At 36.9% G+C, this 144,179-nt stretch overlaps 2 long non-coding RNA genes across 3 annotated transcripts; one reads left to right on the top strand and one right to left on the bottom strand.

Annotated features, from left to right (window-relative positions):
- Nucleotides 1–51,581: 51,581 nt before the first annotated feature.
- Nucleotides 51,582–113,735, bottom strand: LOC129638552 (uncharacterized). Of its 2 annotated transcripts, none has more exons than XR_008707903.1 (3): nucleotides 113,444–113,735; nucleotides 108,154–108,234; nucleotides 51,582–51,866 (listed from the first exon to the last, which is right to left on the bottom strand). It is a non-coding gene; the product is annotated as an uncharacterized LOC129638552 (long non-coding RNA). The 2 variants fall into 2 exon arrangements; XR_008707904.1 differs by lacking the exon at nucleotides 51,582–51,866 and adding an exon at nucleotides 106,237–106,664.
- On the top strand, nucleotides 104,865–107,840 carry LOC129638551 (uncharacterized). The gene is made up of 3 exons (XR_008707902.1): nucleotides 104,865–105,091; nucleotides 105,356–105,448; nucleotides 106,673–107,840. It is a non-coding gene; the product is annotated as an uncharacterized LOC129638551 (long non-coding RNA).
- Nucleotides 113,736–144,179: the final 30,444 nt, after the last annotated feature.

Raw genomic sequence — 144,179 nt, 5'->3', positions numbered from 1 at the left:
GAGAAGGGGACGACAGAGGATGAGATGGTTGGATGGCATCATTGACTCAATGGACATGGGTTTGGGTGGATTCCGGGAATTGGTGATGGACAGGGAGGCCTGGCGTGCTATGGTTCATGGGGTCACAAAGAGTCGGACACGACTGAGTGAATGAATTGAACTGAACACATACGGCCATAGGTTCTAAAATATTTTTCTGTTCCTAAAGAATTCCATAATACTGATAATTAATTCCTGTATTAATAGTAAGTAAAACTAGAAGCAAGAGTTTGACTCAAGAAACTAAGATATACAATTAGAGTGAGAATGAATTTGGAATGTTTATATTCATCATTTACTCTTTCATATATCTAGTCATATATACATATACAAAGTCCTAAGCTTTTCTTACTAATACCCACAAAATTGGTAAAAAGACAGAATATATACTATTATCTAGTGTGACAGGGTTAAAAAAATACTGATAAGTATAGCAAATCATGGGTAAACCACTACTATGTCAGAGAAAATGCTATGTGTTCATCAAATTTTATTTCAGTTTCTTCTTGATAAGACCATATTTCCCATCCTCCTTAACAACTCAGTAAGGGTCAAGTGTCATTATCAGGCCCGGCCATAAAAATATCTGTGCAATTAATCTACATTCTCTCTTCCATGCACCATGGCAGTCCTAGAAATCATGTGCTTTAGTTTAAATGTTTTAGCCACATGATGGAGGGAACTTGGATCCCTAAATCACCACTTTGATTACAACCCAGGTAAGCCACCCAGCTCATTTGGTGTGTGACATGAAGAAGTAATAAATATGTGTTTCATTATACTACTGGGATTTCAGGGTTCATTTGTTACTGCAGCAAAACCTAGCCTATTCTCATTTATTAAAGGAAGGGAGAAAGGGAAACAGGAAAGAAAGGGAGAGAGGGGAAGGAGAAAAAAATGAAAAAAAAGAGATAAACTCATCCTAGGGGTGTGGAAGGAGACAGGGAAGATATTTTCTTGATCAAAAGAGATGATGTATTAGGCATGTGCCATTCTTTCATTCTAATTAAATACCCCAAACATACAGTAAACCATTGGCCACAATATAACCATTTGCACATGTCAAGGTGAAGATTATCACTTGCCACAAGGTAGTTTTGATTTGGCTATGGCTTTTGCCTTAGATATTTTCCAGCAATTTCTCATTGGTCAAACTATTTTAGTGAACGGTAGAGGAGCATCTACTCTGCCAGAAACTTAAACTTGCCTCATTTCAAGTCATTACATATTGGTAGCTGTTGAGACAAATGTTATCCAGCTTCTGCAAATATTTTGTGGAGGCCAAACTTCAGAAACTCAGTGATTTCAAACTGGTGTGCTCTAAACTCTTGCATTTTGATAAGCCTTTCCTTTTTTTGCCTTTACATATAAGGAAAGGTTCGAAAGTCATAAATTTAGATTCAACACAAGATTAAGGTATTTGTAAAATGAGACATCATTCCTGGTAAAATATCCATATCTTTATCATTAAAAATTGTAAAATCATTACGTTTGTTCTCTCTAGACATTCCCAAACACTTGTCCTGCCCATATTGACTTTTGTTTTTATGTTGCTTATTCATATACAAAACTCATCAATATTTGACTGAATAGATCAATGATGCCTGCCCCTCCTCCACTTTACATTGCTGTATTTGTTGAGAGTATCAAAGCAGTATCTCCTGTTTTTTTAAGAGGATAAGAAATTAAAGTTATTCCTTAAATTTTATCTTAAGTTCTAAGGAGTTGAAGTGAGAAATAGATACATTACCTACATTCCAATGTCAATGCATTTACTTTTTTTATTATATAACATACTAATACTATTATGTAGAGGTTTCTGGACTTAATGCTTATGTCCAAGCCACTTCACTGAGCATTCCTGATTTTCTAGAAACATATACATTGTACCAGTCTTTCTGATACTATGATGCAAGAGGAAGCTCAGAGCTCACAACATTCATGTCACATCTCAAAAGGCAGATGGGATTAGTGGGTATGACTTCATATTTTTGGAAAATATAAACATGGAAATAAATCTCCATTGTTTTCCTCTATGGCCAGCTCAAGGCTCATGAATACTGGAAATAAAACAAGTGTAGAGGCTAAATGTGACATATGCAACAAATCCACAAAGTCTAAGTTCCTTGACTTTGTCTAATGTTGGCTGTATCCATCCTGTGGAATTTAATTTTGATGCCAACAATGCATGTTAGTGGGTGATAAAATAAGTTAGATGACACCACCCTTATGGCAGAAAGTGAAGAGGAACTACAAAGCCTCTTGATGAAGGTAAAAGAGGAGAGTGAAAAAGTTGGCTTAAAACTCAACATTCAGAAAATGAAGATCATGGCATCTGGTCCCATCACTTCATGGGAAATAGATGGGGAAACAGTGGAAACAGTGTCAGACTTTATTTTGGGGGGCTCCAAAATCACTACAGATGGTGACTGCAGCCACGAAATTAAAAGATGCTTACTCCTTGGGAGGAAAGTTATGACCAACCTAGATAGCATATTGAAAAGCAGAGACATTACTTTGCCAACAAAGGTCCATCTAGTCAAGGCTATGGTTTTTCCAGTGGTCATGTATGGATGTGAGAGTTGGACTGTGAAGAAAGCTGAATGCCGAAGAACTGATGCTTTTGAACCGTGGTGTTGAAGAAGACTCTTGAGAGTCCCTTGGACCGCAAGGAGATCCGACCAGTCCATTCTGAAGGAGATCAGCCCTGGGTGTTCTTTGGAAGGAATGATGCTAAAGCTGAAACTCCAGTACTTTGGCCACCTCATGCGAAGAGTTGACTCATTGGAAAAGACTCTGATGTTGGGAGGGATTGGGGGTGAGAGGAGAAGGGGACGACAGAGGATAAGATGGCTGGATGGCATCACTGACTTGATGGATGTGAGTCTGAGTGAACTCTGGGAGTTGGTGATGGACAGGGAGGCCTGGCGTGCTGAGATTCATGGGGTCACAAAGTGTCAGACACGACTGAGTGACTGAACTGAACTGAATCACAAAAATATGTTGGTGAGAGATGTGTGACATTGAAGTTAGAAATTAAATTTTCTGTGGAAAAGAAATGAAAGGAGACCCCCACTGTGACAGATCTAAATTAATTTATTAGAAAAAATAGATTAAATGTATACAAGACTATTGACACAAGAGTCATGAGGAAAGTAAAGCTATGAGAGAAGTGATTAAAACAGAAAGTAAAGGCATTTGAGACACGAAAAGTGATCTAGGTCCCCAAAATTACAAACTGCCTTTAATGTATTTTATCAAAGTTAAAGTACTACATTCTTTCTCCTTGTGATTAATCATAACAGTAGCCTTTAGCCACATGAATTAAAGTGAGACATAAATCAAATTGACCCAATCACTACTGAGGAATTCTAATGACATAAACAAACAGCCAGCCTCTTCCTGATTACTCCCCAACATATGGAGACCATACAGTAGACCATAAAGAACACTGGAGTATGGAATTCTGGTTTTAGAACCATTACTAGTTTTACAAAATTAAACAAACAAGGAATCTTGTGGCTGTTCAGTTTTCCCAACATAATGAAAACAAGAGTTATCTATTCTTTCTTACTATGCAAGTAGTTGCAATTGTCAAATAAAGTCATTTATGTAAAAATATATAGACAACTATAGCACACAGGACAATTGTGAAATATTAGATTACCTCCAGAGAAAAGTGTTTAGATGCATAGTTCAGGAAGAGAACTACTGGGCATTGATTGTAATCTCATTTCTACAGATCTGAAGTGAATCCAGACCAGGTTTTAATCATTAGAAAGTTAATCATTTTCATTTTAACCAACCACATATATTGATGTAATTATGCTCACAGCAATGCACTCTGCCAGATAGATTTAACAATAATACCAAGTGCAAAATTAAATACAATATAGCCCTTTGCCAAGCAGCATTGCAGGATTTTGCACTTCAGTTGGGGAGGAATGGGCTAACATAGATAAAGCAGTTAAATAACAAGGGTTCCTTTGCATCTACTGGAAAGTTCCAGTTTGATTTTAAGAAAAGGATGATATTGGATGCTTGGCTGGTGCACTGGGACGACCCAGAGGGATGGTACGGGGAGGGAGGAGGGAGGGGGGTTCAGGATGGGGAACACATGTATACCTGTGGCGGATTCATGTTGATGTATGGCAAACCAATACAATATTGTAAAGTAATTAACCTGCAATTAAAATAAATAAATTTATATTAAAAAAAGATAGTCTGTTCCACCCCGCCCCCCCCCAACAAAAGGTGCTTTGAATATTGAATCTCTGATGATATTTAACACAGAATAGATAAGATTCTGCCTTACTTAAGTCATAGAATATGTGCTTTCCTTTTTAGCTTTATAAAAATCTATTCTCCTTCAATTCTTCTGAAAGTTGTAGAAGAGAAGTCAAATGTAAGTTCTTGAAAAGGTAACAGGCTATATGTTTATGTAAGGGCAAAGCCATCTGCAGTGAGTGATTGTGATTGAAATTTGAAAAGTAGCAGATACATTTTCTATTTTCTTGTTGTCTCATAATATTTCCTCTCCAATTGTTTCTCCGTATCACTTTCCCATTTCTGTTTATGGCAGGCATGCACACTTCAAAATTTACTTTTCTTTTCCTTTTTCCCTTCATGTACCACATCCACATGATTTGCTAAGCACCGTTCTACCACTGTATCATCTTTTCTATCACTTCTCTTGATTTCCACCAAAGAAATTCAGAATTTAATTTACTTTAAGTTTCTCCTTTGAATATTGTGTCCCCATCCAATTTATTCTGTAGACTGTTGACACTCTAACTTTTCTAAAATGTTCTCTTATTGTGAGGACCTTGCTTAAATATCTTCAATGAATCCTATTTAGAGAAAAATCCAAACAAACTTTTTGGCAAATCCGATACTTTTGTTTTAAAATATATTATAAATTATTTATTTGGTGATATATAGGAAATATTATCACTCAAAATCTTGACAATTAGTATTGGAGAGATAAGATATCTAAAAGTTACTTTCAGTTTCTCAGATTGCACATGGACATATATAGAATGACTATTAATCTTAAACTCCCCAAAGGGGCCCACAAAAATAATGAGAGACCTTCTCTTAGATGGATGACTTTTCATTTTGCAATTAAAAAGGGGTAAGGAGGTCCTTCATCATACTTTTATTTAGGGGAGAAGGGGTGTCATGAAAGAACTTAAGGCCATTACTAATTAATAATATAAAGTTACAAAGCAGAAAAAAATCACAGTTTCATTGACTTCCTGCAGATTTTAAGTAGCTTCATGGATCAGATCTTGATAGTGATAAGATTTCCTGGAAATATGTAAGATACTTTATAATGTGTCCAGATATTTTAATTATTATTATTTATATGCATGATTATTTTTGAAACTATATAACTTAAATGTCTTATTTTAGCAAGCAGACTGTTTATAGTAAAGGTAATACTATATTTTGCAATTATTCAACCTCTATTTTTTGCACAGTCCATTAAAAGTATGTTTTGTTTGCTAGACTAAGAGACGCTTTACCTTATAAATTTAATTCCAGAGATTCTCTTTGCTCTAAAATAAACAACTTTACTTCAAGAAGTCTCAAATATGCTGGGCTGGATTGGTGACTTTATAACTGATTTCCTTCACACCTTGTCTCTCTTTTAAGAACATTTGTCACATTTATTTTAATTATTTGTTTACATATGTAGTCTCCCTTACCAGACTGTTCATTTCATGAGGATAGTCAACATATAGTTTTTTTTCCTTATCTTTTTGATCCTCAGCACATAGCATGATATTTTGAATATAATAGTATATATGAGGCAAAAGTTGATACAATTTTAGACAGTATACATACTAAAAACACAGTTTAAAATATAGTTTATATTTTGCAATATAGAAAGTGGTAGATAAGAGTAATTTCCTTAACCATCTAATCTGGATGTACAAAAAGTATTAAAATAATGATAAAGTCTACTGAAAATTACAGATGTGAAATAGTTGTAGTCGATATAACTATATTATTCTCTGTTCCCTGCAATTTGCTGACATTTTCTATAGTTCCCTTTCATTGTTCATCCTCCTGTTCAAGTCTCAATTCAAATGTCATGTCCTCAGAGAGGACATTTCTGACTACTCTGTTTTTCTGTATTTCAACATCCCATTTATTACTTTCATAAATATTACCACAAAAATCCAGTCATTTTGCATACTGGTTTACTATATAATTTCTTCTCACTAATTTGAATTCCATATAGGAGTAGATCATGCCAATTTTCACCATTGTATCCTCAACATTTAGCAGAATGCCGGACACATTTAACAAAGGAATAAATGAATGATTGGATAGATGGGCATGCAAATACATACATGTGTCACACCAAGTTCAATACAACATTGTTTAGGAAGCTATGGAAAAAGTAAATAAAATAAAGTAAAATGAGATGAAATTTGTGTATGTCACAAAATAATTCCTGATATATTTTCACTTTTGGACCTATGATTGTCTGCTTGAGTCCAGAATTTATCAAATCCATCTTTTCATCATCTAGGATTGTATACTATTCTAAAGCTAGAATAAAAATTATAAAAATCAACCTCTAATTTGATAGTTTAGGCCTTGGTGCTTTAAAGCCTACATTTTGCTATAAAAAGGAATTTATCATTTAATCACTTACTTCTTTAGAAATTATAGTAAGCATATTTCCTTGGCTTCAGGATGTAAGGGATATTATAATATACATGTGAGAACATTTAATTTGGCATTCCAGCTTAAGATTTATGAGAAAAACAGCATTAAATCTTACAGTCAGCTACACTAAAATGGATAGGTGCTATTGATAAGGTTCAAAGCAGACCACCCCATCCTGGCATGGAGATTATTTTGAGCTGAAAAAAAGCCAGGGCCATAAGACTCAGGAAGAAATTCTGAACTTCCCCTTTATTGCCTGAAAGAATTTAAGATAGGCAGCCTTCCCCAGAAAGAAGCTATCACCATAGATCACTACAATAAAGTTTAACTTAAGTGGGTAGACAGAAAGGATCCTAGCAAAACTCATTTGATCAGTGTCCTCTCTATGTCTTTGGATAACCCAGGAAACATTTGATTGCCAAATAGTAATTTATTTTGTCTTCCTGTGAATTACCTTACTTCCCCTTGAAACGTCATATCCCTATCTCCTTCTCCTTAGTCCAGAATACACACACACACACACACACTCACACGCACACACATTCCTCACCTTGCCTTGCTGTCTTTGGAATTCTTCATATTTAAGTAGATTCCCTGTGCAACCATAGTAAATTTGATTTTCTCCTGTCAATCTTCCTTATGTCATTTTAATAGCCAGCCAAAAAAACTAAGAGGGGAAATTGCCCCTCCTTAACACTAATCTTTGAAACAAATCTTCTACACATAGTTCTATATAGTCTCAAGATTTTAATTAATAGGTAATGACAGCATTTATTTTAAATAATAAGGTTTGCCCATGTGTGAGACTTTATAAACCATAGCCATGCTTGCTGACAGGATTCTGGCAAGAAATAAATAAATAGTTAAAAAGAGTTTAATAAAAGGGTACTCAGTGGGGAAGGGGAATGGGGAGTTAGTGTTTAATGGGGACAGAGTTTCAGTTCAGTTCAGTCGATCAGTCATGTCCGACTCTTGGCGACCCCATGAACTGTAGCATGCCAGGCCTCCCTGTCTATCACCAACTCCTGGAGTTTACCCAAACTCATGTCCATTGAGTCAGTGATGCCATTCAACCATCTCATCCTGTTGTCCACTTCTCCTCTAGCCTTCGATCTTTCCCGGCATAAGGGTCTTTTCAAATGAGTCAGCTCTTCACATCAGATGGCCAAAGTATTGGAGTTTCAGCTTCAACATCAGTCCTTCCAATGAACACCCAGGACTGATCTCCCTTAGGATGGACTGGTTGGATCTCCTTGCAGTGCAAGGGGCTCTCAAGAGTCTTCTCCAACACCACAGTTCAAAAGCATCAATTCTTTGGTGCTCAGCTTTCTTTATAGTCCAACTCTTACATCCATACGTGACTACTGGAAAAACCATAGCCTTGACTAGATGGACCTTTGTTGGCAAAGTAAAGTCTCTGCTTTTTAATATGCTATGTAGGTTGGTCATAACTTTCCTTCCAAGGAGTAAGTATCTTTTAATTTCATGGCTACAATCACCATCTGCAGTGATTTTGGAGCCCAGAAAAATAAAGTCATCTGCTGTTTCCCCATCTGTTTCCCATGAAGTGATGGGACCATATGCCTGATCTTCGTTTTCTGAATGTTGAGCTTTAAGCCAACTTTTTCACTCTCCTCTTTCACCTTCATCAAGAGGCTTTTTAGTTCCTCTTTACTTTCTGCCATAAGAGTAGTGTCATCTGCATATCTGAGGTTATTGATATTTCTCCGAGCAATCTTGATTCCAGCTTGTGCTTCTTCCAGTCCAGCGTTTCTCATGATGTACTCTGCATATAAGTTAAATAAGCAGGGTGACAATATACAGCCTTGATGTACTCCTTTTCCTATTTGGAACCAGTCTGTTGTTCCATGTCCAGTTCTAACTGTTGCTTCCTGACCTGCATACAGGTTTCTCAAGAGGCAGGTCAGGTGGTCTGGTATTCCCATCTCTTTCAGAATTTTCCATAGTTTTTTGTGATCCACACAGTCAAAGGCTTTGGCATAGTCAATAAAGCAGAAATAGATGTTTTTCTGGAACTCTCTTGCTTTTTCCGTGATCCAGCGGATATTGGCAATTTTATCTCTGGTTCCTCTGCCTTTTATAAAACCAGCGTGAACATCAGGAAGTTCACGGTTCACATATTGCTGAAGCCTGGCTTGGAGAATTTTGAGCATTACTTTACTAGAGTGGGAGATGAGTGCAATTGTGTGGTAGTTGGAGCATTCTTTGGCATTGCCTTTCTTTGGGATTGGAATGAAAACTGACCTTTTCCAGTCCTGTGGCCACTGCTGTGTCAGTGTTTAATGGGGACAGAGTTTCAGTTCAGGAAGGTGAAAAATTCAGGAGACGGATGATGGCGACAGCTGCACAACAATGTGAATGTACTCAGCGCCGGAATGTACATTTAAATATGGTTAAAATAGCACGTTTTATACTGTGTGACTTTTACCAGAAAAAAAAAAAGAAATAAAAGTGGGGGTGTTTCATCCCAACGTTGTGGACAGGATTTAGGGAAGCAGCTAGTGGTAATATAGGGCCTAGGCTGACATTGAAAGAGAGTCACTAACACCACAGCGGTCAGCCTCCTAGGACAGATCAATGCAGAGAAATATAGAAAATGGAGCAGAATGGATATACAAATTGGGACACAGCACAATATACTGCACATGAAATGAATTCTGGAAATGCTTGATTTTGATACCAAAGCTTTTTAAATTTTGAGGAGAAAACTAGTAGGTTTTACTTCTCCTTTTCTCTCTTCTTCTCCCCTCAAGGAAAACACATTGTATCTAAAAGGGAAGGTGAGGCAGGTGGGTAGAGAATAGGCATTGCTATACACAGATGTTCTGTTGACATCTTTAATTTTTTAGCACATTAAGTGTAATAATATAAACTAAGCTCCAAACGATATAATCTGCAATCCTGAAATCAAAGAGATGATGTAGATTTGTTTTACAGTGAAATAAATGCATGCTAAAGATAATTTGAGTGCTTTTGTTCCTGAAAATAAATATGCCTTGAGAAGGTCCTGTTTCCTACAGAGCAAGTTCCTTGATTCACTCTTTTCTGAGTATGTTACATATGCAATTTGAGTGGCAGGTACGCATTTGGGGAGTTTTAACCTAGAGATACAGTGAAAGTATACAAGAGAAGTTACATAGAGTATCTTAAGATCACAGTGGTTTCAAGGTAATTCCTAGCCCAATAAATCCAGAAGTTTACCACATTTTGTTCCTCTTTGTGTAGGACTGACTGGCTGTTGAAGATGCTTTCTACATAATGAATCTTATCAAGTTTACCTTTATGGAATTCTCTCCAACTTTCAAATAATTATTCATATAATGGAGCAAAATGGGGATAATAATAATAATGTACATTTGACAATCTTTAGTAAAATATGTGGGAGCACAGTCTTTATATAAATGGAAAAACTAGAGAATAAGATTGACTCAAATCAGGGGGATTCTGCAAAGGAAGTCACTCTAGAGTTTTCCTTTCTTTCCTCCATTCTTCCTTCTTTCTTTCTTTTTCCCTCCTCTCTTTTTCTTCATTCCTCTCCACTTACCCTTCTTCTAAAACAGAATATACTAACTTTTCACTAGGCGATGCCCTGAATGGCTGTAGGGCAATACAATAGATTAATATTGAAATATATATTCTACTCAAACATTGGACACTAAGGTGGAAATCAAGCCCCCACTGCTGCTGCTGCTAAGTCACTTCAGTCGTGTCCAACTCTGTGCAACCCTATAAATGGCAGCCCACCAGGCTCCCCCATCCCTGGGATTCTCCAGGCAAGAACACTGGAGTGGCTTGCCATTTCCTTCTTCAATGCATAAAAGTGGAAAGTGAAATTGAAGTCGCTCAGTCATGTCTGACTCTTAGCGACCCCATGGACTGCAGCCTACTAGGCTCCTCCATCCATGGGATTTTCCAGGCAAGAGTACTGGAGTGGGGTGCCATTGCCTTCTCCACAAGCCCCCACTAGATAACTGATAATGTTGTAGAGTTCAGATTAAAGTTTCATTAGATAAAGCTTCTAATCAGCACCTATTCTACAGACACTTGTCAGATAGTTAAAATTTTCAAAATGGGTCTAAAATTTTTAATACTTCAAATGACATATTTCACTTCTCCTTAAATCATCTTCCTTTTTTCCACTTCCAAGGTTGAACCACAAAACTTATCATCCAACAAGAGAGGGAGTAAGGGAGTGTGTGCCACTAAAAAAAAAAAAGAGGTCAAATAACAGCTTTACCTCTAAAATTGTTCCCTCCTTATCAAATTGTGCAGAAAAGTAGCCTTTTCAAAGAGAATATAGGTTTCTTAATTTCACACACTTTTAACAAGTCAAGAACCAGGCGTGGTGAACTAACTAGATATATTAATATTAGAGCTTAGACATTTTATTCACAGTGTACTGAAACTATGCCTTCCACCACTAATGATGAACCATGAAACTTAGTGGCTCTAGAAAAAAAGGAAGAATAGGATAGGAGAGGAATCCTTACCACAAAGGAAAACACACACACACACACAAAATGGGAGAGTGTGAAGCCCACACATTCCCTTTTGGATGCTGGTTGGGAAAAAAAGGAATAAAAATGAAGTAGAGAAGGAAAGGAAGCTAACAGTGAGATCCATAGGTCTCTTATCTTCTCTCTCCACCCTTGAAGGGACGTGGCTTAAGTTAGGGAGAAGAAAAAAGGAGAAATGGTCTTTTATTACACTTATAGAGAACTTTATAATCCTGCTATATTCCAGAACCCATTCGGGCATGCCTCAGAGTTCTGTAGCAGAGTAATAATTGCATTCATAGCATGGTTAGACAGACTTCAATTAGCTATTCGTGGGACACACTGGATTTGGGGAGGGATGATAAGGGTAGGAGAAGACAGGCATAAAGAAATACCCATGCACCCCTCCCTTCCACCAAAGCTGAGTCATAGAAATCAGCCCTCCGCTTGGGTGATATGTTAGGAAGGAATTTACCCTACATCTAAGGCTAGCCAGAAATTCAGTTCAGTTTAGTTCAGTCACTCAGTCATGTCCAACTCTTTGCAACCCCATGGACTGAAGCATGCCAGTGCTCCCTGTCCATCACCAACTCCTGGAGCTTACTCAAACTCCTGTCCATTGAGTCAGTGATGTCATCCAACCATCACATCCTCTGTCATCCCCTTCTCTTGCCTTCAATCTTTCCCAGCATCAGGGTCTTTTCAAATGAGTCAGCACTTCACATCAGGTGGCCAAAGTACTGGAGTTTCAGCTTCAACATCAGTCCTTGCAATGAACATTCAGGACTGATTTCCTTTAAAATGGACTGGTTGGGTCTCCTTGCAATCCAAGGAACTCTCAAGAATCTTCTCCAACACCACAGTTCAAAAGCATCAATACTTCGACGCTCAGTATTCTTTATAGTCCAACTGTCACATCCCTACATGACTACTGGAAAAACCATAGATTGACAAGACGGACCTTTGCTGGCGAAGTAATGTCTCTGCTTTTTAATATGCTGTCTAGGTTGGTGAACCTAGAAAGATGAACTCCCCAGGTGGGTAGGTGCCCAATATGCTACTGGAGATCAGTGGAGAAATGACTCCAGAAAGAATGAAGAGATGGAGCCAAAGCCAAAACAACACCCAGTTGAGGATGTGACTGCTGATGGAAGCAATGTCCAATGCTCTAAAGAGCAATAGTGCATAGGAACCTGGAATGTTAGGTCCACGAATCAAAGCAAATTGGAAGTGGTCAAACAGGAGATGGCAAGAGTGAACATCGACGTTTTAAGAATCAGCGAACTAAAATGGACCGGAATGGGTGAATTTAACTCAGATGACCAATATATCTACTACTGTGGGCAAGAATCACTTAGAAGATATGGAGTAGCCATCATAGTCAACAAAAGAGTCCAAAATGCATTACTTGGATGCAGCCTCAAAAAAAGACAGAATTATCTCTGTTCATTTGCAAGGCAAACCATTTAATATCACGGTAATCCAAGTCTATGCCCTGACCAGTAATGCTGAAGAAGCTGAAGTTGAACAATTCTATGAAGACCTACAAGACCTTTTAGAACTAACACCCCAAAAAGATGTCCTTTTCATTATAGGGGACTGGAATGCAAAAGTAGGAAGTCAAGAAACACCTGGAGTAACAGGCAAATTTGGCCTTGGAATACGGAATGAAACAGGGCAAAGACTAATAGAGTTTTGCCAAGAAAATGCACTGGTCATAACAAACACCCTCTTCCAACAACACAAGCGAAGACTGTATACATGGACATCACCAGATGGTCAACACCGAAATCAGATTGATTATATCCTTTGCAGCCAAAGATGGAGAAGCTCTATACAGTCAGCAGAAACAAGACCAGGGGCTGACTGTTGCTCAGATCATGAACTCCTTATTGCCAAATTCAGACATAAACTGAAGAAAGTAGGGAAAACCACTAGACCATTCAGGTATGATCTAAATCAAATCCCTAAGAATTATGCAGTAGAAATGAGAAATAGATTGAAGGGACTAGATCTAATAAACAGAGTGCATGATGAACTATGAACAGAAGTTCATGGCACTGTATTGGAGACAGGGAGCAAGACCATCCCCAAGAAAAATAAATGCAAAAAAGGAAAATGGAGGCCTTACAAATAGCTGTGAAAAGAAGAGAAGCAAAAATCAAAAGAGAAAAGGAAAGATATACCCATTTGAATGCAGAGTTCCAAAGAATAGCAAGGAGAGACAAAAAAGCCTTTCTCAGTGATTAGTGCAAAGAAATAGAGGAAAAGAATAGAATGGGAGAGACTAGAGATCTCTTCAAGGAAATCAGAGATACCAAGGGAACATTTCATGCAAAGATGGGATCAATAAAGGACAGAAGTGGTATGGACCTAACAGAAGCAGAAGATATTAAGAAGAGGTTGCAAGAATACACAGAAGAACTGTACAAAAAAGATCTTCACGAACCAGGTAGTCACAATGGTCTGATCACTCACCTAGAGCCAGACATTCTGGAATGTGAAGTCAAGTGGGCCTTAGGAAGCATCACTATGGACAAAGCTAATGCAGGTGATGGAATTCCAATTGAGCTATTTCAAATCCTAAAAGATGATGCTGTGAAAGTACTGCACTCAATATGTCAGCAAATTTGGGAACTCAGCAGTGGCCACAGGACTGGAAAAGATCAGTTGTCATTCCAATCCCAAAGAAAGGCAATGCCAAAGAAGGTTCAAACTACTGCACAATTGCACTCATCTCACATGCTAGTAAAGTAATGCTCAAAATGCTCCAAACCAGGCTTCAGCAATACATTAACCATGAACTTCCAGATGTTCAAACTGGTTTTAGAAAAGGCAGAGGAACCAGAGATCAAATTGCCAACATCCACTGGAATATCAATATCACCACTTCCCTGCTGGCTCAGATGGTAAAGTGTCTGTCTGAGATGTGGGAGACCTGGGTTCAATCCCTGGGTTGGGAAGATCCCTTGGTGAAGGAAATGGCAATCCACTCCAGTACTATTGCCTGGAAAATCCCATGGATGGAGGAGCCTGGTAGGCTACAGTGCATTGGGTCGCAGAGAGTCAGACACGACTGAGTGACTTCACGTTCATGTTCACTGGAATATCAAAAAAGCAAGACAGTTCCAGAAAAACATCTATTTCTGCTTTATCGACAATGCCAAAGCCTTTGACTCTGTGGATCACAGTAAACTGTGGAAAATTCTGAAAGACATGGAAATACCAGACCACTTGACCTGCCTCCTGAGAAATCTGTATTCAGGTCAGGAAGCAACAGTTAGAACCGGGCATGGAACAATAGACTTGTTCCAATCCGGGATAGGAGTACGTCAAGTCTGTATATTGTCACTGTGCTTATTTAACTTATATGCAGAGTACATCATGAGAAACTCTGGGCTAGAGGAAGCACAAGCTGGAATTAAGATTGCTGGGAGAAATATCAATAACCTCAGATATGCAGATGACACCACCCTTATGGCAAAAAGTGAAGAACTATAGAGCCTCTTGATGAAAGTGAAAGAGGAGAGTGAAAAAGTTGGCTTAAAGCTCAACCATCAGAATACAAAGATCATGGCATCCGATCCGATATTTGCAGCAAATAGATGAAGAAACAATGGAAATAGTGGCAGACTTTATTTTTTTGCACTCCAAAATTACTGCAGATGGTGACTTCAGCCATGAAATTAAAAGATGCGTACTCCTTGGAAGAAAAGTTATGACCAACCTAGCCAGAAATTAGGGGCTCTGGAACTCCAGGCACTGTAAGATTGAGCTTTGTATGCAATTAAAGATGAATAGGAGGAAATTTCCTGTGCCATGTAAAACAGTGTATGTGGCAGGAAATCATGAGGAAGATGAAATAAGGGGGCCATGTTTTCTTTATGCTTCTGATTTTAGTAATATTGCATTTGTGACTCTACAACATGTCAGGACTAGCCTCAAATGTTTAAGTATCTGGGTGTAATAAGAGTTTATGTGCACCATGGATAAGATGAAACTCCTAAAGTTAGTGTGAGAAACCATGTTAAGGCCTTGGCTATGCTTGTGAAACGGATAGTTTCATTTGCAGAGTTACATATGGATAGAAACAGTAGAGGATATGGATAGAAACAGTAGAGGAAAGGGTCATGCTTAAGAGTCTTTCTTAACCCTGTATTTTTCCATACAGAGTTGAACTCATTTTCAGAAAACAAAGTCAACAAAGTCCAATTTCAGCAGCAGAAGCTCTCCCATTAGTATTGTTTGGAGTAGATTTGTGCTTGGGAGGGAGAGTATAACGCTTATTTAAAAGGTTATAGGAAGCAGGAAAACTGGTCTGAGCAGAGCTGATTCCATGGTGACCCTTTCCTTCTTTACTTGGAAAGCAGAGGACAGATTATACAATGACTCTTGAGGAAAGCAGGGATTGGCAGGAAATTATGTTGGTGGGGAAATCTCCACTTTTTGCTGTTTTTAGGCAGAAGCAGGGCAAGGATCTGATATTTAAATCTCATTATTTGCAACAACATAGATGGACCCTGAGGATACTATGCTAAGTGAAATACGTCAGACAAAGCCAGATACCTTATGATTGCACTTATATGTGGATCATATATATATATATATATATATATATATATACACATAAATATTTATATTATATAAATTTATAAATATTTATATATAAATTCATAAATAATACAAGCTTATAGATGCTGAATAGAGATTGGTAGCTGTGTGTATGTGTGTGTGAGGGGCAGAGGAAGTGTGAAGAAAATCTAAAGGTAAAGACCTCCATTACAAAGTAAATAAATAAGTAAATAAGTCATGAGTCTATAATGTACAGCATGGTGACTGTAGTTAATAATACTGTGTTGAGTATTTGAAATTTGCTAAAAGAGTAAAACTTGAAAGTTCTCATCACAAGAAAGGAAATTCTGTAACTATGTATGGTGATGGATGTTAACTGAACTTACTGTGATGATCACTGTTTGTGCATATATACAAATATCAAATCTTTATTTTGTACATCTGAAATTAGTACTATGCAATGTCAGTTTGGCTTCACTGGTGACTCAGTGGTAAAGAATCTGTCTGCAATGCAGGAGACTCAGGTTCAGTCCCTGAGGTCAGGATATTCCCTGGGTCCGGAATACCCCTGGAGAAGGAAATGGCAACCCATTCCCATATTCTTGCCTAGGAAATCCCATGGAGAAAGGAGCCTGGCGAGCTACAGTCCATGGGGTCTCAAAAAGAATCAGACGAGTTAGTGACTAAACAATAACACAATATGTCGAACACATCTCAATTAAAAAAAAAATCTAATGGTGCACCACACCAAATTTAATAGATTAGGCATTAAGTAAACTATGATTTATTTATCCCTGTGAATATAATGAATTAACTGGCGAAAAGGAGCAGGAACCCCGGGGCCTTCCTGGGACAGACCCCTCCTCCATATCCTCTACTTAGGCTCCTCTCTGAAGTACCTAGATGACATACCTGATGCACATTTCCTGAGTTGTTTTGCAGGTGTAAAAAATCTCCCCCTCTCCAACAAAGGGAAGATGTTAACTACTTGATGACCAAGGGCTTTTGAACTGTGGTGTTGGAGAAGACTCTTGAGAGTCCCTTAGACAGCAAGGAGATCCAGCCAGTCCATCCTAAAGGAAATCAGTCCTGAATATTCATTGGAAGGACTGATGATGAAGCTGAAACTCCAATACTTTGGCCACTTGATCTGGAGAACTGACTCATTTGAAATGACCCTGATGCTGAGAATGATTGCAGGTGGGAGGAGAAGGGGATGACAGAGGATGAGATGGTTGGATGGCATCACTGACTCAATGGACATGAGTTTGGGTAAGCTCCAGGAGTTGGTGATAGACAGGAAAACCTAGCGTACTGTAGTCCATGAGGTCTCAAAATGTCGGACATGACTGAGCGACTGAACTGAACTGACCAAGGGCACACAACCCCAAGTCTCCTGGAGCCTTAAAATGGATGATTTTAACCCCTGTGACACCACCCTGTTAACTTACCATCAGTCAATCAGAGAACTGTGCACCAACTGATAGCTGAATCTGCCACCCCTTCCCTCATGTGGGTTTAAAAAGTGCTCTGCCAATTCTTCGAGGAACTGGGGCTTTACAGGGCTTAAGCCCACTCTTCTTCTAGCATGGCCCTTCAATAAACCTTTCTCTGCCCGAAACTCCAAACTAGGCTTCTCTGGTGGCTCAGTCAGTAAAGAATATGCCTGCAATTCAGGAGACCCAGGTTCAATCCCTGGCTTGGGAAGATCCCCTGGAGAAGGAAATGGCAACCTTCTGCAGTATTTTGCCTGGAAAGTCCCATGGACAGAGGAGCCTGGCAGGCTACAGTCCATGGGGTTCCAAGAGTTGGACACGGCCTAGTAACTAAACCACCACTACCGCTCCAAATTCAGTTCGTTTGGCCTCACTGTGCGTCAGGAACATGAATTTGTATTAACACTGGAACCTGACAATATTTCTCATTAGTACCTCCCTTCTTCTCCATATAGCACTTTTTTCATCATGGTCTTCCCTACTGTTCACTGTCAACTTTGATCTCTGTCTGAAGGCCAGAGTTTGAAATAGATAAGGTGCAGAATTATCATTGGAGAATATGATTGAAATGGAATGAAAGCTAACACCTGCATAGGCAGTTTTTCTAAGGATGTGTCATGCCTTAGGGATTCCCAGGTGGTGCTAGTGGTAAGGAAGCCACCTGTCAATGCAGGAGACCTAGGAGACAGGGTTTGATCCATGGGTAGGGAAGATCCCCTGGAGGATGGCATAGCAACACACTCCAGTATTCTTGCTTGGAAAAATCCCATGGACAGAGGAGCCTGGCGGGCTACAGGGTATAGGGTCACACAGAGTCAGACATCAGAGAAGTGACTTAGCATACACACATATGGCATGCCTTATGAAATTACTCATAAATATATGACAGGCAACCAGAGAGAGGAAGAAAAATGGGTGAGGATGACTTTCCAAAGGGCTTCCCTGGTGGCTCAGCAGTAAAGAATCTGCCTGCAATGCAGGAGATGCAGGAGACATGGGTTCAATCCCTGGGTTGGAAATATCCCCTCAAGGAGGGCATGGCAACCCACTTCAGTATTCTTGCCTGGAAAATTCCATGGACAGTGAAGTGTGGTAGGCTACATTCTATAGGGTCACACAGAGTTGGACACGACTGAAGCAACTTAGCTAGCAGGCAGGACTTTCCAAAGCCTGGAGCTGTAGGAATCTCCAAGAAAGGCCAAGTAGTCAGAGATATCAATAAAGAATTGCCTGAACCCTGAGTAGACATCTGACAGGCACTATCTCATTCAAAGTGCAAGGACTACGAGGGGCTTTGGACCAAATGGAGAACAACTGAGGGCTAATGTAGACAACATGGAAACTGCAGCTGAAAGAAAACATTAAGCCCCCTAACGGGCTACAATTTTTCTAAGAGGCATAGAAATATAGCCAATCTGAGTCTGTTTCAGCTTAAGAATCTGAATAGCTGGATGGAGCCCAGACAAGGCTGAGTCAAGAAGAGGAACTGAACTGTAATGTTCAGTAAGCTATGTCAGCCAAGTCAAACTCTGGCTAGATTTTTATTCCTTTAGGAATAGGCACTTTTCCCTCAGTTTATCAATTTTATTGTTTTTATCCTTCTCTTTCTATTTTGGCTATTTCATTTTTGGCCTCAGGTTTTGGATAACATCCTTTGTAAAAAATGTCTTTTTTTTTTTTTTTTTTTTTAGCTAATCTGAAGAGAAAGCAGGGTTGTTTCACATAACTTAAGATGTTTAAAGAAAATGGAGTGACAAATAGAAATATTCCTTTGGAGGAGGTTAGAGTAAATGGCATCTGTTTGCCCAAACAAAGAGAGCCTGCATTCAGATGCTAAAATTCACATTCACATGTGAAGCAAGAGTCTAGAGTTGTTTACTGGTTATCTGATTTCAGAGGTAGCCATGTTTTGTTTACATGGTACAATGCTTAAAAAGAGGTATTTGAATATCTTGAGTTGAAATATGTGTTTTTCATGGTAACCATAGACTCACCAGTGACTATATTTTACATTGAAGTCTATTTCATTTATCTCTTTTCTACATTTTCCTGCAGGATTTGTATGTACAATTCTTAGAATGTACCAGTGTATTACTACTCTTCTCCGCCACTAAAATGTAAGCTCCACTGGGGCAAAGATTTCCCTCAGGTTTATTCAGTGCTATACTCAAGCTACTAGGACACTGTCATATGTTCAATATACATTGATTGAATGAATAGATTAATAATAGGGGACAGTGTCCTAACACCAATACAGTATACTAACGCATATATATGGAATTTAGAAAGATGGTAATGACAACCGTGTATGCGAGACAGCAAAAGAGACACACATGTATAGAACAGTCTTATGGACTCTGTGGGAGAGGGAGGGGGTATGATTTGGGAGAATGGCATTAAAACATGTATAATATGATATAAAAAAACAAAAAAAATTAAATTAAATTAAATACTATGTTATCTGTAAAAAAAAAAGAATAAGTTACAGTGGTTGAACTTCTAGCATTATAGACAGGGTTCTTACATTACATCTCAGGGGCTGCTCGATTCTGAAAAATTTTATACTAATGAATATGTCATACTGTTTAGCCACTTATACTTCCTTGCCTGCATATTTGCCAAGTAGAATAAAAACCATAGTTTTACAAAAGTCTACTGAGATTTTAATATTTTAATAAAACATAGATATTAAATTAAGCACATGAGGGAAGTGATATCTGAGTTAGGAATACTTAGACCAAGAGATATATAGTAAGAATCTTATAAAACTGAAAATTAGAGTGTAATGAATTTATCCCTCTGCTTGCAATAGCAAATAGATGTCATGTAGAGCCGGTTTAAAGAAACCAAAAACCTGTGAACATGAACATGACTTTTGCCTGGTGAAATTTAACTGGTAAAAGTATATCACAGATTCCGAATTTAAAATTATAGGGACCATTAGCAACTGTTTAGTTTACTGCACATAGTTTGTCTTTTTTTCATTACTCTTATCTTTTCCCATGGCATATGGTTCTCATCAAGCTACAAATTACAATAAACTGCCCTGATCATTGGATAGCCACGTGACCCAGACTTTCCCAACCACACTCATCAATATGAATGCTGAGAAAGAGAAAGATTCCACAAAATAAAGTCTTCATTTGTTGAAGACTCTAGGCTGGCTTTCCACTGTTGCATGTATTAATAAATTATCTTCTTTCTACTGTAATGATTATACAGTGGAAGTGACAAATAGATTCAAGGGATTAGATTTATTAGACAGAGTGCCTCAAGACCTATGGACAGAGGTTTATAACATTGTATAGGAGGTGGTGATCAAAACCATCTCCAAGAAAAAGAAATGCAAAAGAGGCAAAATGTTTATCTGAGGAGGACTTACAAACAGCTGAGAAAAAAAGAGAGTAAAAGGTAAAGGAGAAAAGGAAAGACATATACATCTAAATGCAGAGTTCCAAAGAATAGCAAGGAGAGATAAGAAAGCCTTCCACAGCAATCAATGCAAAGAAATAGAGGACAACAATAGAATGGGAAAGACTAGAGATCTCTTCAAGAGAATTAGAGATACCAAGGGAATATTTCATGCAAAGATGAGCACAATAAAGGACAAAAATGGTATGGACCTAACAGAAGCAGAAGATATTAAGAAGAGGTGGCAAGTATACACAGAAGAACTGTACAAAAAAATGTCTTAATGACCCAGATAACCACGAAGGTGTGATCACTCATGTAGAGTCAGACATCCTGGAGTGCGAAGTCAAGTGGACCTTAGGAAGCATCACTACAAACAAAGCTAGCAGAGGTGATGAAATTCCAGTTGAGCTCTTTCAAATCCTAAAAGATGATGCTGTGAAAGTGTTGCACTCAACATGCTAGCAAATTTGGAAAACTCAGCAGTGGCCACAGGACTGGAAAAAGTCAGTTTTCATTCTAATCCCAAAGAAAGACAATGCCAAAGAATGTTCAAACTACTGCACAGTTTTTCACATCTCACACACTAGAAAAGTAATGCTAAAAATTCTCCAAACTATGCTTCAATAGTATGTGAACTGAAAACTTACAGATGTTCAAGCTGCATTTAGAAAAGGAAGAGGAACCAGAGTTCAAATTGCCAGCATCTATTGGATCATAGAAAAAGCAAAAGAATTCCAGAAAAACATCTACTTTTGCTTCATTGACTATGCTAAAGCCTTTGACTGTGTAGATCACAACAAACTGTGGAAAATTCTTCAAGAGATGGGAATACCAGACCACCTTACCTGCCTCCTGAGAAATCTGTATACAGGTCAAGAAGCAACAGAACTGGACATGGAACAATGGACTGTTTCCAAATAGGGAAAGGAGTACATCAAGGCTGTATTTTGTCAACCTGCATATTTAACTTATATGCAGAGTACATCATGTGAAATGCCAGACTGGATGAAGCACAAGCTGGAATCAAGATTACTGGGAGAAATATCAATAACCTCAATATGCAGACGACACCACTCTTATGGAAGAAAGCAAAGAGGAACTAAAGAGCCTTCTGATGAAAGTGAAAGAGGAGAGTGAAAAAGCTGGCTTAAAACTCAACATTAAAAAACAAAGATCATGGCATCTGGTCACATCACTTCAATGGCAAATAGATGGGGAAACAGTGACAAGACTTTATTTTGGGGGGCTCCAAAATCACTGCAGATGGTGACTGCAGCCATAGAATTAAAGACCCTTGCTCCTTGGAAGAAAAGTTATGACCAACCTAGAGAGCATAAGACATTACTTTGCTGTCAAAGGTCCATCTAATCAAAGCTATGGTTTTTTCAGTATGGATGTGAGAGTTGGACCATTAAGAAAGCTGAGCACCGAAGAACTGATGCTTTTGAACTGTGGTGTTGGAGAAGACTCTTGAGAATCCCTTGGACTGCAAGGAGATCAAACCAGTCAATCCTAAAGGAAATCAGTCCTGAATATTCATTGGAAAGACTGATGTTGAAGCAGAAACTCCAATATTTTGACAACCTGATGTGAAGAACTGACTCATTGGAAAAGTCCCTAATGCTGGGAAAGATTGAAGGCAGGAGGAGAAGGGGAGCACAGAGGATGAGATGCCTGGATGGCATCACCAACTCGTTGGACATGAGTCTGAAGAAGCTCTAGGATATGGTGATGGACAGGGAAGCCTAGGGGCATGCTGCAGTCCATAGGGTCTCAGAGTTGCACAGGTCTGCGTGACTGAACTGAACTGAAATGATGAGTTAACTTGAGTTGATCTCCATCCTGTTTAACTGAAAGAATTATGATTTACGGTCAGTACAAGTACCTTGTTTATACAGGAGACAAAATTGTGCTGAGAGTAGTTAAGGAAATTCCCCTTATACCACTTTACTATTTAATGAATGGTCCAAGAATAGGCAGAGAGCCTAATAAACAGTCTTTCTTTAAACTTGTGTTTTAAACTTCCCTCTTTTCTTGCTTCTGCTATTGCTTCTTCCTTTGTGAAAACATCTACTTTTGTACTACTTCTGTGTTGGGATATCGATACTACTGGGTCCTTTTCCTTAAGCACAACTTCTGTCAGCTATGCAACTTCGTAACTATTTAGTGGATTCAGTAGCATCAAATTTCTTAAAACATCTGTTTGCACCTTATTACAGAAATGAGATTAATTTGCCTTAGGAATTAATAAATGAACTTCAGAAAACTCTAGATGTCCTCTCCATTTGGAGCTTTATAGCAATTTTCTCTCATCATTTCTGTTCTTTTTTTACTTATTCATTTAGACCAGAAAGGTAGAAAAAGACCATAATCATCATTAACCATGACTTTGTCATTCTTCTAATTCTATACTACTAATTTTTCCCATTTTAAACTAACATTTTTTAGGAAAAATATCCTTAAACCACTTTTAGTCAAGTGCACAGGAGATTTCCACTAGCCAATAAAATCAATTTTCCCTCTACAGTGTTACAGCCCCGAAAAGCAACTGGCAAGAATAAGTCTATATTTACATGTCCAGGTGTTACCATGTGACTAGTTTTCATCAATGGAATTTGAGTGGAAAAATGAGGACCATTTCTGGGGCAAGGTTTTGAGAAAGAAAAATGCTTCTTCTTTTCCTTTTTTCCTCTTTCCATGTACTAGATATTTAAAATGACAAGGCCCAAGAGTTGTACTGTTTGATACAATAGTCATTAGCCATATGTGGCTATTTAAGTTGGAAGTAACTAAAATTAGACACAATTATAAATGAGTTTCTCATTCATACTAGCCACATTTCAGAAGTGTTATAGCTACATGCTCATCACTGGAGAACATACTACTGAATAGCACTGGCTCAGATGATGGTAACACAAGATGGAAAGAACGTTGTTCACTAAATCTTGGGGAGGAAAGGAACCTAGCCACTGGACACTTATGAGACTGTGAAATAGCCTCTGGTTTAGTCAAGTATATATTTGTGTACTTTAGTGTCCATAATTCATAGTATTTTGGCCTATCCTAATTAATACAGACAGAGAAGGCAATGGCACCCCACTCCAGTACTCTTGCCTGGAAAATCCCATGGACGGAGGAGCCTGGTGGGCTGCAGTCCATGGGGTCGCGAAGAGTCTGACATGACTGAGCGACTTCACTTTCACTTTTCACTTTCCTGCATTGGAGAAGGAAATGGCAACCCACTCCAGTGTTCTTGCCTGGAGAAACCCAGGGACAGGGCAGCCTGGTGGGCTGCTGTCTATGGGGTCGCACAGAGTCGGACACGACTGAAGTGACTTAGCAGCAGCAGCAGCAGTAATTAATACAGAAGCTTAAAAGATATTTATAAAAGGTTGTTTTAACATCTTGTCAGACATCTGGAAGATCCCCTATCTCTGTTTGTATTTTGTTTGCTGGATTCTTTTTTTAATACAATCAAAATTTAAAAATAGAATATGAATTTTAAAGCATATGCATTTAAGCTATAGCATAATCAAGAAAATAGTTTAAAAGAAGTTTCTCATGGAAATGCATTCACAGTGTGGGAGCAATAGTGAAACTTCAGGTTTTTGCTAATTCCTGCTTTCCTTATATTAGAAGATAACATCCTCATAAACATGAGGTCATGAAGGGCACCGTCTTTGGATTCAGATCTTTGGGTTTGAGTATTGGTTCTTTGATATCTGGAAATTTTATACTTTTATGATTATCTATAAATAACAAGGATTGAGTCAGAGGAGTCAGGCAGATATAGATGGGTTATGTTAGTTTGCTGCTGCTGCTAAGTCGCTTCAGTCATGTCCAACTCTGTGCGATCCCATAGACATCAGCCCATCAGACTCCCCTGCCTCTGAGATTCTCCAGGCAAGAACACTGGAGAGGGTTGCCATTTCCTTCTCCAATGCATGAAAGTGAAAACTGAAAGTGAAGTCGCTCTCTTAGCGACCCCATGGACTGCAGCCTACCAGGTTCCTCCATCCATGGGATTTTCCAGGCAAGAGTACTGGAGTGGGGTGCCAATTACTGCTAAAAGCTGGCCTGGAGAATATGGATTAAATGTGTGGCAATAATGAGCTTCATGACACTCTTGACTACAGCAGTTTAGATTCTGTCACAGCCCACTCAAGGGAAAGTATGAATCTTCTGAGAGGAGTTATTTAGGATTATTTCCTCTCACTGAGGGAGGAAGCTGAGAAAGAGGGCAGAAAGAGTGTAAATTCCCAAACTTTAGGGATGATAGATTATCATTACCCAATTTATAAATTCAAACTAAGGTCTATCTTTCCCAACCTAGTAACTCATTTCCCCACTGTAGACAAGCAAAAAAAAAGTAGAGCAAAGGCCAGAGGATATATAGAGAAAATTTCTCCTCAAAAAAAAAAAAAAAAAAAAAAAAGGAAAAGGAAAGAATGTTTTGGCATTGTGGACCTGTTTCTTTCTATGGAAAATGGAGATGGTAATAGTACTTGGGATTGCTGTGAGTATTAAATGAGAGAATTTATGCAAAACATTTAGTATGTTATAAACAGTAAACTCTTACTAGTTGTATTATTAGTAATAATAGTAAAGTAATGCTATTATTATTTTCTGTTTCCTGAACTTCCATAAGTAGCAGTTAATTATTCAGTAAACTTACTGGAAAGCTTATAGTATTTATTTAGTCATAAATATTTTATTTTGTATGAAATAGAGGTTTATTTTTTATTGTATTTCTGTTCTTTTTTTAATAAAGCCAGTTGGAAAGAGAAACAGGTTAGATTCCTAAGGGAGGATAACAACTAAAGAACATTTTATGGAAACTCTAAGCAATTTGAGTGCTTTACTTTCTTTATATAGTTGTCTGGGTCTAGGTCAGCACTTAAATAATTGCTTACAAATCTATAAGGAAAACTACATATTTTAATAAAACAAGAATGTGTTGATTTTTTGAAATTAAAAGAGATAAAATACATATATATTCTTATAGTTAACATTTAAATTGTAAAACTATTAGGTAACATTGAAATTTAATAGGACTAGAATAATTTATCTGTTGAGTTTTACTGATCCATGGGATAATTCTTTAGCATCATACATAGCATGTGAGAGTATACTATGGGACTGTTGGGAATACAGACAAGCTCCACACTGATTCTACCTTCAAAAATGTATAGACTGATATATGGAATATAATTAAATATTTTAATTCTGTGTAGAAATTACTGTCTTATAATACAGAGTAAAAATTAGGGCTTTGAGGGTTGAGCAAAAGTGTTTCAACTCTAGAGTTCAGAAAAAGTATTATTTTCAGCTATAGGGGTTTGGTTATGGACAAAGCATCAAGGGAAGCTTGAAGGAAGGAGCTAGTATACAAACTATGTAACTTTTGGACAAAAGTCGTGGTGGCAGGGTGTTCCATGCTGACGAAATAGGTCACGTAATTATGAGAACCAGAATATCTCCATTTAGATAAGCTGAGGATATACAAATAAATCAGAAGCAGTATACAAACTTATAAACAAATGATTTCCTAAATAAGCTATAGTTTTATTTGATAACATTATCAAAAAAATAACTGAAACTGATGTTAGTAGATAGACCTTTAAAACCTAAAATGTTTAGGGTTGACTTGAATTTAAAAATTTTTTTTAAATTTTATTTTTAAACTTTACATAATTGTATTAGTTTTGCCAAATATCAAAATGAATCCGCCACAGGTATACATGTGTTCCCCATCCTGAACCCTCCACCCTCCTCCCTCCTCCCTCCCCATTCCATCCCTCTGGGTCGTCCCAGTGCACCAGCCCCAAGCATCCAGTATCGTGCATCGAACCTGGACTGGCAACTCGTTTCCTACATGATATTTTACATGTTTCAATGCCATTCTCCCAAATCTTCCCACCCTCTCCCTCTCCCACAGAGTCCATAAGACTGTTCTATACATCAGTGTCTCTTTTGCTGTCTCGTACACAGGGTTATTGTTACCATCTTTCTAAATTCCATATATATGCGTTAGTATACTGTATTGGTGTTTTTCTTTCTGGCTTACTTCACTCTGTATAATAGGCTCCAGTTTCATCCACCTCATTAGAACTGATTCAAATGTATTCTTTTTAATGGCTGAGTAATACTCCATTGTGTATATGTACCACAGCTTTCTATCCATTCATCTGCTGATGGACATCTAGGTTGCTTCCATGTCCTGGCTATTATAAACAGTGCTGCGGTGAACATTGGGGTACATGTGTCTCTTTCCCTTCTGGTTTCCTCAGTGTGTGTGCCCAGCAGTGGGATTGCTGGATCATAAGGCAGTTCTATTTCCAGTTTTTTAAGGAATCTCCACACTGTTCTCCATAGTGGCTGTACTAGTTTGCATTCCCACCAACAGTGCAAGAGGGTTCCCTTTTCTCCACACCCTCTCCAGCATTTATTGCTTGTAGACTTTTGGATTGCAGCCATTCTGACTGGCATGAAATGGTACCTCATAGTGGTTTTGATTTGCATTTCTCTGATAATGAGTGATGTTGAGCAGCTTTTCATGTGTTTGTTAGCCATCTGTATGTCTTCTTTGGAGAAATGTTTATTTAGTTCTTTGGCTCATTTTTTGATTGGGTCATTTATTTTTCTGGAGTTGAGCTGTAGGAGTTGCTTGTATATTCTCAAGATTAGTTGTTTGTCAGTTGCTTCATTTGCTATTATCTTCTCCCATTCTGAAGGCTGTCTTTTCACCTTGCTAATAGTTTCCTTTGATGTGCAGAAGCTTTTAAGGTTAATTAGGTCCCATTTGTTTATTTTTGCTTTTATTTCCAATATTCTGGGAGGTGGGTCATAGAGGATCCTGCTGTGATGTATGTCAGAGAGTGTTTTGCCTATGTTCTCCTCTAGGAGTTTATAGTTTCTGGTCTTAGGTTGAGATCTTTAATCCATTTTGAGTTTATTTTTGTGTATGGTGTTAGAAAGTGTTCTAGTTTCATTCTTTTACAAGTGGTTGACCAGATTTCCCAGCACCACTTGTTAAAGAGATTGTCTTTAATCCATTGTATATTCTTGCCTCCTTTGTCAAAGATAAGGTGTCCATATGTGCGTGGATTTATCTCTGGGCTTTCTGTTTTGTTCCATTGATCTATATTTCTGTCTTTGTGCCAGTACCATACTGTCTTGATAACTGTGGCTTTGTAGTAGAGCCTGAAGTCAGGTAGGTTGATTCCTCCAGTTCCATTCTTCTTTCTCAAGATCGCTTTGGCTATTCGAGGTTTTTTGTATTTCCATACAAATTGTGAAATTATTTGTTCTAGCTCTGTGAAGAATGCTGTTGGTAGCTTGATAGGGATTGCATTGAATCTATAGATTGCTTTGGGTAGTACACTCATTTTCACTATATTGATTCTTCCAATCCATGAACATGGTATATTTCTCCATCTGTTAGTGTCCTCTTTGATTTCTTTCACCAGTGTTTTATAGTTTTCTATATATAGGTCTTTAGTTTCTTTAGGTAGATATATTCCTAAGTATTTTATTCTTTCCGTTGCAATGGTGAATGTAATTGTTTCCTTAATTTCTCTTTCTGTTTTCTCATTATTAGTGTATAGGAATGCAAGTGATTTCTGTATGTTGATTTTTTATCCTGCAACTTTACTATAGTCATTGATTAGTTCTAGCAATTTTCTGGTGGAGTCTTTAGGGTTTTCTATGTAGAGGATCATGTCATCTGCAAACAGTGAGAGCTTTACTTCTTCTTTTCCAATTTGGATTCCTTTTATTTCTTTTTCTGCTCTGATTGCTAAAAATTTTTTGAATTGGTTTAAAAACAAAGAAAAGATACAAATGACTTGGATGTAGTTTCTGAAAAAAAGTGTTAGAAGCTAATAGTGAAACTGCCTAAATGTTGCTACCTTTTTGAAGGCATATTGAAATAAAAGTCAGTTACAAAGATACATACTCAAGGGGAGGGACTGTTGCAGTAAAAATAAGATAGAAATGAGAGATATTGATCACTTTTTCAGACAAGCATATAGAATATTAAAAGTAACTTGAAATATAGTAGAATCTATTGTCAAGGTTAAAATACAGGTTGGGGTACTGAATTCAATTTAAAGTATAAATCTTAAAAACATGAAAAACTCAAGAAAATTTATAAATGGACAAAATAGATCTCCAATGTTTGTTCTTCTTTTTTTCATTTTTAACTCAAAAGTTTTATTGTCAGCCAAGTTATATTAAATAAAGACAGCAGAAATAATTTTTCTGATAAAAGTAATCTTATAAAAAGTTAGGAACCACTAACCATTTTTGAAAATTTTATTTAAATACTCTGATGGAACAAAAACTATGTCAAAAATTAAGAATTTAGATATTCACATATGTAAGTCAAATCATTATGCTATACACCTTAAATGTAAACAGTGCTGTATATCAATTACATCTCAATAAAACTGGAAGAAAAAATTAAGAATTTGGAATTGTGGAATGGCAATTTGAAATAACTGGCTTATTTATACCACTAAGGAAAATACATAAAGTATGGAGAAAAATTACTTGCATGTTCACTCTAGGATTATTTAAAATAAATTAAAAAATAAATGTTTGTTCTTTTATAGCAGAGAGAAAAAAAGACAGCATTATAGGCAGGAAAGAGTACATACACATGCATACATATATACACATATATATTCACTGAGATGCACGTAAGGAGTATGCTGCATGAAAGTTATCTATGCATGGAAATTTTAAAAAGTAAACTGGGATAGTCCCATTTCTTTGTTTTATCTAAAAGAAAGATATCTACATTTAAAATTCCACTCAGTTTCAGTATGTTAATTGTATTTCAACATCCTATAATTTGTATACTGTTTAGATTTAAATGCAATATTGAACCATGTATAAAAGCTAACAACAAAGAAATGTCTGTGTTTCTCCACTGGGCAGAGCATAGACTGAAACTGAATAGTGAACAATGAACTTTGTTACACTAAATAGAAGATATGCAAGCAGAATAGTTTGATGTAATTTAATGGCTCTTGAAACACTTTCAGTAATGGAAACATAGATAAAGACATACATTTTTTCTTTGATCACCTAGTCACTTTTTCAATGGTCTTCACACCTTTTATTCATGTCTCTTCTAAAAGGATTGTGAAAAATATTTTAGTCATTCCAATTTATAATGGGGTACCTATTTTTTTAAAATCCAAGTTTAAGTAGTCAGAAAAGATATAATTTCTGATATATTACATTCATTGACATTTTAAATTAAAGCAATTACGTCTGTCTTTTAAAATATATCATCCAAATACCATAATGATCTGATACAACCACACCATTGTGAAAAACAATGCATAAACAAAACTCTTATTTCACAGAAAATTTCTGTTATTCATTTTCTTCTTAAAATCATATTAACATTGTACTTCCTCCATATAACTCTATCATCGTATGAAGAGTTTTATATTTGAAAATATTTTATTGATCACAGTAATATGCTTCTGCAACAAAATATTTATCTAAATTTACATTATTTCCATAAGTGTTTTGTCACCATATAGTCTAAATGTTAAATTTCCTTCTGTTTTATACCAATTATAAATATTAGTACTAAATAATCAAAGAAACATGCATATTTCACAAATTTTGAGGAAAAGATCAACTTAAGTGTAAAAAAATATTGTAAGTCATTCCTAAATGAGATGAATGGGTTATACTTTTTCCTTCTTCAGTTAGGTTACGTATCTGTATATTACTATTACTTACTGCTTTGTTGTTCTTTAGTTGCTAATTTATGCCTGATACTTTTGCGACCCCATGGACTGTAACCCAGCAGGCTCCTCTGCCCATGGGATTTCTCAGGCAAGAATGCTGGAGTGGGTTGCCATTTCCTCCTCTAGGGGATCTTCCCAACCCAGGGATCAAACCTGAGTCTCCTGAGTCTCTTGCATTGGCAGACAGATTCTTTATCACTGAGCCACCAGAGAAGCTCCTTACCTACTGCTAGCATGAGTCAAAATAATATCAATTCTAGCTCTCATTTTATAGAAGTCAGTGCTGATTAAACTTCACAAGCATAAATAGATGACAATTGAGTTATATTATAGAGTATCTCTAAAATTTGCACTCTTTCTGTGTTATTTGGTAATTAGATTATGCCATCTTCAGTTTTGTTGAAAGCAAAGATTTGGAAATCTCTTGAATTGTGATTATCAGAGCAATTTGATACCTAGTCATTAATGGTATTAATTTTTTAACATTGATAACAATGTTAAATGCCCCTCCAAAGCAAATTGCTCCATTTTTAAACCTATAGGTATTTATTCTACTGGTCAACCCTAATATGATGAGTAAATAGGAAGCTTTGCTTTTTTATAGTAAGAGAAAGGTGAAAGTGAAAAGAAAATGGGGAACCAAGATGATGCCTTGACCCTAAGACTCAGTCTTTTGTACAAATCAATTTTAGGATGGAATACACACAGTAGTTGAGGAGGTGGAAACTGCTTTTCTTAAAACCATCTATACCCCTACATCCTCTTGAAAGCCCTTAGGTATCTCCTGGATAACACTTTTCTAATAATCTTTTACCATTCCCATCTTACATTTAGCTGTGTTTCCCCCTCATTTTCCCCCTATAACAATGGACATGATAAGAATGGGAGCAATAAATAAAATAAATAAAAATAGATGGGATTTTCCTAACAAACAGGTGGGAGTGGCAACCAAGGAAATCTGACTGAACTTCAGAGAGCTTAAGTACTCAGGGGCAAACATATACTGGTGGCCAACCAGGATGTTACTCAGTTTGTACCATTAAAAAAAAAAAAAAATCCAAATCCATTGCCTAGCTCCTAGACATGAGCTAGTTCTCAGATTTTGGATACACTGACTGAAAAGGAATCATGACCTGCATGCAGGAGAAACACACACACACCTTCAATACCTTGGCAAGGCATATACAGTAATGGTTGTGTTAGTTTTCCCCAAAATAACTTACAGCCACACACTCAGTTATCCTAAGGAAGGAGGAATACCCAAACATCCTAAGGACTGTTAAACAGTGTAAGTTGACAATGATATCAGGACTCCCTAAGGATCAATATGCACCCCTTTCCCATTAGAGTGGAGCTGTGATTCATGGGGTCGCAAAGAGTTGGACACGACTGAGCGACTGATCTGATCTGATCTGATATAGGGAACAGGTAATAAATAGCACTCTACTTGAGGTCTGGCTTATTGTGGGTGCATTGGGTCTTTGAACCCACTTGCTGGTCATTTCTGTTGTATCTGAATGGATAAATTGGATTGAGATACTTGGGAGTTTGCATAACCTCCATACTGGGTGCTTGAACAGTGGAGGGAAAGGCTCACCAAGTGAAGAAAGCTAAGGTGAAGCCTCTGAAACTTTTTCATATCACCCAACTTAGTAAATTAAAAATAATCGTCAATCCTGAGTGGGTTGTAGCAAAAATTAGTATCCCCTTTCAAGATACAGAGTTTAGACTGGTTGTCCCTATCCATATCTCCATTTAATTGACTAGCCTGGCCTTTGCCGAACTGGAATGGATAATGACCATGGACTACTGCAAATCAAGTGGCAGTGTCAATTATAGCCCCTGGGCAAGAGCAGATCATCACAACCTCAGGTACATGGTTTGCATTCTATCAAATGCATTCTTTTCTAGTAGTTTGCATTTACATTCAGTGAACAAAAATTGTCAGAATTTTGCTCCAGGGTTCTGTTAACTCATTTGTCATGATATGGCACAAAGGGAACTGAACGATCTGGACATCCTGCAGACTATCACATTGATCTGTTATAACATTTTACTAAGACTAGAGGAGCTGAAAGTGGCTGGCATGTAGAAAGCCTTGGTGATATGCATGCACTTAATGAAATTTCAGGCGTTAATTTTATATCCTTCAAGCTTTTAGGGGCATGCTTGAATGCCCCTCCAAAGCAAATGTGAAACCATTCAGTTTTACATCTCCAATCACAGAATGAAATGTCTGTCATACTGAAGAAAGTCTTCAGGCCATGAGGCAGCAATATTCAGTCCCTACAGATATGGCTACAGCTCTTAAACAGTAAGTCCCCTACATATGAACCTCTGAGTTGCAAACTTTCAAGATACAAATGTGCATTTGCATTTCCAATCACATTAAGTTAGCTTGCAGTGTCTGGCATTCATTGCCCCATGAATGCATCTTGTAAAAGTGGTTGTGCTTTTGTGTATTTCACTGGTGGTTCAGCGGTAAAGAATCCACTTGCCAAAGCAGGAGATGTGGGTTCGATCCTAGTGCAGGGAAGATCCCCTGGAGAATGAAACATCAACCCACTTTAATATTCCTGCCTGCAAAATCCCATGGACAGAGGAGCCTGGCATGCTGCAGTCCATGGGGTCGCAAGAGTCAGACATGACTTAGTGACTAAACAACAATAACAACTGTATAGAGTACAGTAGCACGTCTTTATTTCAAGCCCAAGACATCTGGAAGCAAGCATAAAAGCAGTGGTAATGTAGTTGGTATATTGTACTTTTCAAGGTACTATACTATTAGATTAAAAGTGTTTTCTTTATTTTTGTGTTTGTTTTTATGTATTATTTGTGTGAAAAGTATTATAAAGTTATTACAGTACAGTACTACATAGCTGATTGTGTTGGTTGGGTACCTAGGTTAACTTTGTTGGACTTACTATCAAATTGGATTTACAACTGTGCTCTTGGAGCTGAACATGTTCGTATATAGGAGACTTACTGTACTGAGTGTCATGAGTTTTGAGAACAGCCTAGCATATAAGAAAACACTACAGTGTGTCCAGGTTGTGAAGTAAACAACCCTGCCTCTTGTACAACATGGTACACCCTGTGGTATCTGAGGTCCTGCTGGGGGGATACAATCCTGTGTGGGGATTATGAGAAATTCCAGTGGAAGACTCACCATGTAGGCTTCTCCCACTGCCCAATCCTGCTTCTGCCCTCTCCATTCCACAAGCGTTGATCATTCATAAATATCATTCACTCCAAACAGTATCTTTTTCAAGGTCTGCTTCCAAGAATCCAACCTACAGCAGAAAGCATGAAATATAGTTTCCTCTGTGCCCAGGGGGAAGAAAATGGTTTTGTGAACACATAGCATAAGTTGTACTACACACCAAAGCATTGCTTCCGTTAGCCCTGATCATTTAGGATCATTTCTCTCCAGTATAATCTGGGAAGTTTGTCTCACATACCTACTTGAGTCATTATGCTGTTCACGTTTGATTTGCTGTCTTCTATTTCCCTTCGTTGTTCTTAGCTCTAGCAATAATGGTAATAGCTATCACTTAATAGGTGCTTTCTAGACAGGCACTTTCTAAATTCTTGGTATGAATTGATGTACACAGCAGTCACACTAAACCACAGACCAGGATGCAGAGCACATTGAGGTTGTATAATTTGTTTGCAGTCACACAATTAAGAAGCAAAAGGCTGGGATTGGATTCCAAGTAGCCCACTAAAAAGGGTCAGTGCTCCTAACACTCAATTTTCAATAATTGGAACCATCAACTGTCCCATTTTGATCTGTGATAGATAGTACTCTTGATCTTTCCTACAAAATGTCATTGACCAAACACAATTAGAGTTATCAGAGTTATAGTGAATGTTTGGGGTATCACAAAGTGATGATTTACATGGTAATAGAAATTTAATATACAATGCTAGTCTTCAGTTTTCATAGACAATTAGCAAACTTTACCTGCCACAGAATTTCCTTATTTGCTGTGATCAATCTAATTATACCTAACTTACTACTGTGATCTAAAAATCTCTGATTGTAAAATAACCATCCTGATACCATTATTCTTGATTTATGGGCACATTTCTCCTCAATCATTCAAGAAACAACTCTGATATTTCTGATATTTTCTAAAATAGACCACATTAACCCTGTCTTTGCTTCACTCCCCTTTCCCCCCCTACAATATGCCACTGTAGGTTGAGAAGAGGAAGGGTTGTTCCCTTTTAATACAAAAGATCCAATAAAATATTTAGCCCAGATTAAAAGAAAAACAAAGCAAACTCTCTTCAGAGAATATCCTTCCCATGTTCCAAACAGTTTGAGACAACTGAATTCAGTCTCTTTTGAAAAGTATTCTTTTTTTTTTAATGTTCATGTTTAGTTTATTTATTTTTTTAAATATAAATTTATTTATTTTAATTGGAGGTTAATTACTTTACAATATTATATTCTTATAGTCTATGTTGTAAATAAGCATGAGTGAGTGAGTGAGTGAAAGTCACTCAGTCATGTCTGACTCTTTGTGACCCCATGGACTATAATGGACTATACAGTCCATGGGAATCTCCAGGCCAGAATACTGGAGTGGGTAGCCTTTCCCTTCTCCAGGGGATCTTCCCAACTCAGGGCTCAAACCCAGGTCTCCTGCATTGCAGGCAGATTCGTTACCAGCTGAGCCACAAGGGAAGCCCATAAATAAGCATATAAGTATTCAAATAAATCTGTGTTTTGTTTACATTGTTATTAATTCCTTTTGCCCTAACACAATATTATAATATTTTATCTTTGTAATGTGTTTTATTTCTTTAAAAGAAATACCTTCTGCATTTATTGTTCTTTTCCTAAGTAACAGAAGCTCTTTGTACCCATTTATTCTACCATATGAATCTAGAATAATTTATTAACTGGTTAAATAAAAAATTCCATTGAGACATTCATGTGAATAGCTTTATATTATTTATAATTAAACTCAAAGACAGCAGACATTATGAAGAGACAATCTAGTGCATCATTTTACAATTTTTATTGTAAAATACAGAAGGAAATGGCAACCCACTCCAGTACTCTTGCCTGGAAAATCCCATGGACGGAGGAGCCTGGTAAGCTCCAGTCCATGGGGTCGCTAAGAGTCGGACACGTCTGAGCGACTTCACTTTCACTTTCATGCATTGGAGAAGCAAATGGCAACCCACTCCAGTGTTCTTGCCGGGAGAATCCCAGGGACGGGGGAGCCTGGTGGGCTGCCGTCTATGGGGTCGCACAGAGTCGGACACAACTGAAGGAACTTAGCAGCAGCAGCAGCAGTCCATACATCACAGAAGTGCATAAAGAATATTTGACTAAAGTAACTATTAATAGTGTAGTTTGTGGATTCAAATAGTCAGAATTCAAACTGTAATTGACCACTCACTGGTTATACGATCTTATGCAGGTTACTTAAAATTAAAGAATCTTTCTTTCCTTCTCCATAAAACAGACTAATAATAGTAACCATCTCAGATCCTTGATCAAAGGATTAAATAAGGCAATACATGCAGTTCAGCATAAGGCTTGGCATAAAATAAGTGTTCAGTAAACTTTATTATTATTATTAATTTCATCATCCTTAGGATAAACACAAAAATTGTTAAATTTTCTTATAAGCCCTTTATTTATATTAAATAAAATGAACGGAAGTTATTGAATAGGGGACAAAGATATAGAGTTACATTATAGAGATGAGAAAATTGAAACTAAATAGTGGCTTAAAAATGTGTTTACTTCTAAAATTACAGAATATAGGTTCAAAAGGACAGAAAATCTTTGAGAAAAGCTTTGGGGCAGCTTTTGACTTAGTTTGCTGACTACAGCATTAGACCACACCAAAAGTTTTAGAAGAGATACTTACATCTTAGAGGTCAAATTCCCTGGACTTAGATTCATTTCACTTTGAAGGCCTCTTGGTTCTTTGCCTTTGCTATTATCTTGAATGATATTCCTGTCTAAAATTGGTGTTTATGATATTTAATTTTATTTGCTTCTAGGTCAATTCTTCGATGAAGTACATCCCTATGGCTTCTTGGGGACTTATCTCAAGTCAACTGAATTTATTAACAATTTCATGCTCTGAAGTAAATGACCCATTAGTTTAATGCATATAGTTAGCTATTTGATAAATATTGAGTATCATTAACCTGAAAAGAAACATCTTGGAGAAACACATATTTCTCCCCAAATTAATATGGTATTTCCATAAAATGCTTCATTTTCTAGGATGTGGTTCAGAAATGCATGCTCTTCCATTTCCATGATCAAATTAGACCATAAGTTACATGCTGGGTTGCTTTTTGTTGCTGTGGGATGTTGGTAGGCTATTATCTCACTGCTAATGGTAGCCTTAGTGGCTTCCCACGGTTTTCTTCCCAAAGTTTCCAGGCCATTGTTTTAAAAATATGTTTAGGTCTTTTATAGCAAATGGTTGTTAACATGTTGTTTGTAGAATAGAGGAGTGGAATACCCCAGTCTGTGCTAGTGGAGAGCCGTTTTCAGTTGCTGCTTTGCTATTAACACAAAAGAATCTTAACAGTCTCTCAGAAAATTCAGTCCATTTTACTCAACTTACAATCTCTGTGGGGTTTATAGAATCTATCGAGGATAAATTTCTGTGTCTGAAAGAAAGAAAAGAGGTTATCTGTGGGATTAAAAATGGTACTGAAATGTATGTTTCCCTATTTATGTATACACAGACTGTTAAAAATGATGTATTCAGTTTGCTATATTCCATTTAAATATTAGTTGCTTTATGATTCACTGTCATTACAAAGATAAGTCTATAGCTTAGAAAGTCAAAAAAAATGCAGAATGAATATCCTGCTAATTTTAAATATATAACAGAAGTATTAGACCCTGTAGAAATCTATGTAGAGTGCTTTCTTGACTTAGTTAACAATTCAATATGAGTAAATTCTTCTGACCAAATGTATTCATCTTTTACATATCACCACGGAATCATTTGAATTATTTTGTTCTGTATCCATAAGAAGGATTCCAACAAGGATTCCGGTAACTAGCTATAGATAAATCCTGCTTTATATAGAGCAAAACATTGAGAAGAGGACATATAAGTGATTACATCATTGATAACAAAATAGCATTGTCACAGATTAAGAAATTTTCCTCTACCCTCATAGGTTCTTGTGGAGGATCTAAGAACTAAATTGACATGAGACAGATTGACAGGAAAAAAAATCAAACAGGAGTTTAATAAGATGAATACATGGGAGAGACCCAGTAAAACTGAGTGACTCAGCAAAATGCTTGAAATGCCCACCTTAAATACAATTTTCAGCAGAAGACTGATTTGGGGGGCTATGATTTAGAACTTCAAAGCGAAAAAAGTTGATTCTTCAAGATGGAAAGGCAAGTGTTTGGTAAGTGTTTCCAGGGCCATGCAAAAACAATGGGACACAAAGACGGATTTAAAGACTTTGTTAGGTTCCTCCCCGTCTACACACCTAGTTCACACTATAGCTATCTATGCTGATAGATCCCTTTCTGGAACAAGCCCTCTATCTATATTCTTTAGGGAAAAGTCGAAGATTCTTCCTGAATTTTGGGGGCCTTGATTTTTTTGGCTTACAATAAGCTGTAGGCCAAAGAAAAATTTTGGGGTGGCAAATTTTGTTCCCCTAAAACATAATGTATTTATTCATATAAGTCTTTATGGCATACCTGTTAAGTGCCAAGTATTGGGAATGCCTAAGAACAAAGGAAAAAAAAAATTCAGATGATTTTGGTGTTAGGAAAACCCAAGAGTGTTTTAGAAAGAGGGGGATAGGTAAATGATGTCAACACTGCTAAAACATCAAGATTCTAAGTAAGAGAAAGTCTGAAATATGTCTATCATATGCATCCATAAGGAGTCATAATGAGCATATGAAAGCTGTGGGTTGAGTGTAAATGGGTGAGAATTAAATGTACACAGGGAATACTCACATCAACTTCAGAAATGTGGACACAAAGGAGAAAGAGAAATGAAATACTGGCTAGAAAATCCAGGAGAAAGTTTATCTCAAGGCCCTGAAAGGTGGAGGAGTTTTGATCTGGTAGAAGGCCACCTTATCCCATTCCAGCAAGAGGGAATGTTAAGAGATGCTTCAGTGTGTGTTTGTATGTGTGTATGTGCGTGTGTGTGTTAGTAGCTCAGTTGTGTCTGACTCTTTGTGACTCCATGGACTGTAGTTCACCAGGCTCTTATGTCCATAGAATTCTTCAGGCAAGAATACTGGAGTGGGTTGCCATTCCCTTCTCCAGGGCAGCTTCCCAACCCAGAGATGGAACCTGGGTCTCTCACATTGAAGGCAGATTCTTTACCGGCTGAGCCACCAGGGAATCCCACAAATCCTATGATTTCAGAAGTAATACTCTTTGCCTCCTTTGTGCATTAGCATGCCTTGGTTCCTAAAGGTTATCAAGGTCAATCACTTCAGTCTATCATTTCCTGTGTCTGCTAGTTTATTGGCCTCAAAGTCCTAAATGGTTAGGTGTGAGTCATAGATTCCAGGACAAAATAACTCTTGCTGAATACCCAGCATGAAATAGTCCTTGCTTTCTCTTCAGAAATCAGAGTCTCTGTCCCAGCATAGCTTGATTTTATGAATATGAGAAGTATGAATTCTTCAGGTATCTTTTGGAAGTGATACTGATAAACACTCTCATTTTCACCCCTTGGTTCCTAAACATATCACTGTAACTATGAGGCCACATCACCATGTACAGTCATTAGTTCAATGGACACCCTACAGTCTGGAGAATAGCACTCCAAAATGCAAATTGTTATCACTGGACTGGTTACTTTAACCGAACCATGAGTGAGTCACTATTCTATGCAATATTTGATCAGATCAGAACAGCTGTTTCTGGATAATAAGTATATGATAAGACCAGTAAATCTCATAAACTGATCAGAGTCCTTGTTGCATCTCCTCTGCCTCCTTCTAAGACATTGTTAAGTAGTATACTATGCCAATAGATAAGGAATAGAATAAAATTTCACAATGTGATGCTGGCACAAACAACCAGACAGGAAAGGCAAGTTCATTTCTGGATTACGTTTGCATTTAGATAAAGATTAACCCCTGACCACTCCAAGGAGAATGACATCAGACATAGTCTACCTAACACCAAGTATCCAACTGACAGGAGATCAGCAGCAGTAGAAGCTATAACAGATATGCTGAGATTAAAGCCATGCTTTGGTGCTGATGCAAAACTTCCATCTTTATTTCATGGCCAAGTATCCATTGTGCAAACCAAGGATCATGGGGAGTAGGATGAATCACACTGTTCACCTGTTTTGTGAGTAACTTTTCTGTGGTGAATGCTCTCTGAAATTTATGTGAGACACAAAAATCATTATGCCATATACCGAATCCCACAGATACATTCACGTTCTGTAAAACAGGCTAAAGTACTTTATTCTCCAGCAGATGATTAAATATCTCACCCAATCCCTCTTCAAGACAATAGTTGTGGGTTGAAGGAAAAGCATTAATGGAGTAGTTTGGGGCCATGAGAGTCTGGATTACATGTTCATGGGTCTTCTTATCTTTCTCAGTCAAAGTCCAGAATGTAAAATTTCTACTTTACAAGGGATCATGATTGCAGAGCCTGACCTTATGCCTTAGTACTGGGATCAGTAAATTTTTTCTGAATAGGGTGAGAGAGTAAATATCTTAGACTGTGGGCTAAGTTGAAACTACTCATTGATGTTGTAGAGTGAAAGCAGCCATAGACAATATGTAAATGCATGTGTATGGCTGAGATCTAATACAACTTTACTTGCATAAACAAAAGAAGGTTGGATTTGGCCCATGGGGCCATAGTTTGACATCTGCTTTGTGAAGCAGTTAACATCCACCTTTGAAAGGATAGGTGAGATTGCTTAGATATTCGGTATTCCAAGATCAGGTGCTCTATCTGTCCTATGGGCAATTTTCCACATGGAGATTAGTTCTCTGCCAAGGTAGAAATTAGTTTTTTGCCTAATTCTAGAAATGTACTACATCTCTCTGATCTAGGCCAATAAGAGGCTCCATTTCAAGTGCTCAAGTGAAAGTCGCTCAGTCTTGTCCGACTCTTTGCAACCCCATGAACTATATAGTTCATGGAATTCTCCAGACCAGAATACTGGAGTGGGTAGCCTTTCCCTTCTCCAGGGGATCTTCCCAACTCAGGGACTGAACCCAGGTCTTCCGCATTGCATGCGGATTCTTTACCAGCTGAGCCACCAGGGAAGCCCAAGAAAACTGGAGTAGGTAGCCTATCCCTTCTCCAGGGAATCTTCTCAACCCAGGAATCAATCTGGGGTCTCCTGCATTGCAGGCAGATTCTTTACCAGCTGAGCTACAGGGGAAGCCAAAGAAGCTCCATACAAGAAACATATACCCCACATACGTCTAGCACTATTGGGTCTACTGTGTTATATGGCCCAAATAGCAGGATAACTTGGTCATCAAAAGAATAATTAGAGCAGTATTTCTAATGATACATGCTGCCTCAAAATCCAATCGGTCCACTAAACAGCCAGTCTCTTTGTTAGTGATGAAATGTGGGAAATTCAGCTTATTCTTTTCTTTCGAGGAGATGTTCTGATATGCCATAGCCTATCGAATTTACAAACTCCACCAATGTGACCAGATTCTGAATTTTTGTGGGATGTACTTCCCACTCTATGGAATATTTTTCACTTAATATGAAATATAGTGTGATTGTATTTCATGCTCACCAGATTTGATTAACATGATATCAACATAGTGGACTCATTTGATATTTTGTAAAATATCTCTTTTAAAACTCATCATGAAGTCATAGCTCTATTTAAAGATTCAACAAGTTTCAATTGGCTATATCTGGTTTAATTTACGTATATTTAGATGATAAGCTTTTCATTATTTATCCAATAAATATACTTTTCAGCTGCCTCCTTTGAACTCTTTAGCATGCAAACATAATTTTAAAAGTTTGTTGATACTTTTTGACTTATAAAATGCATGTAATATACTTTAAGACAAAAGTAGAATAAAAGATTCCTTATTTCTAGTTCATGGTAATTCCCCCCAAATTTCAACTGCATAGACTATAACCTTTCCAGGTAGTACTTTAACAAGTGATTTTAACCTTCTGAGGTCAAGTTTGATTTAAAGAGCTGATGCACTGCACTCTTCTTGTAATAACATAAGGGGTCCAGACTTCCCTAAAGATCCCAATGGCATGTAACAAAACCTCAATTCAGATTGCTTCGCAATCTCATTTTTTTAGAGCCTTATCTAAATTTACGATTTACAGAGTATTTCCTTTGGTACTATAGAATAAAGTCCTTGATTAAGGATTAATTTCCAATGTGACCTGGTCAATGCCTCTAAATTGGCCAATTCTATTTTATTCTAAAATTACTCATGCTTTCTGAAAATAACTAGATGTTCTGGTCCATATTCATTTTCAATTCTACCCATAAATAACATGAGCTAGGCCCCAAGGTGTTATGGGTTGACCTGTGTCCCCTCCCTCAAAAGATATGTTGGAGTCCGAATGCCCAGTGCCTCTGGATGTGACCTTATTTGGTAGGTACTTTATTAACAGAGGTAATCAAGTTAAAGTGAGATCATCAGAGTGAGCTTTAATCCCATATGACTCACGATCTGATTAAAAAGGAAAGTTTGGACACAAACATTCACAAAGGCATAACCCATATGAAGATAAACACAGAGATTGGGGTGATGCTTCAACAAGTCAAGGAACAACAAAGCTTGTGAGAAAACTACCAAAAGCTAGAGCAGAAGCATGGCACAGATACTCTCTTTTAGTCCACAGATAAAAACAACCCCGCTGATCCTTTGATCTTGGACTTTTAGCCTCCAGGAATTGTGAGAGAATAAATTTCTCAGTTTAAGCCATCTAATTTGTGACACTTGATTATGGCAGCCCTAGAAAACTAATAAGAAATGGATAAGAAGAAATCTATCCATTTTAGCAAATGTAGTGAAGGAAGAATTATTATGTGCTAGTGGTCCTCAACAGGTTATTTTACGTGAGTACTTGTTGTCTGGCCAGAAAAAGGTGTAGGTCACTTTTAGTAGTTGTGAGGCACATTAAAACCACCAGCTCAGTATGATATTTTCATTAAGCACTAACTATACTAAATATTTTATTTTATTTTGATATAAAAACTTTTAAACCCATTTATTTTCTTAGTTACTAGCATTGTTTCTTTTTGTCTGATACAGCAATAAAGTGAGCGCCACACCTTTAAAAAAAAAGTCTGCAGGGATTTAGGTTTCACACATTACTAGTCTTTTCTTACCAATCAAACATTGAATATTTCCGAGGGTTGGGGATTTTTTTGTATTTTTGTGCCAGCCCATACTTAGATTGCTTTTAATCATGAAGAGGTAGAAAGATCAGGATGCTGAGACAGTTAATGGTCTTCAAAGAATCTTTTACTGAAACCTAATTTATGAAAAGCAATATCTAGGTATTGTCTAAACTGTATAAATATCCCTACACAAAGGGGGGAGTTTTAGTAGTCAAAACAATTTTGATCCTCAGTTTCCCTGAATGACCTGGTATGAATGATGAAATAGTCTGGTCCACAACTTTGTAAAGAAAACACGGGAAACGTTTTACCAAAACGTTGGAGTATTTAAAACCTTTTAAAATAGTTTTGTTCTAAAGCAGAAATTGTGATTCCATGATTAAATAGTGACAGCTCCTTTTACCTTATTTGAAATACAAAAACATACATGTCTCCTTGATCTCTATGGAGATATTTCTAGCATAGATAAAAGGTTCTGGATTTCTAAACTAAGAAAATTATGTGCAAATGTTAATTATTTTCATTCAATGTAGATATACAGCTTATATTTCACTCAATGTAGATATACAGCCCAACAAAATCTGAAAGAATAGTTTTCATTTATTAGTCTAATCTGTTCTCACTAAAAGCATTATTTTATTTCCTGGCAATTTCAGGAATCTCAGGCCCTATTTAGGGAATGTACACTAGAAAAAAAAATTAGAAATATGTTACTTTTTTATTTCTATGGTTGTGTCAGGTCTTAGCTACAGCGCATGGGGTCTTCCTTGCATCATGTGGGCTCTCCAGATGCGACACAGAGGTTCCAGAGCAGGCTCAGTACTTGCTCCACAGCATGTAGGATCTCATTTCCTCGACCAGGGATGGAACGCACATTCCCTGCATTGCAAGGCAGATTTCTGACCACTGGACCATTAGGGAAGTCCCAAGAATAGAAATTTAAAAGGCATTTCTTATGCCTATATATTTTTACTCTTTTTTGTATTGAAGTAACTTTGATTTATGAAATTCCTTGGTGGCTCAGTGGTAAAGAATCTGCCTGCAATACAGGAGACTCAGGTTTGATCCCTGGGTCAGGAAGATCCCCTGGAGAAAGGCATGGCAACCCACTCCAGTATTCTTGCCTGGAGAATCCCATGGATAGAGCTGCCTGGCAGGCTACAGACCACGGAGTCGCAAAGAGTCGGACATGACTGAGTGACTAACACTAGTACTTGCAACACTAATTTATAGCATTATATAAGTTTCATGCGTATGACATTATATTTCTACTTCTGTATACCTGAGAGCATGCTCACAACCAAAAATTTTAGTTTCCATGCAGTACCATACAGTTGATCCCCTTTATTGTTTTGTCTTCCCCCTCTACTCTCTCCCTTCATAACCACTACTCTGTTGTATCTATGTGTTTGGTTTTTTTTGCTTTGCTTTGTTCATCTATTTGTTTTCAATTTTTATATTTCACATAAGAATGAAATCATATAGTATTTGCCTTTCTCCATCTGACCTATTTCATTTAGCATAATACTATTGAGGTTCATCCATGTTGTTGCAAAGGGCAAGCTTGCATTGCCTTTATGGCTGAGGAGGATTTCTGTGTGTGTTTGTGTGTATGTGTGTGCCACACTTTCTTTATCCATTCATCTATTGATGGTCACTTAGGCTGTTTTCACAACCTAAATGATTTCATTATTTACAATAATTATTTAATAATTATTAAACTCCATGAGCATAGGAACCTGGCAGTCTACAGTCCATGGGGTTGCAAAGAGTCAGACACAACACAGCATGCACACACACATACACATACATGCACAACAATTAGTGATGCTGAACATCTTTTCATGGGCCTACAAGGCCATTTCTTCACAGAAGTACAACAAAAAATTCTAAAATTTATATGGAACCACAAAATATCCAGAATAGTCAAAGCAATACCGAGAAAAAAAGAACAAAGCTGGAGGTATCATGCTTCCTGATTTCAAAATACATTTCAAAGCTATGGTGGTTTAGGTGGTTTAGTCGCTAAGTCATGTCTGACTCTTGCAACCCCATGGACTGTAGCCTGCCAGGCTCCTCTGTCCGTGGGATTTCAAAGCTATATTAATCAAAATAGCATGACACTGGCAGAAAAACAGATACATATATCAATGGAACAAAACTGAGAGTCCACAAATAAACCCACACATAAATACACAGTTAATTTTAAACAAAGGAGTAAAGAATATAAAATGGAGGAAGAACCATCTCATCAATAAATTTTGTTGTGAAAACTGGATAGACATTTGCAACAAAAAACAAAAGAAAGAAATTAGACTACTATCTCACACCATACACAAAACCAGCTCAAAATGGATTAAAGACTTGAATATAAGACCTGAAACCTTAGAACTCTTAGAAGAAAACGTAGGCAGTACCCTCTTCATTCTGGATATGTCATTTCAGGAAAGGGAAAAAAAAATAAAAACAAACAAATGAGACTACATCAATCTAAAATCTTCTGCACAGCAAAAGAAACTATTAACAAAAGGGAATGACAACCTCTTGAAGAGAAGATGATATCTATAAATCACATATCTGATAATTGGTTAATATCCAAAAAAATATAGGTAACTCAACAACAACAAAAAAAACTGGTTAAAAAAATGGGTAGAAGAGCCAAGTAGATACTTTTTCCTGTTTACATGTTTTATTCGGTTGTTTTTCCAAAAAAACAGAATCATTTGTATGCTAATAGCTAAGATATATATGGAAAAACTATATAAAAGCTACACATAAAAATATAAATTTATGACAATATTTAGAAAAAATGTTTATAGATTTCAAGGTATTTTCCACTAATTTTTGACAAATTAACACTAATTTACATATTTTATATTTTATTTTTTAAATTAGCTTCCCTTTAAAATTCATTGTTTTCAGGAAACTGTTAGACTTATTTGTGGCCTCAGGAAAACGTTTTCAGTTTGTGTCAACTTGATGTCAAAAGTCCTGAAAGATTCTTTAAAGCTACTTTTGTTGATTTGAACAAGGAATGTGAATAAGTCAGTTTACTGAGCACTTACTCTGTGCTTGTCACATGTATTATCCAGTTCAGTTCAGCTCAGTTCAGTTGCTCAGATATGTCCAACTCTTTGCGACCCCATGAACTGCAGGACGCCAGGCCTCCCTGTCCATCACCAACTGCCAGAGTCCACCCAAACCCATGTCCATTGAGTCAGTGATGCCATCCAACCATCTCATCCTCTGTCATCCCCTTCTCCTCCTGCTCTCAATCTTTCCCAGCATTAGGGTCTTTTCCAATGAGTCAGCTCTTCACATCAGGTGGTCAAAGTATTGGAGTTTCAGCTTCAGTATCAGTCCTTCCAATGAACACCCAGGACCGATCTTCTTTAGTATGGATTGGTTGGATCTCCTTGCAATCCAAGGGACTCTCAAGAGTCTTCTCTAACACCAAAGTTCAAAAGCATCAATTCTTCAGTGCTCAGCTTTCTTCACAGTTCAACTCTCATATCCATACATGACTACTGGAAAAACTGTAGCCTTGACTAGATGGACCTTTGTTGGCAAAGTAATGTCTCTGCTTTTTAATATGCTGTCTAGGTTGGTCATAACTTTCCTTCCAAGGAGTAAGCGTCTTTTAATTTCATGGGTGCAATCACCATCTGCAGTGATTTTGTAGCCCAGAAAAATCCAGTCAGCCACTGTTTCCACAGTTTCCCCATCTATTTGCCATGAAGTGATGGGACCAGATGCCATGATCTTAGTTTTCTGAATGTTGAGATTTAAGCCAACTTTTTTATTCTCCTTTTTCAATTTCATCAAGAGGCTCTTTAGTTCTTCATTTTCTGTCATAAGGGTGGTGTCATCTGCATATCTGAGGTTACTGATATATCTCCCAGCAATCTTGATTCCAGTTTGTGCTTCCTCCAGCCCAGCATTTCTCATGATGTACTCTGCATATAAGTTAAATAAGTAGGGTGATAATATATAGCCTTGATGTACTCCTTTTCCTATTTGGAGCCAGTCTGTTGTTCCATGTCCAGTTCTAACTGTTGCTTCCTGACCTGCATACACATTTCTCAAGAGGCGGGTCAGGTGGTATGGTATTCCCATCTCTTTCAGAATTTTCCACAGTTTATTGTGATCCACACAGTCAAAGGCTTTGGCATAGTCAATAAGGCAGAAATAGATGCTTTTCTGGAACTCTTGCTCTTTTGATGATCCAGCGGATGTTGGCAATTTGTTCCCTGGTTCCTCTGCCTTTTCAAAACCAGCTTGAACATCTGGAAGTTCACGGTTCACATACTGCTGAAGGATGGCTTGGAGAATTTTGAGCATTACTTTAATAGCGTGTGAGATGAGTGCAATTGTGCAGTAGTTTGAGCATTCTTTGGCATTGCCTTTCTTTGGGATTGGAATGAAAACTGACCTTTTCCAGTCCTGTGGCCACTGCTGAGTTTTCCAAATGTGCTGGCATATTGAGTGCAGCACTTTCACAGCATCATCTTTCAGGATTTGGAATAACTCAACTGGAATTCCATCACCTCCACTAGCTTTGTTTGTAGTGATGCTTTCTAAGGCCCACTTGACTTCACACTCCAGGATATCTGGCTCTAGGTGAGTGATCATACCATCGTGATTATCTGGGCCATGAAGATGTTTTTCTGTACAGTTCTTCTGTGTATTCTTGCCACATCTTCTTAATATCTTCTGCTTCTATTAGGTCCGTACCATTTCTGTCTTTTATTGAGCCCAACTTTGCATGAAATGTTCCCTTGGTATCTCTAATTTTCTTGAAGAGATCTCTAGTCTTTCCCATTCTATTGTTTTCCTCTATTTCTTTGCATTGATCGCTGAGGAAGGCTTCTTATCTCTCCGTGGTATTCTTTGGAACTCTGCATTCAAATGGGTATATCTTTCCTTTTCTGCTTTGCTTTTCACTTCTCTTCTTTTCAGAGCTATTTGTAAGGCCTCCTCAGACAGACATTTTGTTTTTATGCTTTTATTTTCTTGGGGATGGTCTTGATTACTGTCTGCTGTACAATGTCACGAACCTCCGTCCATAGTTCATCAGGCACTCTGTCTATCTGATCTAGTCATTTAAATCTATTTCTCACTTCCACTGTATAGTCATAAGGGATATGTTTAGGTCATACCCAAATGGTCTAGTGGTTTTCTCCACTTTCTTCAATTTAAGTCTGGATTTTGCAATAAGGGGTTCATAATCTGAGCCACAGTCAGCTCCTGGTCTTGTTTTTGCTGACTGTATAGAGCTTCTCCATCTTTGGCTGCAAAGAATATAATCAGTCTGATTTCAGTGTTGACCATCTGGTGATGTCCATGTGTAGGGACTTCTCTTGTGCTGTTGGAAGAGGGTGTTTGCTATGACCAATGCATTCTCTTGTGGATCCAACTGATTTCTTAAAAGGGAATTACATGTAGATTGTACTTTGTCTTCCCCTTTAATAGGTGAGAAAAATAAAGCACAGAGAAATTAAGTAATTTGTCCAAATTTGTTTAGTAACTCTGATAAAGGAAACATGCAAAGCCAGGTCTGTATGATTCCAATAACCATGTACCTTGAGTTTCAAATCTTACTCCAGTATTACCTGGATAAATAACCTTAGGGAAATTAATTTATCTCTTTAGTACTCAATTTATTAATCTGTGAATGGAGTCAGTTCAGTTCAGTTCAGTCGCTCAGTCGTGTCTGACTCTTTGCGACCCCATGAATCGCAGCACACCAGGCCTCCCTGTCCATCACCATCTTCCGGAGTTCACTGAGACTCACGTCCATCGAATCGGTGATGCCATCCAGCCATCTCATTCTCTGTCGTCCCCTTCTCCTCCCGCCCCCAATCCCTCCCAGCATCAGAGTCTTTTCCAATGAGTCAACTCTTCGTATGAGGTGGCCAAAGTATTGGAGTTTCAGCTTTAGCATCCTTCCTTCCAAAGAACACCCAGGGCTGATCTCCTTTAGAAAGGACTTGTTGGATCTCCTTGCGGTCCAAGGGACTCTCAAGATCTTCTGCAACACCACAGTTCAAAAGCATCAAATCTTCAGCACTCAGCCTTCTTCACAGTCCAACTCTCACATCCATACATGACCACTGGGAAAACTATAGCCTTGACTAGACGGACCTTTGTTGGCAAAGTAATGTCTCTGCTTTTCAATATGCTACCTAGGTTGGTGATAACTTTCCTTCCAAGGAGTAAGTGTCTTTTTAATTTCATGGCTGCAGTCACCATCTGCAGTGATTTTGGAGCCCAAAAAGATAAAGTCTGACACTGTTTCCACTGTGAATGGAGTAGACCAGTTGTTTTTACAATTAAATAAGAAAATGACAGTGCCTGATACAGAGTAAATGTTCATGAAATGTTGAATATTATCATCATTATTAAAACACCTAGTTGTTTATCATCTGTTTTCCCTGACCTGAAACCTTGATTCTTTATGACTAAGCTGAATATGTCTCTACAAAGTAATTGCTAAATGTGACTATGTGTTCTGCTATGATTTTAACTCCAATTAAGTATTTGTCTTTGAGCTAGTTCCAAAGTAACTCCAGGATTTTTTCCCTATTAGCAGTTTCCTATGTTATGGCATTAAGATAAAACTTAGCATTAAATACTTGCATCTGCTTACTTGGAATAGTATGGAGAGTAAAGCAGCCAAAATCTAATGCTTCAGCACCCACACAGTTGAACTTTGCATTCTGCATTAATATTCCTGGGGGTAGTCCCATTTTAATTATTTTCTTTTCATCTTCAGCTTAGTTCAGATAAAAGTATTTCCTTTTACAACACTTGATTCAACAACACTTTTTTTTAAAACTTGTATTAGGAAAGTTTTTTTTTTCCTTTAGAATTTCAGGTTAATGGCTAAGAGGGATGTGTATTCATTTAGCAATTGGAAACCAAAAAAGAGGCTTCTAGCTAGTTATCTGTAAATGCTTTAGCTTTGTTTTTAATTTATGTAAGAAATTTTCTTGCAAATTTCCTTTTTTGAAAATTTTGTGTGAATTTTTATTCTAAGGACAATCTGTCTCTAAAAATATCAAAATATCCAGAAATGTGTGAAGGCAAAGTGAAAATATAAATCACTTCAGCTACACTTGTCTCAGCTTATACCACGAGATATCCAGGAGAAATAATCTGTGTGCATATCACATATGCATTATTTTACTTTGCTTTTTATTTATTTTGGGGCAAAGAAAAACATAAGATGAAATTTACCTCCCCAACAACTTCCAAGTGTACAGTGCAATACTATCTACCCCGTGCACATTGTTGGTGCAACAGATTCCCAAATCCCACTCACCCTACCTGACTAAAACTCTATACCCACCAAGTAACAAATTGCCACCTCTTTTTCTTCTTAGCCCCTGGAAACCACCATTCTATTTATTTTCTAAGATTTTGAAAATTTTAGATGCCTCAAATAAGTATTACCTTGTAGTACTTGTCATTCTGTGACTGGCTTATTTAGTATGAAATCTTTAAGATTCATCTATGTTGTAGCATATGATGGGGTTTCTTTCCTGTCAAGTCTGAATAATATTTCACTGCACATATATGCCAAATTTTCTTTATCCATTCACCCACTGATAGACATTTAGATTGCTTATGCCTCTTGGCTATCATGAATAATGCTGCAATTACATAGATGTATAAATATCTCTTTGAGATTCTGGTTTGAAAGGTTTACAAAAATATTTTTTATTCCCTTTATAAATTTTATACAGTTCACATTCCTTTATACTTTTCATCTTTAAATTATTAGCCAACAATTTCTAATATGTAAATCAATCTACTTAAGCAGTTTCATCCTTACGCTTACTGGGAAACTGCACATTTTTTACGTTAATACCTTCTATCAAGTTGGTGCAAACATAATTAAGACTTAGGACTGTGAACTTTAAATCATTATAACTAGGCTCAAACACATCTTTATTAATCAAAATAAGAACCATTACAATCAATACATTTTTGCCAATTAGAAATAAGTGTGTTTATTCCTGAAGCATAAAAATCCATGCCTCAGGATTCAAGGAACTCTTGGGATGTATCTTCTGCTTCCTGCTGGTTGTGGAAGCGTTTTCCCTGCAAAAAGTTGTTGAAATGGTTGAAAAAGTGGTAGTCCCTTGGTGAAAGCTTAGGTGAATATGATGGATGAGGCAAAATTTTGTTACCCAATTCATTCAACTTTTGAAGTGACAGTTGTGTGATGTGAGGTTTGGCGTTGTCATGGAGAAGAACTGGGCCCTTTCTGTTGACCAATGCCAGCTGCAGGCATTGTAGTTTTTAGTGCATCTCATTGATTTGCTGAGCACACTTCTCAGATGTAATGGTTTCACAGGGATTCAGAAAGTGTAGGGGATCAGATGGGCAGCAGACCACCAAACAGTGACCATGACCTGTCTTTGGTGCAAGTTTGGCTTTGGAAGTGCTTTGGAGCTTTTTTTCAGTCCAACCACTGAGCTAGCCATTGCTGGTTGTTGTACAAAGTCCATTTATCATCGCATGTCACAATCCTATTGAGAAATGGCTTATTGTTCTTGCATGGCATGAGAGAAGACAACACTTTAAAATGATGATTTTTTTTTTTTAATTGGTCAGCTCATGAGGCACCCACTTATTGAGTCTTTTTTTTTTTTTTAACCTTTCCAATTTGCTTCAAATGCTGAACAACCATAGAACAGCCAAAGTTGAGTTCTTGAGTTCTTTGGCAACTTCTCGTGTAGTTGTAAGAGGATCAGCTTTGATGATGGCTCTTAATCGGTTATTGTCAACTTCCGATGGCTGGCCACTACACTCCTCATCTTTAAGGTTCTTGTCTCCTTTGAAAAACTTCTTCAACCACCACTGCACTGTCTGTTCATTAGCAGTTCCTGGGCCAAATGCATTGTTGATGTTGCAAGTTGTCTCCACTGCTTTACAACCCATTTAGAACTCCAATAAGAAAATCACTTGAATTTGCTTTTTGTCCAATATTATTTCCCCAGGCTAAAATAAATATAAAATACACAGCAAGTAATAAGTCATTAGCAAAAAAATAAAATAAAATAAAGCAAGAAATGTGCATTAAAATGATGTATTAACATAACCATATTTATTAAGAATGTATTCCAATAACAAATGACAAATTTCAACAATGCAAAACACCACAATTAATTTTCACCAACCTAATACATACATGAAATTGTTAATATTCTTATGCATTGCCTTTTTGTAGCATGTTGTCCTTCCAATAAATTAATATAGATTTATAAATACGTTTAATCATACTAGATTCATAGAAGTTCACTTCTCAGTGTAGCTATTTATACTAATTATTTGTAGAGTCAATCGAAGGAAGAAGAGATAATGTTATCTGATTGTAAAAAACCGTGTCTTTTATCTGGTATAATAAGCCTTTGCCTATGCAGTTTTAAGGGGAAATGTAAATAAGTTCATTGTTTACCTATCCTAACTAGTCCCAAATTCACATAGATGAATTTGGAAGGAAATGGTAAAAACAAAAGAACAGCTAAAACTGAGAGTTCTTTTACTTTCTCCAATAAAGTTTACAAAATTTCCATGCTAGCAATGTAAGCGTGAAATAGCTCCAAACACAACTCTGTTCACCTGGCATCCTTCTATGTTCTTTGACTAGTTCATTCTCAAGACAGTGCTGTCAGGCATATTTCTACCTTTGCAAGGGAGTTATTCTTAGATCTTTAATATACCCCAATCAGATAACCTTTCAATTCTCTAGAGATTAGGGCAATTGACAATCAGATTCTGTTGTCCCAGGTATCTTCACATGAAAGACATTCAAAACAAGCTTCAAAGTGGTTTGCCCAAGAGAAAAGGTTTCCTTGCAATTAGGAAGAACACTTACCATACTACCATCTGTGCCTTCTGTCGGGTTTTTATGCATACTGCTTTCGGATGTTCATCTTCCATTCTTAATTTTATTTCTTTACCATTTTATTGAATGTAGATTTTGTCATTTATGAGTTAAAATATCAATATTTAAAGAGTTTAACGACTTGATTAACAATATAGTTTAGATATTTATTATTTTTAAAAATCTGCCAGATACATCAGGTGCACAAATATCCAAAATTTGTTTGTTGCACAAAGAAAAATTAAAGTTAAGCTACATTAAAATTAAAATAAGTGGATATTATAATAAAGACAGCAAAGGTGGAAAGTTCAGCATCTTCTTTGCCATCTGAAGTTCATATTGTGCTTTATAATTTGAACAAAAAATTATTTCAGTGCAAATGACAGTATAACAGGTCTGATGTTTTTCTAGGACCTAGAAGTGATTAATGATTATTTAACAGTCGTTTATACTATTTTATGGAGAAGGCAATGGCACCCCACTCCAGCACTCTTGCCTGGAAAATCCCATGTATGGAGGAGCCTGGTGGGCTGCAGTCCATGGGGTCACTAAGAAGCGGACAAGACTCAGTGACTTTACTTTCACTTTTCACTTTCATGCATTGGAGAAGGAAATGGCAACCCACTCCAGTGTTCTTGCCTGGAGAATCCCAGGGACAGAGGAGCCGGGTGGGCTTCCGTCTATGGGGTCGCACAGAGTCAGACACGACTGACGCAACTTAGCAGCAGCAGCATACTATTTTAATGCTTTGTCACTGTTGTTGTTCAGTCACCCAGTCGTGTCTGACTCTTTGCAACCCCTTGGACTGCAGCACACCAGGCCTCCCGGTCCCTTACCATCTACTGGAATTTGCCCAAGTTCATGTTCATTCCATCGGTGATGCTGTCCAGCCATCTCATCCTCTGATTCCCTGTTCTCCTTCTGCCCTTAATCTTTCCCAGTATCAGGGACTCTTCCAATGAGTTGTCTGTTCACATCAGATGACAAAATAGTGGAGCTTCAGCTCCATCATCAGAATATTCAGGGTTGATTTCCCTTAAGATTGACTGGTTCGATCTCCTTGCTATCCAAGGGACTTTCAGGAGTCTTCCTCAGCACCACAGTTCAAAGGCATTGATTCTTTGGAGTTCTGCCTTCTTTATGGTCCAGCTCTCACAACCATATGCGACCACTGGGAAGAGCATAGCCTTGACTATACAGACATTTGTCAGCAGAGAAATGTCTCTGCTTTTCAACACACTGTCTAGGTTTGTCATTGCTTTCCTGCCAAGAAGCAATTGTCTTCTGATTTCATGGCTGCAGTCACCATCCACAGTGATTTTGGAGCCAAAGAAAAGGAAATCTATCACTACTTCCACATTTCCCCCTGCTATTTGCCATGCAGTGACGGGGCCAGATACCATGATCTTAGTTTTTTTAAATATTTAGTCTTGAGCTGGCTCTTGCACTCTCCTCCTTCACCTTCACCAAGAGGCTCTTTAAGTTTCTCTTTGCTTTCTGCCATTAGAGTGGTATCATCCACATATCTGAGCTTGTTGATGTTTCTCCCACCTATCTTGATTCCAGCTTGTAAGTCATCCAGCCCAGCATTTCTCTGTGCTCTGCATGTAGGTTAAACAAACAGGGTGAGAGCATCCAGCCCTGTTGTACTCCTTTCTTGATCTTGAACCAATCAGTTGTTCCATACAGGGTAACTGTTGCTTCTTGACCCACATACAGGTTTCTCGGGAGACAGATAAGATGGTCTGGTATTCCAATCTCTCTAAGAGTTTTCCACAGTTTGTCATGATCCACACAAAGGCTTTAGTGTAGTCAGTGAAAGAGAGATAGATGTTCTGAAATTCCCTTGCTTTCTCTATAATCCAGCAAATGTTGGCAATTTGAACCCTAGTTCCTTTTCCTTTTCTAAACCTAGCTTGGACATCTGGAAGTTCTTGGTTCCCATAATGCTGAAGCCTAGCATGCAAGATTTTAAGCATGGCCTTACTAGCATCGGAGATGAATGTGATTATCCAATGGTTAGCACATTCTTTGGTATTACCCTTCTTGGGAATTGGAATGAGGATTGACCTTTTCCAGTCCTTTGGCCACTGCTGGGTCTTCCAGATTTGTTGACATAATGAATTCAAAACCTTGATGGCATCACCCTTTAATGTTTTAACATTTCTTAAAAGAAAAATTCCTGGTTCAAAGGTTTTGTTGTGTGTTTTTTTTTTTTTTTTAAGTCTATTTGTTTTCTTAGCGCACATTTTTCTCAATATGTTCCTTTGATAGCTTATGGTGAACGATGTCAGATTTGTGATCTCTGAAGAAGAAGATTTAGTTTTGGGACCAGGGACCAGGCTTGATCACTCAAGAGCTTTTGTGTAGCAGAGTTTTATTAAAGTATAAAAAGGGATATAGAAAGCTTCTGACATAGAGATCAGAAGGGGGATGGGGAGTGCCCCCGTCTAGTTTTAGCAAGCTGCTTTATATCTGCTAGAAAGTTATTAATCAGATAAGAGAGACACCCAAGGCTGAAGGAGTTTCACCAGCCCCTCTCCCACAGTATGCATTGTTGAGATAGCATGGCACGAGGTGTGTCACCCCCAGCCATAAAACAATTGATATGAATACTGGTTCGTTGAGCTATTATCAGCCAAAAGTTAGTATTAGGTGGAACCATTTTGAAGAAAGGCAAATTCCAAAGCAAATACTAGTTTCATTAACATAGCTTAGGAAAACCAGTTTCATGAGAAAAACGCATTGGCTAGCTCAAGGTTTGAGAAAAGTTAAGTTCGGGTGGAACCAGATGTCATGGCAACACAGAATTTTAAGAGAAAAAAAATCTGACACTTGTAGTTTGTTTCCTCCTGCTGCTTAGTTCAGTTCAGTTCAGTTCAGTCTCTCAGTCATGCCCGACTCTTTGCGACCCCATGAACTGCAGCACGCCAGGCCTCCCTGTTCATCACCAACTCCCGGAGTTCACTCAAACTCATGTCCATCGAGTCAATGATGCCATCCAGCCATCTCATCCTCTGTCGTCCCCTTCTCCTCCTGCCCCCAATCCCTCCCAGCATCAGAGTCTTTTCCAATGAGCCAACTCTTCACATGAGGTGGCCAAAGTATTGGAGTTTCAGCTTTAGCACCAGTCCTTCCAATGAACACCCAGGACTGATCTCCTTTAGGATGGATTGGTTGGATCTCCTTGCAATCCAAGGGACTCTCAAGAGTCTTCTCCAACACCACAGTTCAAAAGCATCAATTCTTCGGTGCTCAACTTTCTTCACAGTCCAACTCTCACATCCATACATGACTACTGGAAAAACCATAGCCTTGACTAGATGGACCTTTGTTGGCAAAGAGATGTCTCTGGTTTTAATATGATATCTAGGTTGGTCATAACTTTCCTTCCAAGGAGTAAGCGTCTTTTAATTTCATGGCTGCAATCACCATCTGCAGTGATTTTGGAGCCCCCAAAAATAAAGTCTGACACCATTTCTACTGTTTTCCCATCTATTTTCCATGAAGTGATGGGACCAGATGCCATGATGTTAGTTTTCTGAATGTTGAGCTTTAAGCCAACCTTTTCGCTCTCCTCTTTCACTTTCATCAAGAGGCTTTTTAGTTCCTCTTCACTTTTTGCCATAAGGGTGGTGTCATCTGCATATCTGAGGTTATTGATATTTCTCCCGGCAATCTTGATTCCAGCTTGTGCTTCTTCCAGCCCAGAGTTTCTCATGATGTACTCTGCATATAAGTTAAATAAGCAGGGTGACAATATACAGGCTTGGCGTACTCCTTTTCCTATTTGGAACCAGTCTGTTGTTCCATGTCCAGTTCTAACTGTTGCTTCCTAACCTGCATATAGGTTTCTCAAGAGGCAGGTCAGGTGGTCTGGTATTCCCATCTCTTTCAGAATTTTCCACAGTTTATTGTGATCCACACAGTCAAAGGCTTTGGCATAGTCAATAAAGCAGAAATTGCTGGAGTCCAGCTCCAGCAGCCAGGGATTCAACCTGAAGGGGTAAGCGGTGTCGGTGAGAAACTGAGGCAGCCTCTCAGCTTTCTTGGACTGCCTGTTTATTTCAAGCTTATGATTCTCTTTTATACTTTTACAAAAGCATTAGGTCAGAGGTTTGATATTTTCAGTTCCCACTGATCCAGATGTGTTGTCTCCATAAATCATTGTTGCCCCTCAAAAGGAGTTTCTGCCTCAGTGATTCTCTTATCTGCTTTTTCTCATGTGTCCTTGTGAATACACTGTAACTCATGCTAATGTCTGGGCTGCATACCACATTCCTTAGTTTATTTCTTATCTTTCTAAGTCCTGTTTGCCCCTAGTATCCTAAGTTCACTATTTCTTAGAAAGGGCTTCTAGCTAATATCTCTAAAGTCTCTAATTTCTATAAGCTATAGTAGAATATGCTAACATTGCAACATCCCTTAAACCTTTAGCTTCTAACTATTTTAATTATTCCTAAGCCCTAAATTCAGCAAACTCCTTTGCCATAAACACTTTCCTCTCAAATAGGCTTCAGAAAGCAATCCTTCCCATGGTCTCAAGCTGTGGCCTGTGTGCTTACCCTGGAATACTTTTTGTAAATGTCCTTGAACAAATGTCAGTGATTAACTTTATGAATTATTCTCTGAGCACAGCTGCAGAAGGCTTTGTGCCTTCTCATGCTCCTCTCAAAAACAATAAGCACATTAATATTCCTTTTCAGTCAACTCCGCCAAGGAGAGGAAAAGACAAGTCAGAATTACAAGGCCTAACTCCTTCATCCAGGGACTGTGCCTGCGGAATGAGGAGAGGGGTCTGGGGCCACGCCTCCATTTTGTCAGTAATGCCTAACGTGGCTCACAACAAGAAATAGATGTTTTTCTGGAACTCTCTTGATTTTTTCATGACCCAGCAGATGTTGGCAATTTGATCTCTGGTTCTTCTGCCTTTTCTAAAACCAGCTTGAACATCAGGAAGTTCACGGTTCATGTACTGCTGAAGCCTGGCTTGGACAATTTTGAGCATTACTTTACTAGTGTGTGAGATGAGTGCAATTGTGCGGTAGTGTGAGCATTCTTTGGCATTTCCTTTCTTTGGGATTGGAATGAAAACTGACCTTTTCCAGTCCTGTGGCCACTGCTGAGTTTTCCAAATTTGCTGGCATATTGAGTGCAGCACTTTCACAGCATCATCTTTCAGGATTTGGAATAGCTCAACTGGAATTCCATCACCTCCACTAGCTTTGTTCGTAGTGATGCTTTCTAAGGCCCACTTGACTTCACATTCCAGGATATCTGGCTCTAGGTCAGTGATCACACCATCATGATTATCTGGATCGTGAAGATCTTTTTTCTATAATTCTTCTGTGTATTCTTGCCACCTCTTCTTAATATCTTCTGCTTCTGTTAGGTCCCTACCATTTCTGTCCTTTATTGAGCCCATCTTTGCATGAAATATTCCCTTGGTATCTCTAATTTTCTTGAAGAGATCTCTAGTCTTTCCCATTCTGTTGTTTTCTTCTATTTCCTTGCATTGATCACTGAGGAAGACTTTCTTATCTCTCTTTGCTATTCTTTGGAAGTCTGCATTCAGATGCTTATATCTTTCCTTTTCTCCTTTGCTTTTCACTTCTCTTCTTTTCAGAGCTATTTGTAAGGCCTCCCCAGACAGCCATTTTGTTTTTTTGCATTTCTTTTCCATGGGGATGGTCTTGATCCCTGTCTCCTGTAACATGTCATGAACCTCCGTCCATAGTTCATCAGGCACTCTGTCTATCAGGTCTAGTCCCTTAAATCTATTTCTCACTTCCACTGTATAATCATAAGGGATTTGATTTAGGTCATACCTGAATGGTCTAGTGGTTTTCCCTACTTTCTTCAATTTAATTCTGAATTTGGCAATAAAGAGGGGGAGATAAAAAATGTCTGACACTTGCAGCCTATTTCCTCCATTTGGAGACCCCTGGCCTTCCTGCCTGTTACCCTCTCATATTCAGACTGGACAGTGACATATATTCATTGTGAAACATGGATTATTATTTCACCTTTTATGTAAAATTGCTACTCTTTGGAAATAAGTTACATATCTAAAACCTAGCACTTACTCATTACTAATATTTTAAACTTGGGGGCATCAATATACATCTTTATAGTATCTTCAGGAAAAAAGCTAATTTAAATCTTGATCTTACAAAGAACCATATTCACAGTCTTAAAATTAATCGATTCAAATTTAATGTCCATTATAAAATTACAGACAGCATAGAAATAAGTTCAAACATCTATGGAAGCTTGATATTTGACAGATTGTCCTCTGCATATTATTAAAGAAATGATAGGTTATTCAATAAATGATGCTAGGACAATTGAGTATTTCTATGAAGAACCACAATTGATTCCTTATTCTACACCATAAACAGAACTCAGTTCCAGATATATTAAGAATTAATCAATAAAAGTAGAACTGCTAAATGATTAGTGTACAATGTTGAAGAAATTATTTTTCACCTCAAGAAATAAAACGATTTTTTTAAGGAAAAGAATCTGCCTGCAATGTGGGAGACCCCGGTTCGATTCCTGGGTCAGTAAGATGCCCTAGAGAAGGAATAGGCTACCCACTCCAGTATTCTTGGCCTTCCCTGTGGCTCAGCTGGTAAATAATCCGCCTGAAATGCAGGAGACCTGGGTTTGATCCCTGGGTTGGGAAGATCCCCTGGAGAAGGTAAAGGCTACCTACTCCAGTATTCTGTCCAGGAGAATTCCATGGACTGTATAGTCCATGGGGCCGTAAAGAGTTGGACATGACTGAGCAACTTTCACATATATATGTAATGTCAAAAGACACTTTAGTAAATTGAAAATATCAACCACAAACTTGACAAAAAGATTTTCAATATACATGATCGACAAAGAAGTAGCATAGCAAATACAGAAGGACATCCAGAAAAAAAAACAAAAAAAACAAACATACATATGAACAAAGAAATGGGAAAATAGGCCAGAAGGTGAATAAGCAATTCACAGAACAAGGAAATGAAAACAACCATACACATAAGAAAATATGATCACTCTCTTTAATAATCAGAGATACACAAAATAAAAGTGTAAGATACTAATTCACACCTATTAAAATGGCAAAATGTAAAAGTCTGATAATATCAAGTCTTGGCAAGGATGAAGAACAATAAAACAAACTTGAAATTACCCAATTATATGAGACTAATAATTTTAATCCTATATCAGTCCAGTTCAGTTCAGTCGCTCAGTCGTGTCCGACTCTTTGCGACCCCATGAATCGCAACACACCAAGCCTCCCTGTCCATCACCAACTCCCGGAGTTCACCCAGACTCACGTCCATCGAACTTAATACCTTAATAAAACTTTAAATTTTTAAAGTTTTAAATAAAATTTTGGTTTGTAAACTAGTATTAAGTCTAACAATTTTGGGAAAACTCCAAGAACATATATATATATATATATATATATTTTAATGTTGCAGAAGAATGCAAACTTTATGATACTATTTATAAAAAGTATATGTATTTTTTCATTTATATTGTTTTAAGACATGAAAACAAGATAACATACCTATGAGTATATGTGCATTGGTGTGTATACATAGTTTTCTAGATGCATACTTATTTATTTAAAAAATAAAGGCATGCATGGGAATAAAAAATGAAAATCACCACCTTTATGTTAGTGATAGAGCTTACAGTGTTTATTTCATGTAAGGCTAGTCCATGGACTCTACATATACAATCTTTCAATCTTTACTCAGCTCTATGAATTAAATACCATTGTTATTTTTATTTTTGGATGAGAAAATTGAGGCACAAATCTGTTAACTAAATTCACAGAAATAATGGTGTTAAAAGTTGGATTTGAACCCAGAGACACTGGGAGATAAGAGTAGGGCACAAAGGCTGATGCTTTAAGGAAGAAGAGCACCGGGGCCTTCATCTGTAGTCTAATAATCTTTTATATCTTAAGGCAGTTGGTGGGTATATGGTAATTATTGGATTACTTTTATGACATTCATTTCAGTTTTTTTTTTTTTTTGAGAAAATGTGCACGACTTATACTGCTAATAAGTATACTATTTTTTACAAACAGAAAAACCATAACCCAGAAACTGCCTGCCAATGTAGGAGACAAGGGAGACACGGGCTCAATCCCTGGGTGGAGAAGATCCCCTGGAGAAGGAAATGACAACCCATTCCAGTATTCTTGCCTGGAAAATTCCATGGACAAAGGAGTCTGGTGGGCTACAGTCCATAGGGTCACAGGAGTTGGACACGACTTAGCAACTAAACCACCCATCACCTAGATTAAGAAACAATATTACCAGCAGCCTGAGTAATACCAGCAGCAACCTCAGTTTCCCTTCCAGTCAATATTCCCCCAGTACTAAGCACTATTTTCTGACTTTTAAACCCATAGATGGGGCTTTCTACGTGTTTCAGTAGTAAAGAATCCACCTGCCATTTCAGGAGATGCAGAAGACATGGGTTCGATCCCTAGGTTGGGAAGATCCCCTGGAAGAGGACATGGAAACTCACTGCAGTATTCTTGCCTGAGAAAGTCCATGGACAGAGGAGCCCGACAGGCCAAGTCCATGGGGTCACAAAGAGTTGGACATGACTTAGTGATAGAGCACAAACCCCACCGATTAGATCTCTGTGTTACTGAACTTTTTGTAAATGAATTCATGCACTTTCTAGTGTACTATTTGTGCCTAGATTCTTTAGAAATAAAAAAAAAAAACAGTATTCATTCATTTAAGAAATATTTTGGAAGTTTCTTCTCTGCAAGATACTCTTCTACATCCTAAGGCACAGCAGTGAATTAAAATTTAAAAAATACCCTTACCTTATAATAAACAAACATGTATGCTAAATGTACAGATATCCAGAGGATGGTAAGTGGTAAATAGAAAATGAAGCATGGGAGGGTTTACAGGAATTGTGGTTGTAGGGATGAAATGAGGTCAATCATTGTGAACCTCACTGTGTTGTACTAAGTTTTTCTATTGCTCTGTTTTCTAGAAATATGATGATTTACTTATCCCGTTACTTGTGATAGATACCTGCTGCTGCTGCTAAGTCGCTTCAGTCATGTCCGACTCTGTGTGACCCCATAGACAGCAGCCCACCAGGCTCCCTTGTCCCTGGGATTCCCCAGGCAAGAACAATGGAAATGGGTTGCCATTTCCTTCTCCAATGCATGAAAGTGAAAAGTGAAAGTGAAGTTGCTCAGTCGTGTCTGACTCTTAGCGACCCCATGGAGTGTGGCCCACCAGGCTCCTCCATCCATGGGATTTTCCAGGCAAGAGTACTGGAGTGGGGTTGATAGATACCTGAGTACCTTCCAATTTGCAGCTACTATGAAGAGTGCTGCCATGAATATTTCTGTACATTTCTTTTGGTGACTATATGCAGACTGTTATGTATAGATACTCCAGTACTCTTGCCTGGAAATTCCATGGACGGAGAGGCTCCTCAGAGCCTGTTAGGCTATAGTCCGAACTGTGAGTGACAGGTTGTGCTTATATACATCTTTAACAAATACCCCCAACTTTCCAAATTCTTCATGCCAGTGTATACTACCACTAGCAGTATATAAAAGTTCTGACTGCTGCACATCCTCACCAATATTGGTTATTTTTTAAATCTTTCTCATTTGAGACACTGGGTGAGTGTATGGTGCCTTCAGGTCTTTTTAATGTCAAAACTATATAATATTTTTCAATAAACAAAAAAAATGGAATAAATTTGCCAAATTATTAAATTAGACTGCCTGTGCCTTTCTTGTGGATTTCTTAATTTTAGCAAATAGAAGAGTTATAGTTAGATCCATAGCAAATCATTGTCATTCTGGTGCTGCTGGAGAAAAAAGAATCTGGGAGCCAGTTTTCAAGACTGGATGGAAATAATTCAAATTGTGAAACCTTTCACCATTTCTGAAAGATAAAAGTTGCTAGCTGCTAGCTAGTTTAAGAAGATGTTCACTTGTCAAGGGGAGTTCACCCATTCTACCCATTTTTTTTCCATCTATTTACTTTAACAATTTCTAAATGTAAGTTCTATGACTAGTCCTCTATTAACTTCTGGACAATTGCACTGATACTATACCAGCACCAAAAGCTGATTAGTGTAGTGAGGAAAGAGCACTGCACTGGGAATAGAGGGACTGCGTTCATGATTTGTCTCTGCTTCTAGCTAAAATTGGCGTTTCAACATGCAATTTAACCTTTATTTTGTAACACCCTGAGAATGTTCCCATCTCAGGGACTTTACACTTGTGCTTGCCCTTTTCCCACAGCTCACTGCCTCACATCCCATAGGTCTTGCTTGTCTGTAACTAATTTAATGGGCCATTCTTTGTCTTTGTCTCTTCTTTTTAGATAAAAGCCATTTGTTGACACTTCACAATCTTTCCATACTTTCAGATTGGGTATGTGGGCGTACATTAAAGATATCATTATTATTATTAGTTGCTTGAGAGAAATTTTTTTTTAGTATTTAATTTCTTTTTATTTTTTAAAAATATAAATTTATTTATTTTAATTGGAGGCTAGTTACTTTACAATATTGTAGTGGTTTTGCCATAAATTGACATGGATCTGCCACGGGTGTACATGTGTTCCCCATCCTGAACCCCCCTCCCACCTCCCTCCCCATCCCATCCCTCTGGGTCATCCCAGTGCACCAACCCCAAGCACCCTGTCTAACGCATCGAACCAGGACTGGCGATCCTTTTCACATATGATAATATACAAGTTTCAATGCCATTCTTCCAAATCATCCCACCCTCAGCCTCTCCCACAGAGTCCAAAAGACTGTCTATACATCTGCGTCTCTTTTGCTGTTTCACATGTGGAGTTATCGTTACCACCTTTCTAAATTCCAAATATATGCGTTAGTATACTGTATTGGTGTTTTTCTTTCTGGCTTACTTCACTCTGTATAATAGGCTCCAGTTTCATCCACCTCATTAGAACTGATTCAAATGTATTCTTTTTAATGGCTGAGTAATATTCCATTCTCTTGCTTTTTTCCCCATGATCCAGTGGATGTTGGTAATTTGATCTATGGTTCCTCTGCCTTTTCTAAAACCAGCTTGAACATCAGGAAGTTCATGGTTTACATATTGCTGAAGCCTGGCTTGGAGAATTTTGAGCATTACTTTACTAGTGTGTGATATGAGTGCAATTGTGGGGTAGTTTGAGCATTCTTTGGCATTGCCTTTCTTTGGAATCAGAATTAAAACTGACCTTTTCCAGTCAGTTTTTGAACTATGGTGTTGGAGAAGACTCTTGAGCATCCCTTGGATTGCAAGGAGATCCAACCAGTCCATTCTGAAGGAGATCAACCCTGGGATTTCTTTGGAAGGAATGATGCTAAAGCTGAAACTCCAGTACTTTGGCCACCTCATGTGAAGAGTTGACTCATTGGAAAAGACCCTGATGCTGGGAGGGATTGGGGGCAGGAGGAGAAGGGGACGACAGAGGATGAGATGCCTGGATGGCATCACTGACTCGATGGATATGAGTCTGAGTGAACTCCGGGAGTTGGTGATGGACAGGGAGGCCTGGCGTGCTGCGATTCATGGGGTCGCAAAGAGTCAGACACAACTGAGCGACTGAACTGAACTGAACTGAACTGAATATTCCATTGTGTATATGTACCACAGCTTTCTTATCCATTCGTCTGCTGATGGACATCTAGGTTACTTCTATGTCCTGGCTATTGTAAACAGTGTTGTGGTGAACATTGGGGTACACGTGTCTCTTTCAATTCTGGTTTCCTCAGTGTGTATGCCCAGCAGTGGTATTGCTGGGTTGTATTGCAGTTCTATTACCAGTTTTTTAGTGAATCTCCACACTGTTCTCCATAGTGGCTATACTAGTTTGCATTCCCACCAACAGTGTAAGAGGGTTCCCTTTTCTCCACATCCTCTCCAGCATTTATTGCTTATAGACTTTTGGATAGCAGCCATTCTGACTGGCATGAAATGGTACCTCATTGTGGTTTTGATTTGCATTTCTTTGATAATGAGTGATGTTGAATATCTTTTCATGTGTTTGTTAGCCATCTGTATGTTCTTTGGAGAAATGTCAGTTTAGTTCTTTGGCCCATTTTTTGATTGGTTCATTTATTTTTCTGGAGTTGAGCTGTAGGAGTTGCTTGTATATTTTTGAGATTAATTCTTTGTCAGTTGCTTCGTTTGCTATTATTTTCTCCCATTCTTAAGGCTGTCTTTTCACCTTGCTTATAGTTTCCTTTGTTGTGCAGAAGCTTTTAATTTTAATTAGGTCCCATTTGTTTATTTTTGCTTTTATTTCCAATATTCTGGGAGGTGGGTCATAGAGGATCCTGCTGTGATTTATGTCAGAGAGGGTTTTGCCTTTGTTTTCCTCTAGGAGTTTTATAGTTTCTGGTCTTACATTTAGATCTTTAATCTATTTTGAATTTATTTTTGTTTATGGTGTTAAAAAGTGTTCTAGTTTCATTCTTTTACAAGTGGTTCACCAGTTTTCCCAGCACCACTTGTTAAAGAGATTGTCTTTTCTCCATTGAATATTCTTGCCTCCTCTGGCGAAGATCAGTTGTCCATATGTGCGTGGATTTATCTCTGGGCTTTCTATTTGGTTCCACTGATCTATATTTCTGTCTTTGTGCCAATACCATACTGTCTTGATGACTGTAGCTTTGTAGTAGAGCCTAAAGTCAGGCAGGTTGATTCCTCCAGTTCCATTCTTCTTTCTCAAGATTGCTTTGGCTATTCGAGGTTTTTTGTATTTCCATACAAATTGTGAAATTATTTGTTCTAGTTCTCTGAAAAATACCGTTGGTAGCTTGATAGGGATTGCATTGAATCTATAAATTGCTTTGAGTAGTATACTCCTTTTCACTATATTGATTCTTCCAATCCATGAACATGGTATATTTCTCCATCTATTTGTGTCCTCTTTGATTTCTTTCATCATCAGTGTTTTATAGTTTTCTATATAGGTCTTTTGTTTCTTTAGGCAGATATATTCCTAAATATTTGATTCTTTTCATTGCAATGGTGAATGGAATTGTTTACTTAGTTTCTCTTTCTGTTTTCTTATTGTTAGTGTATAGGAATGCAAGGACTTTCTGTGTGTTGATTTTATATCCTGCAACTTTACTATATTCATTGATTAGCTCTAGTAATTTTCTGGTGGAGTCTTTAGGGTTTTCTATGTGAAGGATCATGTTATCTGCAAACAGTGAGAGTTTTACTTCTTTTCCAATCTGGATTCCTTTTATTTCTTTTTCTGCTCTGATTGCTGTGGCCAAAACTTCCAAAACTATGTTGAATAGTATTGGTGAGAGTGGGCACCCTTGTCTTGTTTCTGTCTTTAGGGGAAATGTTTTCAATTTTTCACTATTGAGGATAATGTTTGCTGTGGGTTTGTCATATATAGCTTTTATTATATTGAGGTATGTTCCTTCTATGTCTGCTTTCTGGAGGCTTTTTATCATAAATGGATGTTGAATTTTGTCAAAGGCTTTCTCTGCATCTATTGAGATAATCATATGGTTTTTACCTTTCAATTTGTTAATGTGGTGAATTTTATTGATTGATTTGGAGACAATGAAGAATCCTTACATCCCTGGGATAATGCCCACTTGGTTATGATGTATAATCTTTTAAATGTGTTGTTGGATTCTGTTTCCCAGATTTTTGTTAAGGATTTTTGCATCTATGTTCATCAGTGATATTGGCCTGTAGTTTTCTTTTTTTTTGTGGCATCTTTGTCAGGTTTTGGTATTAGGGTGATGGTGGCCTTATAGAATGAGTTTGGCAGGTTACCTTCCTCTGAAATTTTCTGGAAGAGTTTGAGTAGGATAGGTATTAGCTCTTCTCTAAATTTTTGGTAGAATTCAGCTGTGAAGATGTCTATTCCTGGGCTTTTGTTTGCTGGAAGATTTCTGATTACAGTTTCAATTTCCATGCTTGTGATGGGTCTGTTAAGATTTTCTATTTCTTCCTGGTCCAGTTTTGGAAAGTTGTACTTTTCTAAGAATTTGTCCATTTCTTCCAAGTTGTCCATTTTATTGGCATATAATTGCTGATAGTAGTCTCTTATGATCCTTTGTATTTCTGTGTTATCTGTTGTGATTTCTCCATTTTCATTTCTAATCTTGTTGATTTTATTCTTCTCCCTTTGTTTCTTGATTAGTCTGGCTAATGGTTTGTCAATTTTATTTATCCTCTCAAAGAACCAGCTTTTGGCTTTGTTGATTTTTGCTATGTATTCTTTTATTTCTTTTGCATTTTTTTCTGCCCTAATTTTTAAAATTTCTTTTCTTCTACTAATCCTGGGATTCTTCAAGGTGTGGAGTTAGTTAATTTATTTGACCTTTTTCTTGTTTCTTGAGGTAAGCCTATATTTCTATGAACCTTTCCCTTAGCACTGCTTTTACAATGTCCCATAGGTTTTTGGTTGTTGTGTTTTCATTTTCATTCATTTCTATGCATATTTTGATTTCTTCTGTGATTTTTTGTTATTCAGCAGCATGTTGTTCAGCCTCCATATGTTGGAATTTTTAATAGTTTTTCTCCTGTAACTGATATCTAATCTTACTCCATTTTGGTCAGAAAAGATTCTTGGAATGATTTCAATTTTTTAAATTTACCAAGGCTAGATTTATGGCCCAGGATGTGATCTATCCTGGAGAAGGTTCCATGTGCACTTGAGAAAAAGGTGAAATTCATTGTTTTGGGGTGAAATGTCCTATAGATATCAATTAGGTCTAACTGGTCTATTGTATCATTTAAAGTTTGTGTTTCCTTGTTAATTTCCTGTTTAGTTGATCTATCCATAGAAGTGAGTGGGCTATTAAAGTCACCCACTATTATTGTGTTATTGTTAATTTCTTCTTTCATACTTGTTAGCATTTGTCTTACATCTAGTGGTGCTCCAATGTTGGGTGCATATATATTTATGATTGTTATATCTTCTTCTTGGATTGATCCTTTGATCATTATGTAGTGACCTTCTTTGTCTCTTTTCACAGCCTTTATTTTAAAGTCTATTTTATCTGATATGAGTATTGCTACTCCTGCTTTCTTTTGTTCTCTATTTGCATGGTATCTTTTACCAGCCCTCCACTTTCAGTCTATATGTGTCCCCATGTTTTGAGGTTGGCGTCTTACAGACAACATTTATAGGGGTCTTGTTTTTGTATCCATCCAACCAATTTTTGTCTTTTGGTCAGGGCATTCAACCCATTTTCATTTATGGTAATTATTGGTAAGTATGATCCCATTGACATTTACTTTGTTGTTTGGGGCTCGAGTTTATACACCCTTTCTGTGTTTCTTGTCTAGAGAAGATCCTTTAGCATTTGTTGCAGAGCTAGTTTGGTGATGCTGAATTCTGTTGTTTGAGATAAATTTTTAACACCTGTTTGAGTAGAATGGTATATCAGTAGTTTCACTTATTATTTTTAGTGTCAAATAATCCTCTTCCAATAATTCAAGGACATCCAATGTCAGAACAACAGTAGTCTCTACTTTTAATTATTTGGATTACAGTAAAAAAAAGCAAAAAAAAAAAAAAAAAGCAAATGATTCATAGCATTATAAGTTGTATTTTTTAAGTCTTATTTATCACATTTCTTCATTTCCTTAAGAATAAAGGTACCACCTTGATTGCATTCCTCACCATAGTCATTAGAATCTTCTACTCTCCCAAATACTTTATGATGTGAGTTTCTGGCTCATACAGTATGGGGCACTTCTATTTCCATCATATCTAAGGTCACCCTCAGCTCACTTTGACTCTAGCATTTCTGGCTTTAGTCCTTTTAGTCCTTATCAGTATGAAACATCTGTATAGTGAAATAATTGGTTTAATATTTTTCTTTCAGTGGAGTAGAAGCTAGATGAGGGGAGGGCATGCTGTCATTTTTGCTGCTTGTCATATAAGAAAATTGCTAAATAAGTCTTGAATGAATATTGTTTTATAATCTCTGAACTGATTAAAACAGACAAAATGATCAATATTTTTTTCTTTGACCAAAATTTTGAATATATGATTGTAACGGAACTAATTATCTTCCTCAGAATCATGAGTCTCCATCTTATAATAAAATGGATTTTATTGTGAAAATGAACAAAACTGAAAGTATCACACTTCCTAATTTCAAACTATATTACAAAGCTATAGTATTCAAAGCAGCCTGTTGCTTGCATAAAACAGATATATAGACCAATGGAAGAGTATCAAAAGCTCAGAAATAAACACATATTCAGTAAACTACATTTGATATGGGGATTAAGAGTACTCAATGGGGAAAATACAACTTCTTCAATAAATAGTGCTAGGAAACCTGCAAAAATATTAAATTGGACCCTTGTATTACACCATTTACAAACATTAACTCAAAATGGATTAAGGAAGTAAATGTAAAACCTGAAATTATAAAATTCCTAGAATAAAACATAGAGAAAAAGCTTCTGGTGTTGGTCTTGACAATGACTTTTTTGATATGATAAAAAAGCATAAGTAACAAAAGCAAAAATAAACAAGTGGGACTACATAAAACTAAAAAGCTTCCTCACAGCAAAAGAAACAATCAACACAATGAAAAGGCATCCTGTAGAATGAGAGAAAATTTTACTAACCATATATCTTATAAGGAATAATGTTCAAAATACATAAAGAACTCATACAACTCAATAACAACAATAAAAACAACAAAAACAATCCAAAGTTCCAACCCCCAGTATGACTGCATTTGCAATGGAACCTTTGGGAGGTAAGCATATTTAGATGATATTAGGTGTGGGGGATGCCCATGATGAGATTAGTTTCCTTATTAAAAAAGGATGAGATCAGAGTTGGATCTCTATCTGCTATGTGAAGAGACAGTGAGAAGGAAGCCTTCCACAAGCAAGGAAGAAGGTTCTCACCTGATACTGAATCTGACAGCACCTTGATATTGGATAGTCCAACCTTTACAACTATGAGAGTTAAATATATTTTGTTTAAGCTACCTAATCCATTGTATTTTATTATAGCAGCCCAAGCTAATATAGGGCCTATGGGAAACTAACCCTATGGAGTTTCACAGGATAGTGTAAGAATAAAACAAAGGCATATTAAAAATCTGACTAAAACATGAGCAGAGGACCTGAGCAGACATTTTTTGAACTGGTATATGAAAAGGTGCTCAATATCACTAATCATGGAAATGCAATCGGATGGCACACTTGTTAGAATGGCTACTATCAAAAAGACAGGAGATGATAAGTGTTGATGAGGATATGGAGAAAAGAGAAACCTCAAACTCCACTGGTGGAAATGTAAACTGAGATAGTCACTATGGAAACGGTATGGAGGTTCCTTTAAAAATTAAAAATATAATTACATATAATCCAACAAATACAATCTTAAAGAAATATTTGTACCCCATGTTCATTGCAGCCTATTTACAATAGTCAAGACATGAAAACAACTGAGGGTCCATTGAAAGATGAATAAAGAAAATGTGATGCACACACACACATACACACACACAGAAATATCATTTAGCCTTTAAAGAAAGAAATCTTGCCATCTGAAACAACACAGGTAAAACCTGAGAATTATGCTAAGTGAAATAAATTAGAGAGATAGAGGTAAATACTATACAATCTCACTTATATGTGGAATCAATAAAAAAAAAAACATAGAAAGAGTAGATTGGTGTTGTCATGGGCAAAGGGGTGAAAGAAATCAATGAAGGTGATCAAAGGGTACAAACTTCTATTTGTGAGACGAATAAGTCTTGGGACTCTAATGAATGGCGTGGAAATTAAGTAACAATACTGCACAGTGTACTTGCAAGTTTCTAAAAGAGTTTATCTTAAAAGATCTCACCACAAAAAAGAAGATAATTATGTGAGATGACGGATGAGTTAACTAACCTTACTGTGTACTGGGATAATCATTTTCAAATGTACACATATATCAATTCATTACATTACACACCTTAAACTTATACACTTCTGAGTGTCATTTCTATCTCAGAAATGGCAATCCACTCCAGTATGCTTGCCTGGAGAATCCCATGGGCATAGGAAACCGGCAGCTTACAGTTCATGGGATCACAATAGTCAGACACAACTTAGCACTATATTTCTTTCTTTTCTTTTTAAACCTGGAAAAATTTTTTCACATAATTTATATCATTAAAAATAAGTTTCTATGTGTAGGAAGGTAGGGAAATAGGGAAACATTGGTCAAAGTGTACAATGTTACAACTATATAGGATGAATAAATTGACAAATTTAGTGTACAACACTGATGACTGGGGTAATAATACTGTTTCATCACTGGAAATTTGCTAAGAGAATAGATTTCAGGTGCTCTCATTATACACAAAATACATGTTAACTATATGAGGAGATGCTATGTCAGTCACTTCACTGTGTATATGTATAGCAAATGATGCTGTAAATTTTAAATTCATATAATTTTCATTTAAAACATTAAAAATAAAAATAGTGTTCCACAATTAGAATAACAAAAACTATGGACCTATATCTCTTATTTTTATCCTGAATTTTAGACTATTTTCTTTTGCTGCTTACTGACTGTGTGTGTTATGTTTTTTCAATGTTATAATAAGTTATTCCAAAGTTGTAACTGGTAGAAAAATCATCTGAAATTTTGAATGACACTCTTCAAGACATAGTGACTATATCCCAGATATGAATTTCACAGCACACTACTCAGGTGGACAAATTATCTTTTTGTTTCCATAATTCGTAGTGATCTCTCTATTGAGTACCTCTTTAACTCAGTAGGACACAACTGAACCTAGTCATTTGTGTAAGATAGTCAATCCAGTATTTTGTTTTTCATTCAGTTCAGGATTTTCTATATTAGGAATGGATTTGCTTTCCCTCTCTTTTCCTCTGAGGTATTTAATTACAGGTGTGTAATGAATGTGCCGTGGATGTGAAATGGAGGTGATAGAATTCCAGCTGAGCTATTTCAAATCCTGAAAGATGATGCTGTTAAAATGCTACACTCAATATGCCAGCAAATTTGGAAAACTCAGCATGACCACAAGACTGGAAAAGGTCAGTTTTCATTGCAATCCCAAAGAAAGGCAATGCCAAAGAATGTTCAATCTACAGCACAACTGCACTCATCTCACACACTAGTAATGATCAAAATTCTTGAAGCTAGGCTCCAACAATGTGTGAACCGAGAAATTCCAGATGTTCAAGCTGGATATAGAAAAGGCAGAGGAACCAGAGATGAAATTGTCAATATCCATTGGATCATAGAAAAAGCAAGAGAATTCCAGAAAAATATCTACTTCTGCTTTATTGACTATGCTAAAGCCATTGATTGTGTGGATCACAATAAACTGAGGAAAATTCTTCAAGAGATGGGAATACTAGACCACCTTACCTGCTTCTTGAGAAATCTGTATGTGGGTCAGGAAGCAGCAGTTAGAACCAGACATGGATTGATTCAAAATTGGGAAAAGAGTACATCAGACCTGTATATTGTCACCTGCTTATTTAACTTATATGCAGAGTACATAATGTGAAATGCCGGGCTGGATGAAGCACAAGCTAGAATCAAGACTGTCAGGAGAAATACCAATAACCTCAGTAACGCAGATGACACTACCCTTAGGGTTGAAAACAAAGAGGAACTAAAGAGCTTTCTGATGAAAGTGAAAGAGGAGAGTGAAAAAGTTGGCTTAAAACTCAACAATCAAAAATCTAAGATCATGGCATCTTGTCCCATCACTTCATGGCAAATAAATGGGGAAACAATGGAAACAGTGACAGACTTTATTTTGGGGGGCTCAAAAATCACTGCAGATGGTGACTGAAACCATGAAATTAAAAGACGCTTGGTCCTTGGAAAAATAGCTATGACCAACCTAGACAGCATTTTAAAAAGCAGAGACATTACTTTGCCAATAAATTTCTGTCTAATCAAAGCTATGGTTTTTCCAGCAGTCATGTATGGACATGAGAGTTGGACCATAAAGAAAGCTGAGCGCCAAAGAATTGATGCTTTTGAACTGTGGTGTTGGAGAAGACTCTTTAGAGTCCCTTGGACTGCAAGGAGATCAAACCAGTCAATCTTAAAAAAAAAATCAGTGCTGAATATTCATTGAAAGGACTGATGTTGAAGTTGAAGATCCAGTACTTTGGCCACCTGATGTGAATAACTGACTCATTAGAAAAGACCCTGATGCTGGGAAAGATTGAGGGCAGGAGGAGAAGAGGATGACAGAGGATGAGATGGTTGGATGGCATCACTGACTCAATGGACCTGAGTCTGAGCAAGCTCCAAGAGTTGGTGATGGACAGGGAAGCCTGGCATGCTGCAGTCCATGGGGTTGCAAAAAGTTGTACAAGACTGAGGGACTGAACTGTATGGATGTGCTCAGTGGCTCAGTCAAGTCCATCTCTTTGCAGCCCCATGTATGGTAGCCTGATGGGCTCCTCTGTCCATGGAATTTTCCAGGCAAGAATACTGGAGTGATTGCCATTTCCTACTCCAAAGGATCTTCCTGAGCCAGGAGTCACACCCGCATCTGTTGCATCTCCTGCATTGGAAGGCAGGTACTTCACCACTAGCGCAGCCTGTGTAGATATTACTACACAAGATACTCATGTAGAATTATGAACATGTTAGGGTAGGGGTATCTGGTTCCAGATTCTCTCATGCCCATCTCACATATCCTTTGGAATATTATTGTTCTGTCTTGCTCTCAACTGTAATCATTTTCTGTCCTGACAGAAAATGTCATTTTCTGACATTTAATAAAATAGTTATGATTTTTTTGAATTCTTAGGAGATTTGTGCTTCTTTCTGCTGCACCTTACCTTTACTTCAACAGTGAGACCCTAACAATCTGTCTGCTAGCTCTCTTGCTTGTTTGCGACCTCTATTTTTTCTAGCTTACTTTTGTGCCTTTCCTGGGAGTAGAGGAAAATCTGGCTTTTCACATATCATTCTAAATACATGAAAAACTCCATGAGATTGATCTGCCTAGACAAACATCATATCCTTTCCTACTTTACCTGCTCTTGTGTAAAACAAAGAAAGTATAAAAATGCTGGAATCTTGAAGATCTCTGGGTCATACAAAAAAAGAAAAACAGATTTCATCTACTTTAAAAATATTTACTCGTTTTAGAGCTCTATTCCTCTTCCACAAACACCAAAATTTGGATGTGCCTCAAATGAGGCATACTGGAAGATTCCTTTTCAGGAACTCACTCCAGCCTCCACTGTGTGTACTTCTTTTCTGATTCTGCCCTTCTTCCCCAACCAAGGGGTTTCTATTTATACCACTGCTGTGATATCCATCGGAGAAGACAATGGCACCCCACTCCAGTACTCTTGCCTGGAAAATCCCATGGGCAGAGGAGCCTGGTGGGCTGCAGTCCATGGGGTCGCTAAGAGTCGGACACGACTGAGCGACTTCACTTTCACTTTTCTCTTTCATGCATTGGAGAAGGAAATGGCAACCCACTCCAGTGTTCTTGCCTGGAGAATCCCAGGGACGGCAGAGCCTGGTGGGCTGATGTCTATGGTGTCACACAGAGTCAGACACGACTGAAGTGACTTAGCAGCAGCAGCAGTGATATCCATTCCAGTGGGCAGTAACAGTTTTGAGCAGTGAACATTAATGCGAGGACAAAGCTAATGGAAGGAGATGAACACAGACACAAATATTTCAAGATATTACTTTGCCACAGCTAATCCTACTCCAATATTGCTTATAAAAGCTATGATGTGATAAGCACATGGTACAATCTCAGCAAATTTGTAACTGGAAAAATGTGTTGGTTCTGCTAACTGCAAGATAGAGATATGCTAACTGCAAGATATATATGAATTCAAACATTTATTATCTATTTATTTAGTTCAGGAGTTAGTTTTCATTGAGGTATGGTTGATATATAATTTTCATGTGTACAATATAGCTATTCACAATGTTTAACAGTTATACTCCATTTGTAATTATTATAAAACATTGGCTATATTCCATGTACTACAGAATATATCTGCATAGCATATTTAATGCATAGTTTTTGCCTCTTAATCTCCTACCCCTATCTTGCCCTGCCAATTTCCCTCTCCCCACTGGTAACCCCTAGTTTGTTCTCTTTATCTATATGTGCTTCTTTTTTGTTTCATTTACTGGTTTGTTGTATTTCACAGATTCTGCATATAAGTGATATCATGCAGTATTTGCCTCTCTCTGTCTGATGTTTCATTTAGCATAATACCTTCCAAGTCCATCCATATTGCAAATGGCAACATTTCTTTCTTTTTTTGTGGTTGAATAATATTCCAGTGTGTGTGTGTGTGTGTGTGTGTGTGTGTGCGCGCGCGCGTAGGGTCTGCATGGGGGCTCATTGTTAAAATGGCTCACTATGCTGACCTCATAAACAAAAGATGAAGTCACAGTGACCCATGAGACTGAGCACATTGCTCCAGCGACTTCATGTTTTCTCCACTGGCACCAACTTTCCTAAGACTATGTGACCACCCTACTGTGGGACACCTCCAGCTCTCTCTCACAACTATGTAACTGCCAGACTCCAGTTTCAGGCTAAAGATATACTAACTACTCCCCTTCAGGGGACCCAATTTCCCATCTATGGGTTATAAGAGGAATCCACCAGAAGGGTAGGATGCTGCTTCTTCTCAAGGGCCAGTCTCCCTTTCATTCCCTTTGATAAATTTCCTTTCCTTTGCCTGACTACCTGGCTCGTTCTCTTTTCTCTGCACTTGCCCTACAGTGCTCACCGCATGTTCTTTTTGCCCATTCTTCTGTTGGTGGACTAAAGTTGATTCCATATTGGCAATTTTAACTAATGCTGCTATGAATGCTGGGGGTGCATGTACCATCTAAAGTTGGTGTTATCATTCTTCTTTTCTTTTTGGGTTTATGAGCTGGACTGGATTTGCTGGGTCATATGGTAGCTCTATTTTAAGGTTTTTGAGAAACCACCATACTGTTTTCCACAGTGGCTGCACCGCTTTACATTTCCACCAACAATGTATGACTTTTCTCTTCATTCTTGCCAATATTTTTGTGCTCTTCTTGATGATAGCCATTCTGACAGGTGTAAGATGGCAACTTTTGGTTTTAATTTGCATTTTTCTGATGATTAATGATGTTGAGCCTCTTCCCATGTATATGTTGGCCATCTTTATGTTTTCTTTGTAAAATTGTCTAAGTCTACCACCCATTTTTTCATTAGGCTGCTTTTTACTTTGATGTTGAGTTTTGCGAGTTGTTTATATATTTTGGATATTAACCTCTTCTCAGTCATATCATTTGCAAATATTTTCTCTCATTTTCAGATTATCTTTCCATTTTTTGACTCCCTCTGCTGTTCGAAAGCTTTTAAGTTTTGTTAGGTCCCATTTGCTTATTTTTGCTTTTATTTCTTTCACCTTGGGAGACTGCTAAAATATTGCTAAACTTTATGTCAAAGAGCATTCTGCCTAAATTTTCCTCTAGGTGTTTTATGGTTTCTGGTCTTAGATTTAGGTTTTAAATGCATTTTGAATTTATTTTTGTATATGGTGTTAGGGAATGATCTAATTTCATTCTTTTCTGTATAGCTTTCCAGTTTTTTCAACACCACTTATTGGAGTGTCTTTTCTCCACTGTGTGTTCTTGCCTCCTTTGTCATAGATTAATTAATTGTAAGTGAGTGGGTTTATTTCTGGGCTCTCTATTCTGTTCCATTGGTGTATGTGTCTGTTTTTCTGTTGATATCATACTGTTTTGATCTCTGTAGTTATGTAATATAATCTGAAATCAGGGAGATAGATCCCCCCAACTCCATTCTTCTTTCTCAAGATTGCTTTGGCTATTTGGGATCTTTTGTGTTCCCATACAAATTTTTTCAACCTTATTTTTTATACAACATTCCAAATGTTTTGCTTTATTCTTAGTTGCCTTGTCTATTACATACAGTTTTTTTTTATGTACTGTTAAATTATTTTTTATTGGAGTATAGTTGATTTACAATGTTGTATTAGTTTCCACTGTACAGCAAAGTGGATCAGTGATAAATATATAATATCTACACTTTTTAAGATTCTTTCCCCACTTAGGTCATTATAGAGCATTGAGTAGAGTTCCCTTGCTGTTCAGAAGGTTCTTGTCTACTATATATATATATATATATATATATATATATATATATAGTAAACACACTACTATATATATAGTCTGTGTGTGTATGTGCACATGTGCGTGTTAATCCCAATTTTTTGTTCTAGTTCTATGAAAAACTTTCTTGGTGTTTCTGATAGAGAGTTCATCAAATCTGTATGTTGCTTTGGGTTGTATGGCCATTTTAACAATATCAATTATTTAAATCATTGAACACAGTTTATCTTTCCATTTGTTTGTGTCCTCTTCAATTTCTTTCCCCAGTAGCTTCTAGTTTTCCAAGTACCTCCTTTTTCAAGTTTATTTTACCTTCTTAGGTAGATTTATTCCTAGGTATTCTTTTTGATGTAATTGTAAATAAGGTAGTTCCCTTAATCTCTCTTTCTGGTAACTCATTTCTAATATATAGAAATGCAATATAATTCTGTATATTAATTTTGTATCCTGCACCATTACCAAATTCATTGATGAGCTCTAGTAGTTTTTTAGTGGTGTCTTTAGGATTTTCTATGTAGAGTATCATGTCATCTGCAAACAGTGTCAGTTTTATTCATCCTTTACAGTTTGGATTGTTTTTATTTCTTTTTCTTGTCTGATTGCTATAGTTAGGACTTCCAATATTATGTTGAATAAAAGTGGTGAGAGTGGGCATTCTTGTATTGTTCTTGATATTAGAGGAAATGCTTTCAGATTTTCATTGTTGAATATGATGTTATCTATGGACTTGTCCATGTGGACATGTTGTCACATGATCTTTATTATGTAGAAGTATATTCCCTCTGTTCCCTCTTTCTGAACAGTTTTCTTTTTTATTATAAATGGGTGTTGAATTTTGTCAAAAAGTTTTGTCAAATGATTTTTCTGCCCCTACTGAAATGATTGTGTGGCATTTATTCTTCAGTTTGTTAATATGGTGTATCACATTGCTTGATTTGCAAATATTGAACTATCCTTACATCCCTGGGATAATACCACTTGACCATAGTGTATGATCCTTTTAAAGTATTTTTCACTTCAGTTTGCTAATATTTTGTTCAGGATTTTTAGATCTATGTTCATCAGTGACATTGGCCTGTAATTTTCTTTTTTGTGATAGCTTTAGCTAGTTTTGGTATCAGGGTGATGCTGACTGTGTAGAATCAGGTCAAAAGTGTTCCTTGCTCTGTAATTTCTTGCAATAGTTTGAGAAGTATTTGTGTTAACTCTTGTGTAAATGTTTGGTGGAATTCACCTGAGAAGCCATCTGGTCCTGGACTTTTGTTTGTTGTGAGGTTTATTCTTATTATTATTACGGATTCAATTTCCTTACTGGTAATTAGTCTGTTCATATTTTATATTTCTTTCTGGCTCAGTCTTGGGAGATTGTACATTTCTAGGAATTGGTCTATTTCTTCTAGGTTACCATTTTGTTAGCATATAATTATTCATAATAATATTTTATGATTGTTTTTATTACTGTAGTGTATAGTTTGTAACTTCATCTTTTTCACTTCTGATTTTATTGACTTGGGCCCTCTCTTTATTTTTTTCCTTGATGAGTCAGGCTGTTTCATCAATTTTATTTATCTTTTCAAACAACCAGCTCTTAGTTTCATTGATCTTTTCCCCTTTTTTTATTTTTTTGGTCTCTATTTCATTTATTTTTGCTCTGATCTTTATGATCTCTCCTCATCTACTAGCTCTGGGTTTTGTTTGTTCTTCTTTTTCTAGTTCCTTTAGGTGTAAGATTAGGTTGTTTCATATGTTTAGTTTTGCATTAAATTAGTATGAATTACAAATAAAACAAATAAGCAATGTAAGCCAAACAAGTGCTTAATACTTTGAAGGATATTAAAATCAACCTATGCATAAATTCTTCCATCAAAATGTTTATATACTGATAGAAAGAGACATGTTTGTTCATGTATAACTGTAGCAAAAGGCAGATTGTGTGCTATAATAACAAGATATATCAATAGCTACAATTTACTGAGTTCTAGTATCTGCCAGAACTTATGCTTGGTACTCTAAATATCTCAAGTTATTTACTGTAAAAAACAAACATCGATGTTGGTATTATTCCAATACATAAAGAAACATGGAGGTGAAGCCATATGCCCACAGAAGCAGATTTGTATAAGAACCCAGAGAAAGGTGACATTAATGCCAGTGGGTGGGCTTGAAGACCTCCCTCATTAATGAAGATGAATTTGAACTAAGTATTCTTGAAAATGGGTGGGAATTTCTCAAATATATTTGGAGAACAGCTTAATGATATCAAAATAACAAAGATTTTTAAGTGAGGAGGTAACATAACTAGGACTGCATTTTGAAGACAGCTCTGACAGAAGCATGAAGAAATGACTGGAGAGTATAAAGCATTCCCATCAAGAGGAAAAAAAAAAAACTAGATTCTGTATGACAATTGACACTTTAATTGAGAATTACATATTTTATAACTCTCTGCTGCTGCTGCTGCTAAGTCACTTCAGTTGTGCCCGACTCTGTGTGACCCCATAGATGGCAGCCCACCAGGCTCCTCCGTCCCTGGGATTCTCCAGGCAAGAATACTGGAGCGGGTTGCCATTTCCTTCTCCAATGCATGAAAGTGAAAAGTAAAAGTGAAGTTGCTTAGTCATGTCCGACTCTTAGCGACCCCATGGACTGCAGCATAGCAGGCTCCTCTGTCCATGGGATTTTCCAGGCAAGAGTACTGGAGTGGGGTGCCATTGCCTTCTCCCTTATAACTCTCTAGATTCCTGTAATTTAAGTTAGTTTATAAAACCACAGACCAGCTATGTATTCAAAGGTACAGTGAACTCAATGATATCTATGTACCCAAAACAAACAAAAATATCTATTACTATCTATTAAATATCTATTACTTTCACACACTTAAAAACATCAAAAAGTCATTATTTGAGAATTACATTGTATCAATTAATTAATACATTTTTTAAAGACCATTTTTCTATCTTTGAAGAAAAATAAACAGCTAGAGTCAACTCACAAACTGATTTACTAAACTAATCTAAGGGGGTATCTCTGTTGAGGCTGAAGCTGAAGCTCCAATACTTTGGCCACCTGATACAAAGAGCCAACTCATTAGAAAGACCCTGATTCTGGGAAAGATTGAAGGCAGGAGAAGGGAACAACAGAGGACGAGATGGTTGGAAGGCATTGCCAACTCAATGGACATGAGTTTGAGCAAGCTCTGGGAGATGGTGAAGGACAGGAAGCCTGACGTCCTGCAGTCCATGGGGTCACAAAGAGTTGGACACGACTGAGTGACTGAGCAACACCCGCTGAATTAAGAAAAAATTATATATGGACTTTGAAAGCATGTTCGTGGGTATTAATTTTGTCACCTCAACATTATGCTACTACTGTGATAATATATAAGGAATTAGAGCAAAATATTAAGAGATTACATATTTTGGCAGGCTAGGATTTTTGTGGAATTAAAAATCAAATTTAAAAGGAATTATTTTAAGCAATGCCACTTTCAAATGTGGCTACACTTTCAAATGTAGCCAATAGATTTAATCATTAATCACTAATGTGCCAACAGTTTTGTGTGATTGTTAAGATTATGAGTTTAATGAAATAAAAATTACAGCTTTCATAATTGTATAGGTCAGTTAGCTTCCCACATGCTTTTTATTGCTACTGATGAGGATTATGTTCAACAAAATGCTGATTTAACTGGATATCGATAGGAATTATATTATAAAGAATTTGCCTTGTACTTTAAGTTTGAGAAATATTAACTTCAAATGAAGACAACCAGATTTTGTTTTATTTTTACTACAGAATTTCTCTTTACTTTTAATATGCATATATGATCTGCAAATCTCTAAGAAAATAATATAGTATGTAGTATTTCCCAACATGATATAATCACAGAATCTTTTATTACCTAAACATTTCACTAGATTATTATGCTGTAAAATACACTTTGAGTATTCTTTTCTATGCCATGTAGGAAAGCTTCCTGTGATATGTCTTGTTTTTTATGTTCAGATTCAAATAACCATGATACATAAGGAAAATGCATGATTATTTCATCCTACTTTAATCAAATAATGTTTATGTGGAGGCTTATTGGAAACATTTTTAACACAAGGCTATTTGATGCATGGTGATTGCTTAGTTTCAGTTTCTACAAAGTCAAAGATTTAGGTACAAATAGTTCATTTGGAGTGACAGGGTAAACCATCAGGAGTGTACTGATGTGAGACAGGGAAGAGAAGTCAGCTAATAATGGCTGTGTTTTCATGTCAGCTACCACAATGGTCAACTAGAGATTGTTCTTGCAGGGAAACCCTTGAAAACATTAGGAAATATATGCCTCTGCATTATTCCAGGTAAGGACACTGGAGCTGTAGTATTAACATCCCCATACTAGTTAGTCATTTATTAAGAGCTGTCTGCCTGGCTGAGAGTGGAGAATGGTGAGGTGCAATATTTCCTAGGCACTTCTGGGAAAAGTGAGCTCTGGAAATATTACCCAACACATTATTTGTTACCACAACATAACCGGTTATGGGAAGAAATTGTCAAATTACTGGTGCATGTGGAGCAGTGAATAGATTGCAATGAATCATCTCACAATAGACTAATGGGAATTCAGAACAAGACGGTGAACTGGACATACATTTCTTTCCACTCAGACGATTTAAAAAAAATGGGGAAAAAAAGTCTTGCAGGGGGAAAATCATTAAAGCAGTGGGAAATAAGGGACATTACCACTAGTGCACCAGAAATGTTGAGAAAGTCTGAACAGGTAGCAGTCAATGGTATTGACTGAAGAAATCAGGAAAAAGATGCTGTTTATAGGTCATGGCTTCTTCTGTAGTAGCTGAAAGCTCAGTCTGTTTACACAGGAATAGAAGAGGGTCCTGAAGTGTTCATCAGGATGATTAACTAGGGAATTTTGTTTGGAGAAGCTATGTTTATTGTCCACCCCTCCCCTCACCTCACTTTTACTTAAGTTAAAAATCTGGCAGAAAGCTAAAGACCAAGGCAGTGGGTACTTAGGCTGGGGAGGAAAAACAGCTCAGATTGCCATTAGACAACCATGGATGGATCTCCTCAAGCCAAAGGACACCCCAATAAGGAGCATCTTCCTCTTTTTTTGTTCAGCCAGAATAGAGATTACAACAAACAGGCAGGAGGACAAAGGTGCTCAAAAACAACACTGAGAACACAGACATGAATTATTAAATATCTGAAGTAAAAAGACATCATAGATATAGAAAAATGATACAATTAAGCAAGAGCAGATTGAACATTCCCAAATGTCTCCAAAGTGGGAAAAAGACACTTGATAATGCATAGCTGAACAGTAGAAGAGATCCTGCTGAGGAGTGAATCTCAAGTAACATTGAGCCAAAGAATTCATCAAGGCGGGTTAAATGAGTAAATGCTGGAAAGTAGGAGGAAAATTGAAACTTGTCAAAATAGTTCATCAGGTCAGTTCAGTTTAGTTGCTCAGTCATATCCGACTCTTTGCGACCCCATGGACTGCAGCACTCCAGGCCTCCCTGTCCATCGATAATCCCGGAGATTACCCAAACTCATGTCTGTTGACTCAGTGATGCCATCCAATCATCTAGTCCTCTGTCTTTCCCTTCTCTGCCTGCCCTTAATCTTACCCAGCATCAGGGTCTTTTCCAATGAGTCAGTTCTTCACATCATGTGGCCAAAGTACTGGAGATTCAGCTTCAACATCAATCCTTCCAATGAACACCCAGGACTGATCTCCTTTAGGATGGACTGGGTGGATCTCCTTGCAGTCCAAGGGACTCTCAAGAGTCTTCTCCAACACCACAGTTCAAAAGCATAAATTCTTTGGTGCTCAGCTTTCTTCACAGTCCAACTCTCACATCCATACATGACTACTGAAAAAAACATTGCCTTGACTAGACGGACCTTTGTTGGCAAAGTAATGTCTCTGCATTTTAATATGCTGTCTAGGTTAGTCATAACTTTCCTTCCAAGGAGTAAGCGTCTTTTAATTTCATGGCTGCAATCACCATCTGCAGTGATTTTTGAGCCCCCCAAAATAAAGTCAGCCACTGTTTCCACAGTTGCCCCATCTATTTGCCAAGAAGTCACGGGACCAGATGCCATGATCTTAGTTTTCTGAATGTTGAGATTTAAGCCAACTTTTTCACTCTCCACTTTCACTTTCATCAAGAGGCTCTTTAGTTCTTCTTCACCTTCTGCCATAAGGGTGGTGTCATCTGCATATCTGAGGTTATTGATATTTCTCCTGGCAATCTTGATTCCAGCTTGTGCTTCATCCAGCCTACTGTTTTTCATGATGTACTCTGCATATAAGTTAAATAAGGAGGGTGATAATATATAGCCTTGATGTACTTCTTTTCCTATTTTGAACCAGTCTGTTGTTCCATGTCCAGTTCTAATGGTTGCTTCCTGACTCATACAAATTTCTTAAGAGGCAGGTCAGGTGGTCTGTTATTCCCATCTCTTTCAGAATATTTTGCAGTTTATTGTGATCCACACAGTCAAAGGCTTCAGCATAGTCAATAAAGCAGAAATAGATGTTTTTCTGGAACTCTTGTTCTTTCGATGATCCAGCAGATGCTGGCAATTTGATCTCTGGTTCCTCTACCTTTTCTAAAAACAGCTTGAACATCTGGAAGTTCATGGTTCATGTATTGCTGAAGCCTGGCTTGGAGAATTTTGAGCATTACTTAACTAGAGTGTGAGATGAGTGTAATTGTGCAGTAGTTTGAGCATTCTTTGGCATTGCCTTTCTTTGGGATTGGAATGAAAACTGACCTTTTCCGGTCCTGTGGCCACTGTTGAGTTTTCAAAATTTTCTGGCATACTGAGTGCAGCACTTTCACAGCATCATCTTTTTAGGATTTGAAAGAGCTCAACTGGAATTCTATCACTTCCACTAGCTTTTTTTGTAGTGATGCTTCCTAAGGCTCACTTGACTTCACATTCCAGGATGTCTGGCTCTAGGTAAGTGATCACACAATCGTGCTTATCTGGGTCATGAAGATCTTTTCTGTACAGTTCTTCTTTCTATTCTTGCCACCTTTTCTTAATATCTTCTGCTTCTGTTAGGTCCCTACCATTTCTGTCCTTTATTGAGCCCATCTTTGCATGAAATGTTCCCTCGGTCCTCTAATTTTCTTGAAGAGATCTCTAGTCTTTCCTATTCTATTATTTTCCTTATTTCTTGGCACTGATCACTGAGGAAGGCTTTATCTCTCCTTGCTATTCTTTGGAACTCTGCATTCAAATGGGTATATCTTTCCTTTTCTCCTTTGATTTTTGCTTCTCTTCTTTTCACAGCTATTTGTAAGGCCTCCTCAGATAGCCATTTTGCTTTTTTGCATTTCTTTTTCTTGGGGATGGTCTTGCTCCCTGTCTCCTGTACAATGTCACAAACCTCTGTCCATAGTTCATCAGGTACCTATCAGATTTAGTCCCTTAAATTTATTTCTCACTTCCACTGTATAATCATAAGGGATTTGATTTAGGTCATACCTGAATGGTCTGTTCATTTTCCCCACTTTCTTCAATTTAAGTCTAAATCTGGCAATAAGGAGTTCATGATCTGAGCCACAGTCAGCTCCAAGTCTTGTTTTTGCTGACTGTATACAGCATATGAATTGGTATTTTTCTAGTTGGATTTCCAGAAGGAAAGGATAGAGGAAACATAAGGAGGAAAATCATTAAATCATGGAATAAAATTTCCCAGACTTGGAAAAAAAGTCTTGCCCTTAAAATTTAAATGCCCAACAGCCAGTTGTTTGGCAAATAGGATGAATGAAACTATCCACATTTCAATGCATAGTGATGAAATATTAGGACAGTTCAGTTCAGTTCAGTCGCTCAGTCGTGCCCGACTCTTTGTGACCCCATGAATCACAGCACGCCAGGCCTCCCTGTCCATCACCAACTCCCGGAGTTCACTCAAACTCACTTCCATCGAGTCAGTGATGCCATCCAGCTATCTCATCCTCTGTCGTCCCCTTCTCCTCCTGCCTCCAATCCCTCCCAGCATCAGAGTCTTTTCCAATGAGTCAAGTCTTCACATGAGGTGGCCAAAGTACTGGAGTTTCAGCTTTAGCATCATTCCTTCCAAAGAAATCCCAGGGCTGACTCCTTCAGAATGGACTGGTTGGATCTCCTTGCAGTCCAAGGGGCTCCCAAGAGTCTTCTCCAACACCACAGTTCAAAAGCATCAATTCTTCGGCGCTCAGCTTTCTTTATAGTCCAACTCTCACATCCATACATGACCACTGGAAAAACCATAGCCTTGACTAGACGGACCTTTGTTGGCAAAGTAATGTCTTCAATTGAAAACAAAATAATGTTTTCAATATGCTATCTAGGTTGGTCATAACTTTCCTTCCAAGGAGTAAGAGTCTTTTAATTTCATTAGGACATTTAGTTAGGACAGTAAGAGTAAAAATAAAATCTTTTACGGTTCCACATAGGAAAAAACATACACTTCCCTCCAAAATAAAATTAATCATAGGCTGTCAGATTTCTTTCTTACAACATCAGATGCCAAAAAAATATGGAGGTGGAATACTAGATATTAAAAAACAGCATAAGAGAAGCTTATGAACAGTAAGTCCAGTCAATTTAACAGGAAAGTGGAGAAGTAAAATTCATCAAATACCTCATAGATTTAAAATTTGTAGTATAATTTAATCTCACTGAACGTTCAGGAGGTAGTAAGGCATGGAGATATTAATTAGCTCACCCAAAGTAGCACAGGAATTATGGCTAGATTTATAATTAAAAGGCCTGTTTACTTTTGTTTAGACACTACATGCTCTCATTCTCTTCATTGCTATTTTCAATATTGGTCATTATTTCTAGACTCATTGATTACTTGATTGACTTCTTCAGAACACAATTTAAAAAGCAAAGAAATGAGAACTAAACTTACTAGTCCCCATCTATTTTTAAGAGAGAGCTTTAAAATACTAATGATTTTTAGCCTGTCCAACTCTGTGGGGTCTCAGTGTACTTTATCTAAAATTTGAACTAACTGACAGCAATGCACCATTAGAAATTAAAACAATCTCACTTCAGAAACTGATGACAGAGTTAATATTTTCCCTGTTTTCAGGACAGGGAAATTCATAATTGCTTAATATACCACAATTTCATGGTGTCAGAAACATAACTAGAATCTAGGTCTCTTGTTTCTCAGAATATACTATACTAAGAAAAAATTAATACAAGTTAGATAAATCAGGAAGGCATTCCATTTTTAGAAAGAAGCATCCACAAAGGAATTTAGAAGAAAAAATGACACAAGTAATGTTATGAATAATAACCATAGAAATTACACAAGCCTTGGAACATGCTGTCATGACAATTCTACACTGAAATATGATATTAAAAACACATAGTTATATCAAAGATAATATGGTTCATATTTCAAACTTGTAGACACTGAATTTTCCCTGCTTGCATTCAAATTAGCATCATGTATACGATAAGATGTATATTATGCACTCTCATACACATACAGTTTTACTGTATCAAGAAACAGAAAGGCAATTCCATAAACACAGTAAAACAACAAAAGCAACAAAGAAATCAAAGCAATTAGATAAGCAGTGATGTCCCCTGAGAAAAAGGGCCAACGTGAGTACTATAACACTAGAGCTTAGGCTACTATGGCCTGGAGGTAGTCACAATCCAGGACGCTTACAAGAAGGCTTGAGAAAATATTCTCACTGGAAAGTGAGAGCCTAAGTCTGAAACACCAGTTATCTAATAAGGCCAATGGCAGGAAGAGAAACCCCCTAACAGCAGACGACACTTATACTGGGGCACTAGGAATATTAGAGTAAGTTGTTCAGGCCTAAAAAGAAATGCTTTTAATACCCTCAAAAAACAAAGTCATCATATCCGTTTTGTTAGTTACAAATTAGAAAAAAGTCATGAAATAATAGACAGTTATGAAGAAAAACAAATTGCCATTTTTAAAAGAAATAATGTTGAAATAGATTAAAAATCTTAGCACAGGCTTTTAGCTAAATGAAAACAAAATGAAGAATGACCACAACTGAAGAACAGATGAGTAGGCTGAAAGGTCAAGTGTAGCAAGTATCTAAAGCAGAGCACAAAATATAAGAAAAAGAAAATTGCAGAAGAAAATTCTGAAGACATAAATAGATCCAGAAGTTCCACCATTTCTCTATTAAGATTTCTGAATGGGAGGGTGGAAGAATGTTGGATTAAAAATATTTGAAGAAATCATGAATGAAAACGTCCCAGAATTGGAAGTGTACATGGATCCTGATATTGGAAGAACCTATTGTACAAAGAGTAGGACAAATGACACAACTGAAATTCACCTGGAAACCCGTAGTTTAAATTCAGATCAAGGATAAGAAGAAATTCCTAGAGCTAAACAGTGGGTAGAGATTCTCAAATTCTTCTATAGAATTCCTTAAAATGTTCAACAAATGTATTCATGTTTCAGGAACACACAACTAAGAAACTGGGCTTTCAGTACACGTGGGAGCTGGTATTGGTGCTCTTTTTTTTTTTTTTTTTTTTGCTTTTCATTGAGAATAGAAAATAATGTTTAAACACAATAATCACATTTAGATTTCCTTGGAATTATTATGCAAAAATTGCTGTAGCAATTAAAGGGTGATTTACTGTTTGAGATCTTTTGTCATAGATTTGAAGATTATTGCTGCAAGAGATTAGCAGTAATCAATTTTAATGAATAAGGAGATTGTCTAAATATATTCTGAATTCTTATAGTCTTGCTGTTCACTTATTTTAAATTGTATGGGGTACTGATGGGAGAAAAATCTTGTATGCAAATAGAAAAAGCAGGATAATGGTCCCATCAATACTCTGATACTGTTTTACTCCCTGCTGTAAAATACATTCTTCCACTTGGTAAAATGCTCCACATTTATATTTTATGAGACATCTATCTACCTATTATTTTTGAATATATATAAATGTACATATATTTCAATATATAAAACCATCTCCATAGTTACTACTTTATATAATTATTTCATATATTTTAAATTATCTTATTTATGTTTTAAACAATTGATATTGACATTGAATTTCAAAATTCTTGAGATTTTAGAGTCAACTTAATGGATTATCCAAGCAGAATTCAATGGGATGTTCTATTTATAAATATGCATTTAAATCAAGTACTATACATACTTGTTTTACATAGAAGTATGTCCTTTGGAATTTATGCAATTCAGCTTTCAAGGGTAGCTCACATGAATTTTCTTTAACCAAAATGATATCTTCTTTGTAAGATATCTCTTTTCACCATAAATTTGACCACTCAAAATAGAGTTAAGAGGAAAAAATATGAATCACTGTCCAAGCCAAGTACATAAAAAAACACCTCCTATCTCTAGAAAGCTTAAAGACTGACAAGATCTGTTTAAAAAGCATAGGTAGGGATTGAATCGTTCTACTCTTTTTTCCTCTATATCAGAACATCCAGTCTACTTACTTACTAAGAGAATTTCTTCTGTTTTTACACTTCAAAAATTAACATTAGGTTAAGGTAAAAAACAAATAACCCAACAATAACAATTAAAAAAAAAAAAACTGTGTGAACCAAATCTAAACAAATAAACAAGCAAAAAAAAAAATTATTGCACATCTTTTCTTCAAAACTATCGGAGGAGAAGAGAGATGCTGGGGTTCAGCCCTGGTAGATCCAGGGAATTCGAAGCGGGGACGGCGTAGGCGAGGATCAGGAAACAACTGCTTAATTAAACGTTAATTAAGGATATAAAGAGTAATAGAATAAGGATAGCTCAGTGAGGAAATTCAGTGGAGAAAAGAGGCTGAAATAAGGATAGCTCAGTGAGGAAATTCAGTGGAAAAAAGAGGTTGAAATAAGGATAGCTCAGTGAGGAAATTCAGTGGAGAAAAGAGGCTGAATAATTCAGCCAGAAGGTGAGAGAAAGAATGACATGGGGAGACCAAGTTTCCATGAAAAAGGCCTGCACTTTATTTTCCAAAGTAGTTTTTATACCTTAAGTTATGCATAGAGGATAATGGGGGAAGGGGTAGAGTCATGCAGTAAGCCAGGCTTTCTTCCTGCAAACTTATCATATGCAAAAGTTTAGGTGATTTGCATCATCTGGCCCGGAGGCCTGTTAACATTTTAAGACCCTTTCTTCAGAAAACTTATTTTTCTCTAAAGGTGATTGGTCAAGCGCCACCCTCCAAAAGCATTAGATAAAGTTGCATTCCTACAGAGCAAAGGTGTGGTGGGCTATAACAAGAAAAAGAATTAACTCAAGTCCCAGGTTACAAACATTAAAGCTACTACTTACACCAATTATATTAATCAATACACTGCCAGGGACACAGCAGGTAAAGGATATGGAGACTTAGCAGCAAACATTGGCCCAACAAGTGAAAAACCCTTCACCAATAAAATTTCTAATCAATCTTTTAACTGCTCAAAGGAATCTGTATTTAGACAGTTTAGAACATCTCATGCCTCTCACAGTTGGGAGGCTCTGAGCAATCACATGTGGCCGGAAAAACCTATTCAGGCAGGCTAGAGGATTTCCAAAGGAGTTTGTAGGTTGAAACACTGTCACACCCAGGAATTATTAACTGGAGCTGTAAGTTAACTCTTTTTTCAGAGAGAGGTAGTGGAGGACAGCCCCCTATAAAGTCAGAGGTGTAGGTGAGAGCACAAAGCAGAAAGTAGGCAGACTCTGGTTTTGGGGGTAGATGCTTGAGAATTTCCAGGGAGACTCCTGAGGCTCGATCCCGCCTTTGCATATGCCAAGCCTCCTTCCTCATGACCTTTGCCACGGGTGGAGCTCACTCCCCGAAGAGAGATATTACTACAGTTAGAAATATGCTTCGGTAAAGACCTGTGTGGCTAAAAGGCAGTACCATCTTTTAGAGAAACACTTGTTATCTGTAACAGAATACCTGTCACACAGTAGGCACACTATAAAATTTTGCTGCACAGTTGAGTGCAGTTGCCTATATAAACCAAGCCTTAAAGGAAAGTTCACAGATATTAAACTAATACAATTGCTAATAAAAGTCTGAGGAAGATTTTATATGCTTGGTTATCTTATAATAGTCTACTCTAGAGTATTGGAATAAAAGACATGAGGGACATTCTATAAAATTACTGGCCTGCCCACTTCAAAAAATATCAAGGTCATGAAAGACAAAGATAAGAGCTCTTCCCAAAAGGAGACTTAAGAGACATAACATCTAAATGTGTGTCGTTTGGATCCTGAACCAAGAAAAAAAATGCTTTTTTTTTTTTTTTTTTTTTGCTATAATGAACATGAGGTCAATTGATGAAATTTGGAAAGGTCACTAAATTAATAATAGTAGTGTATCAATATTAATTCTCTGATTTAGATAATGTACTATGGTTGTATAAGAGAATGTTTTTAAAGGAAATTCTGAAATATTTAGAAATGTATAGGCATTGTGTCTGCAACATGAGAGTGAGCAGGAGAGGATGTGGCAATATATTAATATTTGAGGAATCTAGATGAAAGTCATACAAAAATGCTTTGTACTATTTTTGTAACATTTCTGTAATTCTGAAGTTAGTTTTTTCAACTTAACTAAAAGGATGATTTTTTAAGACAATTTATTGACAGGTCTTATAAATAACACATAAGTAAGTCCTCTTACTTATGGAGGAGGAAATGGTAACCCACTCCAGTGTTCTTGCCTGGAGAATCCCAGGGACAGGTAAGCCTGTTGGGCTGCCGTCTATGGGGTCGCACAGTCGGACATGACTGAAGCGACTTAGCAGCAGCAGTAGCAGCAAGTCCTCAACATACAAGTTCCATTCAAAGAGTGTGTCTGTAAGTCCAATTTGTTCATAAGTCCAACAAAAATAAGCCTAGGTATCTCAACTAATACAGTCAGCTATGTAGTACTGAACTATAATAAGTTCATAATACTATTCACACAAATAATACATAAAAAACAAGGAAACACAAAAATAGTAAGCTTTTACACTTGTTTCTTGATATGCTGGGCTTGAAATTAAGACACTGTACTACTGTAATCTATACGGTACTGTACAGCAAAGTACACAAAAGCACAAGCACTTGTAGAGGATGCTCACATGTAACAATGTATGCCAGACATGTGGACTAATTTATGTGACTGAACATGTGAACACATGTTCGCATCTTTGAGAGTTCTCAACTTGAAGGTTCATATACAAGGGAGTCTCTGTACCTGACAAAGAATCAAGTATTAAGATATTCAGTTATTTTAAAGAATTGATTCAGAATTTCAGTGGGTGCAGAGGAAAGATACACAAAAGTAAAAATGATAATATTTACACATATAATTCCAAAAAGATAATAACTAACCAGGAAGCAATTATAGTTTTGAGGTAAAAATTCCTACATTTCTAGCTTTGATAACAGGAAAGTTTTTTTTTTATTATTATTAGTTTGAGGGTAAGAAACATCCTACTGTTTTCAAAGAATAAGTATCCTGGTGGGATGAATTAAGGTGCAGACTAAAAAACAGTTCCAAAATGGCAATAATTTATAGGTGAGTTTCATAAATTGGGGAAGCAAGAAACAACATAAAGAATGTTTGGAAGACTTTCAATAGCAACTGTCTGCTGTAGGACAAATCTGCAGTTGCTACTTTCCCCTCAATGCTGTGGGACTGTTTTCATTGGGACTTCAAGGGGAAGCAGTGGCTGCTTGCCAGCTTCTATGTTCTCATCCAGCTGTTCAGACAGTTACAGCACATAAGTAGTTGTAAAGGCTGAGGTTTGGGTAGTCAGGCAGTCTGCCTCTGAGACACAAGTAAGCATTTTACTAGACTATTTATAAATTTATTTAAAATGGTAATCATCAGTACTAAGAGATAGCTAGCAGAGACAATGTTCTTGTTTAACCAGAAAAATGTACAATAAACAATACTCAAGACGTGTATTGTTTTTCCATTCTGTACATTGTTTTTCTGTTCCCATGTTTTCTGGTTACTACAACTCCCTGAATGCTCAAGACTCAGAATTTAACAAAGTAGAAAAACATTAGGTAAATTTACCGACATTTTAAAAAAAGTAAACATAAACAGCTTTGCATAGTACATGTACAGAGTTTTTACATAATCCCTACAGATTCAATAGAATTTTTTCTACTTTATTGAGGCATACTTGATATACAAAAATGCACATATTTCATGTACACATTTTCTGTGTTTGGATCTAGAAAATTATGTTTGATACCATCACCACAGTCAAGGTAATAAATATTTCCACCATCTCCAAAAGATTTCCTGTGTCCTCTTGCTGTATTTTTCTTTGTAGCAAGAGCACTTAATATGAGATCTATCTTCTTAACAAGATTATAGTGCTCAATACCACATTGTTCCCTGTACACTATGGCACTGTGTTTAACAGATCTCTAAAACATACTCATCTAGCATAACTGTAATTTTATATCTACTGAAAAATAGCTCTCCATTTCTCCTGTCCCCATCCTCTGGCAGTGATCATTCTATTCTCTGCTTCTATGTGTGTGTTAGTTGCTCAGTTGGGTCCAACTCTTTGCAACCTCATGGACTGTAGCCTGTAAGGCTTCCTTGTCCATGGAATTCTCCAGGCAAGAATACTGGAGTGGGTTGCCATTTCCTACTCCAGGAGAGTGAGTTTGACTATTTTAGATACCTCATATAAGTAGGATCAAACAGTATTTATTCTTCTGTGACTGACTGACTTCACTCAGCACAATGTCTTCCAAGTATTCGATTTGTTGCAACTGGTAAGATTTCCTTCTTTTTTAAGGCTGAATAATATTCCCGTGTTTGTATATACCACATTTTCTTTATCTGTTCATCTGTTGATAGACATTTGGGTTCCTTGCATGTTTTGATTATTGCAAATAATTCTACAGTGAATATGGAAGTACAGCTATCTCTTCACGATCCTGATTTCAGTTTTTAGGTAGATACTCAGGAGTGGTATTAATGATCATATGGTACACATGGTAGTTCTTTAACTTATCAAGAAAACTTTATACTGTGTTTGATAGTGGCTTAATCATTTTATATTCCTACCAACAGAATGGGCTTCCCTGATGGCTCAGATGGTAAGGAATACGCCTGCAGTACAGGAGATCTGGTTTGATCCCTGGGTCGGGAAGATCCCTTGAAGAAGGAAATGGCTACTCACTCCAGTATTCTTGCCTGGACAATTCCATGAACAGAGGAGCCTGGTTGGCTATGGTCCACGGGGTTTCAAAAAGTTGGACACAACTGAGTAACTAACAACAACAAACTACAGAATACAGGGTTCCAGTTTCTTCATATACTTGCTAACACCTATTATCTTTTATTTTTGTGCATCTGTGTGTGTGTGTTTGTGTTGCTAATAGCCATCTGTAGCAGGTGTGAGGTGATATCTCTTGAGGTTTTTATTCACAATCCTCTGATGATTAGTGATGCTGTGAATTTGAATACTTTCTGTATACCTGTTGGCCATTTGTGTGTCTTCTTTGGAGAAATGTCTATAAAAGTTCTTTGCCTCTTTTTTTTTCTTTTTTGTTATTGGATTGTAGGAATTCCTTATATATTTTGTAAATTGATACCTTATCATCAGATGTATGGTTTTCAAATATGTTCTCCTATTTCATAGGTTGCCTTATAACTCTGTTGATAGTTTCCTTTGCTGTGAAAAAGATTTTTAGTTTGATGTCATCTCACTTGTCTATTTTTGAAATATGTGAAATAGAGACTAAAAATCAATAGAAAATGTCAATAAAATTAACAACTTGTTTTTTGAAAAGATCAACAAAACTGACAAAACTTTGGCTAGATTAAGGAAAAAAGAGAAGACTCAAATAAAATTAGAAAACAAAGAAGAGATGTCACAATTGTTGTCAAAAAAATAAGGTAGAGGTTACTGTGAAAATTATATGCTAACAAATTGGATAACATAGGAGAAATGGAAAAAATTTTATAGAAACATACAACCTATTAAGGCTTAATCATGAAGAAATAGAAAATCTGAACAGACTAATGAGTAAGGAGATTGAGTCAGTAACCAAAAACCTCCCAACTAAGAAAAGTCCAGGACCAGATGGTTTGATGGGTGGATTCTATCAAACATTAAAGAATAATGAATAATTTTCTGTTTCTGAAAATCTTCAAAAACTGAAGAGGAGGCAGCAATTCCAAACTAATTTTATAAGTCCAGAATTACTCATATTCCAAAGCCAGACAAGGATACTACAAGGAAGGTCTTATACTTGTGCTTATGAAAATGCTAATTATGGAAATCATATGATCACTCCAGCTACATTATCAATTTCTATTATATAGGAAGCCACATGAAGCTGATTTTCTGATGTCTTTGCTGAAAATCCTAACATTCACAATTCTGATATCTATGCTAAGTATTACATTTATAGATACATCTTATAGTAGGAACACTGAATTGTCACAGAAGCACTGTTCCACTCATAAGTAGGGAGAAATTCACTTCCCTACCAGTTTGTATCACATGTTAAAACATGGGTACCAAATAAATGAGGCTTAACTCCTAAAACCTCATAGGCTCCCATGAATACTACTCCTTTATTTTCTCTATATCCTGTACTATAACAAATTATAGCAACAGCAATACTAGCAATAGTAAAACCAATTTAAATTTTTGTCTTATGGAAAACTGGGAAGCATATTGTAAAAATTCAAATAATAGTTTTAAAATTATGAAATACAAGGAAGAAATAGATAATTTTAAGTCCTTCCAAAGGTGTTAGATAATTATCTGGTGAATACTTTCAATCATTTATTTATTCTTCCATACACATAGAAGAATTGAGACATATACTGGTAGGTAGAAAAATAGACAGTTTTTAAAAAGATATACACTATATGGGCTTCTCTGGTGGCTCAGATGGTAAAGAATCCACCTGTCAATGCAGGAGACCTGAGTTTGCTCCCTGTTGGGAAGATCCCCCAGAGAAGGGAATGGCTACCCACTCCAGTATTCTTGTCTAGAGAATTCCATAGACAGAGGAGCTTGGCAGGCTATAGTCCATGGGGTTGCAAAGAGTCAAACATGACAGAGCAACAAACACATACCTTGTATGCTATATGAAAATAACATGAGCCTTCCTTGAATTTAATAGAAAAATGAAGGAAATGACATGAACATAAACCTGAAAAAAGTAATAAACTTTAGATAAATACTTCCTTATAATTTGGACTATTAGTTCAACTAAGGTTAAGAAAAATTATCAGTAGGATTAACTCTGGCTTTTAAAGATATAGGTCTTTAATGTATAGATGTTTAATAATAACAATAGTTTTAGTTCATTTTTACTTTGTTTTAAGATAAATTTACTTTTTAACTTTAATTTCAATTTGTTGAGAGTTATAACTTAAAGAGAATCAATTCATACCACCAGGCATTTTTATCCCAACATTCCAATTCAGAAGTTATTTGTTTTTTATCATTTCTAGGTCAACTAGATTTCACTATTCTAGACCCTAAATTCTTCAATGTGCATTCTGTCATCTGTAATGTAATATTGCTTTTTGCTTTTATTTTTGAATGACAATTTGGATGAATAAATTATTTTAGAACATATTTTATTTCTTTCAAAACACTAAGGGTATTTGTACATTTCTATTTTAGTTTCTGTGTAACTATGGAGATTTCTATGGTATACTTTATTATTCCCTTAGTCAGTGGCTTTTTTTTATACCCAGGTTGGGGTGGAATGCTGTCTTTATCCTTGGGATTCAATAACTTAACAGGATATGCCTTGAGGTCAATTGTTCTGAATGAGTTTCACTGATAAACGATCTGCTCTTTTGATCTATAGATTCATTCCTCCCTTCATTTTAGTTAAAATTTCCTGTATTATACCTGTGAGTGCCTTTTATGTTTTGTTCATGGATATCTTTTCTTTAGGGATGTCAATTATCCTTATACTGGTTCATTATTAATTGGTGTCCAAATATACTCTCTGATTGGTTTAATTATTCTATCTCTGTCTCTGTCTCTTTGTGTCTCTATCTCCCTCTCTCTCCATTCCAAGGATATACAAAGGCTTTTCCTATTGATAGAAATTACTTTCATCTAGGCATATTGTTTCTAATTTTTCTCATTTATTAGATTTGTACTTGTATTATTTTGGTTTTCAGTTTGTTTCATTGGCTCTCCAGTCTCCATATTTTATTTTACTCTCAAGATTTTTCATCTCATCATTGAGCTTTTGTTCAATTAATTTCATTCAAAATATGAAAGCTTTCCCAAATTTACATCTCATCTTTTCACATGAACTATGTTGTTTATCATTCCAGTTGTAGAATATATAATTGCATCTAATTAAACAAGTAATAATAATGAAATAAACTTAGATTTATCAAGTGTGTTTCAGGAATTTAACAAAGTGATTTACATGCATTAATTTATTTCAGTATCATGGTAACTCTACATAGGAGATATTATTTTTCTCCATTCTACAGTTGAGGAAACAGGAACTAAGAGAGTTAAATAATTTGCCCCAGGATATATAACTAGCAAAAGACATAACTAGATATGGGTTCTGGCTATTTATTATAATTTTATGCATATTTAATACCTACAGTTCTTCTTCATTAATGATCCACCATGCCCAGATGTGTAAGATTTTCACTATTAGGTATAACAGATTCTCTCTATAAGTATCAGTATACTTATTAAAGACAGACAAACTAAAAAATTAACTCCAGGATTAAAAGAGGAACAAATTCAGGGAAATAATAATGAGACTTAGAGAAACAGAGTAAAAATGGTATGCTAGAGATAGTATTTGGCATATTTTAATTTATATTATCATGACATCAGGGGAATATTATTTTTATACATGTTTCAGTGCTGACAATTATTTTTCTTTTTGTTATTCTTTTAACATCTATTTCTCTATTTTTTATTTGCCCCTGGAAGTATCACCAGAATATCTCAAAAGACCTGTGTCTGTGGTGCATTAAAAGAACAGTGAGTGTGTAAGAATGTGGGTTGTGTGTGTGTGTGTGTGCACATGGACAGGAAATATGTATGAGACTCTTCACTGTGGCCTAGTATACAAATGAAGGAGGACAACTGATCAGTAACCACAGGTAAAATAATAAAAACCGAAGTAAGTGATACCAGTAGGGTGTATGCATGCACACACACAAACACATACATACATACAAACATACATAGAATAGAATAGGATAGATTAGACTTGAATAGACTAGAATGGCAGCCCACTCCAGTATTCTTGCCTGGAGAATCCCACGGGCAGAGGAGCCTGGCGGGCTACAGTCCATGGGGTCACAAAGAGTTGGACATGACTGAGTGACTAACACACACACACACAGACTTAAATAGACTAGACTAGAATAGGCAAAAAGATGTGAGCAGGCACTGGTGTAAAAACCCAGCCTTTTAATTATTAAGTTGATCTTTTCCACCATATGTAATCAACACTCACTGACTTCCTGTGACTTAGCAGAGAGATGCAAAGCCAGAGAGTCTGACCAGTGAGGTGTTCTGCAACAATTTGTGAGGTTTGGGGAATGCTGATTAAAAATTCTGAGACTTTATTATTATTTAGGTAGTACTTTGGTGGAAATTTAGTTTTTATAGTCTGTTTAAAGAGCATTTTGAGGATTGCCTTAAAAATACACTAGGTCATATTGTCATGTTTTCTGAAGAAAAATGCAGATTGAATTAAGAAAAAAACTGATCCACATGTGAATCTTTAACAAAAAACCTGCTCCTACCTTAGCATCTCTCTCTCCTGTCTTAGATCCTTCACTTTTTCTTTTGTAGCTCTTATGGTATATATCTATAGTCTATCACAAGAAAAAACAAAGATTGTTTTTTTTGGACCCTAAGTGACATAGTAATTTAGAGCAATTTAGATAGATGGAGAAACAGTGGAAACAGTGCCAGACTTTATTTGGGGGGGCTCCAAAATCACTGCAGATGGTGACTGCAGCCATGAAATGAAAAGACGCTTGCTCCTTGGAAGAAAATTATGACCAACCTATACAGCATATTAGAAAGAAGAGACATTACTTTGCCAACAAAGTTCCGTCTAGTCAAGGGTATGGCTTTTCCAGTAGTCAAGTATGGATACGAGAGTTGGACTATAAAGAAAGCTGAGCATTGAAGAATTGATGCTTTTGAACTGTGGTGTTGGTAAGTCTCGAGAGTCCCTTGGACTGCAAGGAGATCCAAACAGTCCATCCTAAAGGAAATCAGTCGTGAATATTCATTGGAAGGACTGATGCTGAAGCTGAAATTCCAATACTTTGGCCACCTGATGCAAAGAGCTGACTCATTTGAAAAGACCCTGATGCTGGGAAAGATTGAGGGCAGGAGGAGAAGGGGACGACAGAGGATGAGACGGTTGGATGGCACCACCGACTCAATGGACATGAATGTGAGTAAGCTCTGGGAGTTAGTGATGGACAGGGAGGCCTGGTGTCCTGCAGTCCATGGGGTCACAAAGAGTCTGACACAATTGAGCGACTGAACTGAACTGAACTGAATATACAGCAAGAGAATATTCTGGTACTATAACTGAAAATTCTCTGGTATCTTCAATATTCTGAATTTTTCCTCATAAAAAGTAAATGATAAACAAATTCTTATTTTTCAAGGTTTCAAGTTAAATCCTTATGAGTTCTGTTGTACATATTACAGAATAAAATTTTTGAGAATCAATTGCAGCAATAATAAAAGTATGATTGTGGGCATTTGACAATCTTAGAAAACTAGAAACATTTTACAAATATCCTTTTAAAAATGCAATTACAGCAGGCCAAAATGGCAAGGCAGGAAACCCCTTCCTCTCCATCCACCCACAAAACTCAGTAGCTAGACAGCTATTCACAAACAAAAACTGCTCTGGGAGAGTTCTGGCATCCTATTAAGAAATTTTAGCAACACAGTAGCACCAAAAACCAGAGAAAAATGCACAAAAAGAGAAAAAAGACAGATGCATTTTGCCTGCATCGTCCCATCTCCCAAGCTGATGTTGTTCAACACCAAAAGGGAATTTCCCAGGTAGGAAGCGTTCTCCTCACTAGAAAAAGAAAAGAATGGTAAGCAACCAGTTTCTGCAGCCTTTGGGGCAACACAGAAAGGCCCCACTTTGGTTCTACCCCACCCAGACTGCTGAAGCTGAGATATATAGAGATACCTACAAATACAGAAGAAAAGAAAGGCCTATTAATAGCAGTCATGAAGAATGACTGTGGCTCAGAGACCAGCTCTGCAGACAAACTCAGCAGATTCCACCAGTGATGAAACCAATAACCAGCACAGCTGTCATGGATCTCTGCAGATTTTACAGCCTTTCGTTCCACAGGTATTTGCAGTCCTGGGTGCCATCTATTTAGCTCCATCCTGCTCCCTCCCTTTCACACCCAGCCAGAGCCTAGGAGCTTGTGAACCACATCAGAAGCAAGCTCACGTCTCTCCCACTGAATGCAAAACATGAGCCATCCTAATTTTGCCCAGCCCTTTCCCTCCCCTAATGCCCCTGCCACAGACCAGGAAAAGGACCAGCAGCCAGCTTAGGCGTCTGTGGCTTCAGGAGTACAAAACACTCAGCTAGAATCCCTCAGATCACTCCCACCACTGCATACACACTCAAGACTAGCTACACTAGCCATGTACCTGAATGTTACCAGCCTGATACACATCATCAGCTTTCTTCCACAATAGTGTGAGCAAGTGGGGGGAAAGTAAGCAGCCAAGGGAGAACATGCTGACAGCCAGTCCCCAGAGCTGCCAGTGAGCCCGTATATGGCAACCGCATATGCTGCAGGCCTTGGCCCCCACTACTATGCATATACTTCTGCAACTGAACTGATCCACTACTTAGGCACCTGCAGCTGGCCCCCCACACCTGAATGTGTGCATAACATCAGCTCCAGCCACAAAATCTGCCTGCCCTAATCCATAGCTACAGCACCTGAGGGCACCACTGTGGGTCCTAACAGCCCTTGCAGCTACTTTGGATGTGGACCCAAGGCAATCACTAAGGACTATAAGGTTGTCAATGCAGTGGAACCCAGCAGCCTAAGCTGAAGAGACATCACTCCTACACACAGACAAGATGACACCATGAGGCCCTGAATTTGGCACCCTGCATCACTAGACCAGGGTCACATCAATAAAACTAGGTGCTTTGGAAAGATAAACAAAATGGACAAACCTTTAGGTATACTAAGAAAAATAAATAAATAAAATCAGAAATGAAAAAGAAGATATTACAAATGATAAAAATACATGAGATCACAAAAGACTACTTACTATGAACAATTATACATTAAAAAAACTGGACAATCAAAAAAAAAAAACTGGACAATCTAGAATAAATGTGTGTATTGCTCAAAACATAAAACCCATCAAGACTGAAATCATGAGGAAAGAGAGAATCTGAACATACCAATAATGAGTAAGGATAGTGACTGTGAAAGTCACTCAGTCGTGTCTGACTGTTTGTGACCCCATGGATTATACAGTCCATGGAATTCTCCAGGCAAGAATACTGGAGTGGGTAGCCGTTCCCTTCTCCAGGGGATCTTACCAACCCAGGGATCGAAAACAGGTCTCCAACATTGCAGGTGGATTCTTTACCAACTGAGTCACCAGGAAAGCATGGATACTGAATCAGTAATCAAAAACCTCCCAACAAAGAGCCCAGGAGCAAATGGTTTCACTGGTGAGTTTTACCAAACATTTAAAGAGGGATTAATGCCAATTCTTCTCAAACTCTTGCAAAAAACTGAAGAGAAAGAAACAACCTCAATCTTACTTTATGATGACAATATTACCTTAATATCAAAGCCAAATAAGGACAATACAAGAAAAGCCACTCTAGGCTAATACCCCTGTTGAATACTGGAGAAGGAAATGGCAACCCACTCCAATTTTTTTGCCTGGAAAATTCCATGGACAGAGGAGCCTGGTTGGCTAAAGTCCATGGGGTCACAAAGAGTCAGACATGACTGAATATGCATGCATGCATGCCTAAAGAATACAGATGCAAAAATTCTCAACAAAATATTGCCAATCCAAATTCGACAGCATATTAAAAAGACAATAACTCATGATCAAGTGGAATTTATTCCCTGGAGGCAAGGGTTGTTCAATACACACCAGTCAATAAACGTGATCCACAACATTAACAAAACGAAAGATAAAAATCATAATTATCTCAATACATGTAGAAAGATCATTTGAGAAAATACAATATCTTTTACAATATCCAATAAAAATTCTCAACAAATTGATTGTAGTCAGAACATACCTCAACAAAATAAAGGCTACATAAGACAAATACACAAGCAACATTACTGTTAATGTTGAGAGTTTGAAAGCTTTTCCCTAAGATCACTATAAAAATAAATAATTAAATTAAAAACAGTCATGGGAACTGAATAGACATTTTTCCAAAGAAGACATACAAATTGCCAACTGGTACATAAAAAGGTATTCAACACCAGTAATCATAAAGGAAATGCAAATCAAAACCACACTGAGGTGTCACTTCACATGTGTTAGAAGAGTTTCCATCAAATAGATGAGATTACAAGTGTTGGTAGAATGTAGGAAAAAAAATGGACCTGTGCACACCATTGGTAAGAATATAAATTGATAGAGTTACTATAGATAATGATGTTGAGGTTCCTCAAAAAATTAAAAATAGAACTACCACATGATCCAGCAAACCCATTTCTGGGTATATAGCCAAAATAAATGAAAATGGAATATTGAAAAGATATCTGCATTCTCATGTTCATTGCAGTATTATTCACAATAGCCATGGTATGGAAAAATCTTGTAATTTGTGACAACTTGGTTGAAACAGAAAGAGCCGAGATTTTTCAGGTTCAGATGAAAGGCACTCAAAAGTTTAACCTGTGCATATAAATCAAGAATTGAAATGATTCCTTAATGGGGATATTAATGACAGAGAAGATCTTTTTGCACTTAGAGGCTTAGATAGGAAATTTTGAGGGCTTGGGTTTTCTCCAGCAACACTGTCTACAAGAAATAGAATTCAAGCCACACATAAAATTTAAAATTTTCTAGTAATCATATTTTTAAAAAGTAAAACAATACAGGTTAAATTAGTTGTAATAATACATAAAACTTATTCAACTTATAATGAGATTATCTACAGATAAACACATAAGCTGAAAATATTATAAATCAAAAATGCATTTAATACACTAACCTACTGAACACCATAGCTTAGCCAGTATGCATGCTCAGTTGCTCAGTCATGTCTGACTCTTTGTGACCCCATAAACTGTAGCCTGTGAGGCTCCTCTGTCCACCGGATTCTCCAGGCAAGAACACTGGAGTGGGTTGCCATTTCCTCCTCTGCAGGATCTTCCCAACACAGGGATTGAACCCACATCTCCTGCATCTCCTGCATTGGCAGCTGGATTCTTTACCGCTGAGCCACCTGGGAAGCCCCTAGCTTAGCCTGCTAAGTCACTTCAGTTGTGTCCGACTCTGTTTGACCCCATAGACAGCCTCCCACCAGGCTCCCCCGTCCCTGGGATTCTCCAGGCAAGAACACTGGAGTGGGTTGCCATTTTTTTCTCCAATGCATGAAAGTGAAAAGTGAAAGTGTAGTCACTCAGTCGTGTCCGACCCTTAGCGACCCCATGGACTGCAGCCTACCAGGCTCCTCCGTCCATGGGATTTTCCAGGCAAGAGTACTGGAGTGGGGTGCCATTGCCTTCTCCGCTAGCTTAGCCTAGCCTACTTTAAATGTGCTCAGGACATTTCCATTAACCTATGTATGAACAAAATCATCTAACACAAAGCCCATTTTATATTAAAGTATTGAATATCTCATGTAATTTATTGACTATTATACTGAAAGTGCGGAGAAAGCAATGGCAACCCACTCCAGTACTCTTGCCTGGAAAATCCCATGGACGGAGAGGCCTGGTAGGCTGCAGTCCATGGGGTCGCTAAGACTTGGACACGACTGAGCGACTTCACTTTCACTTTTCACTTTCATGCATTGGAGAAGGCAATGGCAACCCACTCCAGTGTTCTTGCCTGGAGAATCCCAGGGACGGCGGGGCCTGGTGGGCTGCTGTCTGTGGGGTCGCACAGAGTCAGACACGACTGGAGCAACTTAGCAGCAGCAGCAGCATACTGAAAGTGAAAAACCAAATGGTTGCATGAATACAGAATGTTTGTATGTGTATTGGTTGCTTTCCCTCATGATCACACAGGGAGCTGTGACTTCTTCTGTTGCCCAGCATCATGAGAAAGTACTGTACCATATCTAACTAGGAGAAGTAAAGATTATAATTCAAAAGTATGGTTTCTAAGACATATTGCTTTCCTACCATCATAAAGTCAAAAAATTGTAGGTTGAACCATCATAAGGCAGAGAGTTTGTATTCCTTTTAACCCCGCTGTGTCCAAAATATGACATTTAATCATGTTAACATTTATTAATGAAATAGTTTCCATTATCCAAATCTTATATACACATATTACACTTTACAGTTCAGTTCAGTCGCTCAGTCGTGTCCGACTCTGTGACCCCATGAATCGCAGCACTCCAGGCCTCCCTGTCCATCACCATCTCCCAGAGTTCACTCAAACTCACGTCCATCGAGTTGGTGATGCCATCCAGCCATCTCATCCTCTGTCGTCCCCTTCTCCTCCTGCCCCCAATCCCTCCCAGCATCAGAGTCTTTTCCAATGAGTCAACTCTTCGCATGAGGTGGCCAAAGTACTGGAGTTTCAGCTTTAGCATCATTCCTTCCAAAGAAATCCCAGGGCTGATCTCCTTCAGAATGGACTGGTTGGATCTCCTTGCAGTCCAAGGGACTCTCGAGTCTTCTCCAACACCACGGTTCAAAAGCATCAATTCTTCGGCACTCAGCTTTCTTCACAGTCCAACTCTCACATCCATACATGACCACTGGACAAACCATAGCCTTGACTAGACGGACCTTTGTTTGCAAAGTAATTACACTTTACAGCACATCCCCAAAGGACAAGCCACATTTCAAATATTCAATACTCAGACTAGTGTCTACTGTAGTGGACAGTGCTGATTTAGAGAAAAGGCTTACAAATGTTAGATGCATTAGAATCAACTGGAGGGTTGTTACAACACCAATTAGTGGACCCATCTCACCAATTACAGAGTCTGTAATTCATGAGATCTGGATGCGGCCCAGGAATTTGCATTTCTAACAAGTTCACACGTGATGATGATGCCAGGGACACTTTGAGAATCACTAATTTGGAAAATTTGCTGAGATATTCATTTTACTCTGTTTATAAAAATTTTATTGCAATAAATTCTTTAACTCCTTGGGGACACATGCATCAGGTTGAAGATGGAGGGCAAGATGAGTCTTCTCTAAGATGCTCTTATTTTTGACATTGTGGTAAGGAAGTTCCTAGCTAAATAAGGTCTTCAATAACAGTAAATAGATGGCCATCTGTGTTATGTGATTTTAGAGGTGAGAGATTCCTCAACTCCAAAACTCCTTATGGAATATGCATTTATCAAAGCTACCTCCTAACACTTTGCATGTTATCTACTTGTTCATCCATCAAATTATATATCAACAGATAAATTTTAATGTACAAATTCATTCACAATTAATGTCTTACAATAAAACTACACTTCTGAGAGAATTGAAAATGAAATAAAATCATTGGTTTCCCAGTTCTTTTAAAATGTTCTTTTTTTAATTAAATTTATTTATTTTAATTAGAGGCTAATTACTTTGTTTCTAGTTATAAAGATTGATAGGTTAGATAGCACATGTTAGGAAAATTAGCCTGATTCCACTTGGCTTAACTGAAACCCAGGTCTATTTAAAAGAATACAGAAAGGCTGAAAAGACTGAGTTGTTTGACTGTAATGTTAAAACCATTGATTTTAAGTTAAGACTTGCGTTTAATTTTGTAGTCCAATCTTATTAGGTATGCAAGTGGGAACAAATTAGTTGAATATGTAAAATTTTCATTTTACAGAATTGAGAGGGTAATATAATTGATATCATCTAGTGAGAGTACACTATCTCTTAGCCATTGTGATTTATAAAATCAAAGCCTCAGTTTTTGAGCATATAAAATGGTAAGCATTCTTTATAGTTATTGAATACATATTATATCCAATACATTTCAAAAATATATTACCTTTATTTACTGATATTAAGCTACATGGGCTGTTCGTATATTTTGAAGATTAATCCCTTGTCAGCAGCATTATTTGCAAATATTTTCTCCCAGTCCATAGGTTGTCTTTTCATTTTGATTATGGATTCCTTTGCTGTGCAAAAGCTTTTAAGTTTAATTAGATCCCATTTGTTTATTTTTATTTTCATTTCCATTATTTTAGGAGATGGATTCAAAAATATATTCCTGTGATTTATATCAAAGAATGACCTGCCCATGTTTTCCTCTAGGAATTTTATAGTATCCAGTCTTACAAGTAAGTCTTTAATCCATTTTGAGTTTTTGTGTGTGTGTGTGTGTGTGGTGTTAGAGAATGCTCCATTTTGAGTTTTTGTGTGTGTGTGTGTGTGTGGTGTTAGAGAATGCTCCAATTTCATTCTTTTATATGTAGCATTCTTTTACAGCACTATTGTGTTATATTGCATAGCATGGATTTAATATAGTTTATTCAATCACATTTTGTTTGATGGTCTTAGATTATTTTCAGGTTTTACTTATAGGTAATGCTGCAGTCAAAAGTGTGCAATCTCCCTTGGACTGTGAGCCAATGTTTCTCCAAGGTAGAAGCAAAGATGTGGAAATGTCATGTTATATAGGGTGTGAATTTTTTTCTTTTGGTCCTGCCCAATTACCCTTCAAAAAATGGCATTTTATATACATTTCATATACATTTTACATTCCTCTCATAATGCGTGAATCTATTACCCCAATCCTGCCAACACTTGTTATACTCTAACTTGAAAACTTTTGCTGAACTAATAAGTGAAAAATAGTATAATTTACTTTGCAGTTAGTCTTCAAATTACTAGGGAAATGTGACATCTTTTTCAATATGATGAAACATCTTTCTAAACATGATTTCTGGCCATTTGTATTTCCTTTTCTGTGAATTGCCAGTTCATATCCTCTGTTCATTTTTGTGAGATTGTTCATTTTTTCTTATTGATTTTTTTTTCATTCTTGATCCTAATTTTTTCTGTCTTAAATAAGTTGTCAATATTTTTAACACATTTGTCACTTTTCAAAAACTTCTGTGGCATCATCTGTCACAAAGAATTGTGGCTTATAATGTAGTCGATTTATCAAACATTTATTTTATGGCCTTTGGTTTTGTGCTTTATATATGAAGAAGCCCATATCCCAATTTGAAAATACATTCTCTTATCTTTCTTCTAACACTTGTTTTATGTTTTGCTTTCAGAAAAAAAAATGAAAATATTCTTTACAAGCTTATCTGTTATATTTTCTTTTAACTGCAGCAGTTAGCATTATAGAATTAAGGACATTTACAGATTCCATGTAATAAAACACCCTCCAAACCTGAATTGAACTATTAATATATTACAAGTGGTCTCATTGCTCTAACAGGAAAGAAGTCTATGTCTTGTTGATGTCATGATTGTATGTGGGTTACACAGGCTGTGTCCGCTGATAGTTGGCTGTGTTGTATCCTCTGAGTTACCCTGTCACATCTTTCCAGAAAGAAGAGGAAAAGAGTGGAGAAGGCAAGCCAGATAATTAACTACTTTGGCTACAAGGTCTCTTCTGCTCACATTCTACTGGCCAAAATTAGTCACCTGATCAATTTAACTGCAAGAGAAGATTGGAATTGTAAAGGAACATAGATATAAGTGATTACCAACAGCAGTCTGTTATGCCAGCCAAAGTCATTATTAGTACAAGACTTAGATTTTTGAAATTGCAGATCAAGATCACGATGGCTTAAATTTAAGAGTTGTGCTATCTGACTCAATATCTCATCAAAGTGTTTTTATGCAGTGTGTTTTGATGTTGTTATGATTATTAATACTGTCTTCTGAGAGCAATTTTTTTGACTAGACAAACTTGATATTAATCACTCACAAGTGAGCTGCATAAAAATGAAGCTGCATCAACATGAGTCTCAGAAAATATTATGAGATTGGAGTAAAACAAAATGTGAGCATAAAAAAGAACTATATGTTATAAAATATCTAGAGATCAGGTCAGACATACTGATACCTACTTGGGCATGAGAGAGAATACACACACTGCTTCAAAATGCTAAGGTATTTAAAACAGATGTTGCAATGAGAATCCCTTAGGAAATATAACTTTCATATACAACAGAATGGTATGCAGTAACGAGCATTGTCATTTACATCAGCCTGTCACCAACTGCACAAAAAGTTTTTATGAAGATTAAAAACATGCTGAATCAGAAAATGAATCTCAATACCCTTTAAAAGTCTGAACTCTTAAGGCATATATTCTCCAGCCAAAATGGAATTAAATTACAGGTCAATAAAAGTATCTAGAAAATATACAACTATTTATTCAGAAACTAATATCTAAGCTATTCAAGAGACAAGGAAAAAACAGAAAACCATCTGCAAGTGAATAATAATAATGAAAGGACAACACATCAAAATTTGTGAGATGAAGGCAAAAAATGATTTAGGAGGAAAATTTATAGCTTTGCATATAATTTTTAGGAAAGAAGACAAGTTTCATCTAAATAATGAAAAATACATTAAACTCAATGTGATAAAAGGGAAAAAATAATAAAGATGAGAAAAACCCAGTTAAATAGAAAGTGTCCAGCAATGCAAATGTTTAAAGTCCCAAACTTTAGTTCTTTGAAATTCAAATAAAATTCATGAAACCATAAGAACATTATTAAGAAAAAAATTATCAATAACAAGGAAAAATGTCACTACAGAATCTACCAAACTAAGATGAATATGGGTAAATATTACAAATAATAATGCCAATAAAGTTGTCAACTTAGACAAAAATTGAAGAAATTATTTAAAATGTATAATTAATCAAAATTGACATGCCAGAAATAGAAAACCTTAATAGCCTTTCTTCTGTTAAATGAATTGTATGTGAATAAAGATATATATCCTCTAAAGAACATTGCAATTTTAAAGGGATTCATTGGTTATATCTATTATTTAAGGCAGAAATAATAAATACCTTAGAAATTCTGTCATAAAACCACAAAGCCAAAGTCACTCGAGTTCATTATAGAAGACCATAGAGGCCTGGTACCAAATCCTGCCAAAGATATTAAAATAAAAAAACAATTACACCTTTCATTACTTTTGAGCATACATGGAAATGTCATTAACAAAATATCAATAGAACAAAACCAACAATTAAAATAAAATGATAATATATCATAGCAAACGAAATTATTCCAGGAAATAAGGATTGGCTTAACACTTAAAAATCAAGCAATCTGGGTTTCTCTGGTAATCTAGTGGTTAAAAATTTGCCTGCCAATGCAGGGGACGTGGGTTTGATCTCTCATCTGGGTAGATCCCTCATGCAGCACAGCAACTAAGCCTGTGCGCCATAACTACTGAGCCCATGCACCGCAACTACTGAAGCCGAAGTGCTGTAGAGCCTGCGCCCACAGCAAGAGAAGCCACCACAATGAGAAGCCTGCGGAATACAAGCACGAGTAGCCCTTGATCCCCCAAGTAGAGAAAGCCCACACAGCAATGAAGAGCCAGCAGTCAGAAGTAAATTAAATAAGTAAACACATCTTTAAAAAAATCAAACAATCTAATTACTTTATTTACAGAATAACAGATAAAACTAAATATATGCTTCAATATGCCTGAAAAAGGATGTGACACACTTCAAAACTTGTTCATGGTGAAAACTCAAAATTAGGAGCAGAGGGAAATTTCTTCAGCCTGATTGATTAATAGCATCTATGAAAAGCACACAAATAATATTATGCTCAAAGATTAATTTTTCAATGTTTTTTCTCTGAGAATGGAAACAAAGCATGGATGTCACTCTCAATACATTTATTTAACATTTTACTAGTGGCTATAGTTGTCCAGCAAAGAAAAAAAATTCATATCGACTGAAAAGAAAGAAAATGTTCTCTGTTCAAAAAACTTTAATCTACAAAATCCTAAGTAATCTATCATATAAAATATTAATAATAATATTAATTCCTATTAATGTTAATTCTTAATTCCTAACTCACTATCTCCCATCCCTTGTATCATTGCTGTCATTCATTTCACTTATACATATATATAAGATATATTCTTAAGCATACACAATTGAATACATTATCAGCATTATTATCTGGAATAAACTACTATCTGAATAAGAAAAATAAAAGTTATTTCACCTTCACTCATTGCTTCTTTGAAGCTTTTATTTGATGTAGACCCAAGTTTCTAACATATATATATATATATATATATATATATATATATATACATATTATTTTTTTTCTCTCAAGAACTTCTTTTAACATTTCTGGCAGGGCAGGTCTACTGGCAACAAATTCCCCCAACTTTTGCTTGTCTGAGAAAGTTAATTTCTCCTTTACTCTTTAGAGATCTCTTTGGAGGGTACTCAGTTATAAGTTGGTGCTTATTTTCTCTCAACACTTTAAATATTTCACTCCACTCTTTTTGTGCTTGTAGTTTCTAAGGAAAAGTCTAATGTAATTCTTTTCTTTGTTGCTCTGTAGGTAAGGTGTGTTTTCACTCTGGCTTCTTTCAGAACTTTTTCTTTATGTTTGATGTGTTTTTTTTTTTTTTTTTTTTTTGTAGTTTGTTAATCATTTGCCTAGGTATAGTTCTGGGGGCATTTATCCTTCTTGGTGTACTCTGAGCTTCCTGGATCTGTGATTTCATGTCTGTCTGACATTAATTTCAAGAAATTATGAGTTATTATTGTTTCAAGTATTTCCTCTATTTGTTGCTCAATTTCTTTTCCTTATGGTGTTCATACTTGTATATGTCAGTTGTCTTAGAGTCCTTGAATAGTCTGCTTTTTTAAAAAAAAAAATAACCTTTAGTTGTTTTTCTCCTCTTCTAGTTTTTAATTTCTATTTCTATATCCTTAATCTCAGGCAAATAGACTACAAATAACTTTCCCCAGTTTTTTGTAGTCTATTAATAAACCTATCAAAGGCATTCTTCATTTCTGTTAGTTTTTTTTTTTTTCTTTTTTTTTGGACCTTAAGCATTTATTTTTGGTTCTTTCTTAGGACTTCCTTAGGACTTCTATCCCTCTGCTTTCGTTGCCCATCTGTTCTTGCATGTTGTCTACTTTATTCATTAGAGCAGTTAGCATATTAATCATAATTGTTTTAAATTCCTGGTTTGACATTCCAATATCCCTGCCATGCTTGGTTCTAACCTTTACTCTCTCTTCCAATTATTATTTTTTTTTCCTGTTTAGCATGCTTTCCAATTTTTGTTTTCTTGATAGCCAAACATGATGTACTGAGTAAAAGGAACTAGAATAAATGGGCCTTTAAAATGTGGTGGAGAGGTATGGGGGGCTGGAAGCATTTTATAGTCCTAGAACTAAGTTTCAGTTTTTAGTAAGGTTGTGCCTCTAAACTGTGAACTTACAAAAGTATCTCCTTTTTTTCTCCCCACTTAGGTAGCACAGGGTAGCTACAGTGGACTGAAATTGGCTGTTACCCTTTCCCCAGGTCAATCAGACTCTAACATTATGGCAGCAAGTAAGGCTCAGGGTAGCTAGTTTCTTTCTACTGAGAACAGGCCTTGTTAAGAATAACAGAGTACTCTGGCCTATTTCAAAACAGTTCTTTTTTTTTTCCTCCCCCTGCCAGAAGCAAGAGAGAATCTCGCTTTGATATCTACCGTGGGAACCTGATGAAATTCCTGGAGATAAATCTCACAATATTGTGGGGCCTCTGTATGCCCAGGCCCCCTGGAATTTTAAAACTCTCAGAATTGTCCACGTGGAGCATCCAGCATTTGTCAATTACCATTCAGGTTTTCCTAATTCAGTATTGGTTCCCAGGGCAGTTTTCTGCTTGCGAGTCTCTGTTTTAATAAGCTGTGATTCCATCTACTCATCTCTTTGTCCCTCCAGTAGTGGGGGCAGCAGTTTGCCCTGGGTCTTCCTACTCATAAATCCAAGAAGAGTTGTTAATTTTTCAGTCTGTTCAACTTTTACCTGTTAGGAAGGTGTAGTGACTACTAAGCTCCTTACATGTGAAACAGGAAACCCTCTTTTTGTTTTTATGTAAGTCTAAAAGAGATCAGCCCTGGGTTTTCTTTGGAAGGAATGATGCTAAAGCTGAAACTCGAGTACTCTGGCCACCTCATGCGAAGAGTTGACTCATTGGAAAAGACTCTGATGCTGGGAGGGATTGGGGGCAGGAGGAGAAGGGGACGACAGAGGATGAGATGGCTGGATGGCATCACCAACTCGATGGACGTGAGTTTGAGTGAACTCTGGGAGATGGTGATGGACAGGGAGGCCTGGCGTGCTGCGATTTATGGGGTCACAAAGAGTCAGACAGGACTGAGTGACTGAACTGAACTGAAAAGAGACAAAGGCATAACTCTTTACAGTTAAATTATTATGATAGTGGAAAGTGTTTCTTATATATGCTTGAGTTGGTGTTGATATTTGTGCAACTCCTTTGGTTATAACCTACACTGAGGTGGGGGGATGTTTAAGTATAAAACATTTATTTTAAAAGAAAAATAAATAAATAAATAAAAAGGTACTTAGACTCATTTCAAATATACTTTTCCCTTAACAATAACAACATTGTACATTACATTAACAAGTAAGTAATGTCCATTTAGGTATGAACTACCTCTAATTATAATGGCCTCAACAGATATCAAAATTAAATTACAATGGCAAAATGAACTAAATAAGTATTTTTATCTGAATGAAAAAAATTTATCAAATTCATCTATGTTTTATCAAGCAAAACTAAAACTAGATCATAGGGGTTATAGTAACTATTATAAGTACATTAACCTAATATTTCACTGTCTATACTTTGGTTTGTACTAAGCTTAAATGTCCTTTGAGTTCAGTTATTTTAAAACACAGAAAAACTCAAAGATCTCAAACCAGTGGTGCAGAATCAGCTAAGTACAGAATGGTTCTCCAGATAACATGTCTCTAAGTATCAACTAGTAATGGCTTTTCTATTAGTATAACAACTACAAGAAACTTCCTGAACTTGATTTTCAGAGAAGCCATTCAATGTACTATTTCAAAGAAGCTGTGGAAGGGAATTATTCTGAACAAATTTTTCATATTGTAATTTCTAATATGCATTGCAGCTTAGACATATTCTTTTCTCTTCCCTTTTCCTTTCTTTGGGAGAAAGTTAATGATCCATATTTTTTGAGAATCTCTTCTCCTTCTGATCCCTAAAAAAGATGCCAAAGTTAGGTTATCATTTTGTCTTTGAAGTTCAATTATTTAATGAGATTAATTTTTTTCAATCACTAAGAGAACATCTCAAAATGAATCCTATAACTAACTAGTATTAGCATAATGGTTCTCAAAACCTAATTGGTATACTGTTCAGATACAAGGGAAAAAATGTATTCGGAGGTCTCTTATGACTTTTTTCTTTTTATTTATTTTTTTCCTTTTCAATTAGATGATTCATAAAAAGCACCTGTGAAATTTAGATTTTGGAGGACACAGGTACATGGTATAACTACAGCCTTCTATTACTCACTAGCACTTGAAGAGTAACATTTATTTTTGCTGAAATTAATGTTGAAATAAAATTCATTTCAGATATCAGTTTGCAAATCCCTGTTGAAGTTTAAATACTGATTTTTTCTAAAACCAGTGTTAACTTTTTGCTATAAGTACTTTTCAACTACAGGTTTTCTTGACACGACTAGGCACAACTCAATAATAATTTTCCCCCTTAATATGCATTATATAAATAAAATTATGTTTGTTATAGAGTAAATATAAAATTTCTCCAGTGAGTACCTATTAACACATACCTATAAAAACTATTTTCCCAACAGATTCAACAGCTGATAATGTATTACTATTTAGTACCTAATTGTAGTAGACAAAATAGAAAAGAAAAAAGCCTTTGTGTTGTTCTATATCAACACAACTACTCATTTCTAATTCAAATGTAGATAGAGTGTTATTCAATCCATATGTAATGAATCAAGCTGTATATTGGAGACAAATATAGTCAAACAAGTAATTTGCTTCTCAGCTAGTGCCACATGTTCAAAAGTGGAGTTATTTTCAACTTTTTAAAACAAAACTCATTTTTCTAACCAAATAATATTATATCAGAATCTAAAGTTGTCAAATTCAATTAGCCTCCATACCTACTTAGTGCACACATATAAATAAACATACTTACAGACTAGTCATTTGTATCTGAAGAAATTTTATTCCCAATTTGTTTCAGCTAGTAACCTGGGGCTTCCCAGGGGACACTAGTGGTAAAAGAACTCACCTGACAATACAAGAGAAGTAAGAGATGCAGGTTTGATCCCTGGGTCAGGAAGATCCCCTGGAGGAGGCCATGGCAACCCACTCCAGTATTCTTGCCTGGGAAATTCCATGGACAGAGGAGTCTGGCAGCTACAGTCAATGAGGTTGTAAAAAGCAGACATGACCAAAGTGACTTAGCATGCATGCAGGCATTCATGGAGAATTTTTCAGAAAGAAAAGTTAAATCCCAAATTGGGAGCTTTAGGAAGAGCCATATCATCCATCCACCTCTCTCCTCCCACTCCCACACCCCTCTCCACATGAATCTAACTATGGCTTTGAGAGTAAATACTAGAGAAACTGATTTCATATCAAAACTCTAAGGCATATCAACCACCCTGAACCACACAAGTAGATCATTTGCAAACACTGACTTATCTCCTCAAATTCTGTGACCAATTAAACTTCTGAAATGCCCACTGAGCAATTTAGGAAAACATCAAGGGAGAACCTCAGGTATCTTTTTATCTCTCTGTGGTAGGCAGGGGGAGTAACCCTCTCTTCTAAAAAAAAAAAAAAAGAACAACAACAAAAACTATGCCCTAATCCCCAGAACTTGTAAATATATTATCTTAATTATTAAAAGAGATTTTAAAGATGTTAAGCATCTTGAGATAGGGGGTGATTTTGCATTATTCAAGTGGTCCCAATGTAATGTATGAGTCCTTAGAAGTGGAACAGGAAGTTAGAAGAGTGAGTCAGAGAGATGGGACAATGGAAGCAGGGACAGGAGGGATTCAAAATGTGAGGGACGTAACCTGCTGTTACCATCCCGAGATGAAGGAAGGGAATCAGGAGTCCACGGATATAGGCAGCCTCTAGAAGGTGGGAACAGCCTTTATCTGACAACCAACAAGGAAAAGAGGTCCTACAATCACATGGAATTGAATCCTGCCAAAATCTGAATGAACAAGGAAATCGATTCTCCCTTAGAGCCACTAGGAAAGAATGCAGTCCTGTTGAGAGAGATTTCAGCCTGATGAGACCTCTATCAGACTTCCAGGCTACAGAAGTATAAGTTAATAAATTATGTTGTTTTAAATTTCTAAGATTATAGCAGCCATAGAAAAGTAATGCATTCTCCCTACACATAATTTCTGCAAATGAATTCCACTGGAGTGAATTTATTTTAAAATGAGAAAAGACATGTGAGTTTCTATTAACAATTCTTAAATAAGTTATATTATTTTAGAACACTCTTGAATGATATTTTTATTTAGCAAATGATTTGATTTCTCTCTTGTTTAAACAAATGAAATTTATTTACTTTTTCTTTAAGTCATCCTAGATTTGAAACATGGTACCATATCTCAACCTTATTTATTGGGCTACCCTGTGATTCCAAAAAGGGTACAAAATGAACTGCTCTTGTTTCTGTGCCACTTTTACCTAGATTCTCTACGTGCAAGATCAAACAGTAATCCTTCAGATTTATTTTTATACTCAGACTTTCTTTCCACAATCTTTACTAAATTACAGTGGTAATGGCAGTTATTTTTTTATAAGCAACAGGGCGTCTGCAACATTGATTATCCAGTGGTTCTGAAATTCCCAGTGCTCAAACTTTGTTCTCACAAGATTTTGAGCATCACAAACTAACTACAGTATTCATTCATCATCAAAAGAAAGACCTACTTTTTCACCTTAAAAAAATCACAAACTACCCTCTTGTCTGTTTCTGCAACAGTGATTCGGGGTGCATAGTAGTATGATTTTGAGTCAGCTTAAACAGTCACTTTCTTTTTGGAAAGATAAATCCAAAAAGCAATCAATGTTGAGTAAAAAAATAGGTGTTTCAGTTTTCATTTTATGCTTTATTTTTGATTGAGAACATATTCCTCTGGGAATGTGCCTTTTACAGTTTTGGCTTATGTTAAGTGAAATAGTGAATATGAGTATACTTTTCCTTTTTTTGAATTTTCATATTACTCTTCAATATGTCATTTGTTAGTACTTGAATTAATTTGCCTGTCTCCTAAAGCACTGAACTTACATTTGAGAATGACAAATAAAATGTTCTCATTACAAATGCTTATTAACTTGAATTCTTGCCTTTCAAAGAGGTATAATCCAAGGAAAGAAGACTGGATTAAAATACAGTGTTTCATGATGATAAAACCCATAGAGAGAGATGTTGAAAACGAATTTAAAATACAAACACAATTAATCCATGGTACAGGTGATTAGAGAGGGCCTCTTGAGAAATCTGGAGTGACAAGACATCACTCTCAGCAGGAAAAATAAGAAAAAAAAAAAGGGTAAGAGGCTATGGAGGGAGATCCAAAAGACAACCGATGCAATCCTTCATTGAGAACTGTCAGAAAATGTAATTTTAAAGGTGGGGAGCAACAGGATAGATAATCCTAGAATACTATATTTTTTAGAAGATACCTGCAAAACAAAATTGATGTTTCTGAATGGACGAGAGTGGTAGAAATGAGATCTAACATTTTTTTCAACAGTTATTATATGCCAGGCACTGTGATAATTACGTATGTCATCCCTTTAAATTTTAGTAGTCCCCCCAAAATGTTTTCTTCTTTTATTGAAAAAAACAAACCAATATTAAAAGAAATTTAAGTCATACGAGCAGTAAACAGCAGAATTTAAACCTAGGACTCCCTGGTTCCAACGTGTTTGCACTTTTTCTACAATATAGGGAGATCTCATCCTCCTTCAACACTATGCCTTTGTAGAATAGCAAGAAAGATGGTTTAACTTGTTTTCCTTATGAACTTCAGTTCAGCTCAGTCGCTCAGTCATGTCCGACTCTTTGCAACCCCATGAATTGCAGCACGCCAGGCCTCCCTGTTCATCACCAACTCCTGGAGTTCACTCATCGAGTGAACTCATCGAGTTCATCATCGAGTCGGTGATGCCATACAGCCATCTCATCCTCTATTGTCCCCTTCTCCTCCTGCCTTCAATCTTTCCCAGCATCAGGGTCTTTTCCAATGAGTCAACTCTTTGCATGAGGTGGCCAAAGTATTGGAGTTTCAGTTTTAGCATCATTCCTTCTAATGAACACCCAGGACTGATTTCCTCTAGAATGGACTGGTTGGATCTCCTTGCAGTCCAAGAGACTCTTAAGAGTGTTTTCCAACACCACAGTTCAAAAGCATCAATTCTTCAGTGCTCAGCTTTCTTCACAGTCCAACTCTCACATCCATACATGACCACTGGAAAAACCATAGCCTTGACTAGATGGACCTTTTTGGCAAAGTAATGTCTCTGCTTTTGAATATGCTATCTAGGTTGGTCATAACTTTCCTTCCAAGGAGTAAGCGTCTTTTAATTTCATGGCTGCAATCACCATCTGCAGTGATTTTGGAGCCCCCAAAAATCTTACTTCCCTTTCAACAGTCTCTTTTAAACTCAAGTTACCATTTTTTTGTCTTATTTTCAACCTGATGCCATTTTTATAGATGCTTAATTTAATCATTTTGACTATTTGTTTCATACACTGAATCTGCACATGGAAGGACAGGATGGCCCACATCACTGACAGTGACCTTCAATCGGATGTTTCCACTTTTTCTAAGTATGCTTTTTTCTTAGGGACTTTTCCTAATTTGATATAGCTACAGATCTAATTACATCATTTCATTATTATATGATAGGAAGTAATGAGCTCTCTTTCACCAGGATTTTTCAAATTTGAATTGTGTACAGTCAGTCCTCCATGTTTGGGAGCCCCACGTCCACAGACTGAACCAGCCGTGAATATGGAGGACTACATCATTTTATGGAATGTCCCAGGTGGTGCTAGTGGTAAAGAATGCACCTAGCAATGCAGGAGATGTAAAGGTCAGGAATATCCCCTGGAGGAGAGCAACAGCCACCCACTCCAGTATTCTTGCCTGGAGAATTCCATGGACAGAGGAGTTTGGCGGCCTATAGTCCATAGCATCACAAAGAGTTGGACACAATTGAAGCGACTAGAATGCATGCACATCATTTTATATAAGGGACTTAAGCATCCACATAGTTTGGTGTCTTGGAGGGGGGGGGTCCTGGAACCAATTCCCTGAGAATACCCAGTGATGACTGACTATACTTATATCGGAGAATAGACAAAATGACCACTAAAGCTCTAAGATTCAGATATATTCATCATTACACACAAATATGTTTTAAACTCTTAACTAGTTCAAAACTGAAAATGAAAAAAAAGAAATAAAAACAATTTTGATCATTCTAAGATATCAGAGTAAGAATATAAAAACAAAATGTCTAATAGTCATTACAATTGAAAATGTGATAGTTTAAACAGCTGTATACAGTGTAGCAGAGAATTTAAAGTGGAAAATTTTCTAGAAATCTACAGTCTGTACTTGAAGGAAAATTCATAGCTATTGGTACAAGAATTCAAAGTCTAGTCCTAAAGAACTGAACAGATACATAGGAAAAATGTATATGTTATGATATTAATTGCAGCATATCTTATAATAATTTTTTAAATGAAGGCACAATGATCAAAATAAAGGAATGGTCAAAATATTTTATTTACAAAATGGATATTATATTATACAGATAGAAAAATTTCATTTAAAAACATGTATATTACTTAACATGACTATAATATAATACTAGAGAAAATACATAGTATAATTAATCATAAGAAACACAACTAGAAATTCTTTAAATATGAATATGAATTAACTCAGAAATGTGCCTTATGAGTGATTTTTAAGATTTGTTTATAATTTTTAGAGCTTTCTACAATAAACTGACATTCAACAAAGCAAAACACTTATTAATTGTCAATTAAACAAGCTGTTGTGGCTGTAATTTGCAGACACGAAGAATTTATTGATTCATTTCTTTTCCCCCCATGATTTCTCTTACGACTTTGAAATTACCATTCATTATTTTCAATCAATAGGGTAATTCATGTTGGATTTGGACAACTTCCTTTCCAATCTTAGTATAATGGTTAATTTTATGTGTCAACTTAAATGGCCATGGGTTAAGGGAATACAGAATAAGTAGGAATACAGAATAAGTAGTGGAAAAATTTAGTTAAAATACCAGCTATGACTGCGTGATCAATTACAGGCAGGGGTATAATTGCGATGAGCATTTCCTATACATTTTGCAATGACTACGTTTATGTTTCTGTCTGTGTTTGTTTTCTTTCTGCTTTTTTCTTAATCCCTTATCATGTGGCACAAGATATATTTTTATCATAGTATTTAAGCACTGTTAATTTTACATAATAGCTTTTAAATTATGGGATACCAAGGAGAAGATTAAGCATCACTCAAGATTTTACCTCGTCTCCTGGGGAAGAATAAATTTTCAGTTGTAAGCAGTATAGTTTTATCAGTCTAGGCAGAATTATGACCTTGTTATTGTCTTTATTTGGAGATAAACTAGGACTTAAGGAGATGTATCTAGGTGCTAAATTGTCAAAGGGTGGACTTGTGGCGATTAGTTTTATGTGTCAACTTGGCTGGCCAGATAGTGCTCAGATTATACTTTATTTCTGTATCTGTGAGGGTGTTTTTGGATTAGCATATGAATTAGTGGGCTCAGTAAATTAAACTATCCCCTTCAATGTGACTGAGCGGCATCCAACCCTTGAGGGCTAAAATAGAACAAAAAGCTGAGGAAAGAGTAATTCTACCATTTTTTCCTGTCTCACTGAGCTGGGACATCTCATTTTTCCAAACCTTTGGACTGGGATTTACTACTTTTTATACAGCCTTCAGACTCAGGCTGAACTACCTCTTCAGTCTTCCTGGGTCTCCAGCGTGCATATAGCAAGATTGCATACAGCCTCGATTATCATAGGAGCCAATTTCTTATATCTTACTGGTTCTGTTTCTCTGGAGGGACCTGACAAACATATTTGGCTTTGAGATAATGTAAGTTTTTATTTGCATGCCATTTAAAAAGTTATTTTCATTGATATATAATTTACGTAAAACAAATTCCACCAATTTTAAGTGTTCAGTTTGATGTGTTTTGTCAGAGTTTGTGTGTGAATAACAACTTCCCCCATCACTACAAGTATTAAACTGGAGCCTCCAAATCTCAGATTTGAGAGAATTCCTGTTCCGTCCTCTCTTCTACTCTCTTATCAAATTCCCTGATAAGTTTAAAAATCCCCATGGGGTTCCCAATACTGTTTGAAGTGCAAGTTCTTCTATTGCTCTTAGTCATTCCTGAAGATGAACTTGATATATCCACTCTCCACAGTGAAGCTGAAGATTTCCAGCTGCCATTAGAAGTTAGTTTACTTTAAAAGGCACCAGTGTTGGGTAAGAATCTAAAAATATGGGAACCTACTGTAAGGCTAAGAATCATAGATAGCCAGTGATATTTCCCCAGAAGTGCTATAGCAACATTAAATGAATAAAATAGATTTGTAATGTTCAGTTATTTTGAACATTACAGTCAGTCCCTATTTAACCACTATCCTCGAATCAGCCTCCAATCTTCACAAAATCTGAGTGGTCAAGCATTTAAGGATAGTAATATAAGTAGCAATTGTCTCTCCTTTTCTGTTTGCTCATCTCTGTTTTCCTCAGACCTAAATTACCAAAAAAAAAAAAAAAAAAAAAAAAATGAGACCACTGGGGAACATTTAACCCACCCAGTTCCTGACTTCTTCTCTATTGAATGTACACAATACTTTACCTAACCTGTTGATTCCTTGCTTGGATTAAAAGGAGTAACAGTGAAGAATTAGGTACTTAAAGAACAACTGACTCTCTACTGCCAACTTCCCCCTTACCAAATTTGTAGGTGGACCATGTGGGCAAGATAGCTTCCAAAGGAAGATCAGGAGAATTCAGCAGGTCTGCACCTGATGGAAAAATGAAAAGAACCTGACCTCCTACCTTAATAATTAACTGAGATTATTTCCCTTTTGGGCTTCCCTGGTGGCTTAGACAGTAAAGTGTCTGCCTGCAATGGGGGAGACCTGGGTTCAATCCCTGGGTCAGGAAGATCCCCTGGAGAAGGAAATGGCAACCCACTCCAGTACTCTTGCCTGGAGAACCCCATGGATGGAGGAGCCTGGTAGGGAACAGTCAATGGGGTCCCAGAGAGTCTGACACGACTGAGCAACTTCACTTTCACTTTCATTTCCCTTTTAAAAAATTTCATGGCTGAGCAAAATCTTCAGAGTTATTTTTGGGACACAAATCTGCCTTTTCTCCAGGTAGCCAGCTTCCTGATTAAAGCATCTTTTCCTTTTCCGACTAGTACTTGCCTCCCATGTATTGACTTTTCAAGTGGCAAGCAGCCAAACCTGAGCTTAGTAACAGTAAACAAACCAGAAACTGAGAAGCCTAAATTAGAAAACAGAGGTCACCATGAAAATAGAAGCTTCTTTGGAATTCCAGAAATTCTCAGGAAAGTTTGTGACTTACACAAAATATTGAATGGGGACTGAAGCAATTTTCCTGAGATGGCAAGAGGGAGACTTGAAAAATGGACCCTTTAGCACCCTGATAATTTGTGAAAAGGCCTGAAGCAGAGGTTATATAAGTATTTTGCTGAGACTTTCAAAAATAAAACAAGGGAGACTGAAAGAATAACATACAATAAGATTGAAGCAAAACAAAACAAAACAAAACGCTGGTTAGAAACTTTAACAAGAAATGTAGTTTGCATAGAAAAACTTAAGAATAACTAGATTCAGCACAACAGAACAAAGTCATAACGTTTCCTGAGCACAAAGAGTATATCAGAAAAAAGAGGATGGTGGATTGTGGCCAATGAAACAGAATTATTGGTGAAGCTGAAGCTGTAAAGAAATTTTATTTAGAAAGATTTTTATTATGACAATATGTTTAATATAATAGCTTTGAGGGTCCCCAAAATTCTTATTTTCTGAAACTCTGAACCTCTTAAACATTAGGTTATAATCTTTGCTACTTTTCAGGAATAAGCCTGAATTTCATCTTCTGTAAACTGGGAATAACAACAATGTTTGCCACAGAGAAATTCCATGAGGATTAAGGGCTTTACTGCATATAAAACGCTTAAACATGGTGCCCTTGACAAAGGCCTATAGAAATGAATGGGATCCTCTGCTATGGCTATTATTTTTGTTATTATTATTACTTCTCACTTATCAGTAAAAGCCTTCTTAGAAATTTATATTAGGATGTTCGTGATCTGTGGGTGGCAAATGGTTAAATTACAGGATCAATTAAAACATTGCTTGGGTCAATCAATGGAAATCAGCTCTTTCTCTTGCTCCCTCCTCAGTATTCTATAATCTACCAAGCTGAGATCACTGGAGCTCAACATGGCATGCTAAAATGTTAGATCTAGAATAGAATTTTAAAAGAATCCAGGACAAGACTAAAACCTGAAAAGTCAGGAAACATGACACTGAATGTATGAATTGCTGGTGCAAAGGCAATTAATAGGAGAATTGGAACTGAGGGGAAAAAAAAAAGAACTCCCATGTTATGATAATTACTCAATCAGATGACAAGGTACAATTATTGGGAATTCAAGGACACATAGCTTTGAGGAAAAACAGATGCCTACAAATACGGCTGTTGCCTCTAGGTATCTTACTTTCTTGACACAAAAGGTTTTCATCCTCACACCTGAAGATACAAAGAACAGTAAATCCTATATATAAAATCCACCTTTCTAATACCAAAAATCACTGCCCTCTCTCCTCTCTACTTTCTGTTTTCTCCCCGTTGTCAGGCACATGCTGACATCAGTATTTAAGTCACCCTCTACTATATATTTTTTAAAAATATTTTAATTTTAATTTTCAGAGTGCTGATTGATATAGTACTTATTGTTAAAAGGGAACATTGGAACAAATTTCCATCTTCAGCTTTCTCCACTAATTATCAACTAAATTATTTGAATCATATGTGTTTTTAAAATATTTTAAAAACAACAGTTTTTTAACTGTTTAGTAAAACCGTTTTAAGAACTCAATATACTATTGCTTAATAAGAATTCAAAATATATAAAGTTTTAACATAATTCATTTTATTCTTGCATTCCATGTTTCTGATGTTAATTTTTATGAAACGGTGACTGCTCGTGCCACTTAAACTTGATTCACTTAGCAGGGGAGAAGTGACAAAGTGACTGTCCAAGAGCTTTGTTTCTATGGAAACAGTTTCTCCTACTTCAGACTCAAGATGAATGGGGAGGAACAGTGGTATTAACATTAATATTCATAAATGCCAAGTTGGATGATTCTCCTTCCTCCCAGTCTTCTTCCAGTGATATTTAAGGGGTGTGAGCTGTGAAACAGTCTTGCCCCACACCTGACACTGAAGGCCTGAGAGAGAAATAATTCATTTACTGGAAAAAAGGACATGATGAAAATATGACATGTGAATAAACTCATTTTCAGATATATTTATTTAAACTTTACATTGTATTTGGCATATAGTATTTTTTTATATTGGCAATTGACTACTGAAATGTGACCTTAGAATATGGATATGTGCCTGGCTTAGCAAATTCTCCAAATATACAAATAGCTCATGAAGCTCAGTGTCAAAAAAATAAACAAATAACCCAATCAAAAAATAGGCAGAAGGCGTAAATAGGCATTTTTTCAAGGAAGACATATAGATGCGCAACAAACAAATGAAAAGATGCGCAACATCACTAATTATTAAAGAAGTGCAAATCAAAACTACAATGAAGTATCAACTCACATCAGTCAGAATGGCCATTATCAAAAAATCTACAAACAATAAATTGTAGAGAGGGTGTGGAGAAAAGGGAACCCTCTTACACTGTTTTGGGGAATGTAAATTGATATAGTCACTATGGATAACAGTATGAAGGTTCCTTAAAAAACTAAAAATAGAACTATTATATGACCCAGCAATCCCACTACTGTGTATATATCCAGAGAAAAGCATAATTCAAAAAGACACATACACCCCGATATTCATTGTATCATTATTTACAATATCCAGGATATGAAAGCAAGTTAAATGTCCATCAACAGAGGAAATTATGCAGAAGATGTGGTACATATATACAATGAAATATTACTCAGCCATTAAAAGGAACAAAATTGAATTTATAGAGACATGGATGGACCTAGAGACTGTCATAGAGAGTGAGGTAAGTAAAAAAGAGAAAAATAAATATCATATTCTAACACATTATGTGGAATCTAGAAAAATGATGTAGATGATATTATTTGCAAAGAAGAAACAAAAGACAAATATAAAGAACAAATGTGTGAATGAAAGTGAAGTGAAAGTGTTGGTCACTTAGTCGTGTCTGATTCTTTGTGACCCCATGAACTGTAGCCCACCAGGTTCCCATCTGTCCATGGGATTCTCCAGGCAGGAATACTGGAGTGGGTTGCCATTTCCTTCTCCAGGAGATCTTCCCAACCCAGGAATCAAACTTGGGTCTTCTGCATTGCAGGCAGATTCTTTACCAGCTGAGCCACCAGGGAAGCCCAAGGGCTAAAGGGGCATGGTAGGATGAATTGGGAAATTGGGACAGACATAAATACATTATTGATACTATGAGAGAATCTACTGTATAGCACAGGGAATTCTACTTGATGCTCTGTGGTGACCTAAATGGAAAGGAAATCCAAAAATGAGGGTGTGTATGTATATAATTATATATATATATCTCCTTCCCAAGTAACACTACAGATAAGAAAGGTAACTTTGAATGAGCCATCATATTTAGTTAGTAGTTATAAGGATTTTAGAAATTAGTATTAATTGCTTGGTAGTGGCAGTGAATCAGAGCTCATATGATTACAATTTTCTATATATATTAAACTAAAAATATTGAGTGGGACAAAGTGAAAATACCAGTCAATGAGGTATGAACCAATGCTCACATAAGCACACAGACACATAATCACACAACCAAAACCTTTTGCAGATCTTTCCACATCCTAACATCAGGAACTAAATCAACATGTATAGAGAATAATATAGACTTTTAGGGCTTGCCTGGTAGCTTAGTGGTTAAGAAACTGCCTACAAGGCAGGAACTGCAGGAGGTGCAGATTCGATCCCTGGGTCTAGATGATTCATGCAGGAGGGCATGGTAACCCATTCCAGTACTCTTGTCTGGAGAATCCCAGGAGCAGAGGAGACTGGCAGGCTACAGTCCATGGGGTCACTTAAAACAATAACTTGTATCTAAAATTTTTCAAGACAGAAACAACTTTTTTTTTTTAATCAGAATGTAGGAACAGAAATCTTTTCTCTTCTTCCCAATCAGGTTGGCTGGTCTAATAATCAAATTGACATAAGAGATCAGCAGGAAAAAACCCCCAAATTTTGTGTGTATGTAAGTCCCAAAGACATGAGACTCAAAGGTGAACAACTGAGGCTTATATGCTGTCTTGAACCAAAAAATGGGGTAGGGACCTGGGGCTTCAAAGAGGAGGAGGGCAATTCACAGGAAGATAAGAAGAACAGATGTTTAGTCTTAGAGAAATTAAAAAAAAAAGTTATCTTTGAAAATAACTCTTTTCCCTGGGCCAAACCCCCTACCTGAATTATTTTAGGCAGTTGAGGGAGAGGCAAAAACCTCTTCCTGGGTCTCCTGGGTCTTAATTATCTTCAGCTCAAAATGATCCACTTGCCAAAGTGGCACATTTAGGGGCAGTGTATGCTACTTCCCATCAAGCATGGAGCATTTACTTCTTACCTTCAACCAACCCGTTCTTGAGGAGATAGAACAAACATTACATCCTCCCTGCTTTTTCAGTGTAGCCTAACTGCTGTGAAAAAGGGAAAAGTCACTAAATTAGCAAAATAACAGTTCACTGTTCACTGAAATGACAATCCAACAAGTATGACTGTGGTCAGCTGACTCAGGGATCTAGGACTCAAAATGCATCTAGGGGAACACAGATAGCTTCTCTTAGTCTTTAAGTGACACATTATATTTCTGCCCTCATTCTTGTGGTGAGAGTTAAACTTTGGGTCCAAGAAGGCCAGGAGAACCAAGTATTGGCTTCCAGTCTCTGTTACATTCATAAAGGAAATAACAGAGTTCTACGGTGATTTATTTGCTATCTTTTTTTTTTTTTTTTGGTTTTGGCATGTAATGCTCATTAAAGTAGCATACATGTTTTATATTCAGAGAAATGTGACAATAAAAATGAAGTGTCACAAATAAAAGGATAGTTGTCAGACATAATAATATCTTTCCCTATAACACTTGTAAGTTATGAAGTTCAACTTTTAAAATTATGCAGTCCTACTTATATGACAGTCATAAGGCTTGTCAGAGCAGGCGTGTGGATATTTGGGACTGAATTAAATAACTGGTCTTTAACTCAGTTCTGGAAAGTCAAAACAATAGAACACGTGACACGGTATTTGAAAATCCTGGCTCTGTTGCCCAACAGATCTTAGCTCCCCACACTCTAGGAGCCTTCCATGAGTGTTAGGCAGCATGTAACTTGTGTTCTTCCAGTTTCATTCAGCTTGTACTATTTCACACAAAATATTGTAAGAATTAACTTTTTTAATTATATAGGGCCTTCCCATTCTAATGGAATAATTTCCTCTTCTTTTGTAGCTGCATATCTGCCAACAAGGCTTCCTGAACATGTTAATGGCTCAAATCATGCTGCTTCAGAACCACTGCCCTCTGAGCTAATAAGGTTACCCCTGATTGGGTGAGATTGCTGACATTTCTACTCTATTATTTACTTGTCATCAGAGACACACTGGAAGTCTTGGACTCTGCCAAATACCAACATACAGGATGAGAATCTACTAGTGCCTTTTCTGTTGCGCTGTATGAATGAACTAGAAATGCCTCACACTGGTCCCATTACATCTTTTCATCTGTACATACTGACTGACATATTCAATAAAGAACCACTGGAAGCTTTCTATTTGGAAGCAGATTTGGGAGTAACAAGAATAATTCAAGATTTTTGAATTCTTAGGAGAAGGATCATTTTTCATACTTGTCTCTCAGTTTTCCTCTTGAACTCACAAAATACACTCGACATTTTCTTGGACCACATTAATCTAGTATTTAACCTAATCATGAAAATCCAGTTATGCAGTCTTCAGAACCCTGAAGTAGACATCTGAAGTAAAACAAAAACACCACCACCACCACCACAGGCATTTGCCTGGCCTTTCAAAGACACCAGTAGTACCTGGTTTAGCACTCACTTGATTTGTACTCATGCGTAGTTTAAACAGTTATCTCAACACTGACAGAAATCTCGAGTGTCCCTACTGAGAGGAGCTTTTTTTCTCTTCTGACTGCTTGCCACTGCTGTGGGTCTGCCTATTGAGTTCTCTTTTGCTTTTTCTTCAGATAAGGTGGATGCTGAGTGACATGGCACTGAATACGCTGTGCTAACAGTTCAAACTTGAAAGGGTTCACCTTGAAAACATCCTCTGAACTAATCAGGAATATTCCACTTTAGAGTGTGAACTTTAGTTTGCAAATAAATGGCAATGACTTTCTTTCAGATATACCCTCTATGGAAAACTGAGTAATCTTTTCGTCATGAGTCCCCCTGGTAAAGAGCACTACTGCATCCTCAAGGACCTCATCAATATGTAGGATAAATGCAGGCGGTAGCATTATGTCCAGTAAAACTCAAAGGCTTTCACGCAGCCTTTCCTTCAAGGATTCTAGAAAGGCTTAAGCATACTGGTTGTCTTTCCTTTCATTTTGAGTTCCATTTAGATCTTAACACCAGGCTGGCAGATTAAGCTCAGATCATACAGAAGGTTGGCAGGGTATGTTTGATTGACCAAATATGCTGGCAAAGCAGCATATTTCAAACAGAGGGAATAATAAGTACAAAATTAGTGTTTGGGAAAGAGTTTGCCATGTTCGAAGAATACATGTGAGTAATGTGATTGAAGCACACTGTATAAGAGGAAAATGGTGTGAGATGTGTTGGAGGACATATGCTAGAACCAGGGAAACTGTGAAATACTTTGTACTTCATTCTGAGTTATATAAGAAGACACTCAATATTTAATAAAAGGCATGTCATATCAGATGTGCATTTGCTATATGGAGACTGAATAGAATTTGAGGAAGTGTAGACACAGAAGTATTATTTCAGTGATCTAAATGGTAGATAATGGCATCCAGAATAATTGAGTTTTCAGTGGTAACAAAGAGAAGTGGATGGATTTGAAATATGGTTTCTAGGGAAAAAAAGTCTTATAGCTTGCTGATAAATTGAATGTGGGATGCAAGGAGTAAGGAATGAGGACCAATGAAGGGTAATGCCCAGCATTTTTGTTTCTTTGTTTTTGTTTTGTTTGTTCTTATATCCTGCATTGAATGAAATTTTGGCACAGTTTAATATTATTATAGAAAATAAAAGAAATATTTTGGGCCAGGGCAGTGTGTATCCAAAGCTCCTTGAAAGACAGAGCAAGCATCTGCACTGACACATCTAGAAGGCCATTTGACTTACAAATCTGAAACTCAGGAGACTGCTTTGTAAGACATAAAAAACATAAAGACCTAAGAATGCAGATGATGTTTATTGAATGAGCTCATATAGATTGAGATTGGAGATAAGGAACAGAGATGAGAGAACACCCTGAAGAATTATTTCAATATGAAAGTTTGAATAGAAGAGGCACAAATAATATAGAATAAAACATGACCAGTGATAATATAATTAAATGTGGTAGCGGAAATGCTGAGAGAAGAGGATATTTATATTAAAAAGGAGGTGAATTGTGGCAGTGTTAGCTAAGAAGTGGAGTAACATGCAGAGAAGAATATTAAATTTTGGCACCTAGGAGAATATTAGTGACTTTGTACAGAGCAACTTCTGTAGAATAGTAGTATACTAGCTAGTAAGTCATACTAGAGTGGCTTAACTAAAGTGGGAATTAACACAATATGACAAAATCCAGTTGAATTAAAAGTTTGTCTAAAATCAGAGGACAAATAAATGATAGAGGATGTAGTAAATTACATTGATTAATTAATAAAGACAATAAAAAAACTTGAAATAAAACAAAAGTATGAGCATGTTTCCTTTCAATAACATACTAGAGTACTGTCTAAAGGACTCTTCAGATATCATTTAATTCTTTGGGTAAATGTACCTTTATTGACACACTAATTACTGCTGTTTGTGGATAGACTGAAGTTGTGGACGGACTTGATGAAGTTAAATGGAGATTTTTATCTGATAAGGATGCAAATGATTTCCTTCTGGTAGAAACAAACCAGTGACTCTATTGTCCTATAGGACATTAATTAATTGTGTATCTAATATAGCAATCTTATTCTAAAAGCCTTTCCTCAGTGTCACCATATACTCAGTTCCTCAAATGTTTTTTTGAACCAGCTTTATCGTTCTGTTGATTGAATCTTTAATGAGTTTAATAATTTTTTAACATATATTTATTTACATTTGTTTGATGTATTAGTTTCCCTGGGGTGCCATAGCAAAATACCACAGACTAGGTAGCTTAAACAACAGAGGTTTATTTCCTCCTAGTTATGGGGGCCTTTATTCTTAGATCAAGGTGTAGGAAAGTCTTATTTCTTTTGAAGCCTCTCTCTTTGAATTGCAGATAGCTATCCACTTGTTTGGTCCTCACATGGCCCTTCCTGTGTGTGTGTGCATCTCTGGAGTCACTCTGTGTGTCCAGATTTCTTCTTCTCATAGACGCCAGTCACATTGGCTTGGAGCCACGCTAGTGGCCTCATTTTACCTTAGTCACCTCTTCAGAAGCTCTATGTCCAAATATGCTCACATTTTTAGGTACTAGGGGTTAGAGTTTCAACATATGAATTTTGAAGGACATAATTTAGCCCATCACATATAAAAACGTTTTTAACTTTTTTCAAATTATACCTCTGCAGTTTTAGTGGTCCCACAAATGAACATTTGACATGTTCATTCTCTGTTCTCTATTCCAAAATTTATGCTTTGACAGACTATTTCAAATCTTGCATTGCTCATTTCCTTCAAATATATGCAAAATAAATTTAATGTTACCTGCAGGTAGAGCTCTCTGAGAAGTAGAAGGTGAGATGGAGTAAGAGTCAAAATGTTTATTGTAGAGTAATGGGGAAGGAAAAGGGAGGAAGTAGGATTAGATATAAGGATCAGTCAGAACATGATTCAGACCTGACAAAATTTTGAACAACTCAACTGGGAGCTCCAGAGCAAAGATTACTCATTAAGGAGATCCACACTGGGAGGTTGGCTAGGCTCTTGGACCATAACCTTGCTTCATTATTGCTCAGCCGCCCTAAAAGATCATAACCTCGGCTCACAAGTTAACATGGACTCTGATGACCTTAATTAACAACTGGGGGTTGTCAACTAATTACCATCCTTGGAGTCTGTCAGTAAGTTCTGTCTTGAAGAGGGATGTGAGTAGTATATCTCTGGGTCTGCTACAAAGTTTGTTGTAAGCATTTACTAGATACAGAAAAAAAGAAAGAAATATAAAACAAATAAAATATCTTAGCCATAGCAATGACTAATGTTTTTGACCACTTACCCTGTACCAGACACTATTTAGTGCTTTATAGCATTATCTACTTTTTCCCTATCTTCCTCAGCTCAAAGAGAAGAAAAATTTATAAATATATAAAATGAATTCATTTAATGTCAATGAGTTTAGTTCTCATATTTGGGCAACAAGGAACAATAACTCCAAGCAGTATTGTTCAGAAAGGAATATCATATGTTTATTGCAGCATATGCTGATTTTAAAAGATTCAATTACAGTGAGAGTCATTTATTTAGAATAATAGTCTAGCATAAAAATAGTACAAAATTTCAAAAAGAAACTAATGCATGCCATTTAATAACCTCTTCCAGTCAAATATATTAAGAGATATGCATGCTTAGATGCACATACAATTTTTAATATTAGGCTACAAATATTTCACTTTTGAATCTATTGATCAGGAGGCTTTTGCAAACTTTCAAATAAACTAAGGTTTCTCAGGTTTTAAAGAGAGTGGCATTTGCAACTTGTCCAGAGCTCAAATTTCCATTTTTAACTTTTTCATTTTCAATCTAAGTCATTTTTTTTCTTTAGGTAAATATGCAAGGAAAAATACAACAATTAAATGGAAAAATGCTTTTATTGGCTAAGGAATTAGATTGATGTCCATAATACTGTTAGTTATCAAAAAAAAAAGAGAGGTTGAATTAACAGTCCAAAGCTTGTACCCTAAATAGGATACCATCTATAAAGCTAATCATCACCTTAAGCAGTTAAATTGTAAAATTTCATAGGTCTGCTTGATGTTCTTAAAAATAACTCAAAATTAGAGAATTTATATATAGATTCAATCTTAATAAACAAAATTAATAGGAAAATTTGTTATATATGATTAGGTTATTAAAAAATAAAAATAAGAAAGGAGCATATTTCTATAAAAATTTAGATTTATGATTAAGGTTTCTGGAAAGCTTTATCATAGTTTAGAAAATTAACCCTCTATTTTGTTGAATGATTCTTGGAACTCATTTAAACAATGAGTAATTATTAAATGAAATTCTTCATCATTAGAAAAAGTTTTATATGGTACTGAATCTACCTTTTATTTCCTTTTGTTTCTCTAAATTGTCGCTGTGGTAAGACTTATCAGTTAGAGAACTGTATCTTCCCTGGCAACTTATTTTCAGCTATCTTTTTAATTAATCTCCAGAGTGAAAATTTCCAGAATGTTCATATGCCTCTTCAAACACAACAAATTTTAAGTACAACTTGCTCTAAATGCAGTTTTTTTTTTCTCTAGCACATTAGTCCTATGGTATTTTCTCAAAACACAAATTAAGTTGATTTTGCAGCCCCAGTCTTTGAAAACAATACTGTCTTAACTCTGGTAGCACCCTCAGCTTCTTTAAACAGGAAATACTGGTAAGCCCTCTTTATCTGCTCTCCATATTATACCCCACAGACGGCAGCCCACCAGGCTCCCCCGTCCCTGGGATTCTCCAGGCAAGAACACTGGAGTGGGTTGCCGTTTCCTTCTCCAATACATGAAAGTGAAAAGTGAAAGTGAAGTCGCTCAGTCAAGTCCGACTCTTCGGGACCCCATGGACTGCAGCCTCCCAGGCTCCTCCGTCCATGGGATTTTCCAGGCAAGAGTACTGGAGTGGGGTGCCATTGCCTTCTCCGATACTCTAAGTAAGCATATCTCAATTTAAAACTTCAAATATCTTACCCTCCTGCCTTCTCAAGAACCACCTCCACAAGCAGTTTTATCCTGCAGGGGTCCCTAGTAACATAAAGTATAGTAAACTTACTTTGCCTATCTTTCCAGATTTCCCTCTCAATATTTTAGTTTCATAATTTAAACACTAGCAAAAGCCTCACTATCTCTACTTACACATCCTTACTCTTTTCTAAGGGCCAATGTCTTCCTTTCTTTCTTTGTTGCAGTCTCTGCATGCCTCTATAATTTCACACTTTCCATTTTATTTTGATTATTAATGCCATATATTAGTTTGCTTCAATAAAGCCTGTTATACACATCTTTCCATCTGAATTTCAAGCTCTGACAAATTGCTCATATGATATCTTTCCTCCAGATTCACAGTAACCAGAATAATACTTTGAAGAGTTCGTGTATATTTTTCTACATATCCAAGCCTTATATACTGATATACTGATATCAGAGTGCTCAGAATGTACAATTAGCAAGATCATAGTCAGTATATCAAGTTGAGTCAGTATTTCTCTTTTTTATTTCTTTTGCATAAGGCAACATTCTCCTAATATTAAGAGAGAGAGCTGATTTTAATGAATAGGAAAAGAAAAATTTAGTACCTTTTCCCCCCATTAACCTCCTGCTGATGGCTGGAATTGTGTGTTCAATATACTTACTCCCTCTGTTTTTCTAATACTAGTCTTTGCCTATCAGGCCTTTTTAGAATTCCTATTAAGGAGCAATTCTATTTACTTCCTGTACTAGCAAGCTAATATATCTTATCTTCTCAGATGCTGAGCATGGAATATGTTGTATTTCTAAACACATTACTATTGAGTTCTGGCTTCTTTGAAATTTTCCTCTAATGCTCTAAATCTGCTCTGTTGTATTGCTCTTGTATTTTTTTGCTTACACCTTTATGTTGTAGTTAGATCCCTATTTAGCTTTCTTCCACTAGACTTATTTTTCTATGCTAAAAGCTTCTCTTGATTTTGGTAACTTGGAGAAAATACTGTGAAGCAAGATTTATAATTTCTATTGATAAAATCATCTTATCTGGATTATGATTACTTTATTCTATCAAAAGCATTTTGACTGATAGTAGTATATTAGTGAGAAGCCTTGAATCAGATAATTATGTTGCCAGAATAACCAACTCAAAGTTAATGGTTTAAAATTATCATTATTAGAATTCTTTGAAGGTCATCTGGTTTAGGTTAGACCTAGATAGTTGGCCCTGAAATTGGATTCCTTTAAGTATCTGTAGGTTGGATGATACACTCTACTTTAGCTTGGGAAGCAAGAAGCTTAGTTGTTAAGGTCAGTTCCATGTGCCTTGAATCCATGATTTTTGAGCAACCCTAGCTAATTTAACCCACAGGATCTAACTGAAGACTATATCAGTTTGGGTCCTCTGAGAAGCGGGAAGAAAGATGTATTGGACACACAAGAAATTAAGAAAGAAATGCTTCTGAATGATAAAGGAAAATGGGCAGAAGGTCAACCTCAAATCTCTCCCTATCTGACCTTGTGCCCAGATTGATTAAATGAAATTCTAGTATTTTTTTTGCATTCTCCATCTGTGAGTTCCTTAGGCCAAGGGCTCTTATATGGCCACTGTATTCAGTCACTGGCTGGAAATGGCCTGAGGAAAGTACAGCCTTCACAAGAACTCAGAGTGAAAAAAACAAGATTCCAAATTGTACACATAATATATTTACGTAACTACAAAACACAGTATGTCCAATACGTAATGAATATATAGATAATGAGTGTATATATAAGTAATAAAAGTATAAATTCACAGATGGAGAATGCAAAAAAAAAAAAAGAATACAGAGGGAGATCCAATGGGTGTTTCACTGGGAAGTTTTCATCTAATTATCATCTCTTTTCAAGCTCTATTTTGAAGGAAAATTTAAGTAGCATAACATTGGTTGCTACTAAGACTCTTTCTAGAAAATGAATACTAGAATTTCATTTAATCAATCAATTATAGGCTAATGGATTTATTCTTTATTATCTAGAGTGTAAACTTGTACTTCTTGATTAACAAAACCATGAGAGAAAGAGAATATATATTTTTTTCCCTTGTAGAACCACTCTATGAATTTCCTTACTATATGTGTTCCGGAATGGTAAGTTAAAAACAAACAACCCACAACAGTCAACACAATACTGAAGGAGAACAGTGTGAGAAGACTGACGTTGTGAACTTTAAGACCAACTAAACCTGCAATAATCAAGGTAGTATGATGTTGGTGAAGAAGCAGACAAATATATCAATGGAACAGAATAGATACTTCCAAAATACGTCCCCAAATATACCCAACTGACAAAATAGAAAAAAGCAATTCTATGGAGAAGGATAGTCTTTTCAACAAGTGATATGAAAAGAATAAGACATCTACATGCAAAAAAATTAAATCTAGACATACACCTTGCACACTTAACAAGAATTAATTCAAACTGGGTCATAAACCTAGATGTAAAATTGAAACATATAGACATTTTAGAATATAAAACAGGAGAAAATCTAGGAGACCTTGGGTTTGGTGATGAATTTTTAGACATAACACTTAAGCATGGTCCACAGAAGAGAAAAATTGATAACTTGGACTTCACTGAAATTAAAATGTTCTGCTCTGTTAAAGATACTGTTAAGAGAATGAAAGCATAAGCTATTAACTTGGAGAAAATCTTTGCAAAATATGTATCTGAAAAAGGATTTATATACAAAACATACAATGGACTCTTAAAACAGCTATAAAACAACAAATAACCCAATTAAAAAGGCCAAAATCTCTGAATAGACCATATAAATTAAATGAAGAAGAAATATGTGCATGAAAATATAATCAACATCATGTGTTATTAGGGAATTACAAATTAGAAAATAGCATAATACTACATGCCTATTAGAAAGGTTAAAAAAATTGTTAATACCAAATGCTAGTGAGGAGTTAGAGCAACAGAAACTTTCATTCATTGCTGGTTGGAAATGCAAAATGATACAGCGACTTTGGAAGAGAGGAAGTTTCTTATGAAGCTAGGCATAGTCAACCTAGATGGAATACTAAAAAGCAGAGACATTAGTATGCCAACAAAGGTTCACCTAGTCAAGGCTATGGTTTTTCCAGTAGTCATGTATGGATGTGAGAGTTGGACTATAAAGAAAGCTGAGTGCTGAAGAATTGATGCTTTTGAACTGTGGTGTTGGAGAAGACTCTTGAGAGTCCCATGGACTGCAAGATCCAACCAGTCCATCCTAAAGGAAATCAACCCAGAATATTCACTGGAAGGACTGACGCTGAAGCTCCAATACTTTGGCCACCTGATGCAAAGAACAGACTCATCAGAAAAGACCCTGTTTCTCGGAAAGATTGAAGGCAGAGGAGAAGGGGATGACAGAGGATGATATGGTTGGATGGCATCACTGACTCAATGAACATGAGTTTGACTAAACTCTGGGAGTTGGTGATGGACAGGGAGGCCTGGCGTGCTGCAGTCCATGGGGTCACAAAGAGTTGGACACAACTGAGAGACTGAGCTGACTAACTGGGGCATAGTCTTACTAAATAATCCAATAATCATCATTTCGGTTAAGTTCAGTCACTCAGTTGTGTCCAACTCTGCAGTCCCATGGACTGCAGCACGCCAGGCCTCCCTGTCCATCACCAACTGCTGGAGTTTACTCAAGCTCATGTCCATTGAGTCAATGATGCCATCCAACCATCTCATCCTCTGTCGTCCCCTTCTCCTCTGCCTTCAATCTTTCCCAGCATCAAGGTCTTTTTAAATGAGTCAGCTCTTCGGATCAGGTGGCCAAAGAATTGGAGTTTCAGCTTCAACATCACTCCTTCCAATGAATATTCAGGACTGCTTTTCTTTAGGATGAACTGGTTGGATCTCCTTGCAGTCCAAGGGACTCTCAAGAGTCTTCTCCAACACCACAGTTCAAAAGCATCAATTCTTTGGTGCTCAGCTTTCTTTATAGTCCATCTCTCACATCCATACATGACTACTGGAAAGACCATACCCTTGACTAGACAGACCTTTGTTGGCAAAGTAATGTCTATGCTTATAAACTTATGACCAAAGTTATGACCAATAACCATAGTGCTGGGTATTTACAAAAATGAGCTCAAATATATGTTCAGGGTCTTGCCTGGTTGCCCAGTGGTTAAGAATCTGCCTGCCAATGCAGGGGACACAGGTTTGATCTCGGGTCTGAGAAGATTCCACATGCCATGGGGCAACTAACCTAATGTGCCACAATTACTGAAGTCCAAGAACCCTAGAGCTCATGCTCTTCAACAAGAGAGGGCACTGCATAAGAAGCTTACACACCGCAACTAGAAAGTAGCCCCCACTCACTGTAACTGGAGAAAAGCCCATTCTGCAATGAATATCCAGTGAAGCCAGAAATAAATAAACAAATAAAGTAAAAAAAGCAAACAGGTTCACATAAACATTTTACATTAATGCTTTTAGTAGCTTTATTCATAATTACCAAAAATTGAAAGCAACAAAGATGTCCCTCAAATATGAACATAATAAACTATAAATAAAACTATGGTATACCCAAATGCTGGACTATTATTTGGCACTAAAAAATAAGCTTCAAGCCATAAAACACGAGGAAGCTTAAAGTTTATTGGTAAGTGAAAGATGCCAATCTGAAAAGGCTACACGCAGGCATACCTCATTGTATTGTGCTTAGCTTACTGTGCTTTGCAATATTTCATTTTTTACTGTGCTTTCCAATATTGTATCTGAAGTTCACAGTTCATGTATTGCTGAAGCCTGGCTTGGAGAATTTTAAGGTTTGCAGCAACCCTGAGTCAAGCAAGCCTATTTGCACCACTTTTCCAACAGCATTTGCACACTTCATATTTCTGTGGCACATTTAGGCAGTTCTCACAATACTGGGCTTCCCAGGTGGCTAGATGGTAAAAAATCTGCCCACAGTGTCAAAGACCAGGGTTCAATTTCTGAGTCTGGAAGATCCCCTGGAGAAGGGAATGGCAACCCACTCCAGTATCTTGCCTGGAGAATTCCATGGACAGAGGAGCCTGGCAGCTTACAGTCCATGGGTTGCAAACAGTCAGACATGGCTGAGCAACTAACATAAACACAGTATTTCAATAGTTTTCATTATTATTATATTTGTTATGGTAACTTGGGTAGTCAATAAAGTGGAAATAGATGTTTTTCTGAAACTCTCTTGCTTTTTCAATGATCCAGCAAATGTTGGCAATTTGATCTCTGGTTCCTCTGCCTTTTCTAAAACCAGCTTGAACATCTGGAAGTTCACAGTTCATGTATTGCTGAAGGCTGGCTTGGAGAATTTTAAGCATTACTTTACTAGCGTGTGAGATGAGTGCAATTGTGCGGTAGTTTGAGCATTTGAATAGACCCTGATGCTAGGAAAGATTGAGGGCAGGAGGAGAAGGGGATGACAGAGGATGAGATGGTTGGTTGGCATCACTGACTCAATGGACATGGGTTTGTATAGACTCCGGCAGTTGGTGATGGACAGGGAAGCCTGGCGTGCTGCAGTTCATACGGTGGCAAAGAGTCGGACATGACTGAGCAACTGAATTGAACTGATGGCGATTTGTGATCAGTGATCTTTGATGTTACTATTGCAAAAAGATTACAATGGGGAAGGAATGAAGAGGTCAAGCATGGGGAATTTTTACAGCAATGAAAGCATTCTGTAATCAAACTATTCTGTATGGTAATGTGATGGTAGACAAATGACATTATACATTCGTTGAAGCTCACAGGATTGTACAACATAGGGAGTGAACCCTCATGGAAGCTAAGCTTTTTTTTTAATAATAATGCATCAGTATTGGTTCGTTAGTTTTCACAAATGCACCACACTAATTCAGGATGTTAATAATAATAGAAAATGGAAGAATTTTTTTTAAAACTTGTCCATACTAACTGCTCAAATTTTGGGGGACTGTTGTAAAAAAACTAAATTATATTAATCTAAAAAATGAAGAATCTCAGAATTCATTTATTCGTAATGTAGTAGTGATCTTTGTTTTTCTTTTGACAGATTTTAAAAAGACATAAACTCTCTTTCTGATTGCACCTTTTGCTAGGTACATGATCTCGGCTGCTTCTCTGAACCTCAGTTTTCTCATTTGTGAGATAGGGTTAATAATACCAAAGATGTAATTCAATGAGGAGTCCTGGCTGGAGGACATGTCCTTGGGATCCTCAGTACATGTTCTTTCCTCCTTGTTTCTCAAATGTTCATTCTCCTATTACTAAAGGGTGACAGATTGACTCAAACATCCCTTGCATGCTTTCTCCTGGCACAATGTTTTTATTCCATTACTCACTCACTTTTCCCCATCGTCACTCACATTTCTCTACTTTACTCTTACCTAATGCGGGAGACCCAAGTTCGATCCCTGGGTTGGGAAGATCCCTGGAGAAGGAAATGGCAACCCACTCCAGTGTTCGTGCCTGGAGTATTCCATGGACAGAGGAGCCTGGCGGGCTACAGTCCTTGGGGTTGCAAAGAGTTGGACACAACTGAGCGACTTCACTTTCTTTCTTTCTTTTCTATTTCTTCAGATCCCAGAGCACAATTTAGAAAATAGCTAGAGGGTTCACAACAAGATAAGGGTAAATTGTTCAGCATTACAATAAGAAATCGTTTTTGTTGAATCATTGAGGTAGTGACTGCACCCTAGCCTTAGCACCATGAGAGTTCCTAAGACTAATCATGAATAAAACATGATTCCTGCCTTTAAATAACTCACAGTGAGGAAGAAGAGATGCATGTGAAGGAACCATACTGATACAGTTATCAACACCTCAGTGTGAATTCATTTTAGATACTTTTCTCAGACTTTATTGAAGAAGGAGAGTTGGGGTGGCCCCAGGATCAGAATGCTGGGAATTAGGTTGGGAGAAGGTGTCCCTTAAAAGCATGTGAGGGATTGGAGAAATGGGGGTTTAGTAACACTGAATAACACTCCATTTGTTTCAGTTATAGTACTTGAAAGCCAATGCCCTTCTCTTCAAATTCTGTTTTCTGACTGCACTGCAAAAGGCAACTATCAAACATTTCTATCAGTGGAAATGAGGAAGAAAGAATTATGAAAGTAAATAAGCATTAAACAGAATTTTTAATAACTTCATATTCTTTATAAGAAATTAATTTTGGTCATCAGATCAGATCAGATCAGATCAGTCGCTCAGTCGTGTCCGACTCTTTGCGACCACATGAATCGCAGCACGCCAGGCCTCCCTGTCCATCACCAACTCCCGGAGTTCACTCAGACTCACATCCATTGAGTCAGTGATGCCATCCAGCCATCTCATCCTCTGTCGTCCCCTTCTCCTCCTGCCCCCAATCCCTCCCAGCATCAGAGTCTTTTCCAATGAGTCAACTCTTTGCATGAGGTGGCCAAAGTACTGGAGTTTCAGCTTTAGCATCATTCCTTCCAAAGAAATCCCAGGGCTGATCTCCTTCAGAATGGACTGGTTGGATCTCCTTGCAGTCCAAGGGACTCTCAAGAGTCTTCTCCAACACCACAGTTCAAAAGCATCAATTCTTCGGCACTCAGCCTTCTTCACAGTCCAACTCTCACATCCATACATGACCACAGGAAAAACCATAGCCTTGACTAGACAAAATTAACTTTCCTAGAGTTTGATTGGGCTCTATGTTTCTCTTACATGCACATTTCCCCCCCAATGACTCCATTTTATTTAACCTTTAGAAGGGTGTATGAAGTGATAATATTTGTTATCCCATGGCATGGATGAGGTAACTGAGTCACAGAGAAGCTAAGATGCAGAACCAAGGTCTGAACCTTAACTGTTCTGCTCCTTGCTTAGCACGGTGGTGCAAGGACCATGTCGCAGTGTCAGTCTGGTGGCTGTGTCCCCACCACCAAGTGTGGAGTTTGTTGCAGAGAAGCAGGTTGAATAAACCAGAGACCTGGGAGACTAGGCAGGGCAGGCCAGCAGACACGTCCCCTCCTGCTTGGCTCTCCCACATCCCCCTAATTTAGATGTTAGCCAAAGTGAAAGTGTTAGTCGCTCAGTTGTGTCCGACTCTTTGTGACCCCTTGGACTGTAGCCCACCAGGCTCCTCTGTCTATGGAATTCTCCAGGCAAGAATACTGAAGTGGGTAGCCATTCCCTTCTCCAGGGAATCTTCCTGACCTAGGGATCGAACCCAGGTTTCCCACATTGCCCATAGATCTTTACCATCTGAACCACCAGAGAAGACCTAATTAGATGTTACTTATAATCAAATTGTATGGCATCATAATTAGTGAGACTAAAATTTAACCTAGCTTTTCTTTATTAATTTTATTAATAAATGATATGTTTCCAGCATTATTTTAAGTCTTTTCATCCATAAAAGTGGAGAATCACACAACTTTTCCTAGAATAATGGTACTATAGAATTTGAAAGTAAAAAGATCTCCAGGGGTATTTGGTTTACCTGCATTTTCTATATTCTAAGGATACTTTTAATAATATTTATATTCATTAATTTCATAATTCAATTAATTCAAATAAATACATTGTACATTACAAGGTAATACCCATAATTCTAAGTATGTATGGTCCCAAGTTCCTGAAATTCTCTTTAGAAAAGTTATAGGTAATATTACTTAGATATTAGCTCTTCTGGGTAATATGATATAAAGCTAGATCAATCAAAAGTTCTAATCTTACCCTGCATATTTTCCCAGCCCCAATTTTTGAACATAGCAACCTTTTTCATATTGTTTTATATTGTTCAAAGTCAAAGAGGTCAGAAAAAATATCCACAAATTTCAAGAAATTAAATCTCCCTTCTAGAGATGTTTACTAAGCATCAACTTGGCATTCATGATTTTAAAACTCTTGAAAGGTATCACAGAATTTAAATTACCAAGAAAATATTACCAGCAGCACAGTTTTTTCTAAAGCAATACTTTTCATCACCGTTACGTCCAATGAATTTTTATTGTTTTCCATTATGTCTTAAACTCTTACTTTTTAAAATAGTAATTTTCTTTGAATATAAAAAGAGCTTATTGCAATGTAGAGACCTTTACAAAGAACAATACAGTGAACCTTATTATTAGGTATTAGGCCAGAATCTGGACAAATATTATTCTTATACTAAATATAGGTATGCTTATAAAACCATTACACCTCAGAGATTATAATTTTTACAAAGACAGTGAACACTCACTATTGAGTACAAGTAGAGTAGGTTATAGATAATAAAACTCATCAATTTCACAGTAGAATGTAAGATTTCCTTCAATGAATATAAAAAAGTGTTAGTCGCTCAGTCGTGTCCAACGCTGTGATCCCATGGACTGCAGCCTGCCAGGTTTCTCTGTCCATGGAATTCTCCAGGCAAGAATACCAGAGTGGGTTGTCATGCCCTCCTCCGGGAGATCTTCCTGACCCAAGGATCGAACCTGATCTCCTGAGTTGCAGGCAGATTCTGTACCATTTGAGCCACCAGGGAAGCCCTTCAATGAATATATCAGCAATCAAATATAGAAATGACTTTACCAACAACAGTACTACACTTCAGATGAAGAGAAAAGCAAGTGTGTCCCAAATACCTTAGGGGAAATTTAGTAGCATCACTACAAATGCCAGATATTCACTTTGACATCAGATGCACATATTTGAAATTCATTGGCTTGTGTGACCCCAGTGTTTCCAAATATTTAAGCTGCAGCTGGTAAAGGAATTGCCATAATAATACTTGCGTTGGCCTTAGGAATAGTTCCTGTTTCAGAATGAAAGCATAATAATTTTATTAATAATGTTAATTGACTAAAATGCAAATAGCCAATAAGGGGAGATGGTATCAGCTTAATAATTCTGAAGATCAGCAATTGAGCTTGGCAATGTTGTGTAATAAAATGATATGGCACTATCCTCAGGTAAAAAAACTCCAGTTTCAGGGTAAGGAATACTGTTGGATGACCTGACATTAAAACCACAAATATATATTGTCCATCTAACCTCCTTTTATATTTTTCTTAAATATTTAATTTTGGTGAAAATAATGCTTGCTATTGAGTAGAAAGCATTTAAATATGAAAATGTCATATTATGTAACAGTGGTGTTTTAAAAGTATTCCATTGCATTATTTTGTTTTCTCTCACTGTGTTTTCTGCACTTCAATTCTATTTTGTAATTAATGATCACTATTTTCAAGGTTCTTTCATTCTTTTCATTCTTTCTCCATTCTTAAGATCACTGTCCTTTATTTTTAGATATTCTTTCTGGTTTGATGTTAAAATCCACTTTATTTCAGGCAACCAATTGAAGATGAAGTCAAATAAGAAATTTAAAAACCAAAAACCAAACAAACAAAAAAAACCCACCTCATCAAGAACTCTTGAGCTGGGCAGCCCTCACTTCAGCACACTATTCATCCTTTCTCAATTTAAGAGAAACTTGTCATTGCAGAGATATTAGGCCTTGCTATTTACACTTTTTATTGCATGCCCCTCTCCCACCCAAGGATAATTAAAACGTAAGTATTAAGTAATGCCTGGCAACCCACTCCAGTACTCTTGCCTGGAAAATCCCATGGATGGAGGAGCCTGGTGGGCTGCAGTCCATGGGGTCACTAAGAGTTGGGCACGACTGAGCGACTTCACTTTCACGTTTCACTTTCATGCATTGGAGAAGGAAATGGCAACCCACTCCAGTGTTCTTGCCTGGAGAATCCCAGGGACAGAGTAGCCTGGTGGGCTGCCGTCTATGGGGTCACACAGAGTCGGACACGACTGAAGTGACTTAGCGGTAGCAGCAGTAAGAATTATTTCCCTCTGTTAGCATTTTGAATTCTGTAATTTAATAGAATGTGAAGATTAAAAGGTATATGCTACTGCTGCTGCTGCTAAGTCGCTTCAGTCGTGTCCAACTCTGTGAGACCCCATAGACGGCAGCCCACCAGGCTCTGCCGTCCCTGGGAGGGAGAAAGAGATCCAACGACTGCCATGTTTCCTGATGGAACCAGCCTTGTTCTTGTTTTAGTTCAGGGGTATCCCCACAATAATTCTTTGTGCTGAGCTAAATTAAACTAAGTGAATTCCTGTTGTCTGCATCACAGTCATCATTGATTCTTCTCTCTTTTACCTTACATCTAGTTTACATCCTTCATAATATTTATAGAATTGGAAATGGCCTCACAGCATCTAAATAACCACTGAGAAAGCCCACCATCATCTCTGAATTATAACATAGCCTCCTTGTTCCCTTGCTTCTGCCATTGTCCATTAAAGCCTATTCTCCAACAGCAGCCAGAGAGATATTTATAAATGCATGACAGATGATGTTATTTCTCTGTTCATAGCTTACAGTGGTTTCCCATCTCACACAGAGCAAAAGGAAAAATGCTTATAGATGCCTACATGCCCTACCTCACCCCTAGTCTTGCCTCCTGAGACCTATCTTCAGCTCTCAACAGCTGTCCCCTTCATTCTTGTGCTCTGGCCTCCTTACTCTTCTAGAAATCTCACCAAAAATGCATCTGCCTCAGTTATTTGCACCTGTTTCCTCTGCCTAGAAATTCCTTCCCCTAGATATCTGCTTGGTTCCCTCTTTCACCAAGAAATGTTGATGAGAGATTTCAAACATCACTTTGAGATGTTTCAGGCTTACTTCAACAATACCCCTGTTCCCTTCATCCTGTAATTATTCTTATAAGAATTATTACTTCCTGATGTAGCACATGTTAATTTATTAGGGTTGTGGTCTGTCATCTCCTACTAGAATAGAAGCTCCATGATGGATAGTGACCTTTTTTTTTTTTTTGTACTGAATCCCTAGAGCTTAAAACAGTAATAGGGACTTAAAAAAGCACTCAATAAATATTTGTTAGGTTAATTAATATATAAAATTAGATATCATAATTATATTATTAGAATCACTAAACTTCACATAGAAAAAGAATGTATGATAATTAGAAAAGGTTAGGAAAAGCAGAATCTTAACAAGCAAATGGAGAAGCATAATAAAAAATTAAATATGCATTTAAATCTTCACAATGACACCTTTACCATTATTTGTCTAAAGATACAGTACAACATCAGAAATAAAGAGAAAAGTAGGTTAGAATTAAAAGATCTATCCAACCAGTCCATCCTAAAGGAGATCAGTCCTGGGTGTTCATTGGAAGGACTCATTCTGAAGTTGAAACTCCAATACTTTGGCCAACTCATGCGAAGAGTTGACTCATTGGAAAAGACCCTGATGCTGGGAGGGATTGGGGGCAGAAGGAGAAGGGGACGACAGAGGATGAGATGGCTGGGTGACATCACCGACTCAATGGACATGAGTTTGGGTAAACTCCAGGAGTTGGTGATGGACAGGGAGGCCTGGCGTGCTGCGATTCATGGGGTCGCAAAGAGTTGGACACAACTGAGCGACTGAACTGAACTGAACTGAAATGAAAAGAAAATGATATATAGTAACTATGATTATTTTAAAATGTAATAGTATAATATTTGCTTTCAATAGAATTTTTATATAAATCTAAGAGAGAAAAATA

This window comes from Bubalus kerabau, chromosome X (genome assembly GCF_029407905.1).
Source record: "Bubalus kerabau isolate K-KA32 ecotype Philippines breed swamp buffalo chromosome X, PCC_UOA_SB_1v2, whole genome shotgun sequence".
In the NCBI taxonomy this organism is placed as follows: domain Eukaryota; kingdom Metazoa; phylum Chordata; class Mammalia; order Artiodactyla; family Bovidae; genus Bubalus; species Bubalus kerabau.
Note: the sequence above shows the minus strand (reverse complement) of the source record. Positions and strands in the feature narration are given on the sequence as shown.